The sequence below is a fragment of the Diplotaxodon limnothrissa genome, linkage group LG10, assembly GCF_057381915.1.
Source record: "Diplotaxodon limnothrissa isolate DT_005_m linkage group LG10, D_limnothrissa_male_GT1.1, whole genome shotgun sequence".
Classification (NCBI taxonomy): Eukaryota; Metazoa; Chordata; class Actinopteri; order Cichliformes; family Cichlidae; genus Diplotaxodon; species Diplotaxodon limnothrissa.
This window is the reverse complement of record NC_140605.1, coordinates 16692003-16833682: the sequence shown is the minus strand read 5'-3', so window position 1 is coordinate 16833682 and position 141680 is coordinate 16692003. Positions and strand designations below refer to the sequence as shown.

The 141680-nt window shown below is 40.8% G+C and overlaps 12 protein-coding genes across 14 annotated transcripts in view; 8 read left to right on the top strand and 4 right to left on the bottom strand.

The window, feature by feature from the left end:
- The first annotated feature begins 6884 nt into the window (after positions 1 to 6884).
- Positions 6885 to 17725, top strand: LOC146624169 (uncharacterized). 3 transcript variants are annotated; one of them, XM_085363748.1, is made up of 18 exons: positions 6885 to 7101; positions 7687 to 7893; positions 7996 to 8106; positions 8341 to 8440; positions 9421 to 9488; positions 9588 to 9658; positions 9750 to 9832; positions 9918 to 10029; positions 10146 to 10286; positions 10501 to 10601; positions 10785 to 10950; positions 13376 to 13460; positions 13551 to 14427; positions 16017 to 16441; positions 16638 to 16942; positions 17036 to 17144; positions 17313 to 17451; positions 17554 to 17725. In XM_085363748.1, exons 1-18 carry the CDS (start codon positions 6885 to 6887, stop codon positions 17723 to 17725), a joined length of 3489 nt encoding a protein of 1162 aa, XP_085219874.1. The 3 variants fall into 3 exon arrangements, with proteins under 3 accessions (XP_085219874.1, XP_085219875.1, XP_085219876.1); XM_085363749.1 differs by lacking the exons at positions 16017 to 16441; positions 16638 to 16942; positions 17036 to 17144; positions 17313 to 17451; positions 17554 to 17725 and adding exons at positions 14815 to 15119; positions 15213 to 15321; positions 15490 to 15628; positions 15731 to 15902 and having other exon boundaries at positions 13551 to 14618; XM_085363750.1 differs by lacking the exons at positions 16017 to 16441; positions 16638 to 16942; positions 17036 to 17144; positions 17313 to 17451; positions 17554 to 17725 and adding an exon at positions 14815 to 15149 and having other exon boundaries at positions 13551 to 13825; positions 13919 to 14618.
- Positions 17726 to 17769: 44 nt separating this feature from the next.
- Positions 17770 to 20172, top strand: LOC146624168 (uncharacterized). The gene is made up of 6 exons (XM_085364883.1): positions 17770 to 17861; positions 18032 to 18888; positions 19160 to 19389; positions 19483 to 19591; positions 19760 to 19898; positions 20001 to 20172. The coding sequence occupies exons 1-6, from the start codon at positions 17770 to 17772 to the stop codon at positions 20170 to 20172; spliced, it is 1599 nt and encodes a 532-aa protein (XP_085221009.1).
- Position 20173: 1 nt separating this feature from the next.
- On the top strand, positions 20174 to 22657 carry LOC146624167 (uncharacterized; the record flags this gene model as incomplete). The annotated part of the gene is made up of 5 exons (XM_085364882.1): positions 20174 to 21374; positions 21570 to 21874; positions 21968 to 22076; positions 22245 to 22383; positions 22486 to 22657. Coding segments are annotated over 5 exons (1926 nt in total), but the record flags the coding sequence as incomplete, so codon positions are not given.
- A 325-nt stretch (positions 22658 to 22982) lies between these two features.
- On the top strand, positions 22983 to 25172 carry LOC146624166 (uncharacterized). Its single transcript, XM_085364881.1, has 5 exons — positions 22983 to 22996; positions 23111 to 23175; positions 23953 to 24075; positions 24774 to 24984; positions 25073 to 25172. The coding sequence occupies exons 1-5, from the start codon at positions 22983 to 22985 to the stop codon at positions 25170 to 25172; spliced, it is 513 nt and encodes a 170-aa protein (XP_085221007.1).
- A 1460-nt stretch (positions 25173 to 26632) lies between these two features.
- LOC146624165 (U11/U12 small nuclear ribonucleoprotein 35 kDa protein-like) lies at positions 26633 to 27454 on the bottom strand. Its single transcript, XM_085363747.1, has one exon. It carries the CDS (start codon positions 27317 to 27319, stop codon positions 26633 to 26635), a length of 687 nt encoding a protein of 228 aa, XP_085219873.1. The 5' UTR covers positions 27320 to 27454.
- Positions 27455 to 28522: 1068 nt separating this feature from the next.
- bud13 (BUD13 homolog) lies at positions 28523 to 32015 on the bottom strand. Its single transcript, XM_085363746.1, has 10 exons — positions 31873 to 32015; positions 31630 to 31720; positions 31109 to 31193; positions 30575 to 31018; positions 30074 to 30378; positions 29872 to 29980; positions 29565 to 29703; positions 29281 to 29462; positions 29048 to 29129; positions 28523 to 28815 (listed from the first exon to the last, which is right to left on the bottom strand). The coding sequence occupies exons 1-10, from the start codon at positions 32013 to 32015 to the stop codon at positions 28722 to 28724; spliced, it is 1674 nt and encodes a 557-aa protein (XP_085219872.1). The 3' UTR covers positions 28523 to 28721.
- Positions 32016 to 43985: 11970 nt separating this feature from the next.
- Positions 43986 to 45286, bottom strand: LOC146624163 (uncharacterized). The gene is made up of 4 exons (XM_085363745.1): positions 45244 to 45286; positions 44627 to 44683; positions 44191 to 44517; positions 43986 to 44083 (listed from the first exon to the last, which is right to left on the bottom strand). The coding sequence occupies exons 2-4, from the start codon at positions 44661 to 44663 to the stop codon at positions 43986 to 43988; spliced, it is 462 nt and encodes a 153-aa protein (XP_085219871.1). The 5' UTR covers positions 44664 to 44683; positions 45244 to 45286.
- A 3581-nt stretch (positions 45287 to 48867) lies between these two features.
- On the top strand, positions 48868 to 78564 carry nectin1a (nectin cell adhesion molecule 1a). Its single transcript, XM_085363744.1, has 10 exons — positions 48868 to 49125; positions 63676 to 63788; positions 71031 to 71289; positions 72621 to 72738; positions 73297 to 73478; positions 73580 to 73697; positions 74558 to 74709; positions 74906 to 75038; positions 75142 to 75202; positions 78212 to 78564. The coding sequence occupies exons 1-10, from the start codon at positions 49068 to 49070 to the stop codon at positions 78524 to 78526; spliced, it is 1509 nt and encodes a 502-aa protein (XP_085219870.1). The 5' UTR covers positions 48868 to 49067; the 3' UTR covers positions 78527 to 78564.
- A 6214-nt stretch (positions 78565 to 84778) lies between these two features.
- Positions 84779 to 110032, top strand: vsig10l2 (V-set and immunoglobulin domain containing 10 like 2). Its single transcript, XM_085363743.1, has 22 exons — positions 84779 to 84878; positions 85440 to 85715; positions 85963 to 86259; positions 86368 to 86625; positions 87545 to 87820; positions 88587 to 88862; positions 89094 to 89372; positions 89471 to 89728; positions 90445 to 90720; positions 91054 to 91329; positions 92477 to 92755; positions 92854 to 93111; positions 103196 to 103471; positions 103829 to 104104; positions 105177 to 105455; positions 105554 to 105811; positions 105890 to 106180; positions 106388 to 106723; positions 109109 to 109231; positions 109315 to 109339; positions 109438 to 109538; positions 109719 to 110032. The coding sequence occupies exons 1-22, from the start codon at positions 84779 to 84781 to the stop codon at positions 109865 to 109867; spliced, it is 5223 nt and encodes a 1740-aa protein (XP_085219869.1). The 3' UTR covers positions 109868 to 110032.
- Positions 110033 to 111471: 1439 nt separating this feature from the next.
- On the bottom strand, positions 111472 to 119249 carry chek1 (checkpoint kinase 1). The gene is made up of 13 exons (XM_085364487.1): positions 119185 to 119249; positions 118031 to 118145; positions 117129 to 117237; positions 116867 to 116931; positions 116698 to 116767; positions 116400 to 116588; positions 114582 to 114686; positions 114414 to 114497; positions 114257 to 114341; positions 114006 to 114174; positions 113661 to 113792; positions 113452 to 113553; positions 111472 to 111564 (listed from the first exon to the last, which is right to left on the bottom strand). Exons 1-13 carry the CDS (start codon positions 119247 to 119249, stop codon positions 111472 to 111474), a joined length of 1383 nt encoding a protein of 460 aa, XP_085220613.1.
- Positions 119250 to 122178: 2929 nt separating this feature from the next.
- LOC146624159 (complement factor B-like) lies at positions 122179 to 135573 on the top strand. Its single transcript, XM_085364486.1, has 18 exons — positions 122179 to 122300; positions 123052 to 123258; positions 123343 to 123528; positions 123799 to 123975; positions 124317 to 124403; positions 129081 to 129220; positions 130000 to 130144; positions 130237 to 130362; positions 130527 to 130625; positions 130822 to 130956; positions 132545 to 132651; positions 133050 to 133179; positions 133300 to 133438; positions 133548 to 133621; positions 134393 to 134493; positions 134587 to 134716; positions 134839 to 134888; positions 135386 to 135573. The coding sequence occupies exons 1-18, from the start codon at positions 122243 to 122245 to the stop codon at positions 135557 to 135559; spliced, it is 2265 nt and encodes a 754-aa protein (XP_085220612.1). The 5' UTR covers positions 122179 to 122242; the 3' UTR covers positions 135560 to 135573.
- A 4085-nt stretch (positions 135574 to 139658) lies between these two features.
- The window catches only part of layna (layilin a), a 4772-nt gene continuing 2750 nt past the window's right edge, over positions 139659 to 141680 (top strand). The window contains exons 1-4 of the mRNA XM_085363741.1: positions 139659 to 139734; positions 139857 to 139877; positions 140041 to 140338; positions 141552 to 141680. The exon at positions 141552 to 141680 is cut by the window's right edge and continues 29 nt beyond it. Coding sequence (XP_085219867.1) covers positions 139659 to 139734; positions 139857 to 139877; positions 140041 to 140338; positions 141552 to 141680 — 524 coding nt within the window. The remainder of the gene's footprint in view (positions 139735 to 139856; positions 139878 to 140040; positions 140339 to 141551) is intronic.

Below are 141680 nucleotides of genomic sequence, written 5' to 3'. Positions count from 1 at the left end.
GAGCTCCAGGTGAGACTGCACAGAACAACAAGTGTCCTTAAACTGCATCAACTGATGACTTCTCACAATTTTATTCCACTGTGTGTTTTTATCATTGAACGTTTCTGTCTTCAGGTTTCTCTCAGACCAAGATTGAATGTGATGACAAGGGTGATGGATGGTGTGACATGTGCTGCTGGCCCACAGAACCAGGTGAGTATGCTGTCCATGTGCTCTGCAACAATGAGGACATCCAACACTCTCAGTTAAGATTAGTTTTCATGATTGTTGCCTCAAGGCCTGAGATCATGGTGGTGGGCTTGTGATGGACACACATGGCTGAAACCTCTCCTGTAGAGGCTAAGCCCAGGCTTGAAACCACTGGGGTGTTCGTTGGCGGGGGTGACGCGATGTCACTGGTATGCATGAATTTATTAAACTTGATACAGTCCAATAACTCCAGCCTTACTCATCTTGTCCTTCAGATTCTTTATTTCTAGGATTTAACAGCAGCGCAGCGGTCACAAACTGTTTGCTTCCTCCCGATCAACAACACAGCTGCCGCTAATTACGTGTGTCTACCTTAAATATCTTCACAAACTCAAAATGTGACCTCTAGCACCAAACGCTTGCTGCAGTTCTTGGTGTCAGAGGTGACACACAAGGTATAGCACAGATGTCGTTATATTGCTCCAGCTGTGTATTGCTAGCTGTGGGGAGGCTTTTTATCTTGTTTACAGCATCTCTCCTGAGCAGGAAGCTCTGCCAGCCCAGCTCGGCTCTGAGCCAGACGTTATAGTATGAGTGGACCAAGATGATGGTGCTTCCCATCACACTCCACTCGCCAAATACACTCTCTGATACACCACAGCACACGGCAACCTGGTGAGGTAACAAATCACTGACAGTGAGGCAGAGACAGTGCTGATGCATTACATGACAGTGTTGGTTTACAGTCAGAACTTAGCAAAGAGTTGCTGTACGTGTGTGTGACACATACCAGAACCTCCAGCAATCTGTAGGTCCCATTTACACAATATATGACTTCATCCATGTTCTCCACTGGAGCTTTACGAAACTCCTCCACCATGAAGAGAACAACAGGTCAACAGAGTGCCAAGCACCTGGCGGTAGAGTGTTTCAGAGTTATTATGGAATTAAAAAACAAGCAAATATACATGTTTAATTATTATTGGCCTGAACTGTTTGGGTAGAGCAAGTTTAAACTATTTAATTTAATGTTTTTGCACACTGCGATGCGGTTGTGTGTTACCTGGAGAGAGGTGAGGATTGAGGAGGAGATGATGATGAGAAGCCAGAAGTCCGTGTGGAAGAACTGGCAGATCATAAAAGCCATGTACGCTGGAAAGATCAGCAGGAAGGGACAGAGAGAAACTGCACGGAAGTGCTTCCACAAACTCCTACGGGACGGGCAGCAAAACCAGCGTATGAGAAAGCAGTCAGGTTGATAACAGGCTTTGCAAACACACATTCAGTCAGATTACATTTATTGATGTCAAAAAGACAAACTGCCTGTTTAAGAATGAAGAAAGAAGGACAGTACACCGTAGTATTACTTAACTTATGATGTTAGCATGAGTTGTACTGATGACCATAGATAATGAATTCTGTGATAATTAACTAACTGCCCATAGTTATTAATAGTTGTTTATGATCAGTAAAAAATAAAACAAACAGTGGGACACAGAGTTTTCTTAAAAATAAACACATGAAAAAAGTCTTTGGTATATTATCTTAATTGCCTCTAGATGCTCCCAGGGCTAGGACTCAGCTATCTCCAGCATGGACTGCAGGATGGAAGCAACAACAATAAAGAGGATGATAGAGAGGAGGAAGGCTCTGTGGATGACCTGCAGCTCAATGAGGCCAGTTTGGACAGCAAGGATTAGCAAGGTGATCCCTTCAGTCATCCCCCTGCACAGAGAGGAAACAAATTAGAGCAACACACCACAATTATATGCCTTGGCTTTGCACTCAAGTTGGAGATCATATACACGTTTATCCAGACTTGACCTTTGGGTATACAATGTCAATTATTTTATCCTATTAGACAGTTGTGTGAAATGCAGACATCCTTAAAGAACAGTGTAGTAGCGGCCGGTAATAAACCAGTCCTCATAAAGGAACAGTGCTCTTTAATGAATTCAGCACAGACTTTACATCGTAGAGGTAACAGGGAGACACAACAAGTTATCAGTTAGCCATCTAACTATACTCTAACTCTAAAACTTTTCCAACTCCACTTTACTCTTATTTCACGACACCACCCTCTAGTGGTGCAATATGGTACGATCATTACAGGACAACATCTCTCTCTTTATGAAAAGAGTTCACCAAATAGCGTAGTACAGAAATAAAGTAATTCACTGTTTAGCAAGTCACACATACACTTGTGAACTTAAATGTCGCAATAGTTATACCATCAGAATACTACAACTAGCAAAGTTTAATAAGCCTGAAACTATATTGCACTCCTACGTAAAATGAAAAGAAATTATTATTCCAGTTTTTCCATGACAATTTTTTCTTAGTGCATTGGTGGCAGAAAATCAGTTCTTTTTAAACTCAAGATAGAACAAGTAATAACATTTCTCTAATGTTCTTTTTCAAGCAACCTATTATGCTACAATATAGTCTTTGTGCCAGCGAGGCTTGTACTTGACGCGTGGCAGTCTTCTGGCAGTAGGTGAGCCAGTCTGAGTGTGGTGCAGCCTAGCAGCTCAGTAGGTAGAGTGGTGGCCCCATGATCGGAAGGTCGGGGGTTCGACTCCACTAAACGGCTACCCTGAGGTACCCCTGAGCAAGGTACCGTCCCTACACACTGCTCCCCGGGCGCTGCACTGGTGGCTGCCCACTGCTTCACTGGGTGAATGGGTTAAATACAGAGGAACTATTTCCCTATGGGGACTAACAAGCTCACTTTACTTACTTTTACACAGTGTCAGCGTTCTTTTCAGTCACTGGGCGACAGCGTGCTAGATGAGTGGCATTCCAACTCTTTCCATCACTCAGCAAGAAGGCATTCAAGCCTTTGGCTTTTGTTACTGTTACAGGAGGGGTAAATCTGGGATGTCCTTTGGGAACATGGTGGGGTTTCCTTATCCTCACACTCTCTCCTGGTAGAAAAGAAGGTTTCCGTGCGTGACGCCTACCATCAGTGTAACGTTGCATTTTCAACTGATATTTCTGAACTGAGTGACGTGCAACGTATCCAGTGGAGACACAGCAGGAGGCAAAGGGAGTACATCCAGTATAGTACGCATCTTCCTGCCACACAGGAGTTCTTAGGGAGAGGGAAGTAGAGGGAAGTAGTTGCATGCGGTGTTGCACAGTAAACTTGAAGCCAATCCAGCACAGTCGCCTTCCATGGTTTCGACTGCTGGATTGATGTCTGGATACAGGTGCGGAGAACACGTCCTACTGTATTTCAGTACCCCCAATGCATGACAACTAATGTGACCAGATCCAAATAAACGTAGGACCAAATAAATGTGGGACAAAGTGCAGTGACTATAAGGGAGAATGACATGGACATGTTACTCGTACTGAGCAATGGGTTAAAAATGTGCTATATCTGACTCAAACACACACACAATATGTAAGCTAAAGCTTGAGAATCAACCACTCCGTATCGCCATATAACCCCAACAGACCACTTCAGTCTCAGAGTGCTGGCTTACTCATGGTTCCTTGGGCATTTGAAAGTAGAAAGGGAGGCAGAGTCTTTGGCTTTCAAGCCTCTCTTCTATGGAACCAGCTCCCAGTTTGGATTCGGGAGATTTTGTTACCCTGCAATAGGTTTATGGTTCTGGGGGCTTTCCATGATACACAGAGTGTTTCTTCTTCACTCATCTTTTTTCGCTCTCCTTGTATTTGTACACTACTCTGCATCATTAAATATTAATACTTTCTGTCTCTCTCCCACAGCCTGTCTTTGTCCTGTCTCCCTCCAGTCATTCACACACACACACAGGGTCAGTTCAAGTGGCTGCCCCTCCGTGAACTTGGTTCTGCTGGAGGTTTCTTCCTGTAAAAGGAGAGCTTTTCCTTCCCACTGTCGCCAAGTGCTAATTGTTGGGGTTTTCTATGTGTTATTGTAGGGTTCTTACCTTACAGTATAAAGCACCTTGAGGAGGTTGTTCTTGTGATCTGGCGGTATATCAATAAAATTGAATTGACTGTGAAGCACAAATATGCTGTATTTATTTAAATTTCTTTCTCTCTCTCTTTTTTTAGTATACACACTTCTGTAGTCCCCCTTAATCTGGACATAACTGTTGAAAGTGTCATCTATTTCACATGCTATCCGATGGTTAAGTGATGACGTGACAAATCCTACTTCCGGGCCTAAAGTAGTCTGCGTTTAATATGGCTTTTGTGTTGTTAACATGTTTAATGTTTTGTATTTTCTTCTATTTAATCTCAAAAAGCTCCTAAAACAGTCAGTGATCACTGTTGACCTCCCTCGGCTTTTATTACCGCTAATCATTTATTTAAGCTCAGTTTTTAAAACCTTAGAATGTAACTGCAGCCCAGCCCATGCAGCAGTATATGAATGACTAACCTCGTATTGTGGATGGATTATCTCAGTTGTTCTCCTGGCTGAAGTTTGGTCCTTTTACAGCATCCTGCCATGCGATTACATTTGTTCCTGACCACCGAGAAAACTCACGTTAACTTTTATCGAGTGGGAAAAAAGTTAGCTTGTTTATATTATGCTAACATAGCTGTGTTGCTAGCGGTCACGTAGCACATCATTATATACCAGCTAGCCCAACTTCAGTAACCCTACAAACGTCACTGCTGTTTAGCTTTCTGTCTTCATTTATGTTGGAAGTGATAGCAGAGCTGTACATTTTCATTTGTTTCCAAAACCCGGCAGTCAGGACATGCTATATTGTATTTAGATAGAAGCTAGCGAGCTAACTCCCTGCTAACTTCTAACTCCGTTAAATGTCATAAATTCCGTTTTCATGGATGCCTGGATGTTAAACTCAATTGTTACACCTGGTAGAGCAGAACGCTGATCATTTTATTAAAGATGAAAGACTTTAGACAGTTTTTCAACACTTAGTAATGCCATAGTTATCGTTTGATATATGGACCTGCAGCAGAGTTTAGGTCCAGACACGGCTAGTGACGTCAGACTGAACAAGGAGACGACTAAGCTCCAGTTACATCAGTGCAAGTAAACAAACAATATATATAAGAAGAGTAAGAAAATAAATATACACTTTAGGACTAGGGATAAAGGGATCAATAACAATTTAAAATTTACAGTTTGATGATTTAAAGTCTCACACACAACCGAAAGGGGAGGAGGGGGCGGCTGCTTCCAAATAGAGCGCATTTCATTCATAATGATGTAAATCCAAGCCCATTATGTATTCATGATTTGAATCCTGGGTTGTGTGAAATCTCAGAAATGCACCCTAGACAAAGTGAATCTGTGAAAGGTGTGTTAGATCATGTTGTGGTGATCCTTGGGTTGAGGGATGGGTGTTCATACTGCAGTGCAAAATTAAAACCAATGGAAGATGGACAAGAAAAGTTCAAAGCCATCAGGTCTTCAGTTTAGAAAAAAGAGAAAAGAAGAGGAGGAGAAACGAGCAAAAGATACAGGTAAGCAGATGTGTCATTGGATAATGGCAGGTCATCCTGAAACAATCAGAATCAAAATACTTTATTAATCCCTAAGGAAATTATGTGGATTACAGTTGCTCCAAGAAGAAATGGTAAAAATAGTAACAGTAACGGACTAAACTCCAAACAATATATTATATTACAGATTTTAATATTAATTAGTCATTGTCAATTGTTGATTTGTTCTGTTCTCATTGTATGACGAATTATGATGGCTGTTTGGTAGCCGTTTGCATACTATGCATACTCTCTCTCTCTCTTCATATGTGTGTGTGTACAACACACACTTATGAAGCGCCTTGAGGCGACTTTTGTTGTGATTTGGCGCTATATAAATAAAATTGAATTGAATTGAATTGAACAGCTTTATGTTAATGTACAAATATGTTTATGTGGTTTCCATGGTTTTTGCATCTTCTTTAAGTGCGCGTCAGTCCATCTCGGAATTTGACAAGACTGGTAAGCTCTCAACTTGCTCTCCGTCTGATATGATCAGGGTTTTTTGTGTGTTTTCTTGAGGTTTTGCGACGCTGCGTGTTAAAGGCCTAGCAGCCGTCATTTAGCCAATGTGAGCCACTCTGTAAGAGCAGGTGGGAGGGAACAGCTGCTTCTGTTGTAAACGTGCTTCCGACTTGGAAATTTCCTCGGTCGAGTGGGTTATCTGGCATTTCCCCTCTTGAGTTTTCTAAACACTAATTTTTGTCGATATTTTAAGTTTGTTAGTTGGACAGAGTTAAATTAGATGTCGAAAGTTACTCTTGTCTACTGGTGTTTGTTATTTAAAAGGAATCTGACAAGATGATTCAAATAAAAACAAACGGTCAAAAACTAATATTTGGCTCTCACTTATGCTAGTCTGTTTTTGAATGTAAACAAATCATCCAATCTAACACAATTTCTGATACTTGTTTGCTGAAAGTTTAGGCGATGGTATGAGGGCAGTGTTTAATATAGCGTTATTTAACTATAAGCTATAAGAGACTTAGAGCTTTTTATTGTCATTGTGCAGTTTTTTGCACAGCGAAATTGGGTATAATCTGTTAATGTGGCTTTTGTATTTAGTTGTTGTTGCCCAAACTCACTGTACTGCTACCTAACCAGTGTAGGATTGATGTAGTATTTAAGTTTTCTTTCCCTTTCCCTTTTTCCAAAATAACAATGAGTTGTTGTTGTTTTTTTTGTTTTGTTTTGTTTTCAGTTCATAAACGTATGTGTCTATGTTCCTAATGCAGCTATGAACAATGACCATAGTTGACAGATCTTCAGAAAAGTCTGACTACGAGTCAGCCGGACTCGGACCTGGAGCTGCTGTGTACAACAGTACACCCTCCTCTGAGGACCAGCCCAAGGACCAAGGGGCTGGTCCTCAGAGTACACCCTCCTCTGAGGACCAGCCCAAGGACCAAGGGGCTGGTCCTCAGAGTACACCCTCCTCTGAGGACCAGCCCAAGGACCAAGGTCAGAGCAAAGCCTGGCTTTTTTTCAAAATGTCTTTTTAAGCTGTTTGAAGATTTTTATTGTCAGACAGAATAGTTTTCCAACCAGTTTTAGCAAATATGGAACCACACTTTTTAGCCATTATTTACCCATATTTGTCAGAATTGGTTTTAGTAACGTACAGCTAATCTTTTTGCTTCTGCTTTCACACAAGTTTGACAACTGCTTTTGTGGGTGTTGTGTTGCTGCTTCCCTTCTCCGTTCATTCATCCAGTTATGTAATGCATCCAGCTTTGCATGATCAGTCACTTCAGCTCGTGATGCAATTGCTGTTTTTATATAAAGACCGGCAGCCCAACTTGTTTAGCAGAAACAAAGGAGAAGGCAAATTGTCCTATCTTTCTTCCTGAGGCTGTTTAGGAGTTTTTCACAGTGGCCAGAATCACATTATATAACTGTTAATAGTTGTAGCTATTACTGTGATGTCCTGACATGACTTTGCCATGTGCCAGTGTGTGGTTGTATAAGTAAGGTGGCATTAAATTATCTCCTTTTTAAAATGTATTGAAACAGATTTTTAGTAATAATTGTGGCTCTGTGTGTCAGTGATCAGCAGTGGCGATGGAATTGACTTGCCCCAGAAGGTGCTGTTCTCACCAGATCGGCTCAGCCTAAATTGGGCCCAGGTTCACCTCATTGGTGCAGGCCTCCAGAACATGGGGAACACCTGCTTCCTCAACTCAGCCCTGCAGTGTCTCAGCTACACCCCTCCTTTAGCAAACTACATGCTGACGCGGGAGCACTCCAAAACATGTAAGTTTATTTCACCAACAGTGGTGTTACGCAGTCCTGCGCTGATTCTCACATTGTATCACTCCTTACTCACTCAGTATTTTGTCTCTGTCTCTGCTGCAGGTCATGAGCCAGGGTTCTGTATGATGTGTACCATGCAAAACCACATCATTCAGGTTTTTACCAACTCTGGGAATGTCATTAAGCCCATTGGTGTACTCAATGAGCTTGGGTGTAAGTGGATGACTGTTGTTGCTGTGCTCTGTGCAAAGTGTTTACCTATATTTTAATGATAGGAGGCGCTGTGTGACTGTTTACCTTTTGTAATTTTGGAGGGAAATAATCTGGAGGGATTTTGAATTCTGTTTTTAAATAAGTGTAAACTTGCATTTAACTGTGGTATCCTTTACAATAATTCACCTCCTGCTTTGTTTTTTGGTTCTGTTTTTCCTCGTTCCCCTCACACAGGGATTGCAAACCACTTCAGCTATGGAAGCCAGGAAGATGCTCATGAATTCCTGCGGTGCACAGTGGATGCTATGCAAAGGTCCTGCTTACCTGGAACCAAGTGAGTGTCATTTTACATTGCATGCATTCTAAACAAGTTAAACACACAAAAATATTTTTACTTGGGCTTGACAGTGTTTGCACTTTATTATGTAGTAAGATCCATAATTAGCTACGTAGAGGTAACACCGTGACAGTAGGAGAATATGAAATAAATCCTTTATCCTGTTTTTCAGGAAGTGCAGTTTATACTAGTTCCTTTTAACTATTAATGCTTCAATTGCTGAGAGTATTTTTCAGAAATGCAGATTCCTCAGTCTCTTGCCTGACTGACACCTCAGTTTACATACTAGGCAAGCCACTTGATATAATACCTCATTATTATATCAAGTTTTTTAATGAACTTGACTGCTCCAACACAGAAAGTATTCTTACACTGGGTGTGGTAGCTTGTTTTGGTAACAGGGCTTGAAAAGATCAGAAGCGGCTTAAACGTGTAGTAAAACAGGTGTCTGGGATTATGGCAGAGAGCTGCCAGACTTAGTGTCTAGTATAGATTTCTTCTGAGGCAACAGGGTAAGCAGTGTGAGCAGGAGCACTCAACCCCTCAGGTCATCTCTTATTCACCCTAATGGCATTAGTGCTATTATTGCAGCAGCAAAATTCAGAAAATCCAGGTTTTTCTATGTGTTACTATAGAGCTTCGAAGTCTATGTGCACATTTAACCAAAACTACACGTTTAACAGATGCACTGGGCTGAGTGTTGTGCTTCTTGTTAGACTCCTAAAAATAATTTATTAATTCATTTATTTTTTTAAGAACCTAAAGTGTCAATTCTCATCAAATCAATTCTTCCCGTGTAGCAGCAGATGGCCTCTTAAGTAATTAATCGTGCTCCAATTCCTCCTATTGTCTTTTCTGCTACTTGAATACTGTAAAGTGATTGTCTGGTTCCAAAATGCTAAAAAATAAATGGTCAGTCAGTTAATTGTTGCACTGTCCTTATTAGTTAACTTTTGTGCTTTATCTTTTTATTATAGATTGGACAGGCAAACGCAGGCAACCTCTTTCATCCATCAAGTGTTTGGCGGGTACCTAAGATCCAGAGGTAAGTCACTGTTTTTTAAGGTTTGATTTATTTTTCTTTTATTTGTCTTTTTATGTCTTACAGCTTGTGTGATACTCATAGCACTGATTTCTGTTTCAGTTAAATGTTTAAACTGCAAAGCTGTCTCAGATACATTTGACCCTTTTCTGGATGTCACTCTGGAAATTAAGGTAATTGGACAACATTCAAAGTGACGTTGCTACTATGTATTCTCTGCATTATGGAGTGTGAGGTTTTTCCTCTCTCTCTCTGTTCATATAGACTGCTCCAAATGTCTCCAAAGCTCTGGAGCAGTTTGTCAAGCCAGAACAGCTGGGTGGTGAAAATGCTTATAAATGCACCAAGTAAGTCAAAGAGATGCCAAACCATGATGAGTTTTAGTGTTTAGGTGTGATTTTTGTCAACAAGCTGAATGTTTGTTTCCTTCAGGTGCAACAAAATGGTAACGGCCTCAAAAAGATTTACAATCCATCGCAGCGCCAATGTGCTCACCATCTCACTCAAACGCTTTGCAGACTTCAGTGGAGGCAAAATCACAAAGGCAAATGGCCAATAGTGTCTGCTTAAGTCATAAAGATACATGACAGATGCTTTGTTTTATTATAAAACAGGATATTTGCATGTAATGTTTGAATTTTTTTGTTTGGTGGTCATCAGGATGTGAAGTATTTGGAGCATCTGGATCTGCGGCCCTTCATGTCGCAGTCCCACGGGGAGCCCCAGCTCTACAGGCTGTATGCTGTGCTGGTTCACTCTGGATTGAGTTGTCATACTGGACACTATTTCTGCTATATTAAGGTACTGGCTGTGCCCGAATCTGTTTGAATGCTGCTGTTGCGTAGTACAAACAAACAAACACCATAAACAACACATTTCAGCAGAAAACTACTTTGTATGCATTGAAAGAAAGAAAAAAAAGACCCCTATATAACCATAAGATTCTTCTTTTTAGCTCAAATTCAATTCAGAAACTGAATCTGCTGTGTCACATCTCTCTCATTCTGTCTCACAGGCCAGCAATGAGCAGTGGTTTCAGATGAATGACTCGTCCGTGTCAGTCAGTGACATTAGCACTGTTCTCAACCAGCAGGCCTATGTCCTCTTCTACATCAAGTGAGTAAACATCGGTATTTTTAAACATTCTAGGCTTATTCCTTCAGTAGAACTTTTCCCATCATTATTTAATAATGTAGACATGTTTATTCTCACTTTTCTTGTAGAAAATGTATTATTATAACCTAATGTTATAATGTTGATGCTTTGTCATGGTTAATATTCTTTTTTCCATGTCATCAGGTGCACAGATGTGGGAAAAACTGGGGACTACAGCCACTTGAACCATAACGCTGGCATATCTGGTCAGGCATCTCCCCAGCCGGTGGTGAGCCCAGGCACCATCGCCACCATGCCTCACAACAGTGTTGGCTTCATAGGTCCCCAGCTGCCACCACACATGAACAAGGTACTTCCTCACCTGAGGGTACTGATAATGTTGTTGTTTTTGTTAAACCCAGTGTTTCATGCAAAATACATTTGTACCTTTCAATTGTGTCTGTTTGAAAAGAATGAAATGATATCATATATTCCTTATTGGCCTACATTTGTACAAAATTCCAAATTATATACACAAAGTCATAGAAATCACTGCTCCAATTGGTCATCATGATTTTAATATTCTCTTTTTCCATAACAATGAAATACGCCTTGGACAAATATGACACGTCAATATTTCATTAGTGTTGTCACATCACATCCTGTAAGCATCGTCTGTCTGTGTCCTTTCTCTGGAAATTAATATTTCCAGCCAATATAGGCAATCCATCAACATGGCTGGAGAGTTGGTAGTTATATACAGTCTGTATAAGTGTGGTTAATCCAATGAAGATTTGTAAGGAGATGGCAGTTACTGTGAATTTACAGCAGTTACACAGTGATTAGTAATAAACAGAGCCAGTGAGAGTGAGTGGATATAAGAAAGTCAGTGACTCAGGTGTGTCGATTGGTTCTGTTTGTGAGACTGGAGGAGACGTAGAAATCTTTTGTTTTAAATCTTAGTTAGGAAGATTCCTGTTTGAAAACAAGCACTTTTTGTGAGAAATACAAGAAGTACATCTGCAGAAAGCACACAGTTACATTCTGTCCATCATGTGGACAAAATCGAAAATGTTGAGCATTGAAAAACTGAGAACGTTGGGCAAGTTCAAAATACGTGTTTGTAAGAACGAAAAACCAAATTGTTCCTAAAATAGTTATGGAAAGTCACTGTTGTATGTCTGTGTTCTACATGTTTATCTGATGGAAAATAAAGGTGCTATTGTTTTATTGCAGTTTCTTGACAATTCTGAGTGGATTTACACAGTATGGGTCAAAATGACCCGCAACAAAATCAATGTCACTTTTTTGTTTTTCAACATAATACAAGGGTTAATTTCCAAAACTTCCATATGATCTTCAATTTGTAGCAGATCCACTATCACACAGCAGCTGGAGCAGTTTCAAATGGAGGTCAGTCCACTGCTGCCACCTGTGGCCAAATACCATAGCCCACTACTAGATTAACTTGCTATGATGACATTGAGTAGAGGCTGAGTGGCTGCACTTACCCCTGGTACATCCAAATCTACCCACAAACATGTTGAAAGATGCAATGGCAGCAATGTGGCTTGTCAACACTGAAAACAATCAGTAAGCAAAGACAACAGGGATCACTTTTTTCTGTTTATTTAACATGCACAACATTTGTAGTCGCCTTCTGCACAGGGGAAGTCCACACACACTGTGTGGTACCACTTTCCACAGAAGGTGCATTCAATCTACAAGACTGAATGAGAAAGTCAGGGTCATTGTCTGACTGTTTATTACTAATCACTGTGTAACTGCTGTACATTCACAGTAACTGCCATCTCCTTACAAATGTTTATTAGATTAACCACACTTATACAGACTGTATATAACAACCAACTCTAAAATGTTTGTTCGCAGAGAAAAGACACAGACTACGGTAACGACATGTGATGTTACAAAACTAGTGAAATATTAGTGTCATTTCATTCATTTCAAAGGTTTATTTGCATGACGCACAAACAGACACAATTGAAAGGTACAAATGTATTGTGCATGAAACGAATTCAGACGTGCTGCAGATGTGTGTCACAAGTTGATCTGGCTGTAGGCTGTGGCACTTGGCCAGTGGTGGCACTGGTTGACTCGAGTCCATGTTAGTGCACACAAAGTAAACTGCTCGCTTTAGTTGTGAAGCAAAAACGCTGAATTCGGAGAAACAAACCGTGTGAGGGGAACGATAACGACAACAAGAGTCTCCCGATCGTTTACTCTTGTTGTCCTGTGAACAACATCGGCATGGTGTTAATTGTTTGCTGTTTTCGCGATCGCGTCGCGCATGAGGATAACCCTAGGTAAACTCGCCACATTTTTAAACATTTTGTTGTTCAACAGCATCAAGACTGACGGAGTGTGTTTGAGATAACCTCACAAGTGTCACAGATGACACATTTGGCGTTTTTTTGCTAGTCTGTAGGTAGCAGCTCCTGAAACGGAAGTCTGCCACACATCTGTTCGACTAACGCCAGTTGATCTAAACGCCAGTAGATCTGGAACACCGGCAGCCTCGCCTCTGTCAGTGCGCCTCAGGGCGGCTGTGGCTACAATTTAGCTTGCCATCACCAGTGTGTGTGAATGGGTGGATGACTGAACGTGTAAAGTGCTTTGGGGTCCTTAGGGACTAAGTAAAGCGCTATACAAATACAGGCCATTTACTTAATGCTGAAATCTAATCTATTGTATTAAATGGGTATGCTTGTAGTTTGGGTAATTTTGTTATGTCAACAAGTTCTGTTTTAAAACTTAATCTTTTGTTAACTGTTCAGATTGCTGAGGTGATTGATGATCGACCTGAGGAAGTGAAACAGATGGAAGTTTTTAGGACCAGCAACAGATGGAAAGCAATTGGAGGTAAATAAGAAGTCACAGAAGTAGGAGGGGATTTGTGCAATATTAAGTTAAGACTGTTGTTTACTATAGTTTTACTTCCTCTCCTAAAAGTGGATCAAAATGATGACACAGAGGAAGGAAATGGAAAAGAACATCAAAATACAGAGGCTGGCTCATTAAGCAGAGGTCGACATGACTCACCCGAGTTGTCTTCAAAGAGAAGAGGACAGGATTCTCCTGTCAAAAAGACCCGGCATGACTCTCCAGACATCTCTCCACCAAAGAGAAGTCGGAAGTACTCTCCGGATGTCTCTCCTCACAGGACAAGACGTCACGACTCTCCTGATGTCTCTCCTCCCAGGACTAGACCTCACGACTCTCCAGATGTCTCTCCTCCCAGGAGAAGACGTCATGACTCTCCAGATGTCTCTCCTCCCAGGACTAGACCTCACGACTCTCCAGATGTCTCTCCTCCCAAGAGAAGACGCCACGACTCTCCAGATGTCTCTCCTCCCAGGACTAGACCTCACGACTCTCCAGATGTCTCTCCTCCCAGGAGAAGACGTCATGACTCTCCAGATGTCTCTCCTCCCAGGACTAGACCTCACGACTCTCCAGATGTCTCTCCTCCCAGGAGAAGACGTCATGACTCTCCAGATGTCTCTCCTCCCAGGACTAGACCTCATGACTCTCCAGATGTCTCTCCTCCCAAGAGAAGACGTCACGACTCTCCTGTTGTCTCTCCTCCCAAGAGAAGACGTCATGACTCTCCAGATGTCTCTCCTCACAGGACTAGACCTCACGACTCTCCAGATGTCTCTCCTCCCAGGAGAAGACGTCACGACTCTCCTGATGTCTCTCCTCACAGGACTAGACCTCACGACTCTCCAGATGTCTCTCCTCCCAGGAGAAGACGTCATGACTCTCCAGATGTCTCTCCTCCCAGGACTAGACATCACAACTCTCCAGATGTCTCTCCTCCCAAGAGAAGACGTCACGACTCTCCTGATGTCTCTCCTCCCAGGAGAAGACGTCATGACTCTCCAGATGTCTCTCCTCCCAAGAGAAGACGTCACGACTCTCCAGATGTCTCTCCTCCCAGGAGAAGACGCCATGACTCCCCAGACTTGTCACCACCAAGACAGTGTTCAGGAAAGTCAGAAAAAATGCAAAGTAAAGGTCAGTGATCCATTTAAATTGTAAAGTGGAATCTGGTGTGGCATATGAATAAAAGTAAAAAGCAGAGACCCATTTAACATGAGTTTTGAATTGAAATTTATTTTAAAGACATAGCTTGATCTAATAATAAATCTTTAATTTTTGTCCAAAAGGCATTACAAAATGAAAATTAACAAATTAACTGTGTCTTTGTCAGATTCAGCCTCCAACAAAAGCAAGCTCAGCTCATCCTTGTTAAGTAAAAAACGCTCACCGGATCCTCATCGGTCAGCGGTGGCTAAGAAGGGTCAGAATAGACATGATTCAGACTCGGATCCGTCTCCCCCGAGGAAAAGGCCCCTGAAGGGAAACGCCTCAGACTCCGACCAATCTCCCCCAAGGAGGCCCTCAAAAACTAAACGGGGCTCAGACTCTGACCAGTCTCCACCCAGGGGGCAGCCACCGAGTGGAAGGGACTCGGATGGAGATTTGTCACCACCTCGTAGGCCAGGCCAGTCACAGGTAAGCAGACTGTGTTGGAACAAAGATTAATGTCAAATCCGATTTCACTCAAATGTTATATTTTTCAATTGTCTTTTTTTTTTTTATAACCAGGGCCAAAGGATGCTATCTGGTGGAAAGGCAGGCCTGGTTTCTGTGGACATTTTAAGGAAAGAGCAAAAGGAGAACAGACGCAGAGAAAAACACAATCAGCCACTTGAAGGTTTCATCAACTTTTCTCTCTTAAGATTTTTTTACACCCATTGATTGAAGAGCTTCATACAGCTTTGCATCTCATTTCAGCTTATCATCTATATTGTCGTATTTTATTTAGTCCTAAAATTAAATAATGAAGTTTCTACATACTTACCCATTCATCCCCTTTGACCAGATGAATCGCGTAAGGCTCAGACGATTTTCAGAGACAAAAGTGGCAAAAGGAGGGATCTGGATTCAGAGAGAAATGAACAGAAAAAGAAAGCTGGTGAAAAAGCGGCAAGAGACGAGAAATACGCTCAGTGGGGAAAACGGTAAATGTGCATGATCATTTCAAATATCACAGTTTATGTGATTATATCCACATAAAAAATTATAAAAGTGGTTCAATGGTTTATGTTAAAATGTATGTATAGGTTGGCACAGATCCAGATGCATCACCAGAAACTTAAGGAAGCGCTGCGCGAAGCCCTTAAGCCACTTGAGGATCTTGACCGCATGTTGAGAGAACAGGAAAGAGAAGGCGATCCTATGGCTGCAATGCGCAGGCGTAAAAAGGACCGTGGCACAAAAACACAAGATATTTAACTCAAAGAGAAGAGGACAGGATTCTCCTGTCAAAAAGACCCGGCATGACTCTCCAGACATCTCTCCACCAAAGAGAAGTCGGAAGTACTCTCCGGATGTCTCTCCTCACAGGACAAGACGTCACGACTCTCCTGATGTCTCTCCTCCCAGGACTAGACCTCACGACTCTCCAGATGTCTCTCCTCCCAGGAGAAGACGTCATGACTCTCCAGATGTCTCTCCTCCCAGGACTAGACCTCACGACTCTCCAGATGTCTCTCCTCCCAGGAGAAGACGTCATGACTCTCCTGATGTCTCTCCTCCCAGGACTAGACCTCACGACTCTCCAGATGTCTCTCCTCCCAAGAGAAGACGTCACGACTCTCCTGATGTCTCTCCTCCCAGGAGAAGACGTCATGACTCTCCAGATGTCTCTCCTCCCAAGAGAAGACGTCACGACTCTCCAGATGTCTCTCCTCCCAGGAGAAGACGCCATGACTCCCCAGACTTGTCACCACCAAGACAGTGTTCAGGAAAGTCAGAAAAAATGCAAAGTAAAGGTGAGTGATCCATTTAAATTGTAAAGTGGAATCTGGTGTGGCATATGAATAAAAGTAAAAAGCAGAGACCCATTTAACATGAGTTTTGAATTGAAATTTATTTTAAAGACATAGCTTGATCTAATAATAAATCTTTAATTTTTGTCCAAAAGGCATTACAAAATGAAAATTAACAAATTAACTGTGTCTTTGTCAGATTCAGCCTCCAACAAAAGCAAGCTCAGCTCATCCTTGTTAAGTAAAAAACGCTCACCGGATCCTCATCGGTCAGCGGTGGCTAAGAAGGGTCAGAATAGACATGATTCAGACTCGGATCCGTCTCCCCCGAGGAAAAGGCCCCTGAAGGGAAACGCCTCAGACTCCGACCAATCTCCCCCAAGGAGGCCCTCAAAAACTAAACGGGGCTCAGACTCTGACCAGTCTCCACCCAGGGGGCAGCCACCGAGTGGAAGGGACTCGGATGGAGATTTGTCACCACCTCGTAGGCCAGGCCAGTCACAGGTAAGCAGACTGTGTTGGAACAAAGATTAATGTCAAATCTGATTTCACTCAAATGTTATATTTTTCAATTGTCTTTTTTTTTTTTATAACCAGGGCCAAAGGATGCTATCTGGTGGAAAGGCAGGCCTGGTTTCTGTGGACATTTTAAGGAAAGAGCAAAAGGAGAACAGACGCAGAGAAAAACACAATCAGCCACTTGAAGGTTTCATCAACTTTTCTCTCTTAAGATTTTTTTACACCCATTGATTGAAGAGCTTCATACAGCTTTGCATCTCATTTCAGCTTATCATCTATATTGTCGTATTTTATTTAGTCCTAAAATTAAATAATGAAGTTTCTACATACTTACCCATTCATCCCCTTTGACCAGATGAATCGCGTAAGGCTCAGACGATTTTCAGAGACAAAAGTGGCAAAAGGAGGGATCTGGATTCAGAGAGAAATGAACAGAAAAAGAAAGCTGGTGAAAAAGCGGCAAGAGACGAGAAATACGCTCAGTGGGGAAAAGGGTAAATGTGCATGATCATTTCAAATATCACAGTTTATGTGATTATATCCACATAAAAAATTATAAAAGTGGTTCAATGGTTTATGTTAAAATGTATGTATAGGTTGGCACAGATCCAGATGCATCACCAGAAACTTAAGGAAGCGCTGCGCGAAGCCCTTAAGCCACTTGAGGATCTTGACCGCATGTTGAGAGAACAGGAAAGAGAAGGCGATCCTATGGCTGCAATGTGCAGGCGTAAAAAGGACCGTGGCACAAAAACACAAGATATTTAACTCAAAGAGAAGAGGACAGGATTCTCCTGTCAAAAAGACCCGGCATGACTCTCCAGACATCTCTCCACCAAAGAGAAGTCGGAAGTACTCTCCGGATGTCTCTCCTCACAGGACAAGACGTCACGACTCTCCTGATGTCTCTCCTCCCAGGACTAGACCTCACGACTCTCCAGATGTCTCTCCTCCCAGGAGAAGACGTCATGACTCTCCAGATGTCTCTCCTCCCAGGACTAGACCTCACGACTCTCCAGATGTCTCTCCTCCCAGGAGAAGACGTCATGACTCTCCTGATGTCTCTCCTCCCAGGACTAGACCTCACGACTCTCCAGATGTCTCTCCTCCCAGGAGAAGACGTCATGACTCTCCAGATGTCTCTCCTCCCAGGACTAGACCTCACGACTCTCCAGATGTCTCTCCTCCCAGGAGAAGACGTCATGACTCTCCAGATGTCTCTCCTCCCAGGACTAGACCTCATGACTCTCCAGATGTCTCTCCTCCCAAGAGAAGACGTCACGACTCTCCTGTTGTCTCTCCTCCCAAGAGAAGACGTCATGACTCTCCAGATGTCTCTCCTCACAGGACTAGACCTCACGACTCTCCAGATGTCTCTCCTCCCAGGAGAAGACGTCACGACTCTCCTGATGTCTCTCCTCACAGGACTAGACCTCACGACTCTCCAGATGTCTCTCCTCCCAGGAGAAGACGTCATGACTCTCCAGATGTCTCTCCTCCCAGGACTAGACATCACAACTCTCCAGATGTCTCTCCTCCCAAGAGAAGACGTCACGACTCTCCTGATGTCTCTCCTCCCAGGAGAAGACGTCATGACTCTCCAGATGTCTCTCCTCCCAGGAGAAGACGTCATGACTCTCCAGATGTCTCTCCTCCCAGGAGAAGACGTCATGACTCTCCAGATGTCTCTCCTCCCAGGACTAGACATCACAACTCTCCAGATGTCTCTCCTCCCAAGAGAAGACGTCACGACTCTCCTGATGTCTCTCCTCCCAGGAGAAGACGTCATGACTCTCCAGATGTCTCTCCTCCCAAGAGAAGACGTCACGACTCTCCAGATGTCTCTCCTCCCAGGAGAAGACGCCATGACTCCCCAGACTTGTCACCACCAAGACAGTGTTCAGGAAAGTCAGAAAAAATGCAAAGTAAAGGTCAGTGATCCATTTAAATTGTAAAGTGGAATCTGGTGTGGCATATGAATAAAAGTAAAAAGCAGAGACCCATTTAACATGAGTTTTGAATTGAAATTTATTTTAAAGACATAGCTTGATCTAATAATAAATCTTTAATTTTTGTCCAAAAGGCATTACAAAATGAAAATTAACAAATTAACTGTGTCTTTGTCAGATTCAGCCTCCAACAAAAGCAAGCTCAGCTCATCCTTGTTAAGTAAAAAACGCTCACCGGATCCTCATCGGTCAGCGGTGGCTAAGAAGGGTCAGAATAGACATGATTCAGACTCGGATCCGTCTCCCCCGAGGAAAAGGCCCCTGAAGGGAAACGCCTCAGACTCCGACCAATCTCCCCCAAGGAGGCCCTCAAAAACTAAACGGGGCTCAGACTCTGACCAGTCTCCACCCAGGGGGCAGCCACCGAGTGGAAGGGACTCGGATGGAGATTTGTCACCACCTCGTAGGCCAGGCCAGTCACAGGTAAGCAGACTGTGTTGGAACAAAGATTAATGTCAAATCTGATTTCACTCAAATGTTATATTTTTCAATTGTCTTTTTTTTTTTTATAACCAGGGCCAAAGGATGCTATCTGGTGGAAAGGCAGGCCTGGTTTCTGTGGACATTTTAAGGAAAGAGCAAAAGGAGAACAGACGCAGAGAAAAACACAATCAGCCACTTGAAGGTTTCATCAACTTTTCTCTCTTAAGATTTTTTTACACCCATTGATTGAAGAGCTTCATACAGCTTTGCATCTCATTTCAGCTTATCATCTATATTGTCGTATTTTATTTAGTCCTAAAATTAAATAATGAAGTTTCTACATACTTACCCATTCATCCCCTTTGACCAGATGAATCGCGTAACGCTCAGGCGATTTTCAGAGACAAAAGTGGCAAAAGGAGGGATCTGGATTCAGAGAGAAATGAACAGAAAAAGAAAGCTGGTGAAAAAGCGGCAAGAGACGAGAAATACGCTCAGTGGGGAAAACGGTAAATGTGCATGATCATTTCAAATATCACAGTTTATGTGATTATATCCACATAAAAAATTATAAAAGTGGTTCAATGGTTTATGTTAAAATGTATGTATAGGTTGGCACAGATCCAGATGCATCACCAGAAACTTAAGGAAGCGCTGCGCGAAGCCCTTAAGCCACTTGAGGATCTTGACCGCATGTTGAGAGAACAGGAAAGAGAAGGCGATCCTATGGCTGCAATGCGCAGGCGTAAAAAGGACCGTGGCACAAAAACACAAGATATTTAACTCAAAGAGAAGAGGACAGGATTCTCCTGTCAAAAAGACCCGGCATGACTCTCCAGACATCTCTCCACCAAAGAGAAGTCGGAAGTACTCTCCGGATGTCTCTCCTCACAGGACAAGACGTCACGACTCTCCTGATGTCTCTCCTCCCAGGAGAAGACGTCACGACTCTCCAGATGTCTCTCCTCCCAGGAGAAGACGTCATGACTCTCCAGATGTCTCTCCTCCCAGGAGAAGACGTCACGACTCTCCAGATGTCTCTCCTCCCAGGAGAAGACGTCATGACTCTCCAGATGTCTCTCCTCCCAGGAGAAGACGTCACGACTCTCCAGATGTCTCTCCTCCCAGGAGAAGACGTCATGACTCTCCTGATGTCTCTCCTCCCAGGAGAAGACGTCACGACTCTCCAGATGTCTCTCCTCCCAGGAGAAGACGTCATGACTCTCCAGATGTCTCTCCTCCCAGGAGAAGACGTCATGACTCTCCTGATGTCTCTCCTCCCAGGACTAGACCTCACGACTCTCCAGATGTCTCTCCTCCCAGGAGAAGACGTCATGACTCTCCAGATGTCTCTCCTCCCAGGACTAGACCTCACGACTCTCCAGATGTCTCTCCTCCCAGGAGAAGACGTCATGACTCTCCAGATGTCTCTCCTCCCAGGACTAGACCTCATGACTCTCCAGATGTCTCTCCTCCCAAGAGAAGACGTCACGACTCTCCTGTTGTCTCTCCTCCCAAGAGAAGACGTCATGACTCTCCAGATGTCTCTCCTCACAGGACTAGACCTCACGACTCTCCAGATGTCTCTCCTCCCAGGAGAAGACCTCACGACTCTCCAGATGTCTCTCCTCCCAGGAGAAGACGTCATGACTCTCCAGATGTCTCTCCTCCCAGGACTAGACATCACAACTCTCCAGATGTCTCTCCTCCCAAGAGAAGACGTCACGACTCTCCTGATGTCTCTCCTCCCAGGAGAAGACGTCACGACTCTCCTGATGTCTCTCCTCCCAGGAGAAGACGTCATGACTCTCCAGATGTCTCTCCTCCCAAGAGAAGACGTCACGACTCTCCAGATGTCTCTCCTCCCAGGAGAAGACGTCATGACTCTCCAGATGTCTCTCCTCCCAGGAGAAGACGCCATGACTCCCCAGACTTGTCACCACCAAGACAGTGTTCAGGAAAGTCAGAAAAAATGCAAAGTAAAGGTCAGTGATCCATTTAAATTGTAAAGTGGAATCTGGTGTGGCATATGAATAAAAGTAAAAAGCAGAGACCCATTTAACATGAGTTTTGAATTGAAATTTATTTTAAAGACATAGCTTGATCTAATAATAAATCTTTAATTTTTGTTCAAAAGGCATTACAAAATGAAAATAAGAAATTAACTGTGTCTTTGTCAGATTCAGCCTCCAACAAAAGCAAGCTCAGCTCATCCTTGTTAAGTAAAAAACGCTCACCGGATCCTCATCGGTCAGCGGTGGCTAAGAAGGGTCAGAATAGACATGATTCAGACTCGGATCCGTCTCCCCCGAGGAAAAGGCCCCTGAAGGGAAACGCCTCAGACTCCGACCAATCTCCCCCAAGGAGGCCCTCAAAAACTAAACGGGGCTCAGACTCTGACCAGTCTCCACCCAGGGGGCAGCCACCGAGTGGAAGGGACTCGGATGGAGATTTGTCACCACCTCGTAGGCCAGGCCAGTCACAGGTAAGCAGACTGTGTTGGAACAAAGATTAATGTCAAATCTGATTTCACTCAAATGTTATATTTTTCAATTGTCTTTTTTTTTTTTATAACCAGGGCCAAAGGATGCTATCTGGTGGAAAGGCAGGCCTGGTTTCTGTGGACATTCTAAGGAAAGAGCAAAAGGAGAACAGACGCAGAGAAAAACACAATCAGCCACTTGAAGGTTTCATCAACTTTTCTCTCTTAAGATTTTTTTACACCCATTGATTGAAGAGCTTCATACAGCTTTGCATCTCATTTCAGCTTATCATCTATATTGTCGTATTTTATTTAGTCCTAAAATTAAATAATGAAGTTTCTACATACTTACCCATTCATCCCCTTTGACCAGATGAATCGCGTAAGGCTCAGACGATTTTCAGAGACAAAAGTGGCAAAAGCAGGGATCTGGATTCAGAGAGAAATGAACAGAAAAAGAAAGCTGGTGAAAAAGCGGCAAGAGACGAGAAATACGCTCAGTGGGGAAAAGGGTAAATGTGCATGATCATTTCAAATATCACAGTTTATGTGATTATATCCACATAAAAAATTATAAAAGTGGTTCAATGGTTTATGTTAAAATGTATGTATAGGTTGGCACAGATCCAGATGCATCACCAGAAACTTAAGGAAGCGCTGCGCGAAGCCCTTAAGCCACTTGAGGATCTTGACCGCATGTTGAGAGAACAGGAAAGAGAAGGCGATCCTATGGCTGCAATGCGCAGGCGTAAAAAGGACCGTGGCACAAAAACACAAGATGTTTAACATTACATATGTTTTATTTTATTTATGACTTTATTTTATTTCACCAGGTCAATCCTTGTAAGAAGCTTTTAAATAGCAGCAGTTTTGTTTTTGCTACTGTTTGTATTTTTATTTATTTGTATGTTTGTTTTGAGTTTTTGTAGAGAAACCTCGATATAAAGGCCCTGCTCCACCTCCAAACCGGTTCAATATTCCACCGGGGTACCGCTGGGAGTTGACAGGTAGAGTTTGTGCATCGGTGACAGAGGAAAACTGTTGAGGACAGAACTGTAGTTTAATATTGAATGTTTTTAATACACACATCAGTTTGTCATTTTGCACATTAATGGTAAAGAAATTGTGATCATTTTTTTCCACGTCTATATTAAATTTGCGCCTAATTGAATGGATTGTCTTTGGCCTTTTAGCTTGTCGTATCATAATTAATAGGGTTATTTTATTTGTGTCTTGCAGGTCAAATGGTTTTGAACAGAAACGCTACCAGAGGATAAAAAGGGGCGAACCACCAACAGTGGCAGGTAAAGTCCTGCTGCTCCTTCATACCAGCAACAGATAAAGTTACTTATGCTCTCAAATCCTCCACTGTCAGCTTTAATCATCTAAATTAGTGTTTGCAAAAAAAGCTCAGTGGCAAAGGAAAAAAAGAAAGAAAGTTCAAACACTGAAAAGAGTAAAACAGAAATAGAAACAATGTCCTAGTCAAGAAATAACAAAAGGATTCAAAATTACCGTCATTATTTCTGATCTCGCTTTAATCTCGGTGCACATCACTAAATAAACAGACAGAAATAAAACTTTGTTTTGTTGTCACAAAAATCAGGTCTGTGTGAATGATTAATTGTCACTGCCATTACGCATATTTTATAGAATTTATATGCAAAGTAAACAAGCTGTGAAAAAGAGACCTAACTGGAAAGATTTCAGAAACTGTGAAACTTGTAAAATATGTGTACACACACACACACACACACACACACACACACACACACGTAGGAAAATATTTAGTATACACATCCAGAAATGCATATACTATTATATATTGTACATATATTTATTAGTTTCAGATGTAGCCATTCTTGTGTTTTGCTTGTTTACATTATTGTATTTTGCACAACTCTGTTGCTTGTGAAGCTCGCACACAAGAATTTCACTCACATGTGCTGTACCAATGTACCTGCACATGTGATGTGACAATAAAAGTGATTTGATTTGATTTGATTTAACTGGAATCACTCCAAAGTAGTGGGTTAAAAAAGGGGAACAAGAGTCAACAGTCTACGTTTCACCCTTTTTAGGATTCCTCCTCTACCCGGACACACCTGCTAAGATGGAGACCACATCACGTGAGGCTTTCTGCTTCAGGCCTATCCCAGACCAAGATCCAGGCAAAGGTCAACAGACTTGGCTCACCCTAGAGAGTAAACTCATCATGTCTGTATAAAGATAAGACTCATTTATGATGGCACAGTGCACGCAAGGCTGTGGCTTTCTGTTCAGTGCATGTGTGTGTCTTGGAAATGGTTTGGGCAGTGTGCTATGAGTGAGAAGGCAGAGATGGTAGAGATTATAAAGGTGATTTTGTGATTAAAGCTTAGATTAAAAAAAAACCCTACACTGCCATTAAACTGAAAAACACTGTAATAAAGTATTTAATACCTCAAATAGAACATAAGAAAGACCATATAAGGTTAAATGTGAAAATGCTGTTATAGACACAGAGCATCTGGAGGAGTGATATTGTTTTCTCTGCTGTGCAGTGAAATTCCTGCCACTCTTACTCACAGACACAGGATTGGATTGCCCTCAGCAGTAATTATTTGTGTATGTGTTCCCGTGTCCTTCACACAGCTCTGCGACATCCAAAGCAAATGATTTATATTCATAAGAACATTTCATCTCATTTATGTATAAAGTATTATTCTCTCAAGATTAAAATGAAAAAAGCAAATAGTGTAATACATGTAGTATGATCAAGAAAGTAAGAAAGTTTATTTATGGAAAGTGTGATTACTGTTGATGAAATTCTGCCTTTAGCAAAGTTCTGATTACCCTTCAGCAGGCTGTAACACACAACAGGAATCTCACCATTCTCCTCCTGCATCCTCATGATAAACAGGAAGAGGAAACAGACGCGAGGACAGAGAAGTGAGAGGGAATGAGCAAGAAGGCAACCGTGATCACATGTCAGCAGCAGCAAAAAACGAACAGGAAACAGCCCAGATGCAGTCTCAGTATCAGAAAGACTTCCCTCCCCCATCCTCCTGCCACAGGAGGCGGACACCTGCTTTCCCGCAGCCTGACAACATTGGCATCAACCCTGCGTTCAGGTGAGAGCAGGTTTATCATCATCACAGTGTCCTTCATGTAGGGAGCAGCTACTCTGTGTCTGCGTGCTCTGATTCTTCTGATTCACAGGATCAACTTCAGCACGGTCCAAAGAGAGACTTACCCAGGCTGGCCCATCGTGAATGTCGGGTACGGTGGAAGGCAAAGACCAGCTAAGCATGACTTCTAAGTGGCAGTGGAAATCATCTTGCATGTTTGCATACATGCATGATTAATATTAAATGTCAAAGTCATATTTAACAAATGCTTGAAATTTGTCTTGTCCCAGCATGTATTCCCAATAATCATACAGTAATAAACACAAACCAGTGGAAAAAAGCCTCAGTTTTCAGTGTGTTTGACGTATATGTGTTTGCACTAACTTCATTGTCTCTTCGTATAAATAACACTACAATTGACAGCTTACTACTCAGAACATACTTGGAAATAAAAGTCAGTTCTGCCTCTTGTTTTTTTCTGGTACATTAGAGAATTACCTTTTAATGAAATAAGAGATTCATTTCCCGTCATCTTTCATATTGATGACTTCAGAAATACTTGTGCACAGTTTAAGAATCCACCCAGTGACCCATAACTGAAAGCTGATTGACCTCACTGGGCAGGACCGAGGATCAGATGGCTGAGTAAGAGCTGAGTAAGCATTTGATTCAAATTCCTGAGTTGCATGTATATGGAAAAAGGAGTAAATGTGTTTGAATACTGAGTTTTCTTCCCTCAAGTATAAATCTTGCACAACACATCATTACCAACTCTGAAAACAGGGGTCACATGAGGCTACACTGGAAAACAACCCAACTTGGGAAATCTTAAACATGTTGCAACACTTTGACAAACAGTAACACCTTAGATTTCAAAACAATGACGAATTTTATTGTTTATGATATAATCTGATTTACATTTTTTAAAAAGAAATGGGGCTGACAATGTGCTCTTAAACTTATGCTTTTTTAAAAACAAAACAAAACTGCAAACTCATTTTACATTGTGAGTCACATATAGCCTTTGACCTTGAGTGGGCCGGACCAGCGAAACTTCCCTTTCTGTCAGTGAAAAGAAGTTTAACTATGCATTTAATCCCTGGAATATCTTAATATCAGAAAAAGAAATGCAGTTTTGTTTGTCTCAGTTTATCTACATGATAAACAACATTCTGTAGTAAATGGGGAAAAAAGTCTGTTGGGACTTTAATTGCAAGAAATAAAATTTGAATTGTATATGTGGGGTAATAATATTTATGATAACTGTATAAAAGTACAGTTCCGATTTCCCAAAGCAATCCAATTGGACTCTTAAGCAGTGATTCTGGCTGCTGGCGCTCATGTTTGACATGATGGATGTAAGTCTCATTTGGCTGGACACCACCCGTATTGTAATTTTTTCGCTAGAATAAAGACTTGTAAAAAAAAAAAAACCCCAACAAAACACAACAACCCTACTTTGTCATTCCTGAGACTTCCCTGAGAAGAACTGAATATGACAGCCACAGGCAGAGTCCTGATTACCATACAGTACAATCTGAAGAATATCAGCATACAAAAAAGTAACCTTTCACACAAACAGTTATCCAAGTCACACACTCATTCACTGTCCTCCTTTGAAAGCTGAAGTGCTGAAGTGCAGCCACATGCTTCATCTCCGGTCCCGGTGCCTGCGGTCATCCCACTCTCGGCCTCTGTCCCGGTCATCTCTCCTTCCTCTGTTGCCCCACTCTGCTGTTCTGTGTCGGTCCCGATCGTCTCTGGCTCTCCCGCTTGGTCTGTCCCACTCCCTCCCTCCACCACCACCACCTCGTTCCTGCACCGGGTCTACCCCGAGATTGATGGGTTTACGGAAAGGCCTGTCCCTGCCGCCGAACCGCAGCTGTCCGGATTCCTTTTTCCCTCCAAGCCCGCCGCCGAGCCGCCGCGGCACCCATCCTTTAAGAGTCCTCTCTTGCTCAAAATCCACGAACACTTCATGCTGGTCGACCACCAGCTTGTTGGCGTCCCGGCGGGCCCGGACCACAGATCGCTCCTCTTTGTACTCAATGAAGGCATATCCTTTGGAGAAACCCGTGACAATGTCCCGGACCAGCCGGAGCCGCTGGATGTCTCCGTACTTAGAGAACACTTTGTGTAGTTTATCTTCGGTGGTCTGTGGGTTCAAGCGGGACACAAAAAGCGTGAGCAGTGGGTCTCCAACGACGCCTTTGTTGGGCTTGTACCGGGCACCCATGGCCCTCCAGACCGCTCGATCATGGGGTTCCACGTCTGTGCCGTCGATGCTACCAGCTTTCAGCGGGTCGTACACCTTCGCTATCGGACTCCAGTCAGCCATTTTAAACTAGAACGATGGCACAGGAGACTGGCGGGCTTTACAAACAGTTTTCAGGGCTAATATTTCTCTGCATTAGTCGCCAATTACGCGTTAAACCACACCAGTACCGCTGAATCTATTCACTCTTCCAAGTGCATCAACAAAAACATTCCGTAATGAAACGGGGTCCAGTGTGTCACATTTTAAAGTCCCCCTACTCGCCCGACTAAGGATACTAGAGTTCCGCTGTGCTAAGATACTTAGACCAACTTAAAACTTAAATTAAAAATAGATAACGTAGATTAATTATAGCATCAGTCGACAAATTTGCAAGTATGAAGTAAGGTTAATTATTATTAATAATAAATAATACTTTTTATAAAAATAAAAAGTTTATAAATAAAACTTTTTATTCATTGCACAATACTGTCACTTTAAAAAAATTTTTTTTTTATATAATTACACCATAATCAATAGCATAGATAGTGACAGATTAAAGGCAATAGCATTGTTGTGTTATTAAGCCATTGGTCTAGCATGTGCAACCAGGACACCGATTCCTTGATTCTACAAATCATTCTTCCATAATTCTTTTTGACAGTGCTGGTGGAAAGTGCCTTAAAACTTTTACAGATGTTAGACTGAATCGGACATTGCTAGAAAAAATATTAGAGCCCAACCTGATTCCCTCACTGTGAGAGTCACAGCATCCTGTCAGTGTATGTACTCCCTGATTAATATGGCAAGGAATGGCTTATTTGAATGCCGCTTTTTTCACATCTCTGTAGGTCAGTCTTTTTTAGCTACACCACAGAACTCTCAAATGTGCATTTATCTTGTACACAAAACCCTCACAGCTATACCATACCATCGACAGTCAGCTGTGGACACTCTCTTTCAGCATTTGGTTGCTGTGCACTACGTTTCATTTTGGAGTCATGAGGGACATGTCTCTATTTCTATGTCCAGGACCAAAATATGTTGGTTGTAACAAGCGGTTATTTGAGTTACTGTTGCCTAATAAAATGGGTGGTAAGTGTATAAAATTATCTAAAAAGACTGAATGTCAAATGCTATCCAAGTTACAGGTGCCTGAACACTCTTGGGACAATGCATTACAAAAACATTCTTTAATAAAACACTGAAACCACAACAGCTTCTGCTCCACGGTGAATAACTTCTTACAAAAATTGTGAACATGCTTCACTTCATTTTTCTGTACAGTTCCATCTGATACACATGGTACAGTATCAAAAGGGTTTGGAAAGGTGAAACAAATTCTTCTATGTAGTTTATTTAAAAAAGAACTTTTGCTGCGTAGATGCATCTAGTCTTGTTGTTCTAACAGCATAACAATTATACATAAAGGTTGAGAAGGTGTGCTCTTTAGCTCTGCTCCAGATTCATCATTTTCTGAAAGCCTTTACATATCCTCCACACTCCATTTATAGGCCGCTTCCTGCACAGCCTTTTTATCTGCCATCCTCTGGTAGCGTTTCTGTTCAAAACCATTTGACCTGCAAGACACAAATAAAATAACCCTATTAATTATGATACGACAAGCTAAAAGGCCAAAGACAATCCATTCAATTAGGCGCAAATTTAATATAGACGTGGAAAAAAATGATCACAATTTCTTTACCATTAATGTGCAAAATGACAAACTGATGTGTGTATTAAAAACATTCAATATTAAACTACAGTTCTGTCCTCAACAGTTTTCCTCTGTCACCGATGCACAAACTCTACCTGTCAACTCCGTCCCAGCGGTACCCCGGTGGAATATTGAACCGGTTTGGAGGTGGAGCAGGGCCTTTATATCGAGGTTTCTCTACAAAAAATCAAAACAAACATACAAATAAATAAAAATACAAACAGTAGCAAAAACAAAACTGCTGCTATTTAAAAGCTTCTTACAAGGATTGACCTGGTGAAATAAAATAAAGTCATAAATAAAATAAAAAATATATAATGTTAAACACCTTGTGTTTTTGTGCCACGGTCCTTTTTACGCCTGAGCATTGCAGCCATAGGATCGCCTTCTCTTTCCTGTTCTCTCAACATGCGGTCAAGATCCTCATCGTCACGGTGACGTGCCAGTGGCTTCTGGGCTTCGTGCAGCGCGTCCTCAAGTTTCTGCTGATGCATCTGGCTCTGTGCCAACCTATACATACATTTTAACATAAACCATTGAACCACTTTTATAATTTTTTATGTGGATATAATCACATAAACTGTGATATTTGAAATGATCATGCACATTTACCCTTTTCCCCACTGAGCGTATTTCTCGTCTCTTGCCGCTTTTTCACCAGCTTTCTTTTTCTGTTCATTTCTCTCTGAATCCAGATCCCTCCTTTTGCCACTTTTGTCTCTGAAAATCGTCTGAGCCTTACGCGATTCATCTGGTCAAAGGGGATGAATGGGTAAGTATGTAGAAACTTCATTATTTAATTTTAGGACTAAATAAAATACGACAATATAGATGATAAGCTGAAATGAGATGCAAAGCTGTATGAAGCTCTTCAATCAATGGGTGTAAAAATATCTTAAGAGAGAAAAGTTGATGAAACCTTCAAGTGGCTGATTGTGTTTTTCTCTGCGTCTGTTCTCCTCTTGCTCTTTCCTTAGAATGTCCACAGAAACCAGGCCTGCCTTTCCACCAGATAGCATCCTTTGGCCCTGGTTATAAAAAAAAAAAAGACAATTGAAAAATATAACATTTGAGTGAAATCAGATTTGACATTAATCTTTGTTCCAACACAGTCTGCTTACCTGTGACTGGCCTGGCCTACGAGGTGGTGACAAATCTCCATCCGAGTCCCTTCCACTCGGTGGCTGCCCCCTGGGTGGAGACTGGTCAGAGTCTGAGCCCCGTTTAGTTTTTGAGGGCCTCCTTGGGGGAGATTGGTCGGAGTCTGAGGCGTTTCCCTTCAGGGGCCTTTTCCTCGGGGGAGACGGATCCGAGTCTGAATCATGTCTATTCTGACCCTTCTTAGCCACCGCTGACCGATGAGGATCCGGTGAGCGTTTTTTACTTAACAAGGATGAGCTGAGCTTGCTTTTGTTGGAGGCTGAATCTGACAAAGACACAGTTAATTTGTTAATTTTCATTTTGTAATGCCTTTTGAACAAAAATTAAAGATTTATTATTAGATCAAGCTATGTCTTTAAAATAAATTTCAATTCAAAACTCATGTTAAATGGGTCTCTGCTTTTTACTTTTATTCATATGCCACACCAGATTCCACTTTACAATTTAAATGGATCACTGACCTTTACTTTGCATTTTTTCTGACTTTCCTGAACACTGTCTTGGTGGTGACAAGTCTGGGGAGTCATGGCGTCTTCTCCTGGGAGGAGAGACATCTGGAGAGTCGTGACGTCTTCTCTTGGGAGGAGAGACATCTGGAGAGTCATGATGTCTTCTCCTGGGATGAGAGACATCAGGAGAGTCGTGATGTCTTGTCCTGTGAGGAGAGACATCCGGAGAGTACTTCCGACTTCTCTTTGGTGGAGAGATGTCTGGAGAGTCATGCCGGCGTCTCCTCAGAGGTGAGACATCTGGAGAGTCATGCCGGGTCTTTTTGACAGGAGAATCCTGTCCTCTTCTCTTTGAAGACAACTCGGGTGAGTCATGTCGACCTCTGCTTAATGAGCCAGCCTCTGTACTTTGATGTTCTTTTCCATTTCCTTCCTCTGTGTCATCATTTTGGTCCACTTTTAGGAGAGGAAGTAAAACTATAGTAAACAACAGTCTTAACTTAATATTGCACAAATCCCCTCCTACTTCTGTGACTTCTTATTTACCTCCAATTACTTTCCATCTGTTGCTGGTCCTAAAAACTTCCATCTGTTTCACTTCCTCAGGTCGATCATCAATCACCTCAGCAATCTGAACAGTTAACAAAAGATTAAGTTTTAAAACAGAACTTGTTGACATAACAAAATTACCCAAACTACAAGCATACCCATTTAATACAATAGATTAGATTTCAGCATTAAGTAAACGGCCTGTATTTGTATAGCGCTTTACTTAGTCCCTAAGGACCCCAAAGCGCTTTACACGTTCAGTCATCCACCCATTCACACACTGGTGATGACAAGCTAAATTGTAGCCACAGCCGCCCTGAGGCGCACTGACAGAGGCGAGGCTGCCGGACACTGGCGCCACCGGGCCCTCTGACCAGTGGTGTCCCAAATCATCAGGCGCATTTTTATTGTTTAAAAGAACCCCTCATATACAGGAGCGTATATAGCATATGTTTCCGTAATCATTTCAACTGAATGAATGGACAGGTTAGCCAGGTAGCTAGCTAACGTCATCTTACCACCGGAGCTTCTTCTTCATCCTCTTCCTCAATCTCCGTCTGCTGTGTGACCATCTGTTTCCAATCTATGTCATCGTCCACTATTTTAAGTCTTGAATCAAAGAAGTAAACACGAGTAAGTTATTACATTAGGCAGTGAGGAAAACAGCGCTGCACAACAACAGAGTCGTTAACTAGCTTAACGGCTAACAAATACAGCTAAATCTGCGGCAAAAGTCGACTAAACCGTCGCCACCGGCTCACCCCTTCTCGGGAACCTTGCGCCGCTTCTTTTTTGCCTTTCCTTTAGATTTCAGGGAATCATCGTCGGCTGATAAATAACGTTTTAGGTACTCAGCCTTGGAGAGTTCCTGTCCTTTCTTACTGCATGTGGAAGCAGCCATCATTGTGTTGTTAGAAACTACGGGTGGCGCTGAGGTTCAAGAATGCCAGTTCGGGTAGAGGATGCAAAGGATAGACTGAGATTGAGGCAGCCAAGCAAGCATGCCTAAATTGTAAACAATAATATTATTAATAAATTCGAAATAAGGGCAGTATAGTTAGCAAATATAATAATACAAATAAATTAATACAAATAAATCATGAAAGGGTTTTGAGGAATTTACCATTGTTAAATCCAATTTCACTCCAGGTGCAGTGCTGTGAAAGTATTTGTGTGATAAACCACATTTTTTGCTGAGGTGCAAAAGCGAGAGTGAAATAAGTGAACACCAACTGTGTAGTTATATAGTTTTAATTGATATCAGTAAGAGGAAGTTAAACTATCACCAAAAAATTGTCAGTCATGTGTTGGTATTGTTTCTATGTCATCAAAACAATGGTGGTCCAGGATTACTGACACTTACTGACACCATCACTTTATCAATGCTGGTCATCATGCCCTTTTGCTGCTAAAGTATTTAGTATTTAGTATTTAGTATTTATTTATTTATTGTCATTGTCAAGAACAATGAAATTGCGTTTGGGGCTTCCATACAACCCAAAAAAAAAAGAAGAAAATAATAAATACCCCTTAAAACCCAAGTGTACATATTTAACCCAGTGTGACTCCAATGCAATAAGACAATCCTTAGCAATAATGTTCGTAGAAATTCAGACAAAGACCTGAGAAACATGACAAAATACAACAATGCAACCCATTCAATATTATTGTACTGTGAGATATGATATCAGATATGATAGTTATCTATTTAAGAAAGAGGGGGGGGGGGCAGGAGGGGGAAGAGAATAAAGATATGATGCACCAATGCAGACCAGTTCATTGCTATTAAGAAGTTGGATATGGTTATTGTCCGTGAGAGGGGGGCAGAGAGTTCAGGAGCCTCACAGCCTGTGGATACAGGCTGTTGGCCAGTCTGGATGTTCTGGCCTGTATAGACCTGTACCTTCTCCCTGAGGGCAGCAGATGGAAAAGGTGGCGCGCAGGGTGATGTTGGTCCCGCAGGATACTGTGCACCCTCCTCAGACAGCGAGTGGGGAAGATATTACTGATCTCTGGCAGACTTGTTCCAATAATTCTGCCAGCTTCTTTCACCACCCGCTGGAGTGCTTGCTGATCGGCCTTGGTGCAGCTGGGGAACCACACTAGAAATCCATACGTCAGAACGCTGCTGATGGCACAGTTGTAGAAGTTCAACATCAGAGATCTGGGAATGTGTGCGCTCCGCAGTCTCCTCAGGTAGTAGAGGCGCTGTTGGGCCTTCCGTACAACTGAGGTGATATGGTTGCCCCAGGACAGGTCCTCGGTCACAGTTACCCCCAAGAATTTAAAACTGCTCACCCTCTCCACCGCCTCACTGCCAATGAAGAGAGGCAGATGGTTGTTATGACCCCTCTTCCGGAAATCTACAATGATCTCCTTGGTCTTTTTGGTGTTTAAGACCAAGTTATTGTCGTGGCACCATGACTCTAGTTGTTGCACCTCTGTCCTATAGTTTGTCTCATCATTGTTGGATATAAGTCCGAGCACCTACTTTTCTATACCTATACTCTAGGGGTGCAACGATACTCGTATCGATATTGAACCGTTCGATACAGTGCTTTTGGTTCGGTACGCATATAAGATAAGATAACTTTTATTAGTCCCACACGTGGGAAATTTGTTTTGTCACAGCAGGAAGTGGACAGTGCAAAAGTTGTGAGGCAAAAATTAGAATACAATAAGAATAAATACAGTACACAACTGTACAGAATAGAATAAAATACTATATACAGTAGAATAAAATAAAATAAATATACAATAAGATAAAAATAGAATACAAATACAAATACTATATACAACTGAGTAAAAATACAACGATGACAGAAAGGATTATTGCACTTAGTATTATTGCATATGTATGGATGTGTGTGCTTAATCAGTTAAAGTCTTTATTATGGAGTCTGACAGCAGTGGGGAGGAAAGACCTGCGAAATCTCTCCGTCCCACACCGTGGGTGCCGCAGTCTCCCACTGAAGGAGCTGCTCAGTGCTGTCACAGTCTGCTGCATGGGGTGGGAGATGTTGTCCATCAGGGATGACAGCTTAGCCGCCGTTCTCCTGTCACTCACCACCTCCACTGGGTTCAGAGGGCATCCTAGAACAGAGCTGGCCCTTCGGATCACCCTGTTCAGTCTCTTCCTGTCCCCAGCAGAGATGCTGCCGCCCCAGCAGACCACACCATAAAAGATAGCAGAAGCCACAACAGAGTCATAGAAGGTCTTCAGGAGTGGGCCCTCCACTCCAAACGACCTGAGTCTCCGCAGCAGGTACAGCCTGCTCTGCCCTTTCCTGTAGAGGGCGTCTGAGTTATGAGTCCAGTCCAGTCTATTGTTCAGATGAACACCAAGGTACCTGTAGCTGTCCACAGCCTCAATGTCCATACCCTGGATGTTCAGTGGTTGCAGTGGAGAATGCTTGTGCCTGCGGAAGTCTACCACCAGTTCCTTGGTTTTACTGGCGTTGATCTGGAGGTAGTTCAGCTGGCACCAGTCCACAAAGTCTTGGGTCAGACCTCTGTACTCCTTGTCGTCCCCATCAGTGATGAGGCCGACTATTGCAGAGTCATCAGAGAACTTCTGCAGGAAGCACTGGGTGGAATTGTGGGAGAAGTCTGCAGTGTAGATGGTGAAGAGGAACGGAGCCAGAACCGTTCCCTGTGGGGCCCCCGTACTGCAGACGACCCTGTCCGACACACAGCCCTGAGTCCTCACATACTGTGGTCGGTCGGTGAGGTAGTCCAGGATCCAGGTAGTGAGGTGATGGTCCACTCCAGAGTTCACCAGCTTGTCCTTTAGAACCGAGGGAAGAATGGTGTTGAAGGCACTGGAGAAATCAAAGAACATGATTCTCACAGTGCTTCCAGCGGTCTCCAGGTGAGCGAGGGAACGATGTAGGAGGTGAATGACGGCATCATCCGCTCCAATGCCAGGCTGGTAGGCAAACTGAAGTGGGTCCAGTGATGAGCTTATTAGGCGCCGAAGCTGAGCCAGGACCAACCGCTCCAGGGTCTTCATCAGGTGGGATGTCAGAGCCACCGGCCTGTAGCTGTTGAGGTCCTTGGGGTGTGAAGTCTTTGGCACTGGTACAACACAGGAGGTTTTCCAGAGCTGTGGGACTCTTCCCAACCTCAGGCTCAGGTTGAAGAGGTGCTCCATCACCCCACACAGTTGGTCCGCGCAGGACCTGACGACCCTCGAGCTGATGCCATCTGGACCCGCTGCCTTCTTGCCATTAATCCTCCTCAGTTCCCTCCTAACCTGGGTGGTTGAGAGAGACAGGCTGGAGCCTTGTGTTGAGTGTGTATTGGATGCTGCAGTTGGGGGTGGGGGGGAGTGAGCAGGGTGAATAGAGGAGGTGTGAAGTGTCTGAGGTGGAACAGCAGCAGTGGGGGTGGGTGAGTCTGCAGCCGATGTTGCAGACTGCCTCATGGCTGAATCAAATCTGTTGAAGAAATGATTCAGTTCATTTGCCCACCTCACATCCCTCCCAGGCAGTATCGAACAATACACAATTTTTAATTTATTTTATCAACTTTCCTTCTGACGATGCTGTCTGTGTTGAGCGCTCAGTGGATCTGCGCTCGACAGTGCAGCCTAGGCGGAGTAGTCGAACGCAGATTCACTGAGCGCAGGGCAAGCTAGCGAGACAGAAGTTAAACTCTCCTTGCAACATGGCAAATTGAACCTTCCCCACCCTAATTCAGAATCAGAATCAGAATCAGAAAGGGTTTTATTGCCAAATGTTGAGCGGGTTTACAACATTAGGAAATTGCTGCGGTGCTTCAGTGCAGACATATTGTTATAAATTAAGCTTAAATAGACATGAAAATAAAAATGGGAATAAGAATTAAAAGTGCTAAGTAGATAGATAGATATATACATGATATATACATGAGTGCAGGTGGTGATCAGTGCCAAACATGGAATGATGCAGTGAACACAGCGTAGGGTCATGTATTAGTGGTGGGAACAGTCATACGGTTATTGTTCATGTGTTCAACAGCAGAGGAGAAGAAACTGTACTTTTGAGTTAAAATATATATATATATAATTTTAATAAATGACAAATTAAAAAGGCATGAACATTTTTTTTGTATCGAAAAAATATCGAACCGTGACACCAAAGTATCAAACCGAACCGTGAATTTTGTGTATCGTTGCACCCCTACTATACTCCATACTGGTACCCAGGTTGTTGCACTGTATTTATTTGTATTACTTTATTACTTGTTATTCTGTTTTTTAAATCTGTTTTTTTTTAAAATTCTGTTTCTTCATTATTCTGTTTCTTTTCGCTTTTCGCTCTCTGTACGTAATTTTCATTCCACCTCATGTAAACTTGTGATGCAAATGACAATAAAGCTTCCTTGGATCCTTGAATCAGCATTGCGACTGACCTGTGATAATGTCTGAGCATCCAAGAAGTTGGCTAATTCAATTATCACTGGCAAACCAATGTGAGTAAACTGTAAACTAATCTGGCTAAACTAAATAGCAAACCTAACTTAAAAATGTATTTACTATATTCTATAAATTAATAAAGAAAAAACTTATACTGACTATTTGTTCTAGGAGAGAGTTTTATATAAACAAGCACATATTTGAGGACATTGCAACGTTATGACATTACAACAAAATGATTGGTCAGTACCAATGTTGATCCTGGATTAGCATTATTATACGGATGCAACACCAACACAAGGACATCAGATACACTGTCACTCATCATGAAAAACAGCATGCCAGAGTCATGCCATGGCCTCAACATAAAAGACAATACCTCTTACAAATACCTCTGTCATGAGAGTGATAAACACACAGTGCAACATTATAGATTACAGATTAAGTTACTAAACTGCTGATCTTTTGTCTTGATGCATGCTCAGTCATCCAGGTAATGAAATCCCAAAAAATGGATTCTGTTCATTTGGATGTAACATTTTGAGTGGGAGAAACACTTCGTAACTCATCCAAGTGACTTCTTCAGTCTCAACTGTCTGCAGGTTTCCTCAATCTCAAAAACCGTGCCTTTGCAGAATTACTAAAACTAGCACCACTGGCAAACAGTGGGTTGTGAGGTAGTTTCTTGATCATTAACCATTTATGACTGTCACTGCTCAGTGACAGAAATACTTATGAGCCCCTGAAACAAGCCCAGGAAGTGGTAACAGGAAGAGGGTGATAGATTGTCTGAAGCAGTTAGAACAACTGCTTCAGCCATTGTTATACACAGACACAAATTTTCAGAGGCTTAGAAGTAATTGAACAAATTAGCATTAAATATAAGAAAAGTCAATGACTGAAGTCTCTTTCTGTCTTCATATTTCTCAGTAACTTCAGTAAACACATGTTCTGTTGGGCTGAGATCAGGTGAATGGCTTAGCTAGTGAAAAATATCTCATTTCTTTACCTCAAGAAACTCTTGGGTTGCTTTTACAGTAAGCTTTGGGTCATTATACATTTGCACTGTGAGCCACCATTTGATCAATTTTACAGCATTTGGCTGAATATGAGCGCAGAGTATTGCGCTGTACAATTCACAGTTCATCCTGCTACTTCTATCAGCAGTCACATCATTAATAAACACTAGTGAACCGGTTCCACTGGCAGCCATATATTCTCATGCCATAACACTGACTCCACCATGTCTGACAGATGAAGTGGTGTGCTTTGTCACCTCGCAGTTTCAGACATGCAGATTTTCAGTAAGGTCAACAAGTTGTTGGACAATGACAGACCTTTTAAAATTTCCCCTCTCTGCACGATATATAATTAAAAAACAAAGCAAACAAAAAAAAACAACCGAGATGTGATTGAAGTCCATACCACAGGCTATACCCAGGGACAGTCTATATTGTGTACCTTTAGGACCAATTGTCCTAAAACTCGGTCACCTATAACACCTTAAAGTTTCTGGCTTTGATCCTCAACCTGTTGGTAGGCAACTCTAAACATTACATCCAGAACAGTTAGTTTCGGTCATTGTGCAAGGGTACTGTTTATTCATGTTACAGCAACTCATGAGTGAATGAACATGGTGCAATAAAAGTACTTTTAAAAGTAAATTTTTCCAAACTCTTACATGTACTTAAATTTACTGGAGTAGGGTTAGGGGTTGCCACTTCAGCATGCAGTGAAATTCTATACTCTTGCTAATAACCTACTAATTTTATTCAGGCGTGTTGCAACAGGGACACATGGAAAAGTTTCCGGACACCGGTCCTCGAGGACTGGAGTTTGAGACCCCTGCTCTAGTCTAACCTCCCTGGTACCTGTCCTAGCCTGTGTAACACAGACTTCCTCCCACCCGTAGGGTTGCAGCAATATCTAATGCGTGCATCACCTTTTGCCCTTAAATGGTGTCAAATTTGTAAGGAAAATGTGAGTTGAGCACCAGAGTTGAGTATGTGGGTTGCGGCCATGAAAAATTTGCCAATAACAAACAGTTTATTTTGCTATTGACACTTGTTGGGCGTCATTTATAGAATTCTGAAAAAACAAGCCACATCCACAATTTAAGATTTTATTCTTTTAACAAATAGGGGCGTCAATAACATGTGGAAGAACAATACGCAGCCACAACAGCCTGGTATCTCAGCCTCATGCTGGTCACCAGGTTGGCCACACACTGCAACTCAGCCAGTGTGTGACCAAGTGCTGTGTTGGTCACTCTGTTAAATGGGGTTGTGTCCTTGTTTTATTTTGTTACATTTTTGGAAGAACCAAACTGCAGGTTCAGAGAGTGTTTCATTTTGCAACAACAGTATGTCATTGATATCTATGATCAACTACTTATTCCAAGACAAAACCAAGTTCCCAAAGGATGTACTAAAATATATTCTGTAGATACCATCCAAGATGTTGGGTCTAAATACCCCCTTTACGAAGTTCTACCAGAGTACTGCACTCAAGCTTGTATCTTTTTCCGACTTCTACAAGTTCATTTTTTTTGTGATTAATATTTTATTGTGCTTTTAGAACACTACAGTCCACTGCAGAGACAGGTTACATCACATAAAAAAAAACATCAGCATAGCAGCAGAACAGTAGAGAATACAAAACCAAAATGAGGGGGGACAAACAAAGCAAGAGAAACAAAAAAACAACAACAAACAAACCAAAAAAAACAAAAACAACAACAAAAAAGAAACAAAAACAGCCAGCCTTTGACTATGTGGGTCTCACTGCATGCCACACTCTGACATCCCTGAGAGTGCTTTGTCAGAATTCCAATGTCTGTCCCACTCTAAGTTCTAGTCTGATCCTTTTATTCTGGACAGATATGGATCCCACTTCAGATGGAAACTCTCCACTTTGTTCAGAAGCCTGTATGAGAGTTGTTCTAGTGCAGCGAGTCTCCCTAGTTGAATATGCCATACAGAGACAGGTGGGGTGGAAGGGGCCTTCCACTGGGAGATAATGAGTTTACGCCCCAGCATCAATGCAGTCTGTACCCACTCAGCAGCTTTAGGCGGAGCATATTTAAGGAGTGATGGGTCCCCCAAAACAAATATAGTCTTGGTGAAAAAGGAATATCCCATCGTATGGTTGATTTGATAAAGTCATGTATCTCAGTCCAAAAGATTTGGGTTTTAGGAAAGGGCCAAATCATATGGGTCAATGTGCCCACCCCAGTCTAACATCTCCAGCATTCAGGGGACTGCATGAGGTTTGTCCTATACAGTCTATGTGGCGACCAGTAAATTCAGTGTAGTAATATGAATTGGATTAGTCTCGTTCTAAGTTCCCTGGACACCTTTTTACTATTCTGCAAAATTGTAGTCCATTCCTGATCTGTAAAAACCACATCAAGGTCAGATTCCCAAGCTAACCGGAGGGTGGGTAGCCCTTTACTCGTGCCCTTAACAAGCACTGAGTAATATTTAGAGACTTCACGACCTCCCCCAAAGATTTATTTTGATGTAGCTGAGATATTCAATAGTTGGAGGTGGTGTGGAGGAGGAACCAAAGGTTTTCAGCAATAAGTGCCGGAGCTGCAGGTACCTCCAAAACTGACTCTGTGGCAACTGAAACTGTTCTTTAAGGTCGTTGAAGGACTTGAGAGTTCTCCCCTGATTAGAGATGAGTATTGATAAGATTTTCACGATTCCGATTCCATTTTCGATTCTGTTTAACGATTCGATTCTTTATTCTTTTTAAAAAAAGAGAACACTAAGGTCGCTTAGCTTAGAACTTTGTTTTATATCTTCTCTTTGAACAAGATAGAAATTTAGGAGTAACATGGCCTTACAAACCCAACAGTGAGATCTTAAGAGATCCACAGCCTACGGCTCTTCAATGGGTCACAGGGTCCCCAGGAAAAAAAATTGTAAATGTAAAATAATATAATAAATATAAAGTGTAACATAAATTATTCTGTAGCAATTACACAAGAATATCCAGTAATGTCCCTGCCTACAATTAATCACATTCACTTACCGAAAATCGGGGCCATATGCTGTGGCAAATGGGTGCAAGCCTTTGACCACAAACTTAGTCACTGCTAATATGCTAATATGCACTGTTAGTTGATTATTTACCTGCCGCATTAACGGGAGAGGATGGGCAAACATTACCGCTGCTTCTGGGTTGAGATTCACGAGTCCGGAGCGGAATTAAAAACACGACATTCATTTAAGGTTATCACGTGTTTTGTGAGCAAATGCTTTTGCATATTCGTAGTGTTTCCTCCCTTAAATGAAATATCTACTTTTCAAGTATTGCAAGTCGCCCTGTTGTCATCCATTCTCGTAAAGTATAAACAAACTTTTGAGCGTTTGAGCCGCTTAGGCGCCGTGTTTCCTGCCAGGTAAATGAAGCTCCGCAACATGGTGACGTCATTCGGGGCGACTGGAATCGATAAGGGAATCGTTTGCAAAAATGGCAAACAATTCCAAGGAATTGAAACAGTGGAAACCGGTTCTCAACAAGAGCCGGTTTTCGATACCCATCCCTACCCCTGATACAGGTCTCCGAGAACAAGTATCCCTCTCTGGACCCACAGTCTCCAGAAAAATGGAATACAAGTTCATTTTTAGATAAAATTAAAATTTAACCTCAAGGCCCAAACACAGTCATTTTAACCTGTTTTCCTACCATCAAAATATTTATAAATACATTACACAGCACATTTCGACACCCAGACTGTTGAATGCTTTTATTTTCAAACTTTTCAATCCAGGAAAGCCAAATGGAAAATACAAAGTATAGATTTTATTTGAACAACAGAGTCTGCGTCTAACTAATCAAAAGGTTTTTAACCCATGAAGCAGTTCAGCAAACATGTAACGCAGCAAAAATACACTAAAGGTAGAAAAGTGTTTTAAATAATTAATTAATGACGGAAGACTCACTCTAGTTTACCTGAGTTAATTTATTTAAATTCAGCAAGAAAGGGAAAAAAATTCACTGTGGTGTGAACATAAACCAAAAAGCCAACAAATGGTGTCCACAACCTGAAAAATGGCGCCATCTTGTGGCCTCTATCTGTCCCCGTAATTCCTTCAAAGCTTTGTGAACAAAACTGTCCCCGCTGACAGTTTTGTTCACCTGCAGAACGTTGAGCGGCTTCAGTCGATGACGTCACACGAGAGTCAGAACGCAAAACTAGCAAGGAAACCTATAACGTTCATCTCTGCATCATTATATTTGGATGTAATTGGTGGAGAAATATCAGTTTTGGAGCTGGAGCTGGGCCTTTATATCGAGGTATATTGTGGGAGTAGAAGTGTGTTTCCCTAGATCAGGGGTGTCCAACTCCAGGCCTCAAGGACCGGCACTCGAGGCCTAGAGTTGCCTACACCATCCCTGAGCATCTAGAGCAGGGGTGTCAACACACTTGAGTCAGATGATTAGTTCATTCCCAGGCCTCTGGAGAACTTCAAGACATGTTGGAGAGGTAATTTAGCCATTTGAATCAGCTGTGTTGGATCAAGGACACATCTAAAACCTGCAGGACACCGGCACTCGAGGCCTGGAGTTGCCTATCCTGACATAAACCAAACAGCCAACAAATGGTATCCACTACCTCAGGGGTGCCTAATCCCGGTCCTCGAGAGCTACCGTCCTGTAGCTTTTAGATGCATCCCTACCCCAACACAGCTGAATCAAATGGTTTGATTACCTCTTCAGCATGCCATCGTGTTTGGCAAAGGCCTGATAACAAGCCATTCATTTGATTCAGCTGTGTTGGAGTAGGGATGCATCTAAAAGCTGCAGGATAGTAGCTCTCGAGGACTGGGATTGGGCACCCCTGCACTACCTGAACAAACGCGCCATCTTGTGGCCTCTTTCTGTCACTATATCTCCTTCAAAGCTTTGAAGTCTGATTTAGGAAAAAGCCCAATTTTATCTGCTTTGCTTTGGTGTAGAAAGCAATGAAACATTTTCCAAAGTCATGCCCTTTAATTCAGAAAAGCGCATTACAAACATAAAGTTACTAAAAATGTGACTCAGAAAATTCACAAAAAATAGAAACAAACAAACAAAGCCCCAACATAACAATAACAGGATCGCCAAATGTATACTGCAGTTGAAGCACAGTACTGAACACCAATAAATAGTATCAATAAATAAATAGTAACAGCTTAGAATAACAGTGGCAAAACAGATCAAGCAGAAAGGTTCTGTTCTGTTTATTTTAAATCACTACAGTATGAAGCAGAGCTCACATTACCTGGAAGGGCGTTGCAGAAAAGTGGAGCATAAAATTCAAATGTAACTTCTGTATGTTTAGTCTTGACTCTTGGAGCAGAAAGTAAACCTTTTGCAAGTGATCTGAGAACAGTTCAGGGTAGCAGCTATTGTTAAGAGATTGGTGGTTGAAAGAGGAGTTAAAGAAGCCATGTATGTCCACTGTGAGCGACCATTTTTTAATAGAGGCGGTGGTTTACGACACCGTCTGCCATCTATAATCCAGTTTTGATATCCCTTCCCAGACGCCTTAACGCCCACTCACATCCTGGGCCATCTGACCTCAGGAAATCACATGATAGGGTGGGGCTAGGTTTCACAATGAGCTCACCCGAAACCTTGGCTGATTGTGACCTACACCCATTTTCACACCTTGGCTCATGTGATTAGGTAGAGGATCATTAGGGGGTCCATTGTCCCTCTCGGTGGGTTACTCCCACAGATCTTAAATCTGGGACTCTCCACCATTGGACCCTAGAACTGAAGAAGCTTCTCGGATGAGAGGTGAAACGTCTTCGAGGAACTTAAAGAAGTCCAGACGCTTTTCTTTCCAAGCTCCTTAGAGTAAAAAGACAAGCTTCTTATGAATCCTTAGCTTTTTCTTTTAGGAGTCTTTAAAGACACCACTTGAGGTTTTTTACTCTTTTTAAATCATGCCAAGACATGACCCCTTTAAATCATTATTTAGTGTCAAGATGAAGGTAAGACTGATTTTATAATTAGAACCCCCCCCCCACACACACACACACACACACATGTTCCATTTTCTTCATCTCAAACTCTATCTCAGTCCAGTGAGCTCTGACTTCACAGTAAATTAGAATCAGGTTTTAAGTTGTATCTTTATTGAAAACACAGGAAACAAATGCAGCATCTTCCAAAGTAATATTTACAATAATATTAATATTTACCCAGAGTACAGTTGTGTTTATGCATACAAATAGCAAATCGCTAAATATTTATGTTGAACCATATCTGAGTCATCATTATTACCGGAAACATTCCAATATTGTTTCAGTGCTTCTTGGAAGAAAAGATTAGACAGAGAGAGACGGTTACATCTGTGCAGCATGTTGTTCAGCGTTTTTTATGCAAGGGGTGTTTGTGGACGTAGACAAAAAGCAGAGATGGGTTAGATGTGTGTGCTCGTGCACTAGCCTGTATGTTTTCTGTAAAATAGCTTTCTTAGCTGTGTGTATGATAGAAGAAAAGCAGCAGGTAGACCATCCATGACCAGGAGTTCTTCAGAAGCAGGCTTACAGCTGAGCAGCTGAGAATATTATCTGCCAAAGAAGAAAAGTGGGTTCACACAGACCTCTTAATATTTGTCTTCCCCTCATGCCCACTGCTTCAGATCCACCCATACATGCGCACTTGCCAGTACACTTACCCTTCTGAACAGTGATGTTTTCACCCTGCCCAGATATTTTGCACAGGAAGGTGGTGTTGTCTGAGAGTTTATCTCTGAAGTCGGACAGCGTCATTCTGTAGCCGACGGGCTCCAGCTCCTCCACTCTGCTTTTGTCTTTGAACAAGTTATTTGCTGATTCACCGGACACATTGGTGTTAATGGTCTCCTGCCTGGGTCCGATAGACCACGAGAACTGATAGGTGTTGATTTTATTAGGCTTGGGCTCGATCAGACAGTCTACTCTCAGTTCCTCATCATCTTCCACGCACACGGTCATACGCTTAGATTTTACTGGAATGAGCATCACTGGGACAAAAAACACAAAATTACATACTTTGTGAAGCAGTTTCAAACCTAAGCATTCAAGTGCTTTTTTCCCTCCTCGACAGTAATATTTCCTAAAAATGTTTCTCACCTCCCAACACTCCATATACAAATAGAGACTTAAGCATGTTGAAAAAGTCCCATCCACCTTTAAACAAAAAAAAAGAAGAAAGAGGAAACCTGAGGACAAAGAAAGAAAGAGCAACACATAAATTGTAAACAAGCTTGCAGTGACGCATCAAATTGTATTATGATCTCTGTGGGTTGGGCTCTCTGGGTACATATGAGGTCAGGTTGGGTGAGGTCATAACAATATTTCTAGTATGGATTTTGATTTAAAAAACAAAAACAAAACAAGGTTAAAATGCTCTGTCCTCTGCCTACATCCACAACTTGATCCACCTGTGGCAAAATCTAATGATGATGCAGAATAAAAAGAGGATGACACGGTTCTGGTTTTCCCTTGTTTGTTTAGCTAAACTGTTTCTCATGCCTTTCCAATTACATTGAAACACTTCATATTTATCATTATCACAAGCATTATCATTTTAATCTTAAAGGTTAAAGCCTGTTTATCTCTGCTCGCAGCTTTTGCCTCCTATCATAATCTGGGTATTTCCACAGTCTTGCTCATCTAGTACCATCCAGTGACCCAGTCCTCACATATAGTCCCTGAAGGTGCAGATGAACATCTTCTTGGGGTCTTACCTCCTGCCAAGGCTGAATGATGCAGCAGCTTCTTCCTGCGTGGTCTCGTCTGGCTGTGGAGCTGCAGGAGGTCACCTCAATGTGCTGCACCGCAAAGCCCGACAAGTCTGAGAAGAGATGGAGCAGCACAGAAATGTGGAGGGAGAGTGGGAGGGATGATGGTTGAAGAGAGAGTGCTGATTCGTCTTTCTCCTCTGCAGTGCCTGACGAAGGACATCAGTGGGCAGGCTGTCTATGCATGGAAAGGAAAAACTCAGTCATCATTTTTACCAGCACAGTGTGAGGACAGTGAGTCTCCTCCTCTGGTCATCTCACTTTTCTCGTACATTCTGAGTCCTCTCCTCCTAATTTGTCCTTCATTTTGTTATCTTGTACTCTCTGTCTGATTTACTCTTCTGCAACATTAATGACTTTCAACATGATGAATAATTCTTTTAATGCGTTTTATGTAACAAGAATATGACTATAACCTTACTGTACTGATCAGAGGTATGACACAAATTATTTTGCAGTATAGAGAGAACACACACACACACACACACACACACACACACACACACACACACACACACACACACACACACACACACAGAGGCTAGAAATTTCTAGCACCAGTTACAGTGACTCAGGGTCTCCATCCAGAGGCCAATTCAAGGAATTGCACAGACTGATGCAGATTTTATATAGTGCGCTTCTAACGTGACTGTGCTGGGTTTCCTGTATATGGACTGATATAGAGACTGATTTGTGAAGGGCCCTGCTGGGCACGCTATATTAAATTGCCACAAAGTAGCTACAAAGAAATGTAAAACAACTGATATTAGACACATAATGTCATACAAAACACTGGCAAAACACACAAAACAACAAAGAAAAGAGTAAAAATGATCCAAATGAAACAAAAAGTGATAAAAGTGGGACAAAAAATAGGTGCAAATGACCACAAAGCTACAAAGATTTGTTACAGATGCAGAATAACCGAAGTGAGACAAAAACTGTGATGCAAAATGAGCAGAGATGGAAAGCAATTAAAAGCAAGTAACAAAGTAACTACGAAGACATCAAACTAATATTAGAGTACAAAAATAAGTTTAAAGAGATGTAAAATGATCCCAAGGTTACACAAAACGTGAACAAATACACAATGTGAAACATAACTCTTTAAGTGTGGGTGTCCTCAGTCGTTTACATGTTGGTTCCCATGTTCATTTAATCATCTGTGTACATATCAAATATCAAAAGTACTGTGTAAAAATGACAATATGGAAACCATCTGCATCATGCACAGTCTGATATTCAGAGAGTAAAAACATAAGGAAACTTCTAATCAAACTTCTAATATGAACATTTTTTTTTTCGATACTTTTTTACTCTCTTCGCCTGTTTTCATGATCACATGGTAAATGGCCTGCATTTGTATAGCGCTTTTCTAGTCCCTAAGGACCCCAAAGCGCTTCACACTACATTCAGTCATTCACCCATTCATTCACACACTGGCGATGGCAAGCTACATTGTAGCCACAGCTGCCCTGGGGCGCACTGACAGAGGCGAGGCTGCCGGACACTGGCGCCACCGGGCCCTCTGACCACCACCAGTAGGCAAACATGGGGTTAGTATCTTGCCCAAGGATATTTGGCATGCAACCAGGAGGCAGCCTGGGATCGAACCACCGACCTTCTGATTAGTGGCTGACCTGCTCTGCCACCTGAGCTACAGCCACCATATGGGATTGTGCAGTTCCCAGGCTGTAAGAACACATCTGGACAGGTTGCTTGTTGCTCAGATGATAACACTGGCAGATTATTAAAATTCATACTATAGCTATAGTCCACTTACAGCTGCATGAGCTGAAAGCATTGACCTCACAGGACAGTGCTGCCTCTTTCCCTTAAATTTTCAATTGCATTCTCAGTCTTGCTTCCTTATATGCTGTAATGTTGTAGATTCAATTTCGGGTGCCTTTCTGGAGCTGCCCTCTGCAGCAGTCACCCTGGACATACAGGCAAGGGTTTAATACTTCATTTTGTAATCATTTCACCGTGATGCAGACTCGTTCATACAATTAATGTTATCATTAAATAAAATTTGTTAAAATTAGTTTATGTCATTTTCTATAATGCAGGGATGGGTATTTCAGCATATTCACATATGACAGGAAACTATTGAGTCATTTAGTCTTTCACATTCTCGCCATGAATTACTAGGATTTAAAGCAGTTTATTTTTTGATCTTGTCTGATATAATGCTGTGCAAAACTCTTAAGCCACCCATCATTTATTTATTATTGCACAGTTTTAAAAAAACTTCTTGAAGGACATTCAAAGCTTCTTTGGATATTTGGTTCCTTTTGTCTTCTTCTCTGTCAAGATGATCCCACAAACTCTAGGAGTACTTTTGTACATGGATAATTCCACCAATTTTGACATGATATCCAACACTACATCCAGACTCAAACAATGACAGAGTCTCCACTATGCTTTACAGATGGCTGCAGACATTCACTGTTGTACCTCCCTCCTGACCTCCTCAGTAACTGATGATGATTTAAACTGAGAGTTTCAAATTTGGATTAATCACTCAATAAGACCTGCTACCACTGATTTTCAGATAAGTCCTTGTGGAACTTAGCACACCTGTTTTTTCTCCCTGTTTCCCTTCTTTAAGAATGATTTCTTGACAGTTGCCTTAAGATCATTTCTGACGAGGCTTCAGTGAACAGAAAATGGATCTGCTTAAGGTCCAGATGCATCCAATTTGTAAGGACACGTTGCATGTTGAGATGTACCAAGTTTTTGGCTAATAGCTCGTCTAAACTTATTGATGTGAAAATACAATTTTGTGTCTGTTAAACTATGATATCTTGGCATTTTTTTGTAGACTTGACTAAAGAAATGAGAAACAAATGATGTGTTTTTGACAGACAGTTAGTAACAAAATGCATAAAGTTGGTTCTTTGCTAAGTTGCCTGTTATGTGTGGACACAACGCTGGTTCATCCCCTGAGTTAGGTGCTTTTGTATGGTTGAACGATTCATTGTACAGTACACGGACTGGATTAAAATGGGTGAAAAAGAAGAAAGACTTTAGAAGAAGTCTGCCTTCTTAAAATATAAATATATATTTATATACATACAGGAAAATATAAAGTAAAATAAAGAGACAGCACAAATCAGTTGGAACATTTTTTTCCTGCAAAACCTAGGCTCCATTATTATTAACTGATTGCTTAATTCAAAAGGTAGCATACAGTATAGACTACAAATGTAACTGTGGCTGTATCAATGTGTGCGGTTTCAGCTCACTGTTAAAGGAGGGTTGGCAGGGGTAAGTCCCCCCGGACCACAATTGCTGAAGCTCTGCTTCTGTCCGAGCGCTTAATTGCGTCAACTGAGAGTGCTCATTTAAAATAGGATGTACACACTAACAGTTTACGCTGCTCAGCCCTCACACAGTGGCAGATATCTGTCAGGCGGGACTGGGGGTAGGCTCTCTCGGAAATAATCTGCCCACGCGTTAAGCTGCTTTATCCCCGCCAAGCCTCGGTCGGACAGAGACGCCGCAGCTCCGCTCGCAGTCACAGCCTCAATTAGAAGAGGGGGGCAGAGAAAGGAAAAGTGACCAAAGGTGCGGAGCAAGTTTGAGAAATCGTTTTCTTTTTTCAGGATAACTGTGTGAATCAGAAGTGTGCGCTGCTGTTTGCTCGGATACATGACTGGACTCAGACTCTCCTGAAGTCGAACCTACTGCTGTCTGGGAGGCAGGAGGCGTAAAACAAGTTAACAGAGGGAATTTAATAGCCACAGCCAGACGCTGGCAAGGGTGGCATGGGCATGGAAAAGGCTGGAGTGTGGATATTCCTGATAACAGCTTGTTTTAATCCAGGTGAGCTACTCTGCTTTTACAAAAGCCCGTTAATTAATGTTAATGTGAGCCCGGTTCTGCTCAACCAGGTGAAAGAAGTGCTGTGTGATCATGCGAATTTTGATGTCGATCCGCTACCTGTATTGCCGACACCAAAACCTATACTTTGAACCTGTAGAGGCAGCTGTAATTTAAGAGATGAATCAGTCAGTTTGCTAATTCTGAACACAATTTAATGACTACTAAATCACTGTGATTTTTACTTTCTACGATAATTAGTTAACAGCATAAAAGCACACATTTCAGGTTCATGTACATCACAGTCAACATAAAAGGGTTCATAAAGTACTGGACTGATCATGCTAATATCAATTCAGTACCAATACTAGCATTGGTTTCGATACTGCCTATTTTTGGATTGATCTGCCCAACTCGAGGTGAAAATCATGATTTCTCCGCTCTATGGCGATCCCAGTGAATGGGATGAAGTCAAAAAAACAAACTCATTTAATATAAACAGGTTAACCCAAAAGATAGAGAACTAACATGATTTTCAGAGCTTTATGATATTTATAAACCCTTTATAAAACAGAGAATTAACACATCTCTGTTGTTTTATTAATGCACTTTTATTTTGGGTTGCCAGGTTGTGGATGGTTATTACTTCTGCTAAATATTAGTGCATTTTTGTATGCGTATACACCAGGTGGATATATTAATACCCATTACCATTAATTCTAGCATCATAAAGAGTTTGCATGTTGCATTAAAGGCAGAAATAATCTAGACATATTTGTTGCACCCCGGATCTTTTTTTCCCCACTGTGATTGACACGTTCACAGCCTGAAACTCCACTCTCATCTGCCCGTTTAAGTCTTTTCATCTGTCAAACTACAATCAGCAGTGATCAACTCCACAGGAAGTTGTACACAATGTCAGCAGGTGCGCTGCTGCAATCACACTAAAAACACAGGTGCCAGCGGAGAAAGTGTGCCACATATAAATGTGTGTATGTGTTTGGATGAACGGAGTAACTCTTGCTTTACTGTAACAGGTGCAGCGGTGTAATCACACTAAGCCAGGGCCAAACATACAGCTGTCATAAGAGTTGTGGTCTTGTAATATTGAAGCAGAGGGTGGGTGGGACCGAGGTATATATATTGCGTAATGGCAAAAGCTATTGTGGCTGCATATGGACGCTGAGCTGCTGTGATTGCTTTTTTCGCTCGTTCAGTGATAAACGCCCCAACTCCTGTGTGAGCTGAGCAGTAGTTTGCCTGTGTGCATACATGTGTTATTAGTGAGTATGAGGCTGGTGCATGTGTGCAGGATTGTCATGCTGAAGGCCAGAGCTGTGGATTAGAGCAGGGAGCAGAAGGGTGTAACAAGTTGATTGCTGCCAAGTCCCAGCCGGCTGACTGTTGCTGCAGTGTATCTGTCTTTTCTCTGGGCTCATGCAGACTCAGAGCACCTCTGCAGGTCTGTCAGATGGTGTAGGGTGTCACCAGGCTGATGTGAGTGCTGTCGCCACACTGTCCCCCCCTTTTGGAATATAAAAGTTTGAAATCCGTGTCTGCGGACTGACACAAAAAAAAAGGCTGAGTGAGACCAACAAATAGACATCCTCATGAATTCTAGCATAATCCACTGTCCACAGCTGGAACACACACACGCTACCCCACAAAAATAATCCATCACAAACACACAGCCCGTCTGTTCCCTCCAGTTTTTTTTCCTTTCTCTTCTGTGTACCCCTTTCTCATTAGAGTCTGCAAATATTACGGCTCCCCCCCCGCCGTCCCCCATTGTCTCTCAAACATTTGCTCTTCCTTCACAGATATTTTCCTCATTTCTCAGCATCTACCTCCCCCTCTTGGCTCTGTGTTCTCCTTTCATGTCTCAAACACAGATGCAGCAGCCATCATAATCCTTTATGAACTGCCCGCTGAACACCGGCCAAGCGTACTCTCCACGTTCCTGCGCTGCCACAGGGATTACACACTCGCATAGACACAAACATGTGTGGGTGTGTATTACACGCGCACAAACACACGTGCACACAAATTCCAAACAAACACAATGAGAGCTTATAATCGATCTGGGGGGAAATTAAAGAGAAGTTGTTTTTTTCATTTCATATTAGACAGAAATGGGCTGGAGCTCACACAGTTTAGTAAATGGAGTAAATGGAGGTCTACAAGTCAGTTTGATGCTGTGCAACCTTTTTGTTGGTGCTGCTGTGTGAATTTACATATAGTGGCATATATCATATCATATATGTTACTGTCAGGCCACCTGTAGTATGCACAAGGCAGGCTTCGGTGTGAGTGTTGTGTGTTTTTGTGCATGCGCACTCTACCTTTTAAAGAGGGCCTCTTTAAAAGTCTCACTATATTAGTTTTTTAATATCTGATTGACTTGAAATTTTGAACTTTTTATAGTAAATTTTGGCATAAAAAATGGACTTAGTGTCAGTCAAACCCCCAAAAAGAGAGAGGGAAATAGTTTGGTTTTCCTCTTTTGCCAGTTTAATCAGTCAAATGATTTTACAATGTGAATATACAATAATAAAAAAGAGACACAAATAGAGTGTATAATCCCCGATCAATCACAGATTTGATGGCCTAAAGATTAAACTGCTAATCTGTCCTCTTCCTCTGTCACATCAGGTCAGTTTTTTTCTTCTGGGTAGCAAAACACTGCAGTTTACTGCAGAAATCTTTATTAACAGAACCACGGCAGGTGATGAGATCAGTCTGAGTTTTTTTTAAACTCTCAGACACATGTTTGTAGTTACTTTATCTCTTTGGTATTGAGTTTGATCTCTGTGAACCAGTCATTCACAGAGATCATTTCATGAGTTAACCATAAGTCAGAAAGTTGTTTAACTGCAATTGAATGTTTAACTTGACCAAAATTGTAAAATAATTTACTGCTACCATAACTACAGATTTATGGCTACTGGTTGCTGCAGAGGTACTTTAAATTTAATGTATTGTCACATTAGGTCATTGTTTTTCATTGGTTTTGTGGTTTCAGACAGACTTTAGGAGTTGTTTTAATTAGAGTTTCAATAATTAGCAATCTCTTTAGGGCTGTATTTTACTGGTTGCTTACAAAAGGTTGGTGGGTCACTTCCAGCCGGAGACACAAATCCCCTTTGGGGTTGTGTCAGGAAGGGCATCCGGTTTAAACTGCTGTCAGATCAAACATGGAGAGCGACCTGTTTGGGCGACCCCTTGTGACAAGGGAACAACGGGGAAAAAAGGCAGCTCTAAAGAAAACAGAGATCAGCATTTTTACAGGAACTTAAAGTAATTACAGCAACAACTTGTACAATAATAAAACTCATGCTTGAACTGTTAATTAAGAGATTGATCGTGATAATACTCTTCCTTTCTTCCTTATTTTTTAAAAGCCTTCTACAACACCTGCAGGCACCTCTATTTTGAATTGTCACACATACAAGAAAATGTTCAAATTAGCCTCTCACGTAATGGCGCAGAAAGATGGGGATATCCACTCAGGATGCGAGGGAAAGGTCCAGCATGGTCTGGCTGCACGTTGCACATTCAAGTGTGAAACAATATTGGTATTGTTTTGTGCTTTTCCCATGCTCTTCTGTTGCCCATGCAGTGCTGTTTATGGAGTATTGCCATGTGGAGCTGTGAGGTCATTTCCCATACTCTAAACAATGGAAGAATGTGAATGGACGCAATAGGAAAGAGGAACGTGGGAGAGATGTAGGGCAAATGAGATATGAGTGTGGTGTGTGTGTGTGTGTGTGTGTGTGTGTGTGTCAAGTTGGTCTATCGGTTCTTACCTTAAGCCCATAATGAGCTCAGCTGCTCAGCTCAGTAGGGGGTGCTATCAATGGGAGGTGTGTGTGTTAAAAAAAAATCCCACATAAGTGAAAGTGGGTCACGCCATGGATGAAGTTACAATTACACTTTTCAGTGTTACTCGCCGTGTTGTCTCATATTAACCAGATCTGATTAACAGTGAAAGAAAATTGCCCGGTTAAGTGAACTGCAAGAGCAAATCTTAAGCGGTGGGATAAGCAGCAGGTTAAAACTCACTGCTCGACATCTTTGGGGTTAGAAGCAGGAATAATAGGTACATTAAGCAGATCTGTGGGGTCAGGAACCTTTTCTCTAAAAGGAGTCATTTTCATGCATGGAGCTGCAAACTATATGTCGGTTCGACCCAGTATTTTGAGTTTCTTATGTTTTGGTTTATTTTTGCATTATGGATTAGTTCTTATTCTCTGGTGATACTGTTTTGATTATAATTATATTCTGATTCTTTAGTTATCCGATGATGATGATGTTGATGATGACGATGATGATTATTTCTGGTTTAGGTTTTGTTATCTTGCCCTCATGTTTGGTTTAGGTTGCCTGTGCTTAGTCTTCTCTGCCCGTATGTCCCTCTGTCTGTCCATGACATCATTATGCCTGTTTACGAGTCTGTGTCTCTGTCTGTCGTGTGCTTCCTGTTTTATTTTGTAGGTCTGTGTCCTATGTCAGTGCGTTCAGCTTTGTGCTCTCCCTGTCTCGTCAGTGTAATCAGCGTCAGCCGTGTCTCCCAGCTGTTTCCTCTTCGCTTCGTTCACCTCTTGTATTTAGTGTCTGTCTTCCCCTACTCGGTGTCGCGTCGTTAACGTCTGTTCACCCTCGCTTCCTCTGTGTGTTCCGTTAGCCAGCCAGCCAGCCAGCCAGCCAGCCAGCCTACCTACCTACCTACCTACCTACCTACCTACCTACCTGCCTGCCTGCCTAGTTATTCTGTTCTTCCAGTTTAGTTAGTGTTTTTCTGTTCTGCTTCTTACCAGCAATAAAGCTGTGTTTTGAGTTACTTCCGCCTCAGTGAGTCCTGCATTTTGGGTCCTCTCTTCCTGCCTGCCTACACACAGACATGACACAGGCTTTTTCATGGCACCACCACCAGTGTATATGCCACAGGTTAACCTACCAGTATGCACAACCTCTTTAATCAAAATTATATTTTTAATGCTAAAATAGAATTACTGGGTAAAACTTTATAATAGTGTCACACCATTAAGTGCTATTAAGGTATTAGCAAGTGCTTTATTCATAATTCGGCTTTCTTAAAAGTCAAGTTTGTGACAGATTTCTAAAATATTTGTTTGTTTTTTTGACAGTTGGTCTAATAAATGTGTTAAGCAGTGTATAGTTAAGGCAAAGACTCCTTGTTATCTTTGGCATGAATAATTTCTTGTCACAGCTACTCGAAATGTGTTTCCGCTGCCACATTCGTTTCCAGTCCTAAATGTATTTAGCATACCTTAGCATAATGACTGGAAACAGGGTGCAAGAGTTTTCCTGGCTTATATAGCTGGCTTCCCAGCCCCTCTGTTTATGTACAGTATATATAGTTATGGTACAGTATATTTCCTGAACTGTCTGGCTCACATAAATGTCACCACACATTTCATTCTTCATGATTTTGCAGGCTTTTTCAAAGTTTTAAGTGTGAGTTTAAAGCGCTAACATATGATTGAGCACACCAAAAGATAAATGCTGTGGCATTAGTGAGTCACTTTAGGATACTTTTAAATGCCATTTACATATTTGTTTATAATTCTTTAGCCATTAGTGGCATTTTTATTGCGACAAGCTGTTATTTGTTACTTTTAAAAAGCTTTGACTTGAAGTTGAAGACAAATGCTCCATTGTTACCTTTCTGAGGTGCTATATCATAGAATTACATGAAGTAAATGTACTCCATAACCTGTACTTATTCTTGTCGTGCTGTCAGGCCACAAAAAAAATTAAATAAAAATTAAGGGCTGTCGTAGACACATTCTTAATATTGTCATGATCAAATTCTTGTCAACAGTAAATCAAAGAAACAGCAGTTCTAATAATGATTTGTTTTTCATTTACCTAAAAACTGGACAGCCAGTGTTGTATCATAGTGATACAGATATTTCATTCTGCAAACACACAGCTTCTTTATTTCTGATGTTCATCTTCCACCAGCTGTGTTTCAATATGTTGATTACCTTGATTCAATATGTTTTCGGGGAAATAGCTTGCATTCACTGGCAACACTTTTGTTAAAATTGAATAGGAGGTGATGGCTGAAATATTACATATTTCCATATTTAGAACAAGAATCATGCTTCAGGTTAATAATTATATATATATATATATATATATATATATATATATATATATATATATATATATATATATATATATATATATATATATATATATAAGTGGGCTACTGGAACAAGAAGGCATCTGTGGGCAAGAGACGAAAACAGGGCGTTGTTGGAATGCTACTACGCAAGTAACCCCGGCGGAAGGGGCTACATGAATAGGATGAGGGACCTATGGATTCTTCGATACCCAACATCCACAATGACGGCGAAACAACTAGTAGCTCAGTGTTCCAACATTCGAAAGAAGGGACTGCTCTCACAGCTAGAGATTGACGAGGTACAACACAAATGCTACGGCAAGGAGGAGTCAGGACGCCAGGTCAGGGGGGCGATATCATCACCCCCACCCGAGATTGGGTACATAGCCCCAAGTGCGATAGGAGAAGGATCGTTGAGTGCGAGAGGAACTGACCTGAAAAATAGGATCATGGCCAAGCTTGAAACCTGGATCCCCCGTAGCCGCTTACCAAGATTACGTGAAGTACCCTCAGAAGGTCTGCTAGATGATGTTAATGCAGCACTACGGGCAATACCTACAACCACGATTACCGACACTAACAAGCTGATCTACAATACGGCAACAGTGATCAGTGAGATGCTTGGCCACAAGTTGAACAGCGACAAGGGGCAGTACCCTCCATGGAGAAGGAGGCTAGAGGGCAAGATCAAAGTAGCACGGAGGGAGGTTAGCCAACTAACGGAGTTGCAGAAAGGTGCGACAAATAAGGTGCCTAAGAAATACAGCAAGCTGTCCATACCTGAGGCCTTGGAAACTGCCAAGCAAAGACTCACAGCCTTGGCCAGCCGCCTGAGGAGGTACACCAGAGAGATAGAAGGCAGGAGAATAAACCAGCTGTTCTCCACAGAACCAGCAAAGGTGTACTCTCAGTGGCAAGGGAACAATAAGAGAACAGCACCACCAAGGCTGGAGACGGCGCAATACTGGAAGAGCATATGGGAGAAGGATGCAACCCATAACGGCAATGCTCAGTGGCTAGAGGATCTGAGGGCAGACCACAGCGACCTCCCTGAACAGGGTCCAGTAACCATCACAGTGGCAGATATCCAAGAAAGGGTCTCCAGTATGAAGAGTTGGACAGCACCAGGGCCCGACATGGTTCACGCCTACTGGCTGAAGAAGCTGACTGCACTCCACGAGCGTCTGGCAGCACAAATGAACCAGCTGCTAGTTAACGAGAGACACCCGGAATGGCTAACTGAAGGCCGGACGGTCCTGATCCCCAAGGACCCCAAGAAGGGACCGGTCCCCTCCAACTACCGACCAATAACCTGCCTCAGTACTACATGGAAGCTCCTGTCAGGCATCATATCGGCTAAGATGAACAGGCACATGGGTCAATTCATGAGCGGGACACAGAAAGGAATTGGCAAGAATACCAGAGGCGCAAAACACCAGCTACTGGTAGACAGAACAATCAGCCGAGACTGCAAGACCAGACTGACCAACCTGTGCACTGCCTGGATTGATTACAAGAAGGCCTATGACTCAATGCCCCACAGCTGGATACTGGAATGCCTAGAATTGTACAAGATCAATGGGACCCTAAGAGCCTTCATCAGGAACTCAATGGGGATGTGGCGTACAACACTAGAGGCCAACTCCAAGCCCATAGCACAAGTCACCATCAAGTGCGGGATCTACCAAGGAGATGCTCTGTCCCCACTGCTGTTCTGCATAGGCCTGAACCCCCTCAGTGAGATCATTAACAAGACTGGCTACGGATACCGACTACGGAAGGAGCAGTTGTCAGCCACCTCCTGTACATGGATGACATCAAGCTGTATGCCAAGAGTGAACGAGACATCGATTCACTGATCCACACTACCAGGCTATACAGCAATGACATTGGAATGTCGTTCGGACTGGAGAAGTGTAGTCGGATGGTAACAAAGAGAGGGAAGGTAGTCAGAACTGAGGGGATTGAACTACCAGAAGGCAACATTGCAGACATAGAGGACAGTTACAAGTACCTGGGGATCCCGCAGGCAAATGGGAACCATGAAGAGGCCGCTAGAAAGGCTGCAACCACCAAGTACCTGCAGAGGGTCAGGCAAGTCCTGAGGAGTCAGCTGAATGGTAAGAACAAGATCCGGGCTATCAACACGTACGCCCTGCCCGTGATCAGGTACCCTGCTGGGGTAATAGGCTGGCCAAAGGAGGAGATAGAAGCCACTGACATAAAGACAAGAAAGCTCCTTACCATGCATGGAGGGTTTCACCCCAAGTCCAGCACCCTGAGGCTGTACGCTAAGCGGAAGGAAGGGGGCCGGGGACTGGTGAGTGTCAGCACCACAGTCCAGGATGAGACAAGGAACATCCAAGAATACATTGGGAAGATGGCCCCAACTGACCGAGTGCTCAGTGAATACCTCAGGCAGCAGAAACCCAAGAAAGAGGAGGGAGACGAGGAACCATCATGGAAGGACAGGCCCCTGCACGGTATGTACCACCGGCAGATAGAGGAGGTGGCTGATATCCAGAAATCCTACCAGTGGCTGGACAAAGCTGGACTGAAAGACAGCACAGAGGCACTAATCATGGCAGCACAAGAACAAGCTCTGAGCACAAGATCCATAGAGGCTGGGGTCTATCACACCAGGCAAGACCCCAGGTGCAGGCTGTGTAAAGATGCCCCAGAGACAATCCAGCACATAACAGCAGGGTGCAAGATGCTAGCAGGCAAGGCATACATGGAACGCCATAACCAAGTGGCCGGCATAGTGTACAGGAACATCTGTGCCGAGTATAACCTGGAAGTCCCGAGGTCAAAATGGGAGATGCCCCCAAGGGTGGTGGAGAATGACCGAGCTAAGATCCTGTGGGACTTCCAGATACAGACGGACAAAATGGTGGTGGCTAACCAACCGGACATAGTGGTGGTAGACAAACAGAAGAAGACGGCCGTAGTGATCGATGTAGCGGTTCCGAATGACAGCAATATCAGGAAGAAGGAACACGAGAAGCTGGAGAAATACCAAGGGCTCAGAGAAGAGCTGGAGAGGATGTGGAGGGTGAAGGTAACGGTGGTCCCCGTGGTAATCGGAGCACTAGGTGCGGTGACTCCCAAGCTAGGCGAGTGGCTCCAGCAGATCCCGGGAACAACATCGGAGATCTCTGTCCAGAAGAGCGCAGTCCTGGGAACAGCTAAGATACTGCGCAGGACCCTCAAGCTCCCAGGCCTCTGGTAGAGGACCCGAGCTTGAAGGATAAACCGCCCGCATGGGCGTGCTGGGTGTTTTTTTTTTATAAAAAGTGAGACTCCAGTTACTGTAAAACCATCCAGATAACTCTTGTCTTGACTAAATGGTTAGTTTAGAGCAGACTCTGAAAATAACTATGCATTACTTCAACCAAAGCAGGTTATAAAGATGAGCTGTCTATATGTACAGTAGTAAATGGGTCATAAATTATGTAATGCAAACGCACTTTAATATCCTGAATGCTGTAATCTGACATTGCTGGCCTTCCCCCCTCCTACAGACCCCCCACAAAAGCACACAATGCATTAATGAAAATGACCTTGCAAAGCGCAGTGAACCCCAGCATTAATACAAAACTTGCTAATATCATAAAACACACAGCTGTGTTTGACCATGGAAAGATTTTGTTCATATTGTGCAGTTGGGTCCTCCTAAGAGATCTGTCCAAGCTCTTGAGTGCATGTTTGCATGCAAATGCACAAAAGCCTATTAAATTCTCTGCGGATGTATATGATGAGACCAAACAAATCTATTCAAGTACTGAGTTTATACACTTTTTCATAATTGGTTTCTGTAACGTGACAGGAAAATGACAACAGCCTTTTCTCTGTAAATCTGTGTGATTTTGTGTCCCACAAATCAGTGTTCACAATCAAAATTCAGTCTGGCAACGGCTGAAATTGAACATTTGAATGAGGTACTGATTAAATAGCTAAGAGAGGATGGTGAAATTAGACAGCAAATTACCTTTGCTTTATCAACTGTCTTAGTTCCTGATCGCACTGATTCAGCAAGGTGCTGGAAGATGGCTACACTGAGGTCATAAAGGGATGACATGGTCAGCAACATTACTCAAGCAGGCTGGGGTGTTTAAATGACTCATGTGGTGCTCATTTATGCAAAATTTTTGATGCTAATATCCAGATGTTGCAGATGAGATTGGGATTCATGAGACCAGACAACGTTTTTGTTCTATTATCCAAGTTTTGGTGAGCACACAAGAATTATGGCCTCATTTTCCTGTTCTTAGCTGTTAGGAGTGGCATCCCATGTGGTCTAAAGCTGCTGTAGCCCATCTGCATCAAGGCTTGATGTGCATTCAGGGGTGCTCTTCTGCATACTTTAGTTGTAACAAGTGCTTATTTGAGTTACTGTTGCCTGGTGAGCTCATCACTGGACCCACTTCAGTTTGCCTACCAACCTGACATTGGAGTGGATGATGCCATCATCCACCTCCTACATCGTTCCCTCGCTCACCTGGAGACTGCTGGGAGCACTGTGATTTTGGACTACCTCACCGACCGACCACAGTATGTGAGGACTCAGGGCTGTGTGTCGGACAGGGTCATCTGCAGTACGGGGGCCCCACAGGGAACGGTTCTGGCTCCGTTCCTCTTCACCATCTACACTGCAGATTTCTCCCACAACTCCACCCAGTGCTTCCTGCAGAAGTTCTCTGATGACTCTGCAATAGTCGGCCTCATCATTGATGGGGACGACAAGGAGTACAGAGGACTGACTCAGGACTTTGTGGACTGGTGCCAGCTGAACTACCTCCAGATCAATGCCAGTAAAACCAAGGAGCTGGTGGTAGACTTCCGCAGGCACAAGCATTCTCCACTGCAACCACTGAACATCCAAGGTATGGACATTGAGGCTGTGGACAGCTACAGGTACCTTGGTGTTCATCTGAACAACAAACTGGACTGCACTCATAATTCAGAAGCCCTCTACAGGAAAGGGCAGAGCAGGCTGTACCTGCTGCGGAGACTCAGGTCGTTTGGAGTAGAGGGCCCACTCCTGAAGACCTTCTATGACTCTGTGGTGGCCTCAGCCATCTTCTATGGTGTGGTCTGCTGGGGCGGCAGCATCTCTGCTGGGGATAGGAAGAAACTGAACAGGCTGATCCGAAGGGCCAGCTCTGTTCTAGGATGCCCTCTGGACCCAGTGGAGGTGGTGAGTGACAGGAGAATGGCGGCTAAGCTGTCATCCCTGTTGGACGACATCTCCCACCCCATGCAGGAGACTCTGACAGCACTGAGCAGCTACTTCAGTGGGAGACTGTGGCACCCACGGTGTGGGACGGAGAGATTTCGCAGGTCTTTCCTCCCCACTGCTGTCAGACTCCACAACAAAGACTTTTTCAGCTGATCAAACCCTCACACGTGCAATAAGACTGCTATATGTGCAATTCTTGTACAATTCTTCTTCTGACGAAGTTGTACTTTTGTATTTTCTTACTCAGTTGTATATAGCATTTGTATTTCTATTTTATTCTATTGTATATATTATTCTATTCTATTCTATTCTATTTTATTCTATTGTATATAGTATTTTATTGCATTCCAGTGTTTTCTAATTTCTGCTACATAACTTTGCACTTTTGCTGTAACAAAACAAATTTCCCACCTGTGGGACTAATAAAGGTCATCTTATCTTATCTTTCTATCACCTCAAGTTAGTCTGGCTACTCTCCTGACCCATCTGACCTCTGACATCAACAGCGCCTTTTCCCACTAGATATTTTCTTTTTTCTAGACCATTCTCTATAATCCTTAGAGATGGTGGCGTGGGAAAATCCCAATATATTTTTGAAATACTTAGACCAATCAAATTTCATTCCCATTCTGATGCTCGATTTGAACTTCGGGTGGTCTTAATCATACGTCAGTGTATTTAACTGCTGCAATTTCATTGGCTGTTAGATATTTGAGTTAACAAGCAGTACATAATAAAGTGACTTTTGTGTGCCACTAGGTGACAGTTGTTGTGAATTAGCATTAAATAAATAGAACAGAATTATTGAATTATTGCCCTTAATGTTACCATTTGATTTGCCAGAAACCAGATGTAGTAGAGATGCTACTATCTATTCTTTAATTACAAATTCTCCCCTTTGTATTGCATAATCATCTGTTAGACGAACAGGTGTGCCTAACAAAATCCAGTGAGTGCCTGTGGGATTGTAGCTGCTCAGTTTGTCTCCTTCGTTGTATTTTCTTGTTCATGATGCTCCAAATGTTTTCACTGGATGACAGTGAGCCAACAAACAACCATGTTCCTCCATACCATCGCGTTTGCTGGCTTTTGAACTGTGAGCCGTTAAAGAGTCTGTGCAGTGATTTCCATTGCAGACTCTGGTGATCTCTGGATTTTCTGAGTCCTTTGATGATTTTATGCACAGTAAAATGAAATTCCCAAACCAGCTCTGATGTTATGTTGAGAAATGCTATTCATCAGTCGTTGAAGCATTTGGTCGCAAACTCTTACCCAGAGTGGTAGAAACGCCTCCCCATCTTTACTTCAGAAAGACTCAGCTTCGCTCAGCTCTGATATTTTTTAGTCTTGTTACACACTTTATCATGCAACAGACTGGCGACCTGTCCAGGGTGTACCCTGTCTCTTGCCCTACGACAGCTGGGATAGGCTCCAGCGCCCCCAGCATCCCTGAAAAGGATAAGTGGAAGCGAATAGATGGATAATGTAACAGCCTATGAAAAAACAAACAAACTGTGAGGTTTATACCAGCAACTTTTTCCATATCCCATTTTTTTAAAAATCAGTCCTTAGTATGTGCTTTTCAAAACCCAACAAATTCAGTTGCAGCATTTTAATACATATGAAGATATGTCCAACAAATTATAGGGGTTAAAAGTTTTGCAAATCAGTTTTCTGGTTATCTTGGTCTTAGGCCTTAAATCTGAGCCCTTGCAATTTTGCTTTGCTGGAGATTTTCAGTGCTAAGTGAGTGATTTCCCATGATGCTTAAAGTTCAGAGAGTGGTAAAACTATTTGAAAAGATTCTTAACAGTCCTGATTGAGGCAATTTAGTTTTGAACAATGCTCTGGAGTTCACTTTATGTTGGTAATGAACTGTGTCTACATCAGCAAGATCTCTGGAATTAAATTAGAGATACAGCTGTGTGTTGTTAGCACAGCAATGATAAAGCATGTAACAAGACAGTGCAGTCCAGGAGTAGTAACGCAGCAAATATCACCGGAGCACTATTCGAGCCCTCGGGAGAACCACAAAGCTGTATTCAGTCCTATCAGTTAGTATCTTTATCATAAACCCACTCTACTTCCTAATTCACAGCCACCTCTTTAATCATAAACAGACAGTTGAAATTAAACCTCAGTTCTACTACTTCAATAGATCCAAATGCACACACTCTGAGACTGGCAAGAATAGAACAAACAGAAAGTAAGCTTTTAATAAAACAATGATAGGAACTTACAAGCAAATACGAAAGTTATTAGATCCTATTCTGCGCTGCTCCCTTATTCAAAAGCTGGTAAATATGCAGCTGATAGCGCTGCATATTTATTTTGGATTTTTACACTGCACGCCTATTTTTGCATGCCTGGGGATGTTTCACTTATTAGGTGAATTTGTAAATGGTTATTCTTAAGGAGTCACCAAGCTAAGCTGATAATACGTCCAAAGTAAATAAGGAAACCAAAACTAACTAGACTAAGATAACCAAAGGCAGGGAACTGATGAAGATAGATTTTATTTAAAGTTCTAATTATTTTTCTAATGATACTACTCAAAGTGCTTTAGACTACAAGTCCATAACCATATATTCATACAGTACTGTATACACTCCAAGAACTGATTTATTAATTAATTAATTTTCTATGGTAAAAAGTAAACTAAAGCATCTAATGGGCTCTATTCATAACATGAAAATAATGGCCTGCAGAATGAAATATGGCACCTCGTGATCTTGTTTGTTTTCTTCTTCTTTTAATTATTTCAAACACGGAAAGCCCTCCATGTGCAAATTATGTCTACGGTGTCTAATGTACAATGATGGTTTGGTTAGTTAGTAAGTTCCACTAACTAACTTGTACTTGTGTATGTGGTGGGTGTGGCTCTGTGTTGGATTTGTTGAAGGAGATCAGTAAGTCAGTGGGAAAAGTAACAAATCACGCTTATTTTTATCTCTCTCTAATCCACAACCTTCGACCTCAGCTGACCCGTTACGCTGCTGAAATCACCTCTCACAGCTCAGCTCACTTTATGAGCTCAGCATATTTTCTGAGTGTGAACAACTTAAAGCACACCAGTCTAACGCTGTCAGCGTGTATGTTTGTGTGTTTGTTCATGGGAGTGTTTGTGTGTCTTTAACCTCTTCTGCTTCTCCTCTAGGAATAAATGGACAGACTGTGGAAATGGATGATGGGAAGTCAGGGTATGTTGGCTCAAGGGTGGATCTGCTGTGCCGGTTCATTAACAGCTCTCCGCCTGTCAAAATCTCCCAGGTATTAATTGCTCACCTAAATGAATGTACTATGCCAAGTGTATATGGTCCAAAACGTACTAAATCACAAAAACACAGTATATCTGGTCCAGGGGGTGCCTCATTTGTCACCCTCCCATCAAGGATGGCAGATGGCTGCCTCTACTTGGGCCTGGTTCTACTGCAGGTTTCTTCCGGTGAAAAGCTACTTTTTCCTTCCAGCTGTCACTAAATGCTTACTCAGTGTTGATCGTCTGGTTGTTAGCGTTTTCCTTCTATTATTGGAGGGTGTTTACCTTCCAAATAGAGCACCTTTAAATGACTATTAAATGACTATTATTGGCAGTCTTCAAAATTGAATTAAAGACTTTGACAGGTGGGATTGGCTCCAGTCCCCCCTGTGACACTAAAAATGGATCGATAAATGGATGGATGGATATAACAGACAAATAATAATTATCACTGAGATGACAAAACCACAACTATATTCGCAAAACTAAGGCTAAAAGTAGAGTTAGCAGAGGTATAATAAACTCTTAAAATAAGGTTTTTAGAAACAGCCTCTTAAACATTTTAGTAAATGGGACACAAATCCAGTAAAACCTGGAGTAATTCGCCTTTGCATGCAAGCGTGGTGGATATAATAATAATAGTAAACCTCGATCTATTTTCTAAACCGGTTATCCAACCAGGGTCATGAGAGGCTGGAGTCTATTCCAGCTGACATTAAGCAAGCACCAAAGTAACACCCTCGTCAGCCACTTACTCTCACATCCTCACCTATAGCTAATTTAAACTCACCAGTACAAGTATTTATTACGACACAGAACAGGTTCTTACATGGATTTCTCAGTGGTGGTTTTCACAAATAGTAGAAATGCACTAACATTTAACAATAAGATAAGATGTCAGTTTTGTAAACTGCTTTTTATCCTTACAACATTGTCTCTGTAGTAAGAAGTCAATCTAAATCTGTATTTGAAATCTGTATTTGGTTGAATAAAACAAATAAATAAACACTGCTAAATGCAGTCTGTTCCATAGGTATTTGGAAAGTGGTGGAGTTTTCACAACTTTCCGTCTCTTCTCCATCATAGTTATATTTAAATGAATAAGTCAAGATGCATTTGAGGTACAGTTAAGAATTACAGACATTTTTTTAACCCCACGTTCAAAGTTAACTGAGCAAACTGTCATAATTACGCTCATGGATTTTTGTAATCAAGGCAGCACGGTGGCACGGTGGTTAGCACTGTTGCCGCACAGCAAGAAGGTCCTGAGTTCAATTCCACCATCAGGCTGGGGTCTTTCTGTGTAGAGTTTGCATGTTCTCCCCGTGTTTGCGCGGCTTCCTCCCACCGTCCAAAGACATGCAGCTTGTGGGGATAGGTTAATTGGATAATCCAAATTGCCACTAGGTGGGAGTGTGAATGGTTGTCTGTCCCTATGTGTTAGCCCTGCGACAGACTGGCGACCTGTCCAGGATGTACCCCGCCTTTTGCCCTATGACAGCTGGGATAGGCTCCAGTGCCCCCCGTGACCCTGAAAAGGATAAGCGGATGGATGGATGGATTTTTGTAATCACGTGAAGGTAAATCATTTGCAGCCCATGACTGAAACCAAATGCTGATTTTCTTCCTCTGAGATGCTTTATCAGGTTGCTGCTTGTTTATGTGTATTTCTAAATTCAGTTTTATTGCTAGTAAGTGACAGACATGCTTAGTGGAGCGTATCTTGGTTAAAAACAATATATCTTTTCTCCCATATGGAAAAGATATATATAAATCTTATAAAGTTTTTATCTGTCTTGTATGAAACTTGTATGAAAAGCATACAAGAGTGAAAACACATATAAGATCCCTTGAAAAATTATATAATGAAACTTGTATGTTTTGTATACTTACTAAAAAATATATGAAAGTAATGAGAAAGTGGCCACTTTCATGAGTAAATCATGTAAGCCTTAAATGATTTATATATGATTTACTCATGAAAGTGGCCACTTTCATGAGTAAATCATGTAAGCCTTAAATGATTTATATATGATTTACTCATGAAAGTGGCCACTTTCATGAGCAAATCATATATGTTTTTACTATTTCTTTTCCATATGGGCTAATTGGCTCAGTCATTTTGGGGTCATTATCTTTTTGCACTGCATTTGATTAAATCAGAAAGTGTCATTTCGAAATTCATCCTGCTACTTCTGCCAGCAGTCACATTATAAATAAACACCAGTGAAGCTGTCCGTTTGGCAGCCATACCTGCCCACAACCTCACACACTGACCTAGCAGGTGTGTGAGAATCTCGTGTGCTTCGGATAATGAGCTCTTTCTTTCCTTCTCCCTGCTTTTCTTTTCCCATTATTCTGGTTAAAGCCAGTCTTAGTTTAATCTGTCCAATGAGCGTTGCAGACATCCTGAAAGGTGACTCTAGTTCATAGAGTTTGACTGTAATAAGCATACCACCTTGAGATTGTTCTTGACTTTGTAATAAACAGGAAAACAACTCTACAGTCATCCAGGTCACTTGTGTTCCTGTTTGGTGTTACTGAATTGGCCAGTGTCTTTCAAATAGCTAATTTTAGACACTTCTTAAGTTTCTCTCCTGTCTTTTGTCTTTCCTGCCTAATTTCACCCCATTAGCGTCTCTTTGGACCTCATATTGAGAGCATATTGAAATTAACTTCAGACCTTTAGTCTCCTGAATTTATTAGTACTTCTTAGTAGGGCTGGGAGTTGTTTAAAAATATCGATATATTTTTATACGAGATAAGATGTGACAATATCCTTTATATCGATATAGTCTATAATTATAGTTGTGGAGCCACAAGTTTGCCTCTCTTTCGTCAACTTTTGTCTTTACGCAACGTTACTCGGCCTCGCCTCTCCTTCACTGAACACAACTCCCCCTCCTTCCCCATCGCTTCACCTGCAGGCAGCGACAAAATGGACACGGCAAATCTCCGTTTGGAGATCCTTAAAAAATGCATCCACCTTGGTCCCTAATGGACATAAATGTCCATTCCCCAAAAAGTGCAATAAAAATATTATGTATTAATATTTTTTTCCACTTTAAATTGGTCAGTCTTTTAAAACTACTTCTCCCTGAAATATTCATATAAAGTTTTAATTATATTTTCGTTGTTTTAACCCTTTAAATCCCAGTTGTATTACATGAGCGCCCTGTTTTTTTAGCCCCAAAAAACAAAAAAACTAAATATTTTCCAAAAAAAACATTTGAAGTAATATTTGATTGTTATTATAATTAGGCCTTTAGATGGGTCAAAGATTGGCACCAAAATTCATTTTGACCTGCCATTATTTTTTTTGCAGGAGCACATTAAAAAATGCATGCCTAAGGACAATTCCCCAAAAAGTGCAATAAAAATATTAAATATTAATTTTTTTTTTCACTTTAAATTGGTCAGTCTTTTAAAACTACTTCTCCCTGAAATATTCATATAAAGTTTTAATTATATTTTCGTTGTTTTAACCCTTTAAATTACAAAAAAACTAAAAAAAAAACTAAAAAACTAAATATTTTCCCAAAAAAACATTTGAAGTAATATTTGATTGTTATTATAATTAGGCCTTTAGATGGTCCAAAGATTGGCACCAAAATTAATTTCGATCTACTTTTAATTTTTTTTTCCGGAGCCCAAAACGGTCTCCAGGCGGTCAATGCTGCTCTTCTAGGCCGAAAATAGTGCTTCTTCCCGGGGTAAGTCGCGACGAAGAACCGGGGCATGTTGCGTGGGACTCCTTTCTCCAGCAGACACGTGCGATACCACGTGACAACAAATACGTCATTTCCTGTTGACTAAAAAAAAAATGCACCCTCTCATGGTCCTAGGGACCAAAAAATGGTCCCGCCCGATCAGCGGGCGAAGCCGCTGCTGCACGCCGGAGATGAGGCTTCATTTCCGGCAGGTCTGTCCAAGCAGCCCGCTGTTTTCCAGCAGAGGTCAAATGTGAAGCAAGGGCGCCACCCGGTGGACAAATAAAAAAATTACAACTCTAAGGCCTGTAGTCCAAAACGAAACCTAAGCTGGAAACCTGACGATCCCTTTGACCGTAATTTTTCTGGCGTGAAAAATAGCGTTTATAATGGGTTTCAATGTGGACATTTTTGTCCAAAGGGACTAAGGTGGATGCATTTCTGTAGCTTAGCCATTTTAGGCTAATTCAATGAATTTACACCACAATTATAAAATATAATTAAAAAGAAAATTCTTTGACAAATTTGGCTATATTCCACTCAACACAGTGAAAATGGTTTAAAATTAAAAATGCAAAAAACAATAAATGTCCCTAAGGACCTCTGAGGGTTTTAACGAGTTACTGCGCATCGCTCCGTGCGTGGGGCTGGACGGCGTCAACGTGTTAACGAGCTAACCACGCTAACGCCATGAAGCCCACAGGGGCTGCACGGCCTAAAATCCTTTCATTCTCTTTAAAAGTTGACAGTGCGCCTTTTGTATGAATTCTGGTTGTGCTTGATGACCGCGAACCGATTTTATGTGGTACACAGCGCTCAGCAATCTGTCAAAAAATGTTTTAGTACGACTTTGGTAAGCTACGGAGCTGCACCGCTTGATGGATTGTCGGAGCATTATGGCTACCGAGGAGCCTCGCGTAGTAATACGAACTAGTGATGTGCGGATCGATCCTGAAATATCGATTCCTCCGATACCAGTTTTAGAATCGATTCTCACATTAAAATATCGATATTTTAGTAATTTAGGGTAAATTTGTAGTTTACCATTAACATGAACACAGTGGAAAGTAACTATATCATTCAGATTGTCTACATTCGAAGGAACTACTTCCTCTTCCACCTTTCATAGTCATGTGCAAAATACGGGTGCATAAATGTCTGCAGCCCCTTGGCGTGCGCACTCACAACAATGGCTGAGCGTAATTGGAGTCATGTGCGGACTATTTTACCTCCACAAACAGCTGAGCTGGTTTGCGATACATGTGGCAAAAAAGTGAGGTGTTGTGGCAACACCACTAACCTTGTCAAACACCTCAGAGTAAATCATATCACAGAATATGACAAGCGTATGTTGAGGCGAACTGAAGAGGAGGAGAGGGACAGGTGCTGCTAGGGCGAGACAGACGTCTCATGGAGTCCTTTAGTGCTGCAGGCAGGCAAGGTGTTCAAATAGCGCATAACTTCAGTTTTTTTATTTCTATATGATTAACTCTGCATTATTAAGTGATAAGAACAAGTAATCTGTTGTCCTTTAATCATTATGACACTTAAATTTGAGATACAGTAAATAAAATAAGTTTTTGTACAAAGTATCGGTATCGGATCAGTATCGTCGATACCACCCTGAATTCTACTTCGTATCGGATCGGAAAGGAAATCAGTGGTATCGCACATCACTAATACGTACTCTGCTTCAACGTAATATTACCGTATTGTGTGTGTATAAGGACCATAAATGGCACCTGTTAAGAGACATGCTTACGAAGCGGATTTCAAACTCCAGGCTGTCAGTCATGCAGTAGAAGTTGGGAACAGAGCAGCTGTGAAATCTGTCTCTTTGTTATTATGCTCAGCGTCTTTTAGTTTATATTTTGACTGCACAATTGTGAGCTCTTTGTTATACACAAAACCAACATAGTTTTCTTTTATTTATGGAGCCTTATTATTTAATAAATGCTCACAATTTATTTTTGAGTAATTCTTTTCATGCACATCTATGCTGTATGTTAATAAAAGTGCCCGTGTGACATCTGGGACACAGCTTTGACTAAGAACTCTCTTTTTGTTCTTACTTTATGGCTTTAAAAAAATATCAAGATATGAATTTTGGGTCATATCGCCCAGCCCTACTTCTTACCGCTAAGTTGTTCAGTGGGTGTTGTTCCTGGAAAAATGGGGCACTATGTAAAATGGGTTTAGTTAACAGTTAATGTAATGTTATTGAATATTTTGATCACATCCTGATTATTTGGATCCAGATTATTAACTGGATTTTGGACCTCCTAACAGACTGACCACGTGGTGAGGATGGGGAGCAGAGTCTCCTCTGAGCTAACAATCAGCACAGGATCACCACAGGGCTGTTGTCTCAGCACTAAACTCTTCACAACACTGTCATCATCAAGTACGCTAATGGCATCACCATCCTCGGGCTCATAAAAGGTGGGGGATGAGTCTGCATATAGGGACTTGGTTAAAAACAATGTCTACAGAGAGGAGAATAACCTCCTCCTCCTTAACATAAAAAAAACATCAAATAATTGCAGACTTCAGAAAACACCCCCCGCTTCTATAGCCATCAATAGGACTGAGGTAATGAGAGCCGACAGCCACAAGTTCTTTGGTTTTCATGTGACATTGACTATGACTGTAAACATCACAGCAACAGTGAAAAAGCTCCAGCAGCAGCAGCTTTATTTCATCATGCTGCTCAGGAAGGCAGAAGTGAGCATTCATGCCCTCACTCAAGCTTACAGAGAACTGATGGACAGCATCCTGACTCCTGGCATTACTGTCTGGTACAGAAACACCACCCAGGCCGAGAGGAAGGCTCTCCAGAGAGTCATAAAGACTGCAGAGGGATTATAAGGCTTCATCTTCCATCAATGAAACAAACCACTGTAAGATAAGAGCACTTCATATCATCAGAGACATCCCCATCCTTAATAACAATAAAAAAACAATCAGCACACAGCCTGAGACGCAGCACAGCAGACACAGCACACTTCCACTACAGCTTCGCTCCTGCCACAATCAGAATGATGGCAAGAAACAAAATAAGGACTGACTAAAATACACACAAGTGTAATAAACATTTCCATAGCATGCAATATGTTTTCATACTATAGTTATTTAAGTGTTTATAGTAATTTACAGTGACTTGCTGTTCCTTAAACTTGGAATAACTTGAAATATTGCCCCTTAATTGATCTTTGTTTTATTTAGCTTTGACTCTAATCGCTGCTCAATGTCTCTAGTATGTGGCAAATAAAGATTTTTTAATCTATCTTTTCTGATTTGATTTAATTTTAAATACGTTATGATGTACAGGGATACAATTACAAAACTTGTGCCACTGTCTAAAAAATGATGGGCCTGACCCAAGTGGGATAAACTCATTTCCTACAATAGGAATGTTGCCTCAAATCATATTTGTTGTGTGACATCTGTGGCTCATCTAAGATCTTTCAAACTTGAGCAGTATGATGTTCTCCGTCATGTCAGGCATCTTTTCTCCATCGTGAATCATCCTTCTTTCTTTAGGTAACATGGCAGAAACTGGTGAACGGCACAAAGCAGAACGTGGCAATAGCAAATCCATCCCTGGGTGTGTCTGTGGCCTCGCCCTACAGGGACCGCGTTACCTTCAAGAACGCAGCGGTGAGGCGACGAACTCCCACTCTTGAAGACACCACCATCACTTTCTCTTCACTTCGCCTCTCTGATGAGGCCACCTACATCTGCGAATACACCACCTTCCCCGCAGGAAACCGAGAGAACACAGTGAACCTGACTGTCTACGGTAAGGCAGACCTTTGATGGATGATCTGTCGGTGTAGCACAGGTGGATTGCCATCCTCCATCCTTGACAGGAGATGCTGGACGTAAAATTGTTAGAGTTATGATAAGCATAAAAGGTTCAGGACTTTAGAAACTGTAGACTCATGAACAAAAACTTGTAACGTGAGGTCCATATTCAAATGCATCTACTCCTCATATTTCTCTAATTTTAACAGACAACATCAATCGCTGTCATCATTTATCTGCCAGCAGGAAAACCAATATGAATGTCAGAGATGATGTGTTTGGTTATTTGAATATTTAGAGTGCCAGTGTATTGCTCTCTTAAAAATATCAACAGTCCCACCGTCCTTTAAGCTGCTTATTACAGAGTTTTTTGATTATCTGAACACTCACAGTCAGACATGCCAGGACATTTGAAGACATCATATTCAAATCAAGAAACAACCCAACTATTTCATAATTTTGTTTGGCCTAAATAAAATAAAAAAAGTATCATCAGTGCACCGTTTAAAAAAAAATAATCCTGTTTTACTAGGCGGTTCTTTATTCATCTGTAACAAGTTTAGTTTTTTTCAAGGTCGAGAATGCACTGTCGCACTCATTTCTTCATTCATATAACAGAAGTTTTCTTGATTGATTTTGTTACTTTCCTAAATATACAGTGTAAACCAGCTTTCAGGTGACTGCTGTCGATACGCTATATGAACGAAAGCTTTCGCTTAATCGTTAAATTCAGGTGTTTTCATCCATACACTTAGCCTCTGCAAACATTTGTGAAAGAATCGGTTGTTCTTAAGGTGTTAAGGAAACACAGCAACTCTGGAAAAAAAGAGCCAGACCACGTAAAGCAGGGGTGTCGAACTCCAGGCCTCGAGGGCCGGTGTCCTGCAGGTTTTAGATCTCACCCTGGGTCAACACACCTGAATCAAATGATTACTTCATTCATTAGCAGGCATCTGGAGAACTTCAAGACATGTTGAGGAGGTCATTTAGCCATTTGAATCAGCTGTGTTGGATCAAGGACACATCTAAAACCTGCAGGACACCGGCCCTCGAGGCCTGGAGTTTGACACCTGTGACGTAAAGAATCACAAGTCGCTGAGTATTGAGCTCCATAGTGCATAAAAGTTGCTGACTCAGTAACTCCAGAGCTCCAAACCTCCTCTTACATTGACATCAGCACAAAAACTGTGTGCTGGGAGCTTCATGGCTCCTGTACATGTAACGTGTGGCCCGGTACTTTTGTCTATACAGTTTATATAAGGTCAAAGCCATAGTTTTACTTATCAGCACTTTCATCAAACATTGTGTTGTATTACATTTTCACAGTTCGCCCAACAACTCAGATGAGTCTGTCCACACCAACACTGGTGGCTCGTTCATCCAACCTAAAAACTCCAGTGGCTACCTGCGTCTCTTCCAATGGAAAGCCACCCGGTACAATCAGGTGTGTGGGAATTCACTTTTCCTTTTCACAGCGTGCTGTCCTCTGATTAAGGTTTGCCTTTGTCATCTTCAGATAATGGTAAATGGCCTGTATTTATATAGCGCTTTACTAGTCCCTAAGGACCCCAAAGCGCTTTACATATCCAGTCATCCACCCATTCACACACACATTCGCACACTGGTGATGGCAAGCTACATTGTAGCCACAGCCACCCTGGGGCGCACTGACAGAGGCGAGGCTGCCGGACACTGGCGCCACCGGGCCCTCTGACCACCACCAGTAGGCAACGGGTGAAGTGTCTTGCCCAAGGACACAACGACCGAGACTGTCCAAGCCGGGGCTCAAACCGGCAACCTTCCGATTGCAAGGCGAACTCCCAACTCTTGAGCCACGATCTCCCCAGATAATGAGAGTGTTACTGCTAAATCTGTCTCATCTCCATGCTTTCCTCTTTTTAAAAACTTCTACTTTTTGTCCACTAAAATAAACATTTAGGTTACATTTACTGCATACACATGTATTTGTGCATCTCCATTAAGTCCTCACTGATGTGAGCAGGTGGGAGACCAGGGTACCTGGAGAAGTGACCACCCGAGAGTACAGGAACTCAGACGGGACATTCACGGTTCAGAGCGACTACATTTTGGTGCCCAGCAAAGAAACGCACAAAGAGACACTCACCTGCGTCACCACCTACAACGAGGAAGTCTACACTGACAGCGTCACCCTCGATATTCAGTGTAGGCCTCTTTTAAACCTAACAACCACATGACAGTACAGGCACTGAGAGCTTTTGTTGTGATAGTATTGCCAGCTAAATGTTTGTGCATGTGTGCGACAGATGAGCCAGATGTTTTAGTGGATGGGTTTGATGGAAACTGGTACCTGAACCGAGACAATGTTCAGCTGAGCTGCATAGCTGATGCCAACCCGGCCGTCTCTCTGTATCAGTGGAGAGTGTGAGTATAGCTCTAACATTTATTTTCTTACTTTCAGCACTCATGCAGCAGAGAGCAGATCATTTTCACTGGCTTCACCAGCGTGGTGTCTGAGTGTGATTCCAGCTTCTGCTTATGCATTATATTAAACTGCCATTTGACTGATTAATAGTCACAAACACCATGTAAACTCTTTATACTATTGACCAAATTACAATAGTGTCAATTTAATTCAGTTTAGCTCATTTTTATGCCATCTTGGGTGTAATGGCCGACCTAACAGCTCATTCAAGAGCTATATTTTTAGTTGTCACAGAAACCCTGTCCCACAGCGATGTAAGCAGGCTTTTATATAAAGAACCAGTTCAAATAATATAGACTGAATGTAACTTTTAAACTCTTGCGAGCCCTGAAGTGAGGTTCCCTCTTGGTTTTATTTCTTTCCCTTTTAGCTTCCTACGATAAAAGCATTCTTTCTTCCTTTTCTGGGGAGAGTTTACGTAGTGGTCTCTGTTGTCCTACTAGTCACCGTTTTAGCTCCAGATAGCTCCAGGAGAAACCTGTTTTGATTCAACAAGTCTTCATTTTCCTGGGAGATTTCATATCCAGTGGCAAATAGTGGTAGTGAGGCTTATAAGAACAGAAGGTGTTTTTATAATTTAGCTTCCACATAGGGAGATCAGAATCCGCTTCATAATTAAAAAGTTAAAGCCTAACAGCTGCTGCTGAGTGTCTAAGAAACATTGTAATATCTGGTCGTACTTTATCAGTTACACAGGAGTCTATTATTCCTAACGGCTTTATATATTTTTGTAGCTTCTGTTTTGTGGTGTACTCCTGGGTTTGTAAACTTTAATTTCACACCACTGTGTACTGTTCAGGATTAATGGCACCATCCCGAGCAATGCTGAGATCCGAGACAACGTCCTTACCTTTAAAGGGCCGGTCACATATGACCTGCAGGGAATCTACGTGTGCGATGCAACGAACAGCATCGGGACAAGATCGGGCTCCGTGGAGGTCAGCGTTTTAGGTAAGATTACATGAATTTGTCTGAAATTCAACATTACTACTTCTGATATTGTTAATGCTTTACTATTAATAATAGTAATATATAACACTCCTTCAGAAACAAGGTTTTGCTTACTGCTTTACACTCAAATTTTCCGTGCTGCACAGTTTTTGGAGCTTTTCCTTAAAAGTGTGTTGTTGGGTTTTTTTTTCTGCAGAAAAACCATTACCGCAGATCGCAACGAGTGATGTCATCAGCGTAATCGCCTTATTATTGGCTGCTGGAGTGCTCCTGGGCATTACTATCACAGTCCTGGTGCTTAAAATAAGAAGTAGAAAGTACGACGCCTCGTACGTAAACAGCTCTCCATCTTTTTGCTTCACACGTGCCTGTTTTTTACGACACGGTTTAAAACCTTTAATACATCACTTATTTTGTTTTCTGCTTGATCAGTGACTCTCCATCCAGAAAATTGTCCCAGCCAATAAGAAAAAGGCCAGCAGATGACGTCCAGGTAACGTTTGCACTGAGTGGAATTTAGATAGCACATATTTAAAAAGTTTGTAAAATGTCCACAGGGATTTGGCTAATCCACTAATAAAATAGAAATAAAAATAAAATTGTTCCGGGCCACTACTGAGAGGACAGAAACTTCAGTGAGGACTTTTATGTCGTAAAGTATGTACCTATAGTTCAGGATTTGTACTAGCTTAGATACAATTACCCCTTATTTCTTCATGTTTTCCTTCCAAGAAGACAGACTTGTTTTTTTAAGTAAGTAAGTAAGTAAGTAAGTAAGTAAACTTTATTTATTAAGCGCTTTTCACAGACAGACAATCACAAAGCGCTGTACACAAATATTAAAATAAACAATAAATTCAATAGACATTATATACAATGTAAAAGATCAAATGTAAAAGATGTAAAAAATATAAAATATGTAGATCAACAAAAGGCTTGTTTGAACAGAAGAGTTTTTAACTGTTTTTTAAAAGAATCCACAGAGTCAAGCAAACGTAATTGTAGTGGTAAACTGTTCCACAGCCAGTGGGCTTGAGCAAGTTTTCCAGGTTCATAAAGGCCTTTTAAAGCTTTTCTTTGCTGCTTTTTCCACTGTTCATGACCATTTTTAGAGGAATTATTTGTTTGTTTGTTAAACCACTTAACACCGACTGAGTCATTCAAGCTTAAAAAAAGTCACTTAACTCAAGGGATAAACCAGTGTTGAGTGTACACACTGGTTCAAAAGAAAGAACCAATTTTAAATTGTACTGTTAGACACTTTATTACCAGCAGCCCCCCCTCAATTTAGTTATTTGAATGTCAACCTTAACACAGTTTGACAGGCATAAAATAGTAATTTGGCATCTAGATGATCCCCAAATAGGTTTTAGGCAAAAACTTTGATTGGTGTGCAGTATGTTCTCAGGAAATTTCAAGTAACTGGACAAGTGGAAGACAACAGAAGACCTGAAAACTATTTACAGCAGATAAACAGTATCTGACGCCGCTTTCTTAAGAAACAGGAAGAAAAATCCAGCAAAAACATGACACAGGAGCTGGGAGATGCATCTGGCCCCTCTCTTGAATAGTTTTCTGTTCACTGACGCCTCATCAGGATTGGTCTCAGTGGAAGTGTGGATGTTAAGAAGCTATTCTTAATGAAGGGAAACAGGGAGAAAAGGGTGGCGGTATGCCACATTACACAAGAACTGGCCTGAAAATCAGTGTCAAATTTAAAAATGTCATTAGATATCAGGTCAGGATAGAGGTACAGTGACTGTCTTCAGCCATCTGTAAAACATTGTGGAGGTTCTGTCACGGTTCAAAGCTGCATTTCAGCCAGTGGTGAACATAGATTATAGTAGATAGAAAAACATGAACATAGCAAATGACCACAAACACACTTCCAATTCTATCAAAAGCATACCTGGATAGAAAAACACAGCGGAGCACTATCAGTCATGGATTGTCCTCCCCAGACCCTGGACATCAGCATTAGCCGCGTGGGGTCATCCTGACAGAGAACGGAGGAAAAGCCAGCCGACATCCAAAGAAGAGCTTTGAGTACCCTTCAAGAAGCTTAAAGAATTATTCCTGAAGACTAATTAAGGAAATTACAATAAAGTTTGACTGAGAGTGTTCAGGCTATGTTGAAGAGTAAAGGCAGTCATACTAAATACTGACTGTAAATCTTATTAGAATTGTACAAACTCTGTTTTTGCCTTATATGCCTTATTTATGTATTTCCATGTAAGTTTGTACCTGTTTCCCATCTTCCTTCACTGAAAAAAAGACCATGTTGGATTTATTTAATTCAATAGTGGACATTGGTGGCACACAGTTGTTTTGCTTTGGCAGAAACTTAAACAACTTAGTTAAATCAACATAACTTATTCATATTCAATAAACCTGTGCATTTTGTGTTGATTAAACAGGATTGAAACATGTGTAGATGAAGTAAGTTGAACTCCTGGAATATTTTAATCGTTCACAATTTTGTCATTTCATTCCAAAACTATTCAATAGCTTTTACCCCAGTACTATGTGGTCACTTAAATACTACATGTTATCTTCATATTATATAATGTTCAACAAAGTCTAGAGTCTGGTTAACATAAACATTAAATGGATTTACAGCAATTACCTTCCTCCTATCTTTATACAAGTTGGAGGGGTGGCTGGGGCATAACCCTGAAGTGATAGATTAAGAGGCAGGGTACACCTTGGACAGCTCACCAGTCTATCAAGTAGAGACAAACAACCATTCATGGGCAATTTGGAATTAACCTAACTCTAATAATTGCATGATTTTTAACTGTGGGAGGAAACCAGAATACCCAGAGAGAACCCAGTGCAAACTAGCCAGATTGCAGATTTGAACCCAGGACCTTCTTGCTGTGAGACAACAAAATTGACAAAAGTTTGAAATCTCATGTGATCTTGTGAATTTCATAAGTCCAGCAACTAGCCACTCTTACTAGATTGTATCATGTCATCTCAACAAGAACAAATTAAGGTGTTGAATTTCATACAAATCCTACATGATTTAATTGCGTTCACCATAGAAACATGAAATTATTTTGTTCAAATTACAAGTTAGACTTTTGTAAATGTAACAATCACCCAGCCTTCAGCGGCTGCTCGACTTGACTGAGATGGATGCCTTCCTCAAACCACGATCCAAAGCCATCGAGATGAAATCACATGCAGTGTCGCGAGATTTAACATTGCTATATTATTGACTTACTTACTCACTCGAACATGATATGAACAATTTAATATACCATCTCTGCATATAATGCAGTTTCTACACTATACTGTATCTACACTTCACTTTAAAGCATCAGGCAATTGTGTTGAATACACGCAAGATGCTTACATAAATCCAAGAGATGGGCAATCTCTTTTTTTCAGTGTAGTGAAATTTAACCCCCCCCCCCCCCCCCCCCCCCTCCCTCACAGATGATTCACGACTCACAATACTGTAGATCTTTAATAAACACGCCTCCTTTCTTCACAGCATTCAGCACGGTTTTACGAAGAGCTTCCAAGCACAGCTGACTATGTGAGCTACAGACTGGCCTGTAACAAAGAGGATTACCCAGAGCCCTACTCCCCTCCAATCAACCCTCCTCTTACATTTCTTCCCCAGCACCCCTACCACTCTACTCCTCCAAACCCTGCAACGACCATCAGCAGCACCGCCGCATCAGGAAACACCTTCTCTCCTCCTTCACACACCACTGCCATCTTTAAATACCCCTCTGTACCAGGTCTGTCCTCTCCTCCCCCAGGAGTAGCAGCGTACACTTTTCCCAAAGAGCAGTATGTCTGAAACGACATCAGCGAAACGACACGAATGAAAAAAACCAAAAAAAAAACCAAACATATTTAACCTGACTGGACTATGGGGCAGTGTCTCTGCACCACTGAGGATAAGGACAATAAAGGTTTGGCTATTGGACTTTGAATTAAGGCCAGTTTGGAAACATTTTCTCTCTTTGTCCTGATTTATTGTGCTCTACTTGTTCAATGAAAAAAGGAAGGCTGTGACCCTTAAAGGTGAATTGAATTTCTTTTGAAAAATGTCTATTTCATGGTTATATTAGATTTTGATTATATCAAACTGAATGGATGGGGTTATCTCTTGATGTGGTTGATTACTTACTTTATCCTCTATAGCATCATTTTGTAAAAAAAAAAAAAAAAAAAGAAAAAAAAAAGAAAAAAAAAAGGAAAAAAATAAAGAAAAGAAAAGAGGAAAAAGTAAATGGAAACAAAAAGAAAAAAGAAAATACAGTTTCCTACTTGATATTTGATTCCCATTGTCTTCATCCCGTGGAACAACAGATATTACCTTTTGATTTTACCTCTTGGTTTAATGTAATACTACTGCTGTGCTTGTATTTTGTATAATCTACCTTTTTTTCTATGTAAAGAAAAATGTTTTATTTACTGAGGAGATTATGTGATGATTTGTAAAGTTGATGTTTTTATTTGTGGTATCTGTGGGTTTTAGCATTCATTGACACTGGTTGTTATTTTGTTAAATAAAAATGATCACATAAATGTGCATCAACAGTCTAGTAGCTGGGTAAAACAAACTCACCGCAACATGGCTGTGATGGTAGGACCCTCTTTTGACATTCAGATCTGTTTGAGATCTTCGTGGCACAGATTCAACAAGGTGCTGGAAACACTCCTCAGAGATTTTGGTTAATACCGACATGGCAGCATCACACAGTTGCTGCAGATTTGCTGCAGGTCCAGGATGGGAATATCCGGTTCCAACCCATCCCAAAGCTGCTCTATTTAATTAATTAATCTAATAATGGTGTGTTATCCTGCTGGAATCAGGAGCCTCAAGACGATGGATACACTGTGGTTATAAAGACAACCTGCGGTGTTTCAAGGACGCTCAGTTGGCACTTAAGGGCCCAAAAAGAAAAATCCCCCACCATCACACCACCAGTCTGAGTCATTAATAAAATCCAGGATGGAGTCATGCTTTTACGTTATCTACACTAAACTCTGACCCTACCATCTGAGACCCTTCTGACCGGGCAACATCTTTCAAATTTTCAGTTGTCCAGTTTGGTGAGTCTGAGACGCTCTTCTGCATACCTTGGCTGTAACAAGTGGTTATTAAAGTTACTCTTGCCTACCTAACAGCTCAAACCAGTCAGGCCTTTCTCCTCTGACCTCTGGCGTCAATAAGGCATTTTCATTCGGAGAACAGCTGCTCACTGGATGTTTTCTCTTTTTCTAGTCATTCTCTGTAAAACAGAAAGATGGTTGTGCGGGAAGATCAGCAGTTTCTTAAAATATTTAGAACAGTCCATCTAGCCAATAAACGTGCCAAGTTCAAAGTCACTTTATTCACCCTACAACTCCATTGTAATGCAGGTCATCTCGACAGTGTCTACATGCCCAAATTCAGTGAGTTGCTGCCATGTGATTGGCTGATTAGATCTTTGAGTTAACCAATAGAACAGATCTACCTAATCAAGTTTCTATAAGTAGGCGGCCCATTTAAATAATTGTGTTACAAACACTGAAGTCTGCAATGGCTTTCTTTCATTTTGGATAAAAAAAAAAATCTCTAACATTAGTGACCAATTTACTTTTTAACTAGTGAGACTGAATAAAAAGTTATTAAAATTTAACCTGTCAATGCTGAAAGGGTAACTGAATTTGTTTGTGTGTGATAGTTTCACACACAAACAAACTCTCCCATGTACACAACTATGCACTTACTCTGTGATTTAAATCCCTCAGGGATTTAGCTAATTATTTCAAAGAAGCAGATTAACAGCGGGATCAAGAAGTGTCAGCCCCACTAATTGTAAGAACAACCAGAAATGACACTTTAGCTTCCTAATGCTGAAGTCCTGTTTATTTAAAATGTGGATTTGGGCCAACAAGGCTTAGCACTGAAAGGAAGAGGATATTAGCTTAGTAATAACATCAATGTTACAGCTTTAAACATGAATACTTAAATCACTTAAATCTTCACCATTATGACACTGGTATCATTAACTATCATTAACTGACTGACTACCTAAACCATGTTAATTAAAACATTTTTAATGCTTAATTTGTGTGTTTTGATTTAATGTTATTTCCCAGAAGATTATAATTGCCATTATATTTACAATCTAGATGTTTAAAAAAACAGATCTATTATGGATTCTATGTCTGGCTCATAGCTCCCTCTCTCTCCTTGTCAGCTGCTACTTTCAAATGTGCAGTTTTTATAGTGAAAGCGAGTGCATCGACTCACTCTTGAGTCTGCTGCTGCTGCCGCTGGGCTTTAAAGTTGATGAATATTGTAATCAGTTTCTGATTGTACCAAGGGAACGCCTTGTTCCTCTGCATAAATCTGATCAGATTTACTATTAAGCTCTCAGACAATAAGTATATAAATGCATACGTTGTACTTCCATAAAACAAAACTGCTCCGAGTGGCACCAGGCTCAGATTATTTTCTTTTGGATTCATTTTCTGATTTATTATGAACCTTAATATCTTGTTGGGATTTGATGAACTGAAGCTAAAACTGATCTCATCTCACATTACATGCTACCTAAAAGTCCCTCCTGCTCCTCTACAAAGATAAAAACTTTCTTTAAAAAGAAGGATTAGGAAAAATGGACCCCAAGACCGTGCATACATGCAGGATCCGTTTTTTATTAACTGGAAATATACATCTTAGTATGTGCAATGATAAAGACCATGCTACGAGGAAACACGGCAAATGACTGCAAGATGCCAGATATCTAAATCAATTTCAACACTAATCCCATCAGTACAGGTTAAGCTTCCCATTTGCTCCTCATATGATCCGATGAAGAAATCTGAAGCCTTTGATTTCACTGTTTACCTAACAAAACAAAGATACAATAAAAAAAACATTGTTTGATCATACTTTGACTATACAAATGAATATTTTTGCTGAGATCCTCACCTACTAAATCATTAAAACCTCTTGTTTTTTGCACAAGATATTTTTGTATTTAAGCTGACACTAAAAGAAAAACAAAGGACAAAGAAAACATAAGAAGATATTAATCTCTTTTAATCCCCCCCCCACCCCCCCACCCCCTTTTTTTTTTTATTTATCCCTGAGCTTTGAGTGCATCCTCTGCGAGGCTATATGAAAATGACTGTTGATAACATTGATCAGCATTCCCACTTTGGTCACAGCTTGAAGAGGATGATGTAAGAAAAGAAAAGAAAAACTGCACTCTATGAATATGAAAAAAAAAGGATTTCATTACAGTAAAACCTTTGTGAGATTTTCACATGTGAAAGACGTGTAGAGGAATGTCAGCTTCATCCAGTGCAGCCTTGGCTGTATGAGTAGTTGCGTGAAAGGCTAACCCATCCACTCATGCATATATCTTGCATAATAGATGATTTTGGTATAACTGATATTCTAAACCAGCAGGAGAAACAAAGACGGACAGAGAGAAAGGAAAAACCCATTAATACTTCGGTCTAAATCAGTTTACCGATCCTCCGTCCCTTCCTGCTCTCAGTCTTGTGAAGTCAGTCTCTGCAACTGGATTCCCCGAGAAACTCGTGCATCAGAAAGACAGAACGACGAAAGCCTCAGGCACCTGAGGGCAGGCAATAACGTGCTATTTTCAGGGCCACGAAATATTCACCTTTCAATCTCAAACACATTTTTTTGGAGTAAAGAAGTTGTTGGACTCAAGATCATCATGATACCATGGTGGCACCACTGCTAGAACTGGCTGTTCTGTTTCTAACTACCAGTCTGGTCACTTTGGGGGCAAATGGTAAGAGTTTTCCAGTGTCCGTGGATTAATTTACACTTTTATTGTTATTGTCTACATAACATCAGACACTGATTATTATAACATCACCTAAGTAGGTACTTCAGTACCTGCAATTCTGTTGGAATTAATGCATAACAGACAAACTAGTAAAGACTTATTACAATTTCTATGGTATTTTTTACTCTCTGTCACATTTCAAAATTCGTTATGCTCAAAAAAATTTGAGATTTTGGAATGTTTTTTAAACAGAAAAACGGATAAATCTGTTTGTATTTGTCTCACATGGATCAAATGATGATATACAGAACCTTGCAGATGAAATTAAAAACAAAGAAGAAAGAAAATGTGTTTGAAAACTGAATCTGGCATTAAAAAAATATTAGAATTGCTTTTTATAACATTACACTGCCTCTGAAACTGACTGTGTAATCAATCCTGCAACTGAACACTGACCAGGCATTTGACACCACCGTCTCCTGTTGCTTAATAGACACTCACAAACAAAGTGTTTGTGTGTGGGTCCATTATTTTATGGACCCACACACATTGTACCCACACACATTGGCCATTGTATCCTCTGCCTCCTCCAGATGTGCAGATCAATCATAAAGGGGAGGTGGTGTACCAGGACACCAGTGTGTATGGGGTGGTGGACAACGCGGTGACCCTGGAGTGTGGTACCACCGTGCCTGACATGTATATATGGAGCTTCACCAAACCCGGCACTGAAGCAATAAAGGCTGTGGTGTATAATGTGGGTCAAGGAATAAAGACCCAGAAGTTGGCTGAGACACTCGGCCAACCAACAGTCATCTCAAACAGCTCAGCTTTAAAGATCGAGAAGCTCCCTCTGGCATCACATGGCTTATTCACCTGCCAGGCCTTCTATGACATAGCACAGGAGGCCAAAGTCTACTACTACTATGTCCATCTGACTGTTCGAGGTAAGAACTCCCCTCAGAAACAATGTTCTTCCTAAACACTCTCAGATCACGGCAAAAAAGAGCTAGTCTGCACAAGGTGAAAAACTTCAGCGGCTTTATAGAAACTAATATTTGAAGCAGTTGCAAAATAATCTTGGAGAAACAAAAAACCTTTGGGCCATCTTTCATCTTGGTGCCCTATGTGTTGACCAAACTTTAAAAACAATAGTTAATGGACATAATTTTAATTCTATAAATATGTACATATAAAGATAGCATTAACCAAGAGTCACGAAAGAGAGAATAGTACACCAAATGTGGAGGCCAAGAAAGTGAAGGCATAAAGTGACACCTTGATGTCCACACAGGTGTGGGCCCTTTTTTCATATCACCCTACACACAGTTTTGGAGCTCAGTTGGTCAACACAGCCTGCCATAAATTCCAAGATGCTTGTCAGTGTCACCTGCTGTGATCAGTGATTCTTGATTCAAGCTACTAGCCATCAATGGCAGTATTTCGCTTTGCTGCTCAACGTAGTGAAAGATGTTTTTCAAAGAAGTTTCCAAAGAGACTTGCAGTGGAAACGTGGTTTCCACTAAAGCGATACAAGAGGAGAGCTTATGTATTTGGTTGCTCAGAAAATTACCAAGAAGGTAACCGTGAGCCAGGCTGTTTGTCTTTGCAGGCAAAGACCAGATCCTCCTCCTTGTGCATGCAGCAGTTATCTTGTTTGTTGTACTTGTCTCAGGTCTCTACTACTACAAGCACAGATTAAACAGGAGTTGCTGTTGGCCTTGTGACTACATCGGAAGACACAAAAACAGGCCCAGGTCCCAGGCAGTGAAGTGCAGATGGAGACTCTGAAATATGTTAGAATCTGACACGTTCTCTTAAACATGCCATCAAGCATTCCTGACAGAAGAAAGACAACAGCCAGAGTGCATTAACAATCAAAAATGGTGTGATAAAGTATATAATGGAGTTGAAGGGTGTGATGTTTGTGACTGGGCTATAAGTGCAAAAATGAGGTCCTTGGTACTGAGGGGGAGGAGCCTTGGGAAGATTAACTGATATCAAAGCCTCTTCGAAGCTGAAGATTGTGTTATTTATTGAACACTGTGACTCATTTTCAGTCAAGACGGTAAACATACCTTCACGTGTGTAACTTTATCTTAACCACAGTGCCTGTCAGCAAGCCTTACCTCCTCGTGAACAATGCTCCTCCAGTGGAAGGATCTACAGTGTGGATGAACTGCAGTGTGGAAAATGGGACTGGACCGATCCTGTATGTGTGGCACTATGAAACCTACAATGGTAACGCCACAACCTTTGAAATGGGCAACAGCAGCATTATTAACATGAACAAAGTTAACCGCAATCACACCGGTTGGTACCGCTGTGTGGCCAGCAACGCCGTCAACAGCGAGAGCTCCAAACGTCTATGGCTGGACATCCTCTGTGAGTATAATTAGATCAGGCAGACCTATTTCTTCATTCGTTATTCATTTCTTCATTTAACAATTAAAAGAAAGCATCAGTATGTAAAAACTTAATGCACTGAAGGTGTTTTGAGCATTTTTCAGTTAAATTTATTTACTTCTGTATTGTTTCCATCTAAAAAAAAAAGTAATGCCCTGTTAAGAATTTGGCTTTTATCCCCAAATTCAAAAAATGCTGATCACAGTACAAAAATTATGCAATTATCTGAATTTTTAGGGAATTACACATATTAGGGTTAATTTAGCTGCTGTATGTCTCAACTGCTAATGTAAAACTAAGTAAGAGTCCTACTTTAAACTGGATTTCTTATTAGCTTTCTGTAATCTGCATTTAACACGCCTGTGTTATGTGGGCTTGGGCTTGAAGCTTTCCTTGTTGATAAAGCTTGTAGTTAATGATGGATCAAGTTAGAGTTAGTTTGCTTTCTGTCGCATAAAACAAAGATTTCTTTGTTTCACAGGCACATAACACGCCTGTGTCCCTTATTTCTTGATTTGCGTTCATATTCTTTCTCCTCAGTTGGACCAGACATTCCTCAGATAGACGTGACTCCGTACACTATGACCAGGCGGGGTTACACAGCTCTGGAGACGGAAGCTGTTTCCTTGCTGTGTCAGGCCCAGTCCAATCCAGCCAGTCAGTACGTCTGGTTCTACAACAGCTCCCAGGTCTATACTGGGCAGAAGTTCACCATCACCAAGATCCTCCGTATGCACACTGGTGACTACACCTGTTTGGCACAGAACACCTACCTCAACACCAGCTCCAATAACACCATCAGCCTGACTGTCTACTGTGAGTGTGACCTCTGACCTCGTGACCATGCTATTAATCATCTTACTCCTCTGTCAATCCTTGTATGCTGCACTGACCTGAGCTGTTCCATCGCTGTACTGCATTTACCAGGATTATAAAACACTACAATGTCATTAAAATCACAATTTCACATTTTTAATAAAACACTACAAACAACTTTTATTTTCATCTTTCTTGTTCATGAATATCCTACCAACTTCTAACTTCATATGTTCTCCCCCCACAGACCCCCCAGATGGCTCCCCGTCCTGTTCTGTGGAGCCGGCCCTGAATCACACCTCTCTGCGGCTGCTGTGTTCCTGGCCTGGTGGATTCCCCTCACCTTCCCTCCACTGGACTGGAGACCTGATACAAGATCAGTTCAACACACCCCAGCAAACAAGTTCAGCCTCCAGCACTACCATCCTCATCAGCACTGCAATCTCGCTGCCCTCTGGAGGCCCGACTTCTAATAACAGCTTGTTTACGTGCCTGGGCTCCCATCCTGCCTTGAAACAGTCGACACAGTGCAGCACACGCACATGTGGGTGCAGAAATGTCAACAAAGAACAACAGAAAGTTAAACAAATGAGAGAGTAAATGTGAAGATTATACACTTTCAACATCACTCATTTGATTTATCCTCCATCAGATATTCCCCCTGCAGAGCCAGTGTGTTTTGTTGACGTGACTAATGACAAACAGTACTTCATGATGTCCTGCTCCTGGGAAGGAGGGTTCCCTAAAGCCTTGGTGTGGTGGGAGGGACCTGCGGGCCAGAGCAGGGGTGGAAAAGAAAACTCCAACATCCTCATCCTCCCGTACGGGACAGCTCACAGCGGGAAACCTTACACCTGCTATGCCAGGCACCCACTTCTGGTTCAATCCAAGACCTGCAGCCTCACACTGGGTCGGTGCGAGTGATGTTCAGCTTACTTAATCTGAGAACCATGTTATCACTTCTACACAAACATTGCACAAAGATTTTAAAGGATCCTTAAATTTTTAAGCCTTTGAATTGTGACAACTTCATGTACAAATCCAGACATTTTTTAGACCTTTTTAATGGAAGGAATAAAACGTAAATGCCATTATTAATTTATTTGAATTTATATTTTCTAATTCAGGATGTTACATAGAATAAGTTAAAATATGTCACGTTTATCTGAGTGATGCTTCGTTATAACAAATGCTCATCATACGAATTTGCTCAACCACACGAATTCAATTTAGTTTTATTTATAAAGCACCATATCACAACAAGAGTTGCCTGAAAGTGCTTTACATTGTAAGATAGATACTACAATAATACAAAGAAAGCAGAGAAAACTCCAACAATCATATGACCCCCTATGAGCAAGCGCTTTGGCGACAGTGGGAAGGGAAAACTCCCATTTAACAGGAAGAAGCCTCAAGCAGAAACAGGGTTACTAAGGGTCGGGCATCTGCATCGACAGTTTGGGGTGAAGAGAGGAAGACAGGAAAACAGGAAAGCTGTCATGAATAGAGAAACTACTGCATCCATAGAGACCAAAAGAATTTATTTTACCAGTTTGTAAACATGCTTTATATTTCCTATTAAATCTGCATTTTAATATATGAGCAGGCCATTACAGATGTTGTCTGGTCAAACCAAGAACAAAATTATACTGGTTGAGAAAAACTTTGGGACAAATATTTTGAAGTCTTTGACCCCTTTCTTAGGTTTGAACCTGGATTTGACTAAAGCTTACATACCAGAGGTTAACATATAATCCATATTTTTAGTCAAAAATGTGACAATATTCTTCTTCAACAGACCTGCATGTATGATTTTGTCTTAAACACAGTGCCTGTCAGTAAGCCTTACATCCTGATGAGTAATGCTTCTCCAGTGGAAGGATCTTCAATGTGGATGCGCTGCAGTGTGGAAAATGGAACGGAACCGATCCAGTACACCTGGCACTATGAAACCTACAATGGTAACGCCACAACCTTCGCACTGGGCAACAGCAGCATCATCAACATGACCAATGTCAACCGCAACCACACTGGCTGGTACCGCTGTGTTGCCAGCAACGCCGTCAACAGCGAGAGATCTGACCGCCTGTGGCTGAACACTCTGTGTGAGTTTTAATATATAAACATTTTTAAAACAAGTTTTCAGTAAATACATTAAAAAACTACAAGCAATTAAAAGCACACAACTGTTACAGACCACAAGTAAGCGAAATTTTTGTTTTCTATACTTGGATTTTTTTAGTACCCAGCATGATTCAGTTTTTTCTTTGATATTTTATGTCTGATTAAATTTAAAGAGAATGTGCTGGTATCTGGCACCAAGATTTTAGCAACAGATCCTTTAATTCCCATACGTTGCAAGATAGGGCCTCCATAGATCTGACTTATATCGCCGACAAATCCCACAGATGCTCGAAAACACCTCAGACTTCTTGCTTTCTGTAATATCAGGAACCAAATTAAAAGTCCCTCTACTCACATATAGCCCTTAATTACACATTTACATAACATCCTCAAAACCTAACAGTAACATTTTGACCCGAAAGAGAGTGCTCTCAGAGTGCAGGCTTACTTGTTGTTCCTAGATTTTCCTAAAGTACACTGAGAAGCGGAGCCTTTAGCTATCAGGGTCTCTACTGTGCAGCTCCCTCTTTGGGTTTGGGAGACAGAGAGCTACTCTACTTTTAAGATTGGGCTTGAAGCTTTCCTTGTTGATAAAGCTTGTAGTTATGGCTGTATCAAGTAAGGGTTAATTTTCTTACTGTAGCATAAAACAAGATTTCTTATCAGACTAATATGAGTTTTTCACATAACACGCCTGTGTCCCTTATTTCTTGATTAAGGGAAAGAATTCATATTCTTTCTCCTCAGTTGGACCAGACATTCCTCAGATAGACGTGACTCCGTACACTATGACCAGGCGGGGTTACTCGGCTCTGGAGACGGAGGCTGTTTCCTTGCTGTGTCAGGCCCAGTCCAATCCAGCCAGTCAGTACGTCTGGTTCTACAACAGCTCCCAGGTCTACACCGGGCAGAAGTTCACCATCACCAAGAGCCTCCGTATGCACACTGGCAACTACACCTGTTTGGCACAGAACACCTACCTCAACACCAGCTCCAATAACACCATCAGCCTGACTGTCTACTGTGAGTGTGACCTCTGACCTCTTGACCATGATTTCAACTCCTTTGTCGGCCCTGTACCACTACCGTGTGTTCTTCTTACTTGTGTACTCACAGACACACAAACAATTTCTCTTGGGAAGTGGAAATATCGAATGATGAAAACACTTATTTTATTCTGATATAATAATTTCTACCTAACGTCTTTAGTATCGCTGCCAAACAATAACTTTTTTCTGTGTCATATGCCCACAGACCCCCCTGATGGCTCCCCGTCCTGTTCTGTGGAGCCGGCTCTGAATCACACCTCTCTGCGGCTGCTGTGCTCCTGGCCTGGTGGATTCCCCTCACCTTCCCTCCACTGGACTGGAGACCTGATACAAGATCAGTCCAACACAGCCCAGCTAACAAGTTCAGCCTCCAGCACTACCATCATGCTGCCCTCTGGAGGACTGACTTCTAATAACAGTTTGTTTACATGCCTGGGCTCCCATCCTGCCCTGAAACAGTCGACACAGTGCAGCACACGCACATGTGAGTGCAGCAATGTCAACAAACAGTAAAAGATAAGTTAGTGGCAGTTTTGTGATCATGTATCTGAATGTGTTTATATCTCTCCTCTCCTTCATCAGATATTCCCCCTGCAGAGCCACTGTGTTTTGCTTATGTGACTAATGACAAACAGTATCTGACGCTTTCCTGCTCCTGGGAGGGAGGGGCCCCGAAAGCTTTGGTGTGGTGGGAGGGCCCCGAAGGTCAGAGCAAAGGTGGAGAAGAAACCTCCAACAACTTTACCCTTCGCTATAGCACTGTACGGTTTGGGAGACCTTACACCTGCCATGCTAGACATCCACTTCTGGTCGAAACCAAGACCTGCAGACTCACGCTGGGTCAGTGCACATTTTCACTTCATTCTTTTTGATCGATGCTGATGCAGTGCAGAGTCACATTTGTATACACGGGAAATTATTTGGAGTGTTCCTTCCACCTGGAAACAAATTATCTATCTTTCAGTAAACTAACATGATTTTAAAATCAGCATCTGAGGTCCTTTGATACAACACATGCAATAACTGACCACCAGCTAAAAAATCTATATGTGATGTCTTACTACCCAAAATTATACAGCAGTACAAATATATTCAAAATGATCTTATCAGTGTTCATAAGCTGGGGTTTTGTTTTTTTTTTAATTTTTAAGGTTCATTGTGCCTCTAAAGCTGACCATTTAAGAGTTGTCTTTACTTGATCTATTAAAAAAAATCTCAGCGACAACAATTTGTCCTTTGAACTCTGCAAAACATGACTGGTTAAGTCTGAGCATAATGACAAATGGTATACACATGTCCCTTTATCTTCATAAAATAGTATCACTGCATCAGCATTTATTAGTCATTTTGTATTAACATGCCCACATCAGATTAAACCTATACTATTCGAGAAACTTTGAGCCTCTTTCTCAGTTTGGTGTCCTGATTGGCCAAAGGTTTACACATACTGGAAATGAAATTATAAGATCATCTTTTTAGTGTTTGTTTACTGCCCTTCAGTTCTACTACTGACTGTTAACATCCAGACACATCTGTGTTATTCATCTTCATTGTAGTCCCCGTCAATAAGCCTTACATCCTGATGAGTGATACTTCTCCAGTGGAAGGATCTTCAATGTGGATGCGCTGCAATGTGGAAAATGGGACTGAACCGATCCGGTATGTGTGGCAACGTGAAACCAGCAGTGAAGACGTCACAACATTTGCACAGGGCAACAACAGCATCATCAACGTCACCAACGTCAACCGCAACCACACCGGCTGGTACCTCTGTGTCGCCAGCAACAATATCAACAGCCAGACATCAGATCGCGTGTGGCTGGACACCATCTGTAAGTATTGAAGCTGAGGTAGGGAATCACTGGACAAAAGAAAAAACGACCAAAATCATGATATTTTGGTCAATGGCTTATTTTTTCTGATCAGACTGAGTGAGTAATTTTTGGCATTATAGCTGCTTTACAACAAATGACCGCCACAGTTGGTGACCTAATGGCAACAGGATGCAGTAATTTTGTGTGTGATCCTACATGGATCACATGATAAAACTTTTCATTGTACCCTGGTTTGAATTTTAGCTCTTAACAACATTTTCTTGCTCTGCTTTCAGCATAAGTTGTTTGTTTCTTGTATATCTTACATGCACTGCTACGTTTTCTCATCAGTTGGCCCAGATGTTCCTCAAATAGATGTGACTCCACCTCGTACAGTAAAGCAGGGCTACACAGCTCTGGAGACGGAGGCTGTTTCTTTGCTGTGTCAGGCCCAGTCCAATCCAGCCAGTCAGTACGTCTGGTTCTACAACAACTCGCAGGTCTACACCGGGCAGAAGTTCACCATCACCAAGATCCTCCGTGTGGATGCTGGCGACTACACCTGTTTGGCACAGAACACCTACCTCAACACGCGCACCAAAAAAACCATCAGCATGACTGTCTACTGTGAGTGTGACCTCTGACCTCTAACCATTATGATCATTTCACTTTCAATTAAACCTCTCCTGTAATTAAACCTCTCCGCCTCTGTCAGTGCGCCCCAGGGTGGCTGTGGCTACAATGTAGCTTGCCATCACCAGTGTGTGAATGTGTGTGTGAATGGGTGGATGACTGGATATGTAAAGCGCTTTGGGGTCCTTAGGGACTGGTAAAGCGCTATATAAATACAGGCCATTTAACATTTACCATAATGCAGGAATCCTCATAGGTTCCTTTGTTTTAATTCATCCTTGGCTGTGGGGATGAACACAGTATGGGGATGACGTCTGACTCAGATACTAATTAAAGATGTCAATAAGAAATAACAAGAAGCAGAAGTGCCACACCTCAGTTTCTACAAAGACAGACCATGCTCCATGTTTATTGGACAAATATGGTAGAGAAATATAATGGCCATTTCATTGCTATAGCCCACTCCAAGGCGACTCCTAACCCATTTTAACGTGTTTTGTGATTGTCAAATGTGAGACAAGCTTTTGTGATCCTTTTTGGTCAGGAGTGGTTTTCTCCTTGGAGCATTTTTGCCTAGTCTCTTTGCTGTTGTTAAATCATGAAATCTGACCTTTACTGAGGAAAGTGAAGCCTCGGTTTCTTTAGATGTTTTTCTGGGTTCTTTTGTGACTTTCTGGATGAGTTGTTGATGCACTACTGGAGTAATTTTGGTAGGCCTGCTACATCTGGGAAGTTTCATCACTGTTCCAAGTTTTGATTTGTTATTTGTGGATAACTCGCTGGAATCCGAAATACTTAGAAGTAGCTTTGTAACCCTTTCCAGACAGATAGATGTCAGTGACGTTGTTTCTCATCTGTTCTTGAGTTTCTTTAGAACTTTGATGTGTTGCTATCTGAGATTTTTTTCGCCTACTTCACTTTGTCAGACAGATTCCAGTAAAGCAGCTTCTGGTTCTGTCAGTAATCAGGCCTGGGTGTTGCTCATGAACCTGAACTCAGCTTCCCAAAATATGTGTATATAATCAAATAATTTTATAACTTACTCATGCCCAACATTGTAAATACACAACATCTTTCTTGGGCCTTGATTTCACCGCACTTTAAACATCATTACCTTGTTACCTCTATCATATCCCCACAGACCCCCCTGATGGCTCCCCGTCCTGTTCTGTGGAGCCGGCTCTGAATCACACCTCTCTGCGGCTGCTGTGCTCCTGGCCTGGTGGATTCCCCTCACCTTCCCTCCACTGGACTGGAGACCTGATACAAGATCAGTCCAACACAGCCCAGCTAACAAGTTCAGCCTCCAGCACTACCATCATGCTGCCCTCTGGAGGACTGACTTCTAATAACAGCTTGTTTACATGCCTGGGCTCCCATCCTGCCCTGAAACAGTCGACACAGTGCAGCACACGCACATGTGAGTGCAGCAATGTCGACAAACAGTAAAAGATAAGTTAGTGGCAGTTTTGTGATCATGTATCTGAATGTGTTTATATCTCTCCTCTCCTTCATCAGATATTCCCCCTGCAGAGCCACTGTGTTTTGCTTATGTGACTAAAGACAAACAATACTTGATGCTGTCTTGCTCCTGGGAGGGAGGGGCCCCGAAAGCCTTGGTGTGGTGGGAGGGCCCCGAAGGTCAGAGCAAAGGTGGGGAACAAACCTTCAACATTCTGATCCTCCACTATGGCACAGCTCGCAGTGGGAAACCTTACACCTGCCACGCTAAACACCCACTTCTGGTCCAAACCAAGACCTGCAGACTCACGCTGGGTGAGTGCACATTCTCACTGTACAACAAATAGCAGATATAAATTGTTAAATAATTAGTCTGTACATTGTCACACGTAGAGGCACCAGTGCTGCAGACACAGCGCAGAGTCGTGTCTGTGTACGAGGGGAGCGACGTTCAGCTTACCTGCAGTCTGAGAGACAACTACCTTCCTGTCAATGAAATCACCTGGTTTAATAATCAGGGTGTCGGTGTGCAAGATACCTCAAAGTACATGCTTCTGAGAACGTCTGCATGGGCCAATCTGACTGTGAGAGACACAGATGAAACTCAAGACAGCGGCGAGTACAGGTGCTCCACTTCCAACGCAGTGGGAGGAACCGAAATCAATATCACTTTAGTCATCAAGAGTAAGGACCTGTTTTATTTTTCTGATCTTTTTTGGGCTTGTTGAATAATTTCCCTGTTGAGAACTGTATTACATTCCTTGAGTCTGTACAGCATATGAATCTCAGTCAGCTTAGAATAAAGATGTGAAGCGAGAGGGAAATGTGTCGACTTCTCCTGATATTTTCCAGTTAAAAACACCTTAAATCAGAATTCAATACACAAAAAAACAACATGGAAAACTCATTCTTTCACTTTTTACTTTTGTGCAGTTTAGACAATGCTTTCACTGTCTAAATTCAGCCGAGGGGTTAATATCTCCAGTTTAATATATTGGTAATAGAAGTATTACTTAAAAGTAATTAGTAGTCTGAGAATTGACTACACATTATTTAATGGAAATCCACACATTAATTGATTAGATATACAAACTGGATTGATGTCATATCGAAGTCATATTTATTTATGTTTGTTTTATGTGTGTATAAGAGTACCCCATGCCACCCAATGCAACCCTGGTCAGAGTGATGTACACCAGCCGACAGCGTAATGAGGTGGAGCTGGAGTGGGTGGTGGAGAATGAGGAAGCAGGAAGTTGGACAGGTTTCTTTTTGGAGCACCAATGGTTGTCTGAGCGTCCACGAAGGAAAGGAAGTGGGAATGACTCTTCAAGTGAGCGGATGGAGGAGAAAGTTGGTCCCGTAGTCTGGTACCGTAACATCCTCCAGGATCCAGCTGTCAGGATTTATACAGTGGGGAGCCTGACGCCAACGGTTACCTACCAGTTTCGCATCATACCGGTGAACCACCGCACTGTGGGACACCCTTCTACTCCAAAGAAACCAGGTACAGGAAATGCGAGACATATGAGACTGGCAAAGAATTGGGCAAAGTGGGTGGGGGGCTTTAACAAAAATGTATTAAAATGTATCTGAAAAATTAACCCACAATACTCTAGTTCAACAGAGTTTACATTAATGTGGAACCTAGTAGTCATTCCTATTATGGGATAACGGTACGGTGAACGCTTATCACTTTGCAGATGTGTTTTCACAGAGCTCAGCTCCTTTGCAATGTTTAACTCTGATGTGTTTTAGTGGAACCACGCAACAATTTGTACCCCGCTGTGATTGGAGCAGCTATTGGTGGGATGATTGCAGCCATTGTCACTGTTCTGCTGCTCATGTTCATCCTCCGTAACTGCAGCATCAATCCTCGTGAGTCCTCCACACACATGACCACCACCAGCATCTTGCTGACCTGTGCATAAAGCAACATTATGTAGCTTTAATACTCTGTATCTTCCCCCAGGACTCCATGACTTGCTGTTTGGCTTGTAAGTATATGTGTATCTGTTGCAACCTTCACCCGGCACTTTATTAGGTACACACTGGTAGTATTGGGTTGGACCATCTTTTACTTTCCAATCTGTCTGAATTCTCTGTGATATTTTCTGACCTGAACCATTTCTGTTATGTTTCAGTCTTGTTTCCAGAACAAAACGGCTACATGTTCATCAGAAGTTATTGTGGGTAACCTCTGCTTGTACAGCTTGCAAGGGATAACCTCGGGAAAACACAGAATCTATTCTAATGATCATCAAACCATGTCTTTATTGATCATTACTCAGGTGTCAAAACTTGTTATTAAAGGTACTCAAGAGATGTTCAAGGGGTAACAAGTTAAGTAAGGTCTTGAAAACATCATCCAGTGCTTTTTAGTTCAATTCAGTCCAATTCTATTTTATTTATACAGCACCAAATAACAACAGCAGTTGCCTCGAGTAGCATTATATTGTAAAGTAAAGAACTTACAATAATAGAGAGAAAACCCCAAAATCAAATGACCCCCTGTGAGCAATCACTTGGCTACAATGGTAAGAAAAAACTTCCTAACAGTAAGAAACATCTAAAAGAAATTGACTCAGGTTGGGGGTGTTTCTACAGCTTATAGAGGTCACCTGCCCCATCATGTCAGGTCCTCCAGGGGAAAAACAAGGCATTCTGTACTCAGCAGATATATAATTTCTTCAGTTTTTTCTAGTTCTGTGCCTTCCAAATTGTACAAAACGCCACCGTCAAGAGATGCCCGAATGGAGCTCTTCATCCTGCATTTGTAAATATTAGTGAGTCTTTTCTGCTTATACTTTTAGCTGTCAGCTGATTCAAAACACTGCAGCAAGAGTAATAACAAGGACTGGAAAGAACGAGCCTGAATAATCAGGCTCTATTAAATTCTAAACTCTTTTTGTACTATATCATCCCGATAGAGGCCTTCAAGCTCCGTTTCAAGGCTTATTTCTGATTCTGAGAATTTCCAGAATCAGAAAGCGGACAACTGCTCTACCTCCCTTTTGATTAAGATTGCAGTAAATAAAGCAACCCTCAAGCAGCTCTTAGTTATGTTGCTACAGCCTGTGTTTATGTGCCGCTCTTGGATAGCAGGAATGTTTGCTTTCTCTTTTCTCTTTCCCCTCCACCCCTACAACCACTCAAGACAGATGGCTGCTCTTCCCTAAGCCTGCTTCTGTCAGAGGTTTCTTCCTGGTAAAAGAAAGTTCTTGCTCTCAACTACTGATATTGCAATATAAAGTTCAACAAGACAATTGATGTCAATACCTGCAAATGGCAGGCCCACTGGTGGGTGGTCCCATGTGGCTATTTACTAAAAGTCTCATAGTACGTATTCACAGTATTACTTATTTTTAAATAAGTAAACTTGGTAATGGACCCTCTGAACTTGAGATTCTTTCATTCTAGCATTTATTCCCAGTTACTTGCATAGTACGGACTAATAAAATTTTTTTTTTTTTTTTTTTAAAGACTCACCTCAGATTCCTGCACATTCAGTATTTTTCACATGTGAACTTGTTTTTGTAATGTATATATACACAGTATAAGTCTAACAAAAAGAGGAACTTTGGGGGAAAAAAAGAGGTCGACATCAAGAGACGATGAGCTGCTTCTGAAGTTTCTAAGCAGGAAAGTGGAACTGAGACTCAGGTTTCATGCAGTTCTCAAGAGAAGGGAGCAGCAGGGACAATTTCATGGTTTGATGCAGCAGTTGAAACTGCAACATGGACACTTTTGTACATATTTCAGGATGTCAGTGGCGCACTTTGAGTTCGAGTTAGCAGAGATGGGCCCAGATCTGAGGAGGCAGAGAAATCATTTTAGAGACGATTGACCCGAAGCAGTCAGTTTTGAGTTTAAAAGCGCACTTGTTGCCAAAAGCATTAATCTGACTGATGAGATCTGTTTATTCTATACTGAAAAATTAGAAAAATCGAGCTTGATCCAAAAAGACAAATGCAGAATATTCATCATATGAAATTAACGGCTGTGAACAACTTTAGTAAGACAGGCAAGTATAAAAACTATTTGGACTAACGTTGGAAACATTAGCATGAATTTTACTAGTTAGGTTTGTAAAGGCCTTTAGACACAGAGGCAACACTCATATATTTTCCCTTTTTAGACATCTACTCCTTGCCTTTAATCATTAGCTTGACATTGTATTCTACTGTTTCTCAGCTGCTTCTACTAAAATGAAAACATAAGCATTAAGCGGGTCAGCTCTAACTCACACTTATAGCCACAAATGCAGCGGGGCTTTGGCAGGTATGGCAAAAACCTGTTTATGCACAGGTAAGGACCCCTTCAACAATAAGGTGAACAGGTGTACCTAATGAAGTGTCTGGTGACTGGTAATGAAACATTTCCAGTTCGCAGCGCTGATGGTAACGATTACTATTTGTAATGCCTTTTCATCTTTGATGATGACTGCAGGCAGCACAGCCAGTCGCAGGAAAACATCAACTTCCCAGAGGATGAAGTGTTTGGTGGGTCAGAGGGAGCAACTGGTGGATCACCCAGTCCAGGAAAGTTGAATAGACACATTTATAGATTCATAGTCTCGAGTCCAGATTAAATTATTTTCTATTTTTAATTAATGAAAAAAAATCCAATTCATTAGGTTCTATTTTATGGATTTTGTTGTTGTTGTTTATTTGATTGTTTTATGACTTTATCTTTTAGCAATAATCAATGCCAGCACTCTTAGTTACCCATCTGCATAGATGCAAATGATGAATTGGACTGAACTTCATTTTCTAATAGATATGTGCTCATTTTTCCCTCATTATGAGCTTTGTTGAAAAAAACAAAATGCCAACAATAGTCTTTGATGTTTGTCTTTTTCCAGGTCCAGCAACGGCTTTACCCCGAGCAGCTTCAACCCTCACCTCCTCACCTATGACTGCCACCCCCATCCCCGCCACCACCAGCCAAGCCCCTCCCTCTGGAGGCGATAACAAGCCAGTCAGCGTCACCATCACCGTCAAGGCGACGGGCTCATAGTCACACGCCCCTCTCTTTCAGCTGTAATTCACATGTGACTATTTTTGTTGACAGTTTGCTTTTGAGCTCTTTTAAAATACAGTAAAAAGTTACGAGTTCCCCACATCGACTTTTCACTGCAAAGCTCACAGTCATTTAAAGCATGTTCGACACAGTAAATTAAATGTTATACAGAAAACTCTGACCAGCCTACTGTAGTTTTTTATTTATAAAATAGGAGAAATATTTTGAGTCCATCCATCCATCCACTCATCCATCTTCTGCTTATCCAATTCAGCGTCACCACTCAGGACACAGTGTGGTTCATCGACCAATTAGAAACAACTCCTCAAGTCTGCATGTTGAAGCATCCTTGAGTTGCCCCCAGTGTGTCTATTCAAGTGTGAATGTGTATTTGTGAAAGAAATCCTAGTTTCAGACACTAGAAAAAGTCACTTTATAAGGCACATCTCTCATTCAGATCAGTGGATATGTGCATTTTTACACCAATAGCTTCTAATTACCTGAAAAAATTCTGTGATTCACCTTTGGAGTTCTTGTAGATGTTTTCTGCATCAACTGATGTTAGGGTGATTTGGATAGGGTGGCCAGTGCTGGACTCACCGACAGTAGTTTGAAATTTAGGCCAATTTTAGATGATTTCAATGATTTCCCTTAAAGTAAAATGATTGATCTAAAAAAAATCTTTTTAAAACCTCTTTTTTAAGCCTTTATTCTGATGCCTTACAGATCTCGGCATAGTCACACTGCACACTACAGTAGCAAAGAGAACATTGTAGATATCAGGTGATGTTACTGGAGATGATCAAAGAAGATTAAGTGTTTGTAGTCCACATACGTAAAAAAAAAACAGCTTTTTTTATTTATTGAGACTTACAACCCGTTTCGTATCATTCTACATAACATCAACATAAATTTGGTCATATTTGGTCAAGACTGAAGCTTTACACACAATATCTTTTATAGCTGTATCAAAAGGTGTCCATCACTGGGAATGACTGGACAACATGGAGGCAAGAACATCTTGAATGGCTCTGTACATAAATCATGTAACATCTTTCAAAATGCTGAATTCTGTGTTTAGAATGCTAAAAAAAAAAGACAAAGCAAACTGATTGGAAGTCACCATAAACGTATAGGTAACAGAAATATAACAACCAATAAGACACTTTATAATTTGTTTATGAACATGTATGTGGATCAAAATTGAAATTCTTTTTGGGAAAACATAGGCACCTTTTCCTTGGACCAAAGAGAAAAGGAACCATCTTTTTTTCAGTGCTTATCTTCTTTTCTTTTCTTTTCTTCTTTTTTTTAAAAAAAAAATGTATTTGTTGTTTGATGTGTGGACATGCTGCAAATCAATTTCCCACTGGGGACAATAAAGTCACTGACCATTGACTCAGCTTAAAAGCCTGCGTCTCTGATGGCATGGTGCCTACGAACTTGGCTGCTGAAAAAGCACCATCAATTCTGAGAGGTGTATACAGGTTTTAGAGCAACAGGTGACATCTTTTTCAGGGAAGGCCTGAATATTTCAATAAAACAATGACAAACCGCATACTGCATCTACTGCAGCAACATGTCTTTGTAAGTAGAAACGTCTAGATGTGAAAACATTTGAAGTATCATCAAGCAGCTATATCCACAAAACTCCAGCAGCTGCTCTCCTCAGCTCCCAGGTGTTTACAGACTGTTGTTAGAAGAGGGGATGTTACACAGTGGTAAACATGACACTGTCCCAACTTTTCTTGTCTATATGCTAAATATAATACAAAAACAAAACAAACCAACAAATAGAAAAGAGCTCTTAGCCAAATTGTTGTAGTGAAAGGCTGCATCTGATTTGAGAAATTATGATTCTGAACGGCACATTTCTGTGCCTGAGGAATTAATTGCACGGGACTATAGACGCCTTAATTTCCCTAAATAAATCTCACGCTGGGATAAAGCTGCATTTTAACATTTGATTAGTTTCCCCTAAATAAGGGAGTAACCTGCTGTATTCCATCATTCTGTTTGTCTGCCAAGTGAGGGAAACTGATCTGCGCCCTGCATTCATTCATGACAAACGTCTCACATTACATACTCACGGCTCCACCAAGCAGTCTATTCTGCTCTTGTATAAACATAAAAACATGTTGAAAATGGTTACAATTACTGAATAAAAGTGTTTGATGGACAGACTGTGCATTCTTGCAGTCCACTTTAAAGTGGAGATTACATTTTTAAATGTTGGCATGCAATGAGAGCATGCTGTGAGGCAACATGACGGTGAAATACTGAATACTTTTACTGAATGATTTTAATCCCACTGGTAGAGTTTACTCTGCTCCTTGGATCCTCATAAAACCTTTGAAATCTGAAGCCTTTAATCTCACAAGTCACCCAAGATGACTGCACATTACAAATGCAGTTTAATCGTACTCTGACTGCATAAATGTTTTTGCAGAGCTCTCCACCTATATATTTTTGTCTTGTATATATTTATACATTTACATATATAGAGAGAGAAATTTTATATATAGATAAAGATATATGTTTATGGCATTCCAGAGATCTGAAATTTGTATGAAATTCCAGTGTAGAGGATTGTGGTATTAAGTCCGCAAATGACAGATTCAGCTGCAACTGTGACTGCATTAGTTAATGTGCAGGTGTGTGTGTGTGTGTGTGTGAAAGGCCAGCCCATCCACTTACGTGGCTTTCTTGTATAATAGATGGTCTCGGTGTCAGTGTGTTATTCTAACCCAGCAGGAGAAAGAAAGAAGGATAGAGGGATAGAGAGAAAGGAAAACACATTAATAATTGAGCCTAAATCAGTTTACTGACCCTCCGTCCCTTCCTACTCTCAGTTGAATGCACTGGAATCTCCAAGAAGACCTGCAGATCAGAGAGTACGAAAGACGGAACATCAGGCATCTGAAGGAGGGCTGTAATGGTCAGTTAGGCTTCACCTTTTGATCTTTTCCACATTTTTTTGGAGTAAAGAGGTTGTTGGACTCGGGATCATCATGATACCATGGTGGCTCCACTGCTAGGACTGGCCATTCTATATCTAACTACCAGTCTGGTCACTTTGGGGTCAAATGGTAAGAGTTTTCCAGTGTCTGTGGATTCATTTAAACCCCTACTTTTTAAACATCCTTTAAAACAGCAAATTAAGAGAAGTGAATTCTTCATGATCTGGAATGCTGTTGCAAAAATGTAGGATTTGAATACTTGCATGTCATACATTTACATTTTCTGAAAGCACATATCAGTATGTAGACTGTATAAATAATGCAAAGTATTCAATATAACATTTCAAAATTCGCCAAGAACATATATTTGGCATTTCTGTAATCAAATTTGGGGTGAGCAGCAAATACACTGATGCATCTACAGTTATTTGGTTCTTACTGATTTAAATGACGGGTCACAGGGCACTGTAGATAACAAGCAGAAAGGCTATGCTAGCAAAAGCTGTTTTAGAACCTGCATGTGGAAATTAAGGAAAAGAAATGCCTGGAATCACTTGTAACAATGTTACGCTGCCTCTGAGACTCACTGTGTAATCAATCCTGTGACCGAACACCGACGAGGTAAACAACACCAGCGTCTCCTGTTCCTTTACACTCATATCTTTGTATCCTTTCCCACCACCAGCCCTGCAGATCAACCCCAATGGAGAGGTTGTGTACAAGGACACCCAGATGTATGAGGTGGTGTACCAGGACGCCAGTGTGTATGGGGTAGTGGGCAAAGCCGTGATCCTGGAGTGTGGTCCTTCTGTACCTGACATGTACATATGGAGCTTCACCAAGCCTGGTACTGAAGGCATAAAAGCTGTGGTGTATAATGTGGGACGAGGACCGAAGATTCAGAAGCTGGCTGAGACGCTGGGACAGCTGACTGTCATCTCAAACAGTGCAGCTATAAGCATTGAGAAGCTGCCTCTGGCTGCACAAGGCTTATTCACCTGCCAGGCTTTCTATGACATAGAGAACGAGCCCAAAGTCTACTACTACTACGTGCATCTCATTGTCCGAGGTAAGACTTCCTGCTGTCATGAATGCTACAAATTTTTAGTCAGTTTATAGCTGAAACAGAGACTGACATTCAGTCTTGTTGCCCAATTTCTCCAACATGGCTAATTTGTCTTATATATTCCAAAATAGGACAGTAGACTTGTTGTGTTTACTTGGGTGTATTATCCTAAATTATTATACAGTGTATTACTATCCCTGTTGCCATGTGCATTGGAGAGAAAGAGGAAGAGATGGAACAACTGAAAATAAAAATCTGTAGATATTTCTCTCTTTTTTTGACTTTTATCATCTAAGAAACTCTACTGTTCAGCATGTGCTGCTTTGTCTTTTGATTATTTGTTGGTCTTTTGAACAGAGCATTTTAAAACTTTATGAAATAAAGGCTTCTTTACTTTATTTGGCAAAGACGATTTAGATTATAAAAGTCTAAAACACAATTCCCTATAATCAGGAGATTATAGCTTTGTATTAAGGCTGGCCATAGAGGGACCATAGACTGCATACAAAAGATGAATACAGGCACTACCGATTATTTCTCACCCTTTTTAAAGGGTGAGCTTGTTTTTTCAAGCCCACAAAATAGGAATTTTAGGATAAGGGGGTGGAGGCCCAGCTTATGTAAACTAGCTTGTTTGGCAAGTGCCTCCATAAACGGTATTGAGGTTTTGCAGACAGGTGACCACTAACCACACAATTAACTTGTCAGCAAATTTAAATGTTTAACAATCAAGTTTTCAATGTAGGATCACATGAAGAAGGCCTAAGTGACATAGGCCTTGACCAACTGCAACTTAGCTAGTAGTTAGTGGATACTTGCAGACAAACACAAAAAACTACAAGCAACTGTGGCACTCTGATAGCAACCAAAGCAATCACACAGAGGGTTTTGGTGTAGCACTTTCTTTGCAACCAGATTCCACAAGTGAGAGTCAGCAACCTCCAGGAAACATCACCAACCACCCAAGAAATATGTTTGAGAAGCTCATTAAGTGCAATATGGTAGACATGAAAGAACTATTGCTAAAAAATTCATTCACTTCGACTGGAGCAGAGACTGTAGAAAAGCTGTTAGATTAAATACCGAAAAGGAAACATTATTTTGTCAAATGACTGCATTGAAAATGTTAAATGCTAACAGTGGTGAGCTCCTGTTTTGTAATCGAAATTAGCATAAGTAAAGGCAGGAGAAAGTAAAAAATTAGCCATAGGGCCCCTTTGTAGGGCCCCTTTTGACACTGGTCTCATGTTCAATCTCCAATGTTGCTGCTTGTGGGAACTTGCAGCTTTGTTCTGTTTGTAAAATGATCTTTCCAGTTACTGAACACTGTGTTTCTTCGCCGCCAATGCAGTCCCCGTCACTAAGCCTTACCTCTCGCTGAGTGAAGTATCTCCAGTGGAAGGATCTACAATGTGGATGCGCTGCAATTTGGAAAATGGGACTGGACCGATCCAGTACGTGTGGCAACATGAAACCCGCAGTGGTAACATCACGATCATCGCACAGGGCGACAGCAGTGTTATCAATGTGACCGACGTCAACCGCAACCACACCGGCTGGTACCGCTGTGTGGCCAGCAACGCAGTTAACAGTGAAAGCTCCAACCGCTTGTGGCTGGACACCATCTGTAAGTTGAGGAAGTTGGATCAATATGGAGATTTTTGTAAAACTTTTTTTTTTAAAAAGAAGCAAAAAGAATAAGACAGTGGTTTAAGTTACAGTCTTAAAGAAACAGAAATTGGTATGACTTTGATATTTTCTGTGTAATTTAAACTTGTCTTTGGCATTTTCTGTGTGAGTAATCAGTAAATTACAGGTAAACTGTGCATCATCAGCATTTGTCACTCTCAGAGAAAATGTCATCTTGTGAATCTAAACTAACTTGGATGAAACATTTTGTTATGAGTCAGCTTTTGTGGACAATTTTTAAATGAAGCAGAAGGTCCATCACATTAAATTTCACAGCAATGATTTTTCTCCTCAGTCGGCCCGGACATTCCTCAGATAAACGTAACTCCGTACAGTATAACAGAGCGGGGTTACTCGGCTTTGGAGAGAGAGACTGTTTCTTTGCTGTGTCAGGCCCAGTCCAATCCAGCCAGTCAGTATGTCTGGTTCTACAACAACTCACAGGTCTACAGCGGGCCGCAGCTCACCATCACCAAGATCCTCCGCATGCACACTGGCGACTACGCCTGCTTGGCTCTGAACACCTACCTTAACACCCGCTCCAAAAAAACCATCAGCCTGACCGTCTACTGTGAGTGTGACCTCTGATCTCTGATCATGCTATTAAGCATCTTACTCCTCTGTCAATTCTACCCTAAAGCCTATTGTTCTCTTGTTACTGCAAGGAGTGTAAAAGAGTCAAATGTGATCAAACTGTTCAGATTTGACATTTTCAGTACAATACTATCAACAGCTTAAACTCCTAAGACCCAAACTCTTCCATGGCATGTATTTTTAATTTCTCTTTGATATTTGGGCATATTGGGACCCGATGAATGTAAAAACAAAGAATCACCAGAATTTTTTGTTCCTAAGAAAAAGAGAGCCACATATGAGGATATTCGTTTTTAATTTTGATAAAACAGGGGCAGTATAATGTCCTCATAAGTGGATATCAGGCCCTTGTAGAGCAAAATTACGTTTTTTGGTCTAGACAACCCAAAATGTGATGTCCACATATGTGGATGCCAGGTCCTAGGAGGTTAAACATCTTTGATTTTCACCCAGGATCTCTGACCTAGAAACATCTCCCTGATCATTTCACTTAATGCAGAATCCTTTTCAGTTTCTTTTTCTGAATGTCTTCTGACTCCATTCAGCACATTCATCTGATATACTTATTTCAAAAGCTTAAACACCTTCAAACTCTGTCTCACTCACACACACACACACACACACACACACACACACACACACACACACACACACACATACAGCAGATAATGGAAAGCTTGCTGAGCTGTTCTCCTGTTTGGACCATCTTGGAAGTTGATGGGACTCTCTGGCAGGTATCTCACTGTGACGTCACAATCATGGCAAGCACGTCATTCACTCTCCCTACTTTTGGTTTTGCACACGTCTTATGTTTTTGCTATTTGCTAAGATTACATTTTCAGAAGAACTCCACCACCAACAAAAGAAAAAAACAGCAAAATCATAACAACATATCTCTTCTTCGATAATTTATGTATAGTTATTTTAACCAAACATCCTTAACAATGTAGCAATAGTTGGAAAAAAAAAAAAAGGTTCCGGGCCCTGATGACATCAGTTTACTCCACTCGGCACATCATTACCTTGTTACCTCTATCATATCCCCACAGACCCCCCTGATGGCTCCCCGTCCTGTTCTGTGGAGCCGGCTCTGAATCACACCTCTCTGCGGCTGCTGTGCTCCTGGCCTGGTGGATTCCCCTCACCTTCCCTCCACTGGACTGGAGACCTGATACAAGATCAGTTCAACACAGCCCAGCTAACAAGTTCAGCCTCCAGCACTACCATCATGCTGCCCTCTGGAGGACTGACTTCTAATAACAGCTTGTTTACATGCCTGGGCTCCCATCCTGCCCTGAAACAGTCGACACAGTGCAGCACACGCACATGTGAGTGCAGCAATGTCAACAAACAGTAAAAGAGAAGTTAGTGGCAGTTTTGTGATCATGTATCTGAATGTGTTTATATCTCTCCTCTCCTTCATCAGATATTCCCCCTGCAGAGCCACTGTGTTTTGCTTTTGTGACTAAAGACAAACAATACTTGACGCTGTCCTGCTCCTGGGAGGGAGGGGCCCCGAAAGCCTTGGTGTGGTGGGAGGGCCCCGAAGGTCAGAGCAAAGGTGGGGAACAAACCTTCAACATCCTGATCCTCCACTATGGCACAGCTCGCAGTGGGAAACCTTACACCTGCCACGCTAAACACCCACTTCTGGTCCAAACCAAGACCTGCAGACTCACACTGGGTGAGTGCACATTCTCACTGTACAACAAATAGCAGATATAAATTGTTAAATAATTAGTCTGTACATTGTCACACGTAGAGGCACCAGTGCTGCAGACACAGCGCAGAGTCGTGTCTGTGTACGAGGGGAGCGACGTTCAGCTTACCTGCAGTCTGAGAGACAACTACCTTCCTGTCAATGAAATCACCTGGTTTAATAATCAGGGTGTCGGTGTGCAAGACACCTCAAAGTACATGCTTCTGAGAACGTCTGCATGGGCCAATCTGACTGTGAGAGACACAGATGAAACTCAAGACAGCGGCGAGTACAGGTGCTCCACTTCCAACGCAGTGGGAGGAACCGAAATCAATATCACTTTAGTCATCAAGAGTAAGAATTATTAATCTATGTTTAATTCTAAATTACTTTCTTGCTGAGTGTAAGATCAGAATACTATAACACCTCTGATGTTTGTACAATTATTGTCCATAAAGTTACAGTCAGCATGAAAGTCGATGAGCTATATAAAAAGTTACAAGTGGTCATCACAAAGAAGTCATACAGATGAGGATATTTCTGTTTGTGTTATCTCTGTAGAGTACCCCATGCCACCCAATGCAACCCTGGTCAGAGTGATGTACACCAGTCGACAGCGTAATGAGGTGGAGCTGGAGTGGGTGGTGAAGAACCAGGAAGTTGGAGGCTGGACAGGTTTCTTCCTGGAGCACCGAAATATGTCTGAGCAACCACAAAGGAAAGGAAGTGGGAAGGAGGAGAAAGTTGGTCCCGTAGTCTGGTACCGTAACATCCTCCAGGATCCAGCTGTCAGGATTTATACAGTGGGGAGCCTGACGCCAACGGTTACCTACCAGTTTCGCATCATACCGGTGAACCACCGCACTGTGGGACACCCTTCTACTCCAAAGACACCAGGTACAGGAAATGTGAGACATATGAGACTTTTAGCAAAGAGATGGGCATTTTCAGCTTGTTAAGCTTAAATAAAAAGAGGCAAAATCACAAAGATGAAGTAATATAACATGTAATATATAATATGTAATATAGATGATGCATATAGATGTAATAATAACTGTTCTGAAAGGTGTGTTCAGTTTCAAACTTCTCCATTAACATGACATAAAACATGATCACGATGAGCTCTAAAAGTAGATAAGACCCCAATTAAACAAATGATACAAACATATTAATGATCAGTTCTTTACTGAGGAAGACGATCCAATCCAACTGTGACTGACAAAGGTATGTGAAACATTGCTTTCTGTACAGACCTAACATTATGCAGAAGTAACTGCACCTTAAACATCGGTCTGGCATACAAGAAATTGGCTTAAAATTGGGACTTTTACTTTACCCGTTAAAAAAAAACTAGCATTAAATCAATTTGTGATCGAACAGGATCCTCATCTTGCTGCAACTTTCTCATAACAGGCGGGAACGAAGTGATCTCTTTTCTCCAAACACGCAATTTACAATTAAAATACAATTAAAATACAGTTAAACCATCTATTAAGCATCTATTTTGTTCTCACACAGTGGGCCAAATATCACACCAACAGGACTCTTATGTGCTCTGGACAGAGTTCTTTTTGAACAGCCAAGCACACCATGATTGCTTATTTACTCATGAATGTGAAAGAGGGCGTTATTGCACAACATGCTTTGATGTTCAACCACTTCGATGGAGTAAAACAAAGACTTATTATTCCCATTATTTGTGTACTGTCTGTTCATTAGGATCTACCTAGGTGGTAGATAATATTTTGTGTCATTTGCTTAACTGTGTTGTCTTTTTTTTACACTCGTGTTAAAATCAGATGATGCTTCAGGTTATTTTTATACAGGAATATAAAAGATTCTTTCAAGCAGCATTGCTAATTATGAGATACAATCTTTAATGTTGTGTTATGATTAATGTGTCTAACTGTGGTGTTTTTTTGTTTTTGTTATCCACTCAGGTGAAAGACTCAAACAAAAACACATGCAAACAACGACACATACCTCATGCTTACACACCTTTCCCTCACTTCCTTGTTACTTTCTTCTTTTCTGTCCTCCTGATCTTCCCTCGAATTCATCCTGTGTGATAAATGTGCCACTTTGTATTATATTATTGCAGGAAACTGTTCTGAATAAGCCATTTGTTTTATTTAGGTTGCAGAGAAACCTGTGCAGTTATGGTCAGATTTTCATACACTCATCATTGGCATGAATGTAATTTTGGGTTTCAGCAATTTCTTTGATTTTTTCTTTTTATAGGCTTGTATGATGGTGCAGCATATGTCTTTATTACTGATGTAATAAAGAATTATTACATCTGAGGGCACTCCCTGGGTTGACTAATACTCACAACAACAAGAAAGTCCAAGAAATTCAGTGAAGAGATTTGCAGTTCGGAAAGTCTCTTAGAGCCATTTCTAAAACAGATTCTAAGATCATTGGTTCAAACAAGAGTGCATAAGTACAAGTTATTCTGATGTGCCTCCACTTTGCCAAGGACGCAAAGAAAACCCAAACGGTCACCCTCAGATCAGAGGAAATTGGTTATGTTGTTCAGGAACAACCCAGGAACCAACAAGGCTCAAGCCTCCCATTAACTAGAAACTGCTGGAACACCAGTATCACTGTCCACACTAAAGGTAACTATTTGACCACAATGACTAAGAGGTATGTTTGGAGTAAAGGTGAGACTTTCAAAGCTAAGAGCACTGTGCCAGACGTCAATGGTGGCACATAAAGTTCATAAAGTGGGTGGAATAGTGAAGAAGGAGGACTACCTCCAAATTCTTTATTTTCATCATTAATCAGCAGCTACATGGTTGAAAATGCAGATGAAACAGGCTAACACAGGCTAATTTCTATCATCTGTTGATTACAGAAAAAAAGAAAATTGTGCACCTAATTCTTGTTTTTTTAGTCATTAAAGATGTATGCTGTACAATCCTTCCACCCTGAAAAAAGAACAGTTCAAATAAATCATTAAAACCCTTAATTTATCATGAGATTCATGCCCCCGATGAGTAGATGTAAACATCTGACTAGAACTGTAACATGGTAGGATGGTTCAGTGGTTTTCAACCCTTGTATGAATGAATGAATGAATCCACGTTGTTCTGTTCAACAGAGCTCCTTTTAAAGAAGAACCTAAGCAACATTTATTTACAGGATAATAGTAAAGTGATGTTTTCAAATCATGACATACACTGACCTGGGTTGAGAACCACTCGAGCTCCTGGATGTAGCTGCGGTGTTCTGACAGATATGAACTTTTTTGCAATCTGTAACTATGATGTGTTGCAGCTGAACCACGCTACAATGTGTACCCTGCTGTGATTGGAGCGGCTATTGGTGGGATGCTCTTTGCAGCCATTCTTACGGTTCTGCTGCTCATGTACATAATCCGCAACCGCAACAACAACCCTCGTGAGTCCACCGCACATGAGCACCAATATCCTGCTGATCTGTTTAAAATCACTGTGATGTTAATGTCGTCTTCTTTCCACCAGGACTACATGACTTGTTATTTGGCAGGTGAGTATCTAGATATATGTCTATAAAACCAAGAATTAATGATTTCCTGTTTGCAGTTATTGCTACAGACATGGCGTTTTAACATTTCCTGCTTCCAGGCAGCACAGCCAGTCAAGGGAAAACATCAACTTCCCAGAGGATGAAGTGGTCAGCACGTCAGAGGGAGGAATAGAGGAGATTGGTGGATCATCCAGCCTAGGCAAGATGAGCTACCCTAAATGACCATACACCTATAAACACACATATAGACCCATATAGGACGTTGCTGATGGCCCACATGGAAGTGATGGAATATCTCTAAGCAGATGTTTCAACCGTCAGCAGGCCTAAAAATCGTAATGCACATCTGTCTTATCTGCTGAACTTTGATGTTTTGCAGGTCCAGCCATGGCTTTACCCCGGGCATCTTCACCCCTCACTTCTTCACCTGTGAGTGCCACCCTAACAACCACCAGCCAAGCCCCTCCCTCTGGAGACGATAATGAGCCAGTCAGCGTCACCATCACTGTCAAGGCGACAGGCTCGTAGTCATATATCCGACCCATCCAGCAGGAAATACGCAAAACCCTTGAGCCATCTCCCATTTCTTCATATTTTGCTTCCAAGGAGACAATAATACATCTTCAGGCTTTCTGATGGGTTTTTCTTTGGACATTGGCTGCTTTTTCACTCATTTTCAGTCCAGTCCTTGTACCTGAGCATTTTCACATTAATGGTTTTAACACTGATAAGAAAGTTCACTGTTGTGTCACATGTGACATTAAACCCAGCAAAGAGTCAGTTTGAAATCATGTCTTTGGGCACCCTGTTAATATCAGATTTTCATGAAAACATTATTTGTTCATTTTTCTTTATTTCAATCTGTGAAAAAAAAAATGGACAAGCAGAGGACAAAAGAAGTAGCAAGCCTAAAGGCTATTTACAGCAAATGAACAGTATCTGAAAGTCGTGTCCATGAACAAATCCAACAAAGACCTGAAACGGGACCAAAACATCAGACTTGATCAGAAATGTGTCATCTGAAGCGTGGCTGTCAAAAAGCCATTCTTAAAGAAAGAAAACTGGGAGAATAGGCTGAGGTATGCCAAAATACACAAGAACTGGACTGAAAATTAGTGGTAACAGTTCTTATGGAGTCACGAATCCAAATTTGTCATGTTTTACTGAAATTGTCATCAATACATACAGAGGAGGTCAGGAGAGAGGTACAAGTGGGGTCCACAGCCATCTGTAAAACACCATGGAAGCTCTGTCATGGTTGGAGCAGCATTTCAGCCTGTGGTGTTGGAGCTTTTCAAAACCGACGAAATTATGATGAGCAAAGTACTACTGTTTTGATCCAACATGCAACATCATCTGTAAACCATCTCATTGGCAACAACTTTTCAAAAGGACAATGATCCCAAACACACTGCCAGTATAATAAAAGCTTACATAAACAGAAAAAACACACAGTGGAACACGAATTGGCTTCCCCAGACCTGTATCTTTATATTATTGAAGCAGTGTGGGAATCATGTTGACAGATATCCGAATAAAAAGCAGCCAACATATAAGGAAGAGGTTTGAATGTCCTTCAAGAAGCCTGGAGAACCATTCCTGAAGACTACTTAGCCTTGAGAGTTCAGGCTGTGTTGAAGAATAAAGGTGGTCATACCAAATATTGACTTGTTAGAATTGCCTTATACTCTATATTTCTATTTATGTTTGCATGTTTCAATAAATAACACTTATGTCTGTGTAGATCTTCAGTTATTCTAGGCCGTGATAGCCTTAAGGTAAGACTAGCAAACTAGCACCTAACAAAGTATAAAGCAATGAGGTGTAACTCCAGACTTTAACAGTACTGTGTACTTGATTTTCATGGATAACAGCAAAGCTACAGTGTGAATTTATCAAAATACTCTGCGCACAACTTTGGTCTTTTAATAATTTATTCAAGACTTTGGACTGTTTAAACATAATCAGAACACATCAGTCTTTAATAGCAGAAACACAAACGACAATGTAGACAAACTCATACTCACTCAACAGCAGAATACATGAAAAACATCAACAAAACAAGTAAATATATACACAGGTTTGCCTCTCTACAGTCCATGGTAGAGAGCATTAGTGTGAAGATCTGCTCACTAGATGGGGACCAAAATCTTTTGAGTGCTGATTATGTCACCGAGCTTGTGTTTGATCTTCACAAAGAGACGCTTGAACTCCAAACCATCACCCTGGAAACACACACACACACACACACACACACACACACACACACACACACACACACACACACACACCTTGATTAGATGAAAGTGCACTCATACACTGAGGACATTGTACTCTTAGACCTGTTCATTAGGTGACTCAGACCAGTGGGTTTCTCTGTATCAATTCTGCTACAGTTTGTCTTTCAGTAAACCCGTTTTAAACAAACATGAGTGAAACCAACTGACCTATAAGGATGACTGCATGCATACATCTATATAGATAGAGTTAAGTTTTACAGATATTTTACATGAATATAGGCTACAATCTAAGCCCTATATGCCTACATCTGTTTACCTACGGGTATCATTAAAAACAATATTGTTTTACAGACACATATGGATGAATATTAGGGGTAATATACACTAACAAGTTCCACTCCACTCACCCAAGGACACTGTACAAGTTTAAGAGCATGGGAAGTTATACAGAGTAGGCTATCTTAAACAGGCGGGTTTTGAGGGTTGACTTAAAAAAAGGGAATAGTGATGTTTTCGAGGTCAGAGGGTAGGCAATTCCAAAGTCGAGGGGCAGAGCGACTAAAAGCCCTGCTCCTTATTGTGATAAGACGAAAGGATGGAACAGAAAGAAAAAGAGGAGGATCTGAGGCACTGGGATGTGATGGAGATCTGTACCAAACCAGAACGGTATGGTGGGGAGAGAGAATGAATAGCCTTAAATGTATAAAGGAGTATTTTAAAATTAATGCGAAGTTTAACCGGGAGTCAGTGAAGCTGCTTCAGGATAGGGGTGATGTGGTGGGTAGAGGGAGTCCTAGTAATAATACGGGGAGCAGAGTTCTGGACACGTTGAAGCTTATTGATGGATTTTTGTGTAAGGCCAAATAAGAGTGATTTGCCCTGCTTATCCATGTAGAGGTTTTCAAGTGAGTTTATTGGTTCAGCCAGTTTGAAAAATCCTTATTTACAGACAGCTGAAACCAACTTTCCACCAGTCTGGGGAAAAGACTGAAAATGATCTTCATGTCTTCCATTGTCCAAGTTCAAAAGCACAAGTCACAATGTTTGTTGTAAAGTCATATGAAATAGAAAGCTTTCAAAAGGACTCCATGCAGTCCTGCAAAACACAAACTACATCCTTACTGCAAGTGCCAAAGCCCAAGAGCTACATCTCAGACTCTACAGGACTCAGTTTGCATGCTAAATGTTAAACAATCATTTCAAAAAGTTCTAGTTGAAAAAGACTGAACAAGTAAAAAAAAGAAAGAAAAAAGAACAGGCAGGTTTTCAAAGTCGCATCTAAACACACCACAAGACTTCTGGAAGAATTCTTTGGACAGATGAGACGAAGGTAAATATGTTTAACTATAATACACAGGACCATGTGTCAAGCACAGTGGTGGCGGTGTAAAGATTCAGGCTTGTTCTGCAGCCACAGGACCCGGGCACCTTGCGGTCACTGAGGTTTCTGTGTATACCAAAGTATTCTAGAGGCAGATCTGAGGCCATCTGGCCAACAGCTTAAGCTTGGCCAAAACTGGGTCATGCAACAGGACAATGATCCCAAGCACAGCAGTGCATTTACCACAGAGGTTTTGCAATGCTCCACTCAAAGTCCAGACCTCAACGTGACTGAATAGCTGTAGTGGGACCTTAAGAGAACTGTGCATAAACAAACCTCAATAAAGTGAAGCAGTACTGTAAAGAAGAGTGGGCCAAAATTCCTCCACAATGATGTGAGACACTGATGTAGCTACTGAATCTGAACTTCATTTTTCACACGACTGCATGGACTGCAAGCTTGAGTGGTTAAGATGTCAGAACGTGCAGAAGGCAGGGGATAAATCGTGTTAGAAATAATATACAATTCATCTTTTAAATGATAAAACCTACCTTAGACAGTCTGAAGTCCAGCAGCACTCTCTGATTCATATCCAACAAATGAATTTTAAAGATGAGCTTATTATTGCGTTTGTCAAGCGTGCTCACGGTCACCTAAAATGTGTGTTATAAAAAATAAAAGTATGTTATGATGAGACGCAGAAGAAAAGGCTGTGTTATCAGGAAATGTAAAAATCTTGTATATTTGAGTATAGATATACCTGTTTGGTGCTAGTGAGTTTGAAGCCAAGTGCCAGGCCTTCACAGATGTCTTTCAGGGCAGTTAAGGAGGCATCAGCACTGACAGTAGTGAAGAAACGCGTCATTCTCCGCACTAACCTCTGCCACGGCGACTGTGCACAGAAAGAAGAAATGAGGACATGTTAAAAAGCTCACAGCAATAATGCATCAGAGTTTTGTTGATATTCAGATGCCTTTAAATCAAAAGAAACTTTGGTGAAAGGTTAAAAAAAAAAAAGAATAATCTGCATCTTTGTGTGTGAGAATAAATACACATATAAACATTTACGTAGTGAAACCAATCCAGCACTGAGTATGTGAATTACCTGACTGGCTCCTGGTGTAGCTAGTAACTGACTACCCAGTAACATGTGCTCAGGTTTGGTCGGCTGGGAGAAGCTGACTTGACCGTCATTTTGACTAATTAACAACATGGCTTCCCAGCCACCGGCTGCAAAGTCAGGCTGAGAGCTTGAAAACTGCATCCTGTCATCACTACAGAAAGAGAAAGACATTCTTAAGATTATCAGACACAAAAAGAAATTGAGCTAAAATTAGAAAAGCGCAAAGTTCTGACCTGTTGGCCCGAGATATGAGTGACCCATCAGATCGAAGACTGTTGTTCCCTCCTGAGTGCAGAGAACTTGTTGGCTGCTTCACTCCTACAGAGACAGAAAGACCATTATGAGTACAGTGAACACTGAAGCTAAACTAAACCTGTTGCTGGGACTTGCCTTCAGTAAACCAGCGGTCTTTCTGGATGTCTGTGATGGAAATGCGTGCATCTGGACTGGCCAGCAGCAATTTGGATAACAAACCTGAATTTAAAAAAAGTTACACATGAACCAAAGAACAACATGTAAAACATGCAGTAACTAAACTTACAATAGCGTGCGACTCACTAAGAGGCAGTGGTTGTATTTTTTTCCAAGGAAGTAGATATGTTTTCTTCTGAAGCCAGTCTGCGTACTCCTGACAGCTCTCAGTTGGCTGGTCCCACGGCAACTCTAACAAGGAAACAACAAAAAGGTTTCCTCACATTAACTGCATGGACTTCAATGATGCACAACCTCAGAGAAGTAGCGTTTGCATTTTTTCTAATGATGTAAGACATGCTGTCTGATCTTTCAGAACTGTATACAATAAATAAACTGAATTTTTAAACAGACCTCAATCTCTTTTTTTTACCATTACAGTGATGTGACTGTATTTCAAGATAACTAAATCACCTTGAGTCTATAATTTGGTTAAGTTTACAACCAATTCTTAAGCGTATAAACACAGATATCTATATCTGTATGTGATATAAATATATCTATAAAACTGTAACTTGCCAGCGTCCATCGACCTGACTGATTTCCGCAGCGATGGGGCAAAAAATAAGCAGCAGATAACAGACATGTAGTGACAAAGTTTAAGAAAACATACACAGCTTTCACCTTAGAAATACTTTACTTTTTAATTTAGTCATTTTCCCCTTCACGTCCCTCCTGCTGGGTGTCACTGCTAAAGTAATGTGCCCTCTCACAGAGCAAAACTCAAGCATCTCAGTCTCTTCCACTGGTTGTAAAAGGCAACTTGAATTTTTGCCTCAATGTTTGTCATGTTCAACAACAAAAACAAAAAACAAAACATGTTTTCAATACACTGTGTGTCAACTCCGTACCAGCACTCTGGACTAAAAGTTTCACCCTCCTGGGGTAAACAACTTTTCTAGCGCACAACTCCTTGTCAGAGAGACAGAGAGTGTGTGTGTGTGTGTGTGTGTGTGTGTGTGTGTGTGTGTGTGTGTGTGTGTGTGTGTGTGTGTGTGGAAGCATCTAGTTGATCACTGGATTGTAGCCAACCTCAGTAGCAGTGCTGATTTGCAATGTGGAGGTTGGGGCAGTTAAACATAGAAGTTAATCTTTAAACAAGTTTGACATTCATGGTGAAATCAGAGACGGGTCAGAGCTTTGATGGAACTTAAAAAAAAAAAGAAGAAAAAAAAAAGTCAAAAACTGCTGAACAGAGGCCAAACTTAAATCCAGTAAGCGTTTAGATTTTTATGGACAGAGTGAAAGAACTTAAATGGCACCGTGTACAACAGTGAGAACCATGTGGACCTGTACATACTCTCAACATCACCAGAAGGGCACAGTCAGGAAATCTGTCAAACGAAACGGATTAAGGGCTTTAATGTTTTGTTGTTGTTTTTTTTAATATATACACTAACTGTTTATACTTCTATTATAAAAATTCTAACCGCTATAACCAAAGAATTTCATATATAAGAGATAAATAAAGTATTTCTTCTTTTATTTCTATTACCATGTGATCTCCTAGCTTGTTTGTACTTCACTGTTGACTTAAAATAAGATGATATTCAGGTAAACAGGTCAGGCTGTAAAGATTGAAAACTGAATCTGCTCGACTGTAAAGTTCAGACAATGTCAGACTGAAGATGGAGACGAAAACTGAGGATGGTCCTGTCTGACATCAGGCAGAAATATGACAGCAAGTTACAAGACAGTAAAAATGATGAAAAATCAGCTATTTAATTTAGTAAAATTAGTAATTCAATCAAATGCAAATTCACACAAGCACAACAACCACTTGCAGCTTTGACACTGGCCCTGCTGACCTAACAGCTTTGTGATATCATCAACTTCTCATTGCCATTGCTGTCATATGGTATTGGACTACAGATGTGTGTATGATCTTCAAATTTTGGATCTTACCACCAGCCAGCATGGCAGTGAGAACTATGCCACAAGCCCAGATATCTGCAGGCTGAGCTCTGTACTCTGTTTGGCTCAGAAGCTCCGGAGCCACGTAGGGAAGAGTCCCACACAATCGATTCAGACGGCGCTCTCGGCCTTTAAAGCGAAACATGGTCGCCAGGCCAAAATCTGTCAGCTTCAGGTTATCTGAAGGTAAAAAAATAAAATAAAAAATCAACCCCAGAGGGCGGTGGTTATAAGAAATAAAAGAGAATCCTAAAAAGAGAATCCCTCAATAAAGATTGCATTTCCTCACCTTTGTCATCCAGCAAAATGTTCTCTGGCTTTATGTCTCTATGTGTGATGCCAAAATCATGGAGGTACTCCTAGAAAAGGTCAAATAAAAATAAAAAAACTTAAAAAAGAGAACAACAGCAGGAAAATATGCAGGAAGTCACATAAACACAAAGATGTTCTTCACTCACCACAGCTGCTATTAGCTGCTGGAAAAATCTATGAGCATCCTTTTCAGCCATCCCTACATCGGGCTCTAAAGAGAGCGTAAAAGAAGAAAGAGTAAGCCTGAAATCAAATACTTGCAAAGAATGATTACTGAAAACTCCAGACGCATTTCAGCTAAGTTGAATTCATGTATTCATGCTAATCATATCCAAGTCAGGAAAGCTACAGTTGGAAGAATAAATCAGCAAACAAAAGGTTTTTCTTGTATGACAGTTTACGGCTCACCGATTCGATCAAACAGCTCTCCCCCGGTGCAGTACTCCAGGAAGAGGTACACAGTTGGTCCTTCCTTCCGATGGCCAAAGAAGCGTACAATGTTGGTGTGTTTGAGCATCTATGAGTTAAGTGCACACACAAAGATCCTCAAAACAGTGCTCTCAGCTATCATTCTACCTAGCTAAGAGCTTAACGTTTTTAATTAATTCTACAAATCTAAAACAATTAAAAATAAAATAAAAACAACTTCAGTCTGTGTTAAATTGCTTACAATCAGTTTGTACCTGTAAACCAGAGGAACAAACTGGTCAGTCTCAGCCAGTTTATCTTTATGAATCTAACCAACATTAATAACAAATGCCATTTCTTTATATTTTACTTTAGTATGAAGTACGACTTCATACATGTTTGCTTTCAGTTTGCCTCTTCGGTGTCTGTTCAGCTGGTTTTTGGATCTTCTGTCATCATGTCACATCATTTTAGGTGAGCCAAAACAAGCAGACACATCTGTACATCTGTATTCTTATCTGCATGTTTGCTTTCAGCTTGCCTGGAATAGCATTAGCTTTAACAAACTTTTCCCAACAAATGACACCCTCGAGCTGAGGGCTACCAACGTCCCCAGATCAGCTGAGGCTAGAGTTGGTTTTCACAACAGTAACAGTTTTTATCTAATTCTCACAGTCTGGAACTGGCATGAACAGGCTGTGTTCATGCCAGTAACTGATGCAAGGAAAAGGGAAATGAGAGCATACAAAGCTGTGATTCAGTTAATTAACAATTTCTTTCATGCAGCTGTTTACTGTATTAATATATGGATTTAAGAACAGCTGGACTTGTTTTACAACACACCACTGGTGAGCCGCTGCTTTCATTCATACTAACTGTGCAGGTGAAAGTGATGGATGTACCTTGTGGATGCAGACCTCCTTCTTGACATTTTCAGCACACTCTTTTGCCTGCGAGGTATCGATGACCTTCACTGCTACCGCCTCTTCAGTCTGTCTGTTCACCAGGAGCCTCACTCTGAGACCAAGAACACAAAGAGGACAAACCGGTTAGATCATAAAGAGAAAAGAGAACACAGAGGTGAAGAGAAGTGAGAGGAAGTCTGAATGGAAACAGGATGTACAAAGAGCTAAAGTCTTCCTAAAGTGTTTCTAGATATAATTTTCAAGTAATTTAAACTTTGTTAAACTTTTCAATAAAATCAGAAGGTCAGGTGTCAAAGTCCGTCTGTTTTAGTTGTTTATATTTTATTTATTTTTTTCCCCTTCTATATGTTACTACATCACTGTTGTGCATTTTATTTATTTTTGTTGCATTTTAGATTCTTAAGTACTTTGTGCAGCATGCAATGTTGAAAATGTGCTATATAAGTTAACTTGACTTTGACCTCTAGAAAACAAGAAAAGCATGATTGATATTAGTGATGTCATTCGCAGCTGCAGGTCTTTCTGATTCAGTTGATTAAATACCTGCAATCATCATACATCAGAAAAACAAAAACAAACAAACAGAAATATTTAAGATCATTTTAAACCCACTCAAAGAGTCAATCTAAAGTTAAAAGGTTCTTTTTGTGCAGTAGTTTTCTTCTATAACAAACTTTGAGCATTTGTATCTCTGGACACCTCATTTAATGGTGGCATAATGCCATAATTTAAGAATGATAGAAGCAGTCATTGCTACCCTGACTGTTTGATTTGTTTTCTAACAATTCCATTGCAAAAAACATGGAATTGTTATTGTAAAAATGGTTAAACTTTCAAGTCTCATAACACTACATTAAACATGTTTTCGCATATGTAAGGTCTCATTTTTACCTACATTTTGATACCTGGTTCATCTACCTTTTTTTCAAAGCTAACTGTGACTGCGATGGAGTCAGGTGTCTCCTGTGAGTGATGTTTTTGGATTATCAGATGAACATTTCTAGTGCATATACATGCCTGTCATGATCCCATGAAACAAGAAAAAAAAAAATCCTTGTCCGATGGCTAGAAGAGGACAGCTATTAAAGGCGATAAGCTAATGATAAACAATGATAAGGAATCTTTCATACTCTCCGTAGGCTCCTTCTCCCAGAGTCTGAACAACGTCCCAGTCCTGCACAAAAGGCACCGCCATGCTAGAGACAGAAACACACGCATTCATCACTTTGGCTTTCTAATATTTACTTATGTATTCGTTATTTTCACAACATGGGTCCTATTTCTTCTAACAAGTGTCTGTTAAGCCTTTACCGGTTTACAAAACTGTTAACTTTGACAGCACTTTGACAGAGTTCTGTCAAATGTCATGATGCTCAAAAGAAAACCGCTAAGAAAACTAAAATACGAAAATATGAAAGAGTAACCTACCTGCTCAGCCTTTTCACACAGCAGCGACTGCCACATGTAGCTATCCTTAAAGCTCAGACGCACGTCTTCATCCTGCTGCACTGACTTCTAAAGATTTTTCACAAATTTGGCGCGTTGTTGTCTCATTGGCGATAACTTCCGCATTTCCGCCTTGTCTTCTTCTACGCCTCTCTTCTTTTTCTTCTTCTTTGAGTTTAGCCGGTCAGACACATATTGCTGCCACCTACTGTTCACCTACTGTTATCCAAGTCTTATTCGAATTAAACATGCCAGATTTACAATTCATTATTCAACATTATTTAAAGCCTGAATAATTGCCACAAAATTTTTAAATGGAGAGTTTATTGAACCAGCTGAAAGATTTGTTTATAAAGTTATTTAGATATTTCCCCCCTTATAGTAGTTGTAATTTGCGTCATATTTGCTACATCTGGCCTTTAAAAAATGCTTTAAAAAGCATTGCAAAATTTATTTATACTTTAAAACGGGTAACAAATCACACTGATGATGTAGAAGTCTCAAAAATTCACAAAAAACTGCATGTATTAAATACGATACACTAGGCATGAAAGGGTTAAACATCCATCCATTCTCTTCCGTTTATCCTTATTAGGGTCTCACGGGGTTGGAGCCTATAAAGTTAAACATGTGGCATGTTTTTTTATTTTCTATGTAAATAAGATTTGGGTTTATGAGATATGCCAGTCATTGCATTCTGTCTTCAGCGCTTTGGACAGCTTCCCAATTCTTTTTGAATTGGGCTTGTAAAGAGCTGAAAAACATTTTAAATCTTTCTTTGAAATTACTGATGCAGGTGTTTCACAGTAATAATTGGCACTTTGCTGTTTTAAGAAGTATAATAAAAGATAGAAAACAAACAATAACATGAGAAGAAAACAAAAACCCACCCATCCACCCATCCTCATTTAGAGTCGCCCTAACTCAGGTCAGCACCAACACAGAAAGAATGACACCAAACTCTACCACTACCCTGACATTAAAAATGATGTCCTAATATCTATTCCCTTCTACAATATATTTACCAATATTTATACACTCACTTAATGTAATTACATGTTAATAATCTAATGTGACTCATTGTGCAGTGTAAAAAACTATGTAAGAAATACAGATTATGACATTTACAATAACATGCTAGCTGCATGTGGAATCCACAAGATCCAATTTTAGTAACAAAAAGTGCTACAATACACGTGGGTCAAAAATAAGGGAAATGCAATGCAGCTGTGAGTTTCATGCAAATGAATGTTCAAAAAGCCTTTCTTGCCATGTGAGAAAACATTTTCTAGTTAATGGATGTTACAAAGCTTTTATTTAAACCACTTTCAGGTGTCTGGAAGTGTGAAGCTTCAGCTGGAAGCTCCTGCAGATACTGTCATTTCAGAAGGCCCTTACAGAACTAAGGCTTTTCAAATTGAGGGCACTAAAGGGAAAATAATAGTGGAGTTTTGTTACTGGAGGAACTGATGTGTCCAGTATTCACACTGTAAAACTGCCCAGTTAGTCTGTGTGGCATGTAAATTAAAAAGAAGACCAAAAAAATCACATTTTCAAAACATAATCTCTTAAATGTTTTTCAGAAAACAAACTCAAAGCCAGAGAGAGCTTGAGGCACGACGGAGTGTTTAATCAATACTTGAATCAATGTGTCAACAAGCAAGCCTGGTGCTTTTGGGAAATGATGAAGTGAATGTTTGTACTTTGTCTTGATTTCACAATGATTTTGTTTTTCGTGTAACATGTGACAGCATGTGTACACATAACGGGAAATCCTGGATCCAGAAAAACCTTAGTTAAGGTCAGGACACACAACACAAACCATGCAACCCACATTTGTAGTTGATGCATTTAACTATTTCATATATAAACAATTGAATAAATGAAAACAGTTAATCAAAAAATCAAAAATCTGAGTCAAGAGCACTTTTGTTACTGTAGTGCTTCACCTTTTGTTTTAAGTGAAAGATAATTGCTTAATACAGCGGTTCAGCTGCTCAGCTGCTTTCTGTTTGTCACTTCTTACTGCACCAACCAGGTGTTATAACACAACATCACATAGTTTGGCATCTTTTTCATAACATGAGCAAAGTCTTCCCAGAAAAAAAGATATCAAGAAAAAAGACAGCAAAATATTCCTAGTAAAGTGTCAAGTGTGTCTTTAATGGAGGACCAGCTGGAGATCCAGAGATTGGGGGCATTCGGGATCAGTTCTTGGCCTCGTGCCTTGTGTACTCTGAATTTGTCAGTTTTCCACGTAGTCTTTCACAAAGTGATGAAATGATCTTCATTCTTATTGCTGAAAGATACAGAGACTCTTTGTATAGCAAATCTTATTACTAATGAACCTAATCAGTTTGGTAAATGTTTTGCTACTGGTTGTATTTATTTATGTATTTAATTGAGATGCTCAGCACGTAATAAAAGTAAAGCGAAGTTTACAAATAATAACTACTGTAAATAGCGTCCCAGCTCACATTGTAAGTAATATATTAGATAAGAGATCTTTGCGTAATTCTAAATAAGTTATCAGTTGAGAAGGATTTGTGTAAATGTAGAAATTGTTTGAGTGTTTTCTGTGATAAACATGTATTGATCCTCTTTTACGGGTCATAAAGTTAATAAGTACCAGGATGGTCTTTGTCCACTCCCAGTTTAAACATCACTCTCTATTCCGAAATAAATCGGCCACTTCTGCAATATACTCTCATTTTTAAACTGTCCCCCAGTTTAAGCTTCAAGATGGGATTTTCTATCCACTGGAGTCGGCTTGCAGCGCTTTTATGTGCACTTTGGATGGGTAAGATACTTTTATTTTAGATAAAAAATTATATACAGTTTTGAGTTTCCAATAATGTTTTTGTTGTTTATTTAGGTTTATGCATTGTATAAGGTTTAGTATTCATAACATAGTTATAAAAACTGATCAATTTTCAAATATATTTATTTATTAACTAATATATAACTGAATATTACACAAACGTCCTTCTATCCATCAGGTTTTAGAGACTTCTATGCTTATTTTTCTTAAGGTACAATAGTTTTATGTTCTTAAAACTATGTTATGTTCTTAATTTGAGGTAGTTATATTGCCAAGAATAAAATAAATAAAATAAAATCATTATCAAGTAGCAACATCATCAAATGTGATTATAGTGAATTTTAAAGATTTTTTTTTCAGAAAATGTAAGTCTGTTCTAAATTTTGTTCATCTATTTATGGAAATAAAGAAATAATGTTGTGTTAAATATAAAATATCAGACTTTTGCATTTTTACACATTAAAACATAACAATTTAAATTCTTGTAATACAAACAATACTTCGCAAAGGTAAGTAAAACAATGTATAAACCCTTCGTGATGATAAGATTTTAATAAAATAATAAAATGATGATTTTAATAAAAGAACGTTTATTCATTGCATACTGTGCACTTTAAAAAAAGGCAAGTTTTCAATTTTACACTACTTTAGTAATTGTGTAGTGGTACGTATGTAAGTGTATGATATACTTAAATTGTAGCCTCTGAGAACTGTGGACTTTTTTTTTCAGGAGCTGGTGTTCGATGTGCTTGCCCTGAGAGTAATTTGCAAATGCAAGGAGGGAATTACACACTGAGTAACAACCTGGAGAGAGGCAGCATGTTGGTATACCACTGTCCTGAGGGCTACTATCCATACCCAGCAATAACCCGCTTATGTCAGGCTAATAACTCCTGGAGACCAAAACCCAAAAGATCTCCAGCTCAGAGATGCAAGCGTGAGTGGCAAAGATGTTTCTCCCTTGCCTCACACTGCCTGATAACAACATATTAACTGAGGGTCCTTTTGTTTTGTTTCACAGTGATTGAATGCCCAGACCCCAATGTGCTAGAGTACGGAAGTGTCTCCCCCCCTCAGGAGAAGTACTATGTGGACAACGAGACCACGTATGAGTGCTACTCTGGATACACAATGCAAGGCTCAGTCACACGCGCGTGCTTAAAGAATGGGAAGTGGAGCGGCTCCACTCCAATCTGCAGGCGTGACTGTGAGTCCCAAACAGCAATGATTAAAACTTGATCATTGCTGTTCCAGCTTTCTAGATTTCATTCTCGTATTTAAAAAAATACAATTTATTATGTATATTTAGACAGACTGAAATTGACATTTTATACCTTTAGATTTGACAACTGTTAAAACACACAGTATGATGAATGTAAGGTTTTTGTTGTAGCCCCACAACGGTCTTTTCTTGAGTAGGTGCTTGCATTCAGGCCTTCCATTGGGTTTTTGACATTGGGTTTTTTTCTTACCAAAGCTGGGGATCATTGTCCTAATCCTGGTATCCCACCTGGTGCCTCAAGAGTGGGGAATATTTTTGGAATTGATGACACGGTGAGATACACCTGCAATGGAAACCTGTTTTTGGTGGGCTCCAGTGAACGAGTGTGTCAGCAGACCGGCGAGTGGACTGGCATTGAGCCAGCATGCTACTGTAAGAATGACACAAACACATACTGTTTACACTCTGTGCCATCATCTTAGCCACTCTTTGCTCTTTTAAATGTTCTGGTTGTATGATATATACTGTTTTCCTTTGGAGGCCTTAATGGTGGGAAGCCAGTGTGGGATCACGTCCTGCTGTGACTTAGTCACTGGTTAAGCAAATAGGATCTGCAGATGTGTACTGACCATCTAAATATCACGTGTGCAGTGACAATATGATCCCTCACCAGCTTCTTATCTATAAATGTTTCCTGAAACTCCTGAGAGTCACCTTGTTATAAAGTCTTTCTTTAGTATAATTGTTATATATCACATACGTATTTCTTGCAGATAAACACACCTTCGACACACCACTGGAGGTTTCAAAGGCATTTGGCAATTCAATTAAAGAGAGCCTGACCACTTTAGAGTCCACAGGTAAGTTATTGATCAACAACTACATACTCTCACTGGACACTATATTAGCTACATCTTGCTAGTACCATTCTGGAGCCCAGGTACAGGATATCTTGAAAAACGTTCAGCAGAGAATTTGGTCTATATTCACATGACAGCAAAATGCATATCTGTTGGCTTCAGATGTGAATCATCCCCACATCCCAAATATCCTTTGTTGGGTTGATAGCTGGTGACTGGAGACCATTTGAGTTAATTTACTGAAGTCTTTGAGAAACCAGTTTGAGATGATTTGGGCTTTGAGACATGGTGGGTTTCCTGCTGGGAGCAGCCATCAGAAGATGGGTACGCTGTGATTGCCAATATTCTAAAAATGTTTTCTAAAAGGGAACGGGGATACAATTTGAGGGGGGAATTAAATTTAAAACATCCTCGTATCCGTACAACATTAAAAAGTTTTTGCATCTCTGTGTGTGGAGTGAAGCTGTGGAACAGACTAAGTAAAGATATGAAGCAATGTCCAAGCATGGCGCAGTTTAAAAAGCGGTTTAAGGATATGGTTTTTACAGGGTACAGGGAAAAGGTAGAGATTTGATAGGGTGTTCTTGTCTAATATTTTCATGTGTGTGCGCATGCACGGGTTTGTTGGTATGGGTATATATGTATGTGTATATGTATGTATGTATATATATATATATGTGTATATATATATATATATATGTATGTATATATGTATATGTATATATATATATATATATATGTGTATGTGTGTGTATGTATATATATATATATATATATATATATATATATATATATATATATATATATATATATATATATATATTAAATATATATAAAATTGTAGGTTGTGTATCCTTCAGGTGTTAATGGGGTTATTGAAAATGTGTATATGTGCGTATGTGTGTATATACGTAGGTATGGATAGATAGAAACATATATGTGTATATATTAAAAAAAAAAAAAAAAAAAAAAAAAATTACACATAACATATAATGTAATTACAAGGAGGTATTTCTGTAGTCTATTGATACTAGATAGTGGAAAAGGGGTGGGATTAAATAAGCTTATGCTTCTTCCTGCTCCTTTTTGAACATGGACGTTATTTGGAGTTGTGGTTGCTCGTTTTCCTTTTGTTTGCTTTGTTCATTTGTCTCTTTTAATTCTATTTTTTTTATTTTTTTTTTTTTTTTATACTTTTTCAACATGTTCAAAATAAAGATTCAATCAATCAATCAATCAATTGCAAAGCAGCAGACATGGTAAACAACAATACTTAGGCAGTGGCATTAAAATGTGTTCTGTTTGGCCCATAATTTGTCAAGAAAACCATCCCACATCATTGCACAACCACCAGCAGGGTGAATTGCTCATGCTTTCATGGAGTTGTTTACACATCATGAATGTCTTTGCACTATAATCCGAATGTTGCAGCAGAAATCAAGACTCATCGAACCGGGCAAATTTTTTCAAATCTTCTGTTGTCCATTTTTTGTGAGCCTGTATGAATTGTAGTCTCGCACTCCTGCTCTTAGCTGACAGCAGTGACAGCCAGAGTGGGCTTCTGTTGATGTGTCAGGCATTCAGAGATGCTCTCCTGCATACTTTTTTTGTAACCAGAGGTTTACATCAAGAGTAGCAAAGCCGAATTTGATGCTGAGATTCATTGCCTGAATCCGGCCTTTATATCAACTTTATATTGGAAATATAAATGTTTGTGAAACATCTGCTTACATCTCATTGAACTCAGTTTTGTAAATCCACGAAGAGCAGTAAACATCAGAGGAACAGCAGCAAGTCAGCTGATCGCAGCTTGTACACCAAGAAAATCTACAACTCACAATAAAAATTATACTGAGGTTATTGTTCCCCATGCTGAGTCAGTACAACGGATCTTAGGGTACCACATCCACTGAATCCCACTTTCACCCCTGGCTGTACAAATTTTCCAGTTTAGGTGTGAAGGCAAAGTCATTCTCTAACACACATGTAACAAAAAATAGAGCTTTTTTAAAAAAAATTCTACTTTTTCTCTGCTCATATTTTACATATCTGATTCAAGATTTAGTTTTTCACTTTTACTTGCGTAAAGAAGTTGATTCAGTACTTCAACTTTTACCAGAGTACTTTTAACACAAATATTTGTACTTCAACTTAAGTATAAATATGCATACTTATGCCACCTCTGGTTGTGACAAGTGGCTATCTGAGTTACTGTTGGCTTCCTATCAGCTCAAAGAAGTCTGTCCATTCATAGGCGGCTGTGGCTACAATGTCAGGGCAGCTGTGGCTACAATGTCAGGGCAGCTGTGGCTACAATGTAGCTTGCCATCACCAGTGTGTGTGTGAATGGGTGGATGACTGGATGTGTAAAGCGCTTTGGGGTCCTCAGGGACTAGTAAAGCGCTATACAAATACAGGCCATTTACAGGCCATTTTTATTCTATGACCTCTGACCCCTGGATATTAGGGGTGCAACGATACACAAAATTCACGGTTCGGTTCGGTTCGATACTTTGGTGTCACGGTTCGATATTTTTTCGATACATAAAAAATGTTCATGCCTTTTTAATTTGTCATTTATTAAAATTATAAATATATATTTTAACTCAAAAGTACAGTTTTTAAATTTAACCCTAACCCTTGTGCGTGTTTTTTATTTTTACAGCGAATGCGCACCTGCGGACCACTTATGTGCAGCCCTGGTTATTTAGCTCGTCATATTGCAGCCACAGAAATTCTTTTGTCCATGAAACCATAAAGCTGCACTTTCTTTTTGCCTTATAGTCTGATTTGTCATAACTTCTCCGTTTTGTGGTAAGCTTTTCTTTGGCTGTCACTTCTTCACCCTGACCTGTCTTATTTGGCTCGGCAGAACTAAAATATATATCTGTCTGTGAAGGTTCTCAGTCATCCAGGTCATCGTAGTCAAATATAAATCCTGCTGCTTTTACACACGCACTCACATAAGCTCAGCGATTCTCTGCGCGATCAACCTCTCACATGTTTAAGCTGCGGGAGATTTCACTTGTCATGTTTGCATAGTAAGCTAACGATTGATAAGACGATGTCAGAGGAATTGGTGCGCAAATTATCATCACTCACAGATCAGTGCTGTCGCTCTCTATACACAGTTCGCGCGATTGCAAAGTGAAAGCAAAAGAACAAGCGCAAATTCAAACGAGATTTCAATATGTCACATATTGACAGTGGCTCACCGATGCCAATGACATAATTACCCAGCTACATTTCCGAAAGAATGCAAAAGCATTGACATATATTTTTCCTTCCTACAATAGCCCGATGGGCAGGGCAGAGATAGATCTTGGTACCCCGACTGAAAAAATCGCTAGCGCCGGGACGTTGGGCTAGCGATATTGCGAGCCCTGTATCTGATTGAGGAATCACTCATCTTTGGAAAAGAGAGTTTATTACAGAGAAATGTCTCTTTCCAAAATAAAAGCTATACTATCCGCTTCTTCTGGGCTATATTCTCAGCAGCATATTAAACAGCTGTCTAAATGACTCGGCTAAAGTTAGTAGCATGCTTGCTTGTTTTTTTTCTGCTTCCACTTGTCTTTGCACTAGGATGATGTCGGCGTAAATGTGCAGTCATATTCTTGTGTTCCCACTAGTGCTTTCAGGTTAATCTCGTTGAAATGACCTTAACGCCACAACATGGCAAATCTCCGTTAACGAGCTACCGCGATCCCCCCCCCCTGCATGGGGCTAGACGGCCAACACGTTAACGAGCTAACTGCGCTAACACACTAGTTCCCACCCATGTAATTGAGCATTGCACGGCACATCCAACATACTGTTTTACTTTAGTCCATGACTCGCTTACCTTCAGGGTCATACGTCACATGAAAACCAAAATAATTCCAAACGCCAGATCTGAATGAGGGTGGGGGAGGTCCATGTTACAAGGGGAGCTTAACTTCTGTCTCGCTAGCTTGCCCTGCGCTCTTCCTTCTGACGATGCTGTCTATGTTGAGCGCTCAGTGAATCTGCGTTCGACTACTCCGCCTAGGCTGCACTGTCGACCCTAGGCGGAGTAGTCGAACGCAGATTCACTGAGCGCTCAACACAGACAGCATCGTCAGAAGGAAAGTTGATAAAATAAATTACAAATTTTGTATTGTTCGATACATATGCGTACCGAACCGAAAGCACTGTATCAAACGGTTCAATATCGATACGAATATCGTTGCACCCCTACTGGATATGTAGTTTTTTCTATGCAAATCCTAGAAATGGTTGTGCGAGAAAATCCCAGTTGGTCAGCAGTTTCTGATCTACTCAGTCACCTTTCTTCAGTCTGATGCTCGGTTTGAACTTCAGTGGGTCGTCTTGACCACATCTGCATTAGATTCGATTTTTGCTTTAATGAGCAGTTGAACAAGTGTATCTAATAAAGTGATGGGTGCGTTTTGCTGTTTAGGCATATTTAAATAACAATAAAATTACTTGTGGCAATGACTGGGGGTGTTATGAGAGAATTAATCATAGCATAATAATGCATGCTTCTTTGTTGTTAATTCAGCCCAACAAAATGTGCTAATATATGCAAACATATAGTGTAACAGAGTTGCTATCTGTATAATAATTTAACAATGACAGTGTTTATTCAGACTTTTGTTTGTGAGGTGTAAGCTGACAGTATCTTTTGTCATTCAGAGGAAACACAGGAGGGCAGAAAAATCAGGATTTCAAAAAATGGCACACTTAACATCTACATTGGTGTGGATATTTCTGACAGCATCAGCGAAGATTATGTCAATAAATCCAGAGACGCTGTGGTGAAACTCATCACAACGGTGAGAAACAAACAGCTTTTCTTTCAAAAATTGAGAAAAAAAGTCAAAAGTAGAGTTTTCCAAAATGATATGAAAGCACATTTTACTGGAAGCTTTTTGTTTTTTATGCTGCTACAAAACCTCCTTTTGTGCTATAGCGTGCTGATTTTGCGAACAGTCAGCAACATTGGGCTTGGACTGGAGTTATATTAGGATTGCTTTGCAAATTGCAGGCTCAGTTTGGAGGTCTAACGCTGTGCATAGGGTGAAGCTACAGGCTGCTGTTGAAGGATGCTGGCAACATATTCGCTGAGTCTTTAGAACATTCGATCAGATATTTGATAAAATGACAGGCTGCAGTTTAATTATTCACGTGTCACTGGTTTATTTCTGCCTTTAAATGTGGCACATGGACCCACAGGCGTACGTGAGTGTGAAGCTTTTTACTCTGACACACTTTAAGGAGCGCATCTTCCATGATGTACACATAACGTACACACTAAATCTCATCCAATCTGGCTGCCACCACAACGTCCCATTAGAAGTAAATTTCATTATGTATTACAATTCATAACCGTGACTGATGCTTCTTGGCATGAGTCCTTTGGCTGGTTGTCAATGTTCAGCACAGGATACGCTAGCTGCTGATTTATGGACCAATTACTAAACAAAATAACAAACATAAGCAATCTGAAATGTAAGGAGGTGTTGCATTAAGTTTACACGTGTTCACAATGGCGTGACAGAAGTTCATATGAGATCAACTCTTTATGTAACTGATTTCCTTTATGTATCAACAGATTGCCTCCTTTGCCGTGACCCCAAACTACGAAATCATCTTTTTCTCCTCTGAACTCTATGAAATTGTCAACATTATTGACTTTATGGACGGCACTGCCAAACTATCAGATGTCAAAACTAAATTAGAAGAATTTGATATTGGTGGTGAGTAAAGCACGTATTGCTATTGTACTCTGTTAGTTTGTTTCTAACAATAAGTTAAGGAATGTGCGTTTTGTGCTTCTTCCTGCTCAAAGACAGAAACACGGGAACAAATCTGAACCTTGTCTTTGAGGAATTCTTGGAGAAAATGGCTCTTATAAAGATTCGAGCTGGAGAGAATTTTAAGGAGCATCGTCACGTCATCATCGTTTTTACAGATGGTATTTCCAGCCTCTTGATTAACTCTGCCGTCAACAATAAGAAATGCTCGTTAACTTCTTGTTATCACAATGTGGTTGTTTTTTTTTTTTTGGCTCTAATAATATCTAAAAATATCGTTTTGTTTTTTAAAAAAAAAAGGTTTTGTCATTGTTTTTCACAACAGGGGCTTATAACTTGGGCGGTTCACCAGCACCCACTGTAGCGAAAATAAAAAACTCAGCATATTTGAACCTGGCAGATGGATCCAGAGACGACTATCTTGGTGAGTTTTCCATCCAATTTGTGCATGTTTCTATTTTTATACAGTGTAATCATTCCAACTTGATCCTTCTTTACAATAACATTTTATTGATACACAACAGTTTCTTGTTCGATGCTCGCTTTAATGCATAGCGTGCTCAATAGCATTCTGTATATATTGTATATAAATAAACATGTTATGCTTCATTCTGCTACAGACATTTATATCTTTGCCATTGGAGATGACATCTTTGATGATGACCTAATGCCCCTCACAGCAGGAACTGGAGGAACCCATTATTTCAGAGTTAAGGACTTAGAAAAACTACAAGACACTTTTGATGAAATGATCAGTAAGTTGTGTTTGAAGTGAAGCATGAACGTCCATCTGTTTGTAGTTCAGCTGTGTGTGTATTTGTGTGTTTGCATTCACTCCAGCATTCATCATCCAGCACTAATAAACACAAGGGAGACAAATGATCATAACTGGAGGCCTGCTTGGTTCTCTCGTTTCCTAAAGTACCTGAGATCAGAGCGATTACTCTTTATCTAGCCTGACACCAGTGATGTAGCCGTGATAGAAATATGATCATGTATCCCTCTGGACCTGTATAATGCAGTTTAATGTAATGTAAAGGGTTTGAGATACTGAAATCCAAACTGAATGCAGCCTAATGTTCATTGTTCAACTTCAGTCTTCACTGCTGCTGCTACCAACTACTACTAACAACAGCAGTACTGGTAGATTTATAAAACCAATTTAGAATTGAACAAAATTGCAAAGTGCTTCACAGAACAGATGAAAACGAAATTTTAAAAACTTCAATAAGAAAATAATGATAAGTCATGAAAAAAAACATCTTACTGTGAAACTGCACACTCATTGAGCTGCAGTGTTAATGTGGACTGTATTTTACAAAATATAGATGATGTTGTATTCAAGAAGACTTTAAAATGAGGACCTGCGAGCATAAACTCATTAGGAATGGGCTCACTGTGCTTACATATGCAAGCACAGTTATTATAGTTAACAAATGCTCTCCACAACATAAAAACTAAAATGAAAGCAAACCCACTACGTAAACAGAAATTGAACTTTAATTATTTCAGATTTAAGGACTTAGAAATTAAACTGAATTACAAACAAACACATTAGAAAATACAAAGCCTGGGGAATTTTTCCCATTCCCTTCCATACAAACAAGCTGCTGACCAATGAAAAAATCCAAGTTGCTCCATGTCACTCACAGAAGCTACGTGCAGTTTTACATGCAGTCATATGTGAGTCCATGAACATAAGCAACCTACGACCAGATGATTAATGTAACTATTGTGATGTCAACCACTGGCTTTTTGCATCTTGCAGCTAAGATGTTGATTTTGGGGACTGGAGGGGCAGGTCTGAATGGGAACTCGCACACGCATTGTTTTTTTTTTTGTTTGTTCTTTTTAAACATACTTAATATTTCAATAATAAATTACAGAGATCAAGACAAAAAGCCTTTTCCCCTGTAAACTTCTACAGCACCACAATTACCCCAATCTGGTGGCCCTCTGATAGAATTTAGGCTTAAAGCACTTCTGAATTGGCACTTTGAAATTAATTTTTCCAATCTGGAGGCTACATCCATGTTGTATACTTATGCAACCTGTCTGTGCAGCAGGCCACAGTCCCTGTCTGCCTCACGTCCTTTATCATTTTACCTGTAACAAAAAGATCAGCTGTTTCCTGCCTCAGTGATTACCGCGTTTACTCGCCCCATCTCCCTGACTATTTTAAATGGTAAGCTAAGTGCCCCTTCTCTTCCGTGCTGAAAGCTGCAAAAGAAATTTAATTGATAAACACATAACAAAAAAATGTATTCCTTGTCTTCTGCTATCTACATGAACAACACTGGATTTTCTATTTTTAAATATCATTCATTTATTGTTTTCATGCAGATGAAGATGAAGTCAAGGGTCTCTGTGGACTTCACAAAGAGTATACGGATAACCGCAATGAGCTGAAGAGGAAAATGTATCCATGGATGGTGTTTATTTCTACTCAGGTGAAAAGTTTCGCTGTTTCATTTAAACCAGTAGAGTAATGCGACTGAATATATAAATCTCTATCCTTACATGTTTGCTAGTGAACCATCCAAAGACTTATAGGCATAACTTTGTGCTGAACATTGGGGAGGGGAGGGGGGGGGGGGGGGTCTGTCTCATTGAATAAATAAATCTGAGTAAATTCCCATAGCCCCCCTGGAAATTACGCCCCTGCAAAAACTCATAGATTTAATGAATTTTTATTTTTAGGTGAACAGACATCAGATTCATCTACCATATTGCTATGTTCTCCCTACCAGATGTTTTACATAGTAGATTAATTATGTAAATTAAGCGTGTCTTGCTTCAGTGCATGCAGCAGTCTAAGTATATGATTGTTTTTTATTTCAAATTTTAGGCTGACGGTCACTCGAAGAAATGTATGGGCTCTCTGGTGACGCCTGAGTTCGTCCTGACTGCTGCTCACTGCGTGTTTGGTTTTTTGCCTGACAAAGTCACTGTTGAAATTGATGATGGAGATAACAAAAGTAATGAAAACTTTATCTAAAGATAGCATGATACCCTGTTTTATAAATTTGCTATAGATAAATATGTCTAATGTTTTTGATTGATGATATTAACAATAATACAACTGATTTTTTTTTCAGTTAAAAAAGCAAAAACTTTATTTTATCATCCACTCTACAATGTTACTGCCAAAAAGAATAAAGGCATTAACGAGTTTTATGACTATGATGTGGCTCTGATCCAACTGGAGAAATATGTTGTCATATCCACTGACGTGAGGTAAGAAATTAGGCTATGCAAATTATTCTGTTTGTACTGTACTGATTTACTGATTATTGATAAAACACTTTTTATTGTTTGGAATGTTTGAAATAATACATTTTTTCAGGCCCATTTGCATACCTTGCACCCGGGAGACCAATGCTGCTCTACATTTGGTGGACCAGAGCTGCGAGTCACAAGGTGTGATAACTTTGTATGTATGCTGTATAGCTTCATCATAGAGCCAAGTCTGTAAAAACAACAAAAGATATAGAATTTTATGTAGAGCTGGGTGATGTTGCCTAAACAGACTGTGAGTTATTGAGCTCAGAGCCACACTGTCCTTATATATTTGTACAATTAGTTTTGTCATTGTCTTTCTGAAATAAGCAAAACCCTAAGAGGAAAAGTGGATAACTGGACTGCAAGTGGTTGCAGACCTGGTCCAGTTTTAGAAGCAACCATTGCAAAGGTAGCAAGATCGCACGTTTATCACACACAGTTGTGCTGCAGTGTCCAACCACTGTTTTTCTTGTGTTCCCCACAAGGAAAAAAATGTGTATCTCGTGACCAGCGTTTAGAGGAGTTTGCTGGTTCTTGCTCCTTGTATTTGCTTTGGCTGCTCGCAGGATGCAGCAGACAAAGTGATCCAGTGTTTAGGGACTCACTTTGCAAATTTTCACTGACACGCGGATGTTTGCTACACATTTCCATTATTCTTTTTCTTCGTGCTTCTGCTTGTTTTGTTTTTTTCCCTAACTACTACTTATGTGTCTGGTGTGCATTGGCTCCCTGTTTGATGGTTCTTTGTTGCTTTTTAGCTTTTCCCTCTGTTTCATCAGAAAGCTTTGTCTTTTGTTGGGTATACACTGTGAATAGGTATGCTTTGTTGAAAAAAAAAAAAGGAAAAAACTGATGGAACGGGTTGCAGAGTGGCTCACCTGTATTCTTCTGTCTCTCTGTTATCTACAGAGAGACTTCTGTTAAAAAATCACCTCGAAAGACTGAATTTCCTGACAAGGACAAGCAATGTAGTGGACCTGAAAGATGTCCATGCTAAGCTTGGTGATAATGTAAGTTTTACACTTGTGAGCTGTGTTGTGCATGTGTCTTTGGGTATGTAAGCACAGGTTCCTTATTCTTCTCCTAAAACCTCTCCGATGTAGAGATATGAATGCATCAAACATGCCGTAGGTGTAGAGGGCATAACGGCTGATACACTGAGAGATGCTGTGACGGATAACTTCATATGCACTGGTGGTCGGGAACCTTTCAGAGATCATATTGCATGTACCGGTAAGTTCCTAATTTTATATCAAATTTTATACTCCAATACAGTGACAGTGGTGCAGATGAGTGACTCGGACTTTGTTTTCTGTTTTTTTTGTATCTCTGTGTGTTTCTATTCATTGGTACAGGTGACTCTGGAGGTGCTGTGTATAAAAACTTTCAACAACGCACAATACAGGTAGGCTGCAATATACACGGTGCAACCACTGCACTCAAACGGTTCTGCTGCACAGCCATTACAAACAGAAAAAACACACATTTTAAATTTGGCTGACATTCCGTGCAAAAGTCCTACTCAGAACAGACAGACATCCAAACAGCAATTTTAGCAAGAAGAGCAGGTAGTGAGCAAAGATTTCCTTGGTTTGGTGGCGTGAGTGGTAGCACATTGGTGAGTTGACAATTTGCAGGACTCAACCCCGTGATTGTCAAGGAGAAAGCAGAAACAGTAAAGCGATAAGTCGTGTACGACCGCTCCATAAGGCTATCTTACATGTGAGGGCAAATCAGTGAAATCTAAATCAGCTACTTTGTTTTGTACATCACAACCAAGTATAACCTTAGGGAATAAATTCACTAAGAAAATAAGTTCATGTCATTTTACCTTGTACATTCTTTTTTAAATAACCAATATTTTAAATAACCAATTGTTTTTTTGTTTTGTTTTTTTGACAGGTCGCATTGGTCAGCTGGGGAAGCCAGAAAGTGTGCACAGCCGGTGGTGTTAAAGAATCAACGTCAAACTCCAGAGACTTTCACATTAATCTCTTCAGAGTTATCCCTTTCCTCAAGGGTGTACTTGGAAGACAAGATATGGACTATGCACCACTTGTGTTTTTGGAAAATTAAACTCTTTGACATGCTGCAAATTCGTTTTGGGATTTCTCTTATACAATGTGTGCTCTGTTTAAAACGCTGCCTTGGTTTATTTTTCTAATTGAAGAACATATGATTGAACCCACTGAATCATTCATTTATTCTTTTTGTCACACTGTAAATTCACAGTGAAAACAGACTTTCACAAAGTCTGTTTTCACTTTTTTACTCAGAATTTTCTGAAATAAAACCAATAATTGAGGTTTGAGCTGTGCTTTGCTATGTTTTGAACAGAAGCTTGTTCAAGATCAGTTTGATCAGGGTAAAAGATATGACCGTATGCAGGAAAGAAATGAACATTTTATTCGACGCACATAGTTCACAACCTGCCAAAACAAACTAACAAACAGACTTTAGCTTCTGTAAACGTTACAGACCCAGGTCACAGTTCATGAACAGGTGCCTGTGTACAAAAGGGTCGATAAGAGAATCTTCACTAATACAGCAGATGGGCATTGCAGTATGGATACCAGGGGAGGGGCTGGGATTAATGATGAATGGGAGCTGCTGTGTAATGTGACTGTGTATAGATAGTTTTTATATAGGCGCTTCCTGCTGTGGAAGGTAACTCCATTGAAAAGTGCAGAAATGCATTTGTTATGGTTTTAATTTCTAGTTTCAAACACTTAAGTGGCTGCATTGTTAGTGATTGGGTTGATCTTTATATACACAGACACATTAACCTCATGCAGTCCCACTGATGCAAATATTATGGATTCAATCGGCAAAACTAAAAAGTGCCTTGTAATCTATTTCTCACACACACACACACACACACACACACACACACACACACACACACACACACACACACACACTCAGAATACAGACAAAATTAGGACACAACATTTCTGCAGTATCAAATATGATGTCAGTGGCGTGTCACACACACACCTGCAAGCAGACATACCTGAGCCTTTTTTGAAATAATTAAAAACAACATAATGACAACAGCATAGATGTCAAAATTTTCTATCATTTTCCAAACAGATGCCATGATCGCATGATCTTTGACACATCCCATGTAAACAGCTTGAAATCCTAAGGTTTTTATTCAGACTGAAAACTATGTATATACAGCATATCGGCAAAAAGCCTTTTTGCACCTCCAAAGCTCAACATTTCCCCAAAACTGACATAATGTGTGACACAGATCGCAGGGCCTCTGTACAAATTAGCATGATAATAAAATTATTCCTGACAAGCCTTTAAATCCCACCTGAACTGTAACGCTCTGTCTACAAAGCCACAATAATAAGAAGGATAGCGTATACACAGTGATGCTGCTTGGTAATAAAATAACAGAGAGCCCTTTTTTTAATAAGCAGGATGCTTTTTGTTTCTTTGCAGATATGAACAGAGATCTATCACACGGCTAGCACACAGTTTGGTTAATGGTAGCGCTTTCCGTCCCTCAAACACATTTCCAAAACCAGATTAACAAAATGAATGACTAAAAGAATTACTTCAGCTATTTAAAAGGTTTCATCAAAACTCTTTTATGGACACTCAGCTCTGCTGATAGAGCCGTCCGGCTCCCTCAGGTCAGTGACTCAGGGCCCATTTCCAGCTCTCTGTGCGCAATGCGGACACTTGGTGTGGGCAGCGTGCCAACCTCTGATAATCCAAATTGAATTTAGTGGAAAGTTGAGTTCTTTTGTAGCGTGTAATTAAGTTTTTTCTTTCTCTTTCCTGCTTAAAGACTGGAATTAACTGAGTTTGACAGTCGTCGTATTTTTACAGCCGGCAAACAAACAAGCTCATTACATTACGAATGATTTGTTGTGGTCAGAGCCAGTTTATGGCTTCAAATCATGTTATTTTAACTACATGGCTTTGTCTCAGTGAAATGTGCGTTTAGCAGTTCTCTTGTGGGGCTCGCACACAAGAATTTCACTCGCATGTGCTGTGCCAGTGTGCCTGCACATGTGATGTGACAATAAAAAGTGATTTGATTTGATTTGATTTGATATTGGCTTCAACATCACAGAACAGAGGTACATTTTCAACATTAATGCTAGGCTTCTTTATGAGGGGGAGTGTCTGCACATGTGTGGTGGTGCTTTGGGCTAGTGATGCACTGGCTTCCCATGGGAATATTCATCTGGTTTCCCTTTAACTAAATGGTAGAGAGGGTGGAGGCAGAGAAAGAGGGAATATGTGAGAGGAAGATTGAGGAAGAGAGGCTTAATTTAATGAAACCCTCTTCTGGTCTCAGATGCTATAAACAAGAAGGAAATTTAAACCAAGGCCCATTCCTTATTGAATCTCTCTTAAGGACCCTATAACCCCTCTGTCTTCTCTTTTACCATTCAGAGCGCAGGGTAATGCAAACGTCTCGTACTCCTCCTTCAGTTTATACAAAGCTGAGCCCCTGACTGAAATCAGTCTACACCTAAACTGATTAGCTGTGTTTAGATAGCGCATCTTGCATGAGGACAGTACTTTCAGAGCAGCCCCGCTGCCCCCGCCCTGGCTCCTTATTCAAAGCTAGCACACACAATATATTCCTGATGAAGCATCCTGCTGTTTAAACTCTGGCTGATCTGTCTCTCTGCGAGCCTTAAATCAACCTTATGGGCCATTTCAGAAATTACTACCATTAAGAACTGCATACATACACTTTTCTTCCATTTGTGCTCTGAAAAGCGGGTCACGTGCACATGCATCCTTGGCTTCAGTTCATCCTGCTGACTGAATATAAAACTGCAGCGGTAAAAAAAAACAATAGATCAAATTGTTAAGTCAAAATTTTGAAATCATAACCCAGATTCTTTTACTTACACATGGCAAAAAATGTCGTTTTTAGTCGCAATGAAGGGAAAAGCTTCCATAATAGCAGACAGGCAAAGGTCTTTGACTCCCGTAGTGCTTTTTCTGATTAAACAGAGTCGCTGCCCAGTCAGAGCTTGATTGTAATAGACACCTACAGCCCCTTGTTGGCTTCTGTCTCTCACTTTGGCTGCAGATAACAGCAGTGGTGGTTACAGGATGCTAGTTTTCACACTGTACTGCATGTTGCATGTTACTTTAAAGGAGTTAAAGTGTTAGCTAGTGGGCTTTAGCAGCCCAAACTTTTTCTATGTCCCTGTTTTTTTCCTGGTTCATACAGTCTATGCACACTGCTGCAGAAATGCTGGCTCTTTGTTGATATGTAAAATCACTGTCAGAAAAGAGAACTACTCCCTGAGTCCTGAACTTACATTACTATTTTTTTAAAGACTACTTAAAGACATTAAATGGTCTTAATTATAATGAAAGATGCTTTCCTTCATGATTACAGGGGTTATTTGGGGGGTGGGGTTGACTTTGCTTACCATGCCTCATTAAATCTTGAAAACAGTTGTGAGGTTGTTGATATTCCCTGAGCTGTACACTTCAGTCTCACCAGTACACAGATAAGACCTGATAAAAGAGATTTTAATAATAAAGGCATAATGTGTTGTAGGGCTTGCCTGCTGGTTGTACGTGTCTGCTGTGTTTGGCTCTGTCTTGCTTTGTAACGAGAAACAATCAGCAAGAATGCTGCGAAGTGGACTTGAGAGAATATCTTAAAATATCCCTGATTGAGTTAGAGGGGATCATTTTCATGTAACACTTTTGTAATGATAATATCCGAAGCTTAAGTAATAAAGGAAGGAGTGAAATCTGCCTCTTGTCAGCATTTACGATGAGAAGCACTTGCATGATTAGATGTCTTGCGATCGATGCAGCCTCTTCTCCCAATCATTAAGACTGCTCTTAACAGATTACAGCCCCCTCCCAAACATGCAGCCCTTCCTCCTCTTCTCCCTGCTCCTCCTCCTCCTCCTGTCTCACACACTCCCCTTTTTCAGCAGAAAGAACTGGAGCCGAGACGCTCTCGTACTTCTTAAGCTTTATTTTTTTTAATTTTAGCCTCTTTTTATAGCATTTTCTTACACCTAAAGCTGAAGCTCACCTCCTTTGGTATAGGTGGCCGTTATCTGCTTTCACATGAGCACTTCTGATGACCTGGCACATGAATGGACAGCAGAATGAAAAAGACTAAACTGTAATACAAGATTTTGTGGTTAGAGAAAAGACAACAAAGATGGATCTGCGGACAATCCTTTATCACCTGCTGCTTTTCTGCTTTGATCCATCTACAGCCACAAGCCTCATAACAGGTAAGACGCACTCACACACAAAAATGCTGCAAAGATACGTCTGCTTGATTTAAGTGTGGATCTATTTTTGCTTCCTCATGTGCTGAATATCTGATTGTGTGCTGAACTTTGGGCTCCTGAAGCAGATATATTTGAAGCCAGAGGTAAGCACTGTACTTCTACTGAAACTGAAACACTATAAAGACGAATAACTAAGTGTATTTTTGTAGTTTTCCTATATTTACTATTACAAAGTAATTTATTTGTCAGTTTATATCCAGCATGAACAATGTTGTGTGTGTGTGTGTGTGTGTGTGTGTGTTATAGGCCAGCGCGTGTGCAAGGCAGGAAAAGGGAAGCCATGCTATAAGCTGGCCTACTTCTCCGAGCTCCGCCGTAAGCTGAACTTCGTGGAGGCAGAACGCGCCTGCAGACGGGATGGGGGGCAGCTCCTGAGCGTGGAGTCTGAGTCCGAGCAGAAGATCATAGAGCAGCTCATCACAGAGCTCCGCCCAACTGATGGAGACTTCTGGATAGGTCTCCGCCGAAACCATGGAGGCGAGGATAGCAACTTGGACTGCTCTTCCCAGTATTACTGGCTGGATGGTAGCAAGTCCACATTTAGGTCGGAACAGAGTCAGTTTGTGAAAAGTTCATTTTAAAGCAGAGATGTAAAAAAAAAAAAAAACTCCACCAGATGAGAAAACATAGACTGTATAAAAGATGGATGTAGCTTGTAGAGATTTTAGCTGAATTCTTTTTAACGGCATGTAGGGGTTGAACCATCTTATTAATACTTGCATAGAAATCTATGAGTAAACAGCCTCTAGCTGACTTTGTGTCCTCAGAAAATACTTCATGCATGACTAAATCGGCAGTTTTGGATAGTGTTAAATAAAACATGAAGTTACGACAAACGTGAAGCTATGTTCGTTTTTTGCGTCATTAGAGAATAAGTGTGTGTACCTCCCCTGCACATTTGAATTTAAATGACCAAAAATTGTGGTGGTGCAAACACTCATGGCTTCTTAACACGACTTCACTAATCAGCTGATTGAGTGGCTGCGTCCATCTCTTTATAGTCTGTGTGAGAAGACAGGTTTTTCTCATTTGTCTGATCTGCTCAAAGACTTAAATGTGTTAGTGTCAATGCTACCTTTTGTTATTTCAGACCTACTTATGTTTTTCATTTTTGTGTTAAACTTGTTGAGTTTACCTGTAATGAAATGTGCTATATAAATATAATTGGCCTTGCCGTTGTCAAAACCAGCTTGGTAGAAAAAGAAGAGGAAAAAAAAACAGGACAAAAAATCTTTATTTCAAGGATTCACGTGAAAAAGGTTAAATGCTCCCTTTTTTGCAGTACAACTGATATTGTTTTAGGTCTGTAGTGTAGTACAGCACAAAATCTTGCAATTAAGTTTTGCTGTAACATATTCAACAATTATTTTTAACTTGAAACCTTTTGATGCCAGCTTTAAATAGTGTACAGCTTAATAAGCAAAACACTAAAATATCTTTTATTTCTTTCCTTCATTGCGACTAAAAAAAATGATTAATTAGTTAAAGCATCCATTACTCAGTCTTTAAAAAAGTCAGACTTCAAACACTTTGTCGCTTTATCACATTGTCACGTTTTATTTCATTTTTGTTCGTTATAATACTCCTATGTGCTCATATCTGGTGTTAAACAATCAGCAGCGGATCAGCAGAGCTCGACGAGGTCGAAGGGACACTAGTTACCTCTCACGTTACTTTACAATACCTTGAAAAGTCATTATAGATTTTTTTTCTCCAGTGATGCCAAAAATATGGTTGCTTTGTGTGCGTCTGTATAGGAACTGGCACTGGGATGAGCCATCGTGTGGTTATGAGGTGTGCGTTGTAATGTATCACCAACCGTCCGCTCCTCCTGGTATAGGGGGGCTCTACATGTTCCAGTGGAACGATGACAATTGTGAAACCAA

What these genes read in the sequence shown, in the direction of transcription:
- LOC146624168 (XM_085364883.1), top strand. Translation starts at nt 17,770, where the DNA reads ATGACTCTCCAGACATCTCTCCACCAAAGAGAAGTCGGAAGTACTCTC. An exon ending in AGAAAAAATGCAAAGTAAAG is followed by an intron (nt 18,889 to 19,159) that starts GTCAGTGATCCA and finishes CTCATCGGTCAG; the next exon opens with CGGTGGCTAAGAAGGGTCAG. An exon ending in GTAGGCCAGGCCAGTCACAG is followed by an intron (nt 19,390 to 19,482) that starts GTAAGCAGACTG and finishes TTTTATAACCAG; the next exon opens with GGCCAAAGGATGCTATCTGG.
- LOC146624169 (XM_085363748.1), top strand. Translation starts at nt 6,885, where the DNA reads ATGACCATAGTTGACAGATCTTCAGAAAAGTCTGACTACGAGTCAGCC. An exon ending in GTGGAGGCAAAATCACAAAG is followed by an intron (nt 10,030 to 10,145) that starts GCAAATGGCCAA and finishes GGTGGTCATCAG; the next exon opens with GATGTGAAGTATTTGGAGCA. An exon ending in TATGTCCTCTTCTACATCAA is followed by an intron (nt 10,602 to 10,784) that starts GTGAGTAAACAT and finishes CCATGTCATCAG; the next exon opens with GTGCACAGATGTGGGAAAAA.
- bud13 (XM_085363746.1), bottom strand. Translation starts at nt 32,015, where the DNA reads ATGATGGCTGCTTCCACATGCAGTAAGAAAGGACAGGAACTCTCCAAG. An exon ending in CAGATGGAAAGTAATTGGAG is followed by an intron (nt 31,019 to 31,108) that starts GTAAATAAGAAG and finishes CTCTCCTAAAAG; the next exon opens with TGGACCAAAATGATGACACA. An exon ending in TACGCTCAGTGGGGAAAAGG is followed by an intron (nt 29,463 to 29,564) that starts GTAAATGTGCAT and finishes ATGTATGTATAG; the next exon opens with GTTGGCACAGAGCCAGATGC.
- LOC146624159 (XM_085364486.1), top strand. Translation starts at nt 122,243, where the DNA reads ATGGGATTTTCTATCCACTGGAGTCGGCTTGCAGCGCTTTTATGTGCA. An exon ending in ATCCAGAGACGACTATCTTG is followed by an intron (nt 130,626 to 130,821) that starts GTGAGTTTTCCA and finishes ATTCTGCTACAG; the next exon opens with ACATTTATATCTTTGCCATT. An exon ending in GTCATATCCACTGACGTGAG is followed by an intron (nt 133,439 to 133,547) that starts GTAAGAAATTAG and finishes ACATTTTTTCAG; the next exon opens with GCCCATTTGCATACCTTGCA.
- LOC146624163 (XM_085363745.1), bottom strand. Translation starts at nt 44,663, where the DNA reads ATGCTTAAGTCTCTATTTGTATATGGAGTGTTGGGAG. An exon ending in TGTATATGGAGTGTTGGGAG is followed by an intron (nt 44,518 to 44,626) that starts GTGAGAAACATT and finishes TTTTTGTCCCAG; the next exon opens with TGATGCTCATTCCAGTAAAA. An exon ending in AAACATCACTGTTCAGAAGG is followed by an intron (nt 44,084 to 44,190) that starts GTAAGTGTACTG and finishes CTTCTTTGGCAG; the next exon opens with ATAATATTCTCAGCTGCTCA.
- vsig10l2 (XM_085363743.1), top strand. Translation starts at nt 84,779, where the DNA reads ATGAACAAAGTTAACCGCAATCACACCGGTTGGTACCGCTGTGTGGCC. An exon ending in ACAGTGCAGCACACGCACAT is followed by an intron (nt 92,756 to 92,853) that starts GTGAGTGCAGCA and finishes CTCCTTCATCAG; the next exon opens with ATATTCCCCCTGCAGAGCCA. An exon ending in TTCTACTCCAAAGACACCAG is followed by an intron (nt 106,724 to 109,108) that starts GTACAGGAAATG and finishes GATGTGTTGCAG; the next exon opens with CTGAACCACGCTACAATGTG.
- chek1 (XM_085364487.1), bottom strand. Translation starts at nt 119,249, where the DNA reads ATGGCGGTGCCTTTTGTGCAGGACTGGGACGTTGTTCAGACTCTGGGA. An exon ending in AGCAGCTAATAGCAGCTGTG is followed by an intron (nt 116,768 to 116,866) that starts GTGAGTGAAGAA and finishes GACCTTTTCTAG; the next exon opens with GAGTACCTCCATGATTTTGG. An exon ending in AATACAACCACTGCCTCTTA is followed by an intron (nt 114,498 to 114,581) that starts GTGAGTCGCACG and finishes TTTTAAATTCAG; the next exon opens with GTTTGTTATCCAAATTGCTG.
- LOC146624165 (XM_085363747.1), bottom strand. Translation starts at nt 27,319, where the DNA reads ATGGCTGACTGGAGTCCGATAGCGAAGGTGTACGACCCGCTGAAAGCT.
- nectin1a (XM_085363744.1), top strand. Translation starts at nt 49,068, where the DNA reads ATGGGCATGGAAAAGGCTGGAGTGTGGATATTCCTGATAACAGCTTGT. An exon ending in AGTGAACCTGACTGTCTACG is followed by an intron (nt 71,290 to 72,620) that starts GTAAGGCAGACC and finishes ACATTTTCACAG; the next exon opens with TTCGCCCAACAACTCAGATG. An exon ending in TCTCTGTATCAGTGGAGAGT is followed by an intron (nt 73,698 to 74,557) that starts GTGAGTATAGCT and finishes TGTACTGTTCAG; the next exon opens with GATTAATGGCACCATCCCGA.
- LOC146624166 (XM_085364881.1), top strand. An exon ending in GACTTGGCTCACCCTAGAGA is followed by an intron (nt 24,076 to 24,773) that starts GTAAACTCATCA and finishes CATGATAAACAG; the next exon opens with GAAGAGGAAACAGACGCGAG. An exon ending in GGCATCAACCCTGCGTTCAG is followed by an intron (nt 24,985 to 25,072) that starts GTGAGAGCAGGT and finishes TCTGATTCACAG; the next exon opens with GATCAACTTCAGCACGGTCC.